This window comes from Meriones unguiculatus, chromosome 21, assembly GCF_030254825.1.
Source record: "Meriones unguiculatus strain TT.TT164.6M chromosome 21, Bangor_MerUng_6.1, whole genome shotgun sequence".
Classification (NCBI taxonomy): domain Eukaryota; kingdom Metazoa; phylum Chordata; class Mammalia; order Rodentia; family Muridae; genus Meriones; species Meriones unguiculatus.
Window position 1 is genome coordinate 11,428,935 of NC_083368.1, and position 132,213 is coordinate 11,561,147.

A 132,213-nucleotide genomic window follows, 5' to 3' on the forward strand; every position below is an offset into this window, starting at 1 on the left:
TGTTCCTCTATTGAGAATTCTGTTTAGCGCTGTACCCCATTTTTTAAAATTGGATTACTTGATTTGTTACTGCTTAACTTCTTGAGTTCTATATAAATTCTGTGTATTAGCCTTCTGCCAGATAATAGGGTTGGCGAAGATCCTTTACAGACAGAAAAATTCTCAACTTCATATGGAATAACAAAAAACCCAAAATCACTAAAACAACCCTCTACAAGAAAAGATATTTTGGAGGTATCTCCATCCCTGATCTCAAGCTATACTCTAGAGCAAAAGTAATAAAAACTGCATGGTACTGGCATGGAAACTGGCTGTTGGATCAACCGAATTGAGTAGAAGACCCAGAAATAAACCCACACACTTATGGACACCTGATTTTGAGAAAGATACCAAAACTATACAATGGAAAAAAGATAACATCTTCAACAAATGGTGCTGTCTTACTGGATGTCTACATTTATAAAAAGGCAAATAGATCCATATTTATCACCCTGCACTAAACTAAAGTTCAAGTGGATCAAAGACCTCAATATAAAACCAGAAACACTAAACCTGTTAGAAAAAAAAAATGGTATTGAGTGAGTAGGGAGGAAGAGAGGATTTGGGAAGAGTTGGAGGGTAAAAACATAATCAAAATATATTCTGTGGAAAAAAAAATCTGACACAGGATTTCTTTGTGTAGCCTGGGCCTGGTATTACTAGTAGACAAGGTGGTCCTTGAACTCACAGAGATCTGCCTGGCCTCTGCCTCTCTGAGTGCTTGGATCATAGGCATGTGCTGCCAAGCCCAGCTGGAAAAGTTTTAATAAAATAAATAAACAAATACCGATGAGAGCTATCAGTCTTAGTTCTTTTTTAAATTTAGCATTCTGTATTGTCTATGCATCCTTGGATTGATTTACAGTGTTTATTTGGCATCTTCGTTAGTGTTCTGTTGCTGTGAAAGGATACCATGATCATAGCAATTCTTTTTTTCTGTTTGCTTCTTTCTTTTTTTTATTTTTTTCAGTATACTTTCTTTTTTATTTATTACAAATTATTCACTTTGTATCCCAGCTGTAGTCCTCTCCCTTGCCCCCTCCCCATCCCACCTTCCCTCCTTTTTCTCCTTCCATGCCCCTCCCCCAGTCCACTGATAGGGGAGGTCCTCCTCCCTTTCCATCTGACCCTAGTCTATCAGGTCTCATCAGAACCATAGCAATTCTTATAAAGGAAAGCATTTAATTGAGACTTGCTTACAATTTCAGAGGTTTAGCTCATTAGCATGGCGACACAAAGGCAGAAATGGTGCTGGAGAAGTAGCTGAGAGCTACACCCTGATATGCTAGTCAAGAGTGGGCTTACTCCAACAAGGCCACACCTCCCAAGCCCTCCCAAGTCACTCCCTAGTGACTAATCACTGAACTATATGAGCCTGTGGGGACCATTCTTATTCCAATCACCATATTTGGTATCAAACTGGCTCCAAGTAAGTGTTCAGGTAAACTGGAGTTGTTGAATTACCCCAGCTTCCCTCTGGCACATAGTGAAACTAGAGTTTTAAGGTGAAAAAAAAAAAAAAAACAAAATCCCAACTTCAACTGCCCAAACAGGCTAAGTAATCTTGGCTAACACAGCTAGTAGGCCAATTAAAAGAACATACCAAGGGACAGGGAGAGGATATGTAAACAAAGTGACCATATTTGGAAAACAAAGTGTCTGTTGGCCTCTGGTCTTTCTTTTGGAAGTATCAATAAGGATATTTAAAATTAGAAAGAATCCCAAGGCATGTCTGGTGACACAGGGCACTGAAGATGCCATCTCCTTGATCCTTGCCTCAGTTCAGGTTCTACAAGATCATCTTGAAAGTCTCTACAGCTTGAGGGACAAACTGGTTCTTTACAAGAAAACTGTTCTTGCTCCACAGTACAGTCCTTTCTCTTAACAGGTAATCACCACAATGTAGGGTTTGATGATAAGAAACACAGTAGAAACGCCAAAAAACTAACCTGCTTTGGATGTCTCATGAATTCTAATGAGCAATAAACGCTTTTTACTTTTTTAAACCAAAGCAATTTCAAAGTGCCTGCTACAATGACTTAAACATTTAATGAATAATTTAAATTTGTTAAAACACAAGACTATTAATGTGTTTTATCTGTACTTGTATCTGTTTGATATTTAAAATACTGTATCTGTCATCTGTGTTTTAGATACAGCCTCCTGAGTTTTCATTTAAAATATAATCACCTTTTAAAAATGAAAGCATTTTCTAAATTGTGCAAAAACAATGTTGACAATAAGGCTTTTTAAAAAAAGGAACCCACAAGTAGAGGAAAAATAGTGCAGGAGATACACTTTTGATAAGAGAAAGTTAAAAAGAAGTAAAATGAAGTTGAAGGGCTGATTCTGCCTTTGAGAGCACTGACAGTAGCTGCTCTGCCAAGGTGTGGTTTGGTTCTTAGCACTCACGCGGTGGCTCACAACTACATATAATTCCGTTCTAGGAGATTCAGTGCTCTCTGCTGGCCTCCACAGGCACCAGGGACACATATGGTACACAGGCATGCATGCAGGCAAAACACCCATGTGCATAAAATAGTATTTTTAGCCACGTGTGGTGGTGCACATCTGTAATCTCAGCTCTCAGAGAGGCAGAGGCAGACGGATCTCTGTGAGTTTGAGGCCAGCCTGGTTTACAAAGTGAGTCCAGGACAACCAAGGCAACACAGAGAAGCCCTATCTCAAAAACAAATAAACAAACAAACAATAAACAACAACAAAAACAATAATATATAAATAAAATATTTTAAAAAATAAAACGAAAGGTAAAGACTTTGTGTGGCAAGGTAAAGATGGTTACAAAATAGAAATAGATGAAAACAAAGTTGAAGGAAACTATGCTGAGAAAGGAGCATAATAAAGTGGGCTTGGTTATAACCAAGTTGGTTGTGGGGAGATGTGGTCTACACAGTATCTGTCCCTTCCTCAAAGGCTCCCAAAGAAAAATCCAAAGTCTAATCTCACGAAAGTTCAGGCCGTGAAATAGGAAGAACCAACAGGTTCATTAGGCTTGCTTACGTACCAAAGGGTGAGAGATTATAGCCAGACACAAAGATGACATTAAAGCAGCCACTCAAATCTCTATACCAAGGAATGAGGAGGACTTCTCATTGCTCTGAAGATGGAGTCCCTTTCCCTAGTCACCTGCATGCTCTAGCCCTTCCCTAAGATCCCGAGGCCAAGTGTAATTAGGGCAAAATAGCATAAAATTGGTTGGGAGGAATGGCTATACACTGTGTGAGAGTCCTATGACTTTTCCCTACCTCCTTTTTCTATGAGGAATGTCTACTACCAACAAGCCAGCAGTGATGTTTTGAGAGAAGGCCCAGCCAAAACCCTGAAGATGGTGGCAGCCTGGCTCTGAAGTCCTGTACAACAGCTACTAAATTTTAAATGTCAAAATTCAATACCCCGAGATAGAATCGATACCTAATTCTCTGCTTATAAAAATAAGCTTTTTTTAAAGTATCGATCTATTGTTAATAATTTTTTAAAACTGACTTAGCAATACAAACACTTTGTTTTATCCTTTTGTTAAATGAAATGTCTAAAACTTGTGGTAAGACTATTTTTTCTGGATTTTTGTTTGTTTGTTTTTGCGACAGGGTTTCTTTGTGTAGTATTGGCTGTCCTGAAACTAGCTCTGTAGACCAGGGTGGCCTTGAATTTACAGAGATCCACCTGCTTCTGCCTCCCAAGTGCTGGGATTAAAGGTGTGTACCACCTCCTCCTGGCTAACAGTTTATTTTTATATTTTACTTTCTTACTACTTTTAATTCCTCATTGAATAAAGCCCTCCCTTATTGGACACCCATTTTTTCAATAGTAGAGAAAATTCTTACTAAGGGAATTATTCCAACCCTAACCAGCATCTTTTGCCACTAAGTGGAACTCCCTTTGCCAGGAATGGATTACACATAGTTAGCTGTTGGCTAAAGGGACCCTATGGAAAAACCCAAATAACTCATTCTATTGCCAAGGCGTTTTTTATCTGACGGTTTTTATCTGATGGTACAGTTCTGTTGCTGAAGATAACACTTGCAATTTCATTGAAAAGAGAATTTGATCTGGAGCCTAACTGGAGCCTTCACCCCTACTGGATAGTGTTCATAGAACTGGAAGGTACTCTGCACACTACTATAGGGGAAAGTAAACATCAGTATCACCCAGTTACAAACTTTCTGACTTACAACAGTTACCTACCTGCAAGATACATTGGTGCTGTCGTGGTACAAAAGTTGTGAAAGTAACCAACCGTTGTCTGATTAGATTTAAGGCTCTATCCAGGAGATGGAACTCGTACCTAAAACTGCCTGGATGGCTAAGAAGCCAAGACTGAATAGGCCAAGGGCTTCGGGGAAAACCAGATAAGGAACACAGACATAAAATGACTCTTAATGACGTACTGCTATATCCACAGACCATTGCCACTCTCAGCTACCATCACAGAAGCTTCCCCCTGCAGAAGATGGGGAAAAATGGAGACCCACAACTGAGAACGTGCAGAGAGGGGGAAGCTTCGGAGCACTTAGTCCTAACTGGGACATTTCTATCGAACCCTTTCCCTTCAGGGCTCAGGGAGCTATGAGGAAGAGGAGACTTAAAAGTCTGTAAGCGCCCGGGGGGAAGGATGACACTAAGGACACTGTGTCTTCCAGACACAACAGGATGCACGTAAGAGCTCACAGAGACTATGACAGCAGAAACAGGGCCTGCTCACAGGTTCAAAACAGATGAGGCACCACTGTTGAGAGAGGAAGTGGACATAATCTCTCATCTCTAACCAAGAAACTATCTCTAGTTGGCAAGTCCTTGCAAAGGGAGGTTTTGTTTCATGGAGTCTCTGTAAGTATATAAACATCACTTAAGGTTGGTCCCCAAGCCCAGCAGTAGGTAGCCAATACAAATCAAACTTACTGCTGCTTTTGTAGATTTATATTTGTCTCATGTTGGTTTGTTTGGGCTTTTTAAAATTTTGTCAATTGCTTGCATATTATGGTTTCCAATTTTGTGGGTTTTGTTTGTGTCTGTCTCTGTGTGTTTCTTGTGATGGTAGCTGAACCTGGGTCTTCTACAAGAAGAGCCGTGCACAGCTGGGGTATCGCTCTGGTCCCCAAATCATCCTCAAATGATTCTTCTTTTTATAAAATTTTTTATTGAAACTTCATACAATATACTCTGACCATGGTTTTCTCTCCCCCATCTCCTCCAAGATCCTCCCCACCTATCCAACTCCATGCCTTTTTTTAATTTAAGAAAAATTTTTTTTAGAAAGCAAACAAACTGGAAACACACACACACACACAAAACAAAGTTACTATCACATCAAAGACTGTATTTGGCCTGGAGGAAAAGACTCTGTCCAGTACTTCTTGGCTTGTTTTTTTGTTTTTGTTTTTGTCCTTTTCCAGAGCTGAGGACTGAACCCAGGGCCTTGTGCTTGCTAGGCAAGCACTCTACCACTGAGCTAAATCCTCAACCCCTCAGTACTTCTAACCTATTCCTGGAGGACAACATTTCATGCCATGTACTCTTAGATTTTTATTTTAAGTCTCCCATCAAGTGTGTGCTAATGCCTTCTGTGAACACATGCACCTGGACCTCAGACATTCTAGGTGTCAACCACAGTGCCAGCTGAGGACCTAAGTAATTGAGCATTTACCACATGGTTAGCGTTCTTCAATCATTTATAAGTAGATATTCTCAATTGTTTAGCGTACCTAGTATTTCAAAACTCACTGTAGTTGCAAGTGATAGAGTAATGTTAACCCTGGCTTTAATTAATTGCACATGAGGGTATTAAGACCTTTTATTAAGGCAGATCTCCGCGAGTTTGAGGACAGACTGCTCTATACAGCAAGGTTCCAGGGCAGCCAGGGCTACATAGTGAGACGCTGTCTCAAATAGATAGATAGATAGATAGATAGATAGATAGATAGATAGATAGATAGATATAATTGTTTAAATATTTCAAATATAAGTAAAGCTGTTTACAGTTTCACAAATAACTGTGAAACATATAAACAGGGGTAAACATACAATCTAGCTTTTAGAAATATATAAATTTTGGTTGTTTAAATGCTCGTTTCCATTATCTGTTACCTTCTTTTTTAAATTTTAAGTCCATTACCCCATTATATATTACACATTGTATCAAATTACAGAGGACAAAAAAAGAAAAGAAAAGAAAATAGGAAGAAGAGATGGCTTAAAGGTAAAGGCATTAGCCACCAAGCAGTATGATATAAATTCAATCCCTAAAACTCACACAGTGAAAGAAAAGAACTGACTTTCAAAAGCTGTCCTCTGAGCACAAGTGCAACCCCCATCACACCCATGCATACAAAATAAATAAAATATATCAATACTCAGATTTGGAGCACAGTGGGCTGGAAGATTTTAACAACACATTGCAGGATTTTTTTTTTAATGGCTTTATTACTGTTCTCCTAAAGACCCGTTTGTTACCTCCTGCTCAGCCTCACAGGCACTGGGAATGTGCCCTTCGTGCCAATGCACACGTGTGATGCCTGGCTAATGGGGAGAACTATGAACAGACTCTCCCGGAAAGAACCACACTTCCTCTGAGCCTTCTCAAGGCTGAGTGGCTGATCACCACTGTAGTGGTATCGAGAAGATGAGATAACGCAAGTCCTGCCCTAAATTACCTTTGGACGTTCATTAACAGCCATTAATTGCCCTCCTCCATATGTGTCACTTCATAAGGTCACACTTTTGTGACCAAGAGGTAAATCTCTTTAGGATATATAGACAGACCTCTCCGTTCCCAACAATCAAAAGGCTAGAAACGCCATGAGATAGCATCTGAACCTAAGGCTGAAATGTCCGTGCTTTTCTGTGACATGTTACTTGATGTTTCCTTTTTCTTTCTTCTACATGTGTGGGTGTTTTGCCTACATGTATGTGTATACACTACATTAATGTCTGTGGAGGTCAGAAGAAGGTATTGGATGCCCCGGAACTGGAGTTATAAGTGGTTGTGAGCTGGTATGTGGATACTAGGAAGCCAGCCCCAGGCCTCTGAAAGGGCAGCCAGGCCTCTGAGGCCACACACCTGATGTTTCTGCCCATGTATTCGAGAAATGTCTTGATTTATGATTTTCTCTGGTCCATTCCTGTAAAGCTTCACGTAACTGTTTAGCAATGGCACCTGGGATAACCCAAACAAGCTATCTATTATTTCCTTTAAGGTAAGAACTGAGTTTTTGCATTGACAGAATACATAATCATCCATAAGAAAGCTTTAAAATAACTGCATGTTTAGTGCTGCTAAGTAGAAATGTTAACAATGTGTGTGTCCACCCCAGACACACACACACACGCACACACACGCACGCACGCGCACACATACAGTGTTACCATGTCACTCAAGGAAAAGTTCCATCCAGCTTCCAGGAGCAAGGGTATTTCTACCCTACTAACCTATGGTTTGGGTCAGTTGCTCCATGTTGGGTCAGTAGGTGTTAATCCCCACAGTCACTGAGTTCATGACTATTCGCCACCCGCATTATATTCTGCTTAATGTGCCTGTGTGTGTACAACTGAACCATGCCTCTTCACATAAGAACCATGCTCTGGAGACACACTGTCTCACTGGGCACTCACTGGACATGCTGGCTCTTATCTGTAATCCCAGCACTCGGGGGCTTTAGGCAATAATGTTGCTAGTAAGTCTGAGCCATACAGTGAATTCCATGCTCGCCTGGGTATATAGTGAGCTTTTGCTTAAAAAAAAAAAAAAAATCCTCCTGGAAAGAAAGGATCACGGTTTCTCTCCAGCTACCTGGTCTGCCCAGCTGGACAGCTTGGCTGTTCTAGATAAAGCCTGTCTCCACGCTAAGGAAGAGGGATTTCCTGCTCATCTAGCCTTTTAGCCCAGCTAAGGAGATAATCTGGTTTTGTGTTTGTTAAATGTTAATCTTTAGACGTGTAGCTCCCACAATAGGGAGCTCTTGAGGTCTCCAGTGCCGAGCTTCACTTCCCAAGGCAACCAGCTTTTTATCTGCTAGTTCCTCATCCAAGTAGTCAGCCACTGACCAAAGTACCTCTTTAAAACACTGCATCTGTACACTCACCAACCGTTTTTCCTCCTTTTCCCAATAGAGTCTAACAACCATTTTCACAGCATTTACACATTTTGATTCGTGTTGTAAATCATCTGGAGATGGTTTAAAGTGCATAGAAAGAGGTGTAGATAGGTAGATGGAATTTCTGTGGGATCTGAATACCATGGAAATTGGTATTCTCACGGGGATTCTGGAACCTTCCCCAAATAATGTAGGGACAGCAACTACATTTTATAACTTTATTTATTTGCTGCAAGAATTGTATCAAATAGTTCGCCTATAAAACGAAGATTGTTGCGGTTTCAGTTCATGAAATAACATGTATAAAGTTCTTAGAACAGAGCATCACACACAGTAAGGTCTACTGTTAGCTAACAATGTGTCTATTATGTCCTTCCAATGCTTTAAACAATTTTAGTGAGTGAAACTAAACATATGTAATGAGTACTTTAATCTACAATATTTTGTGAATATCAGAAAACACTAAAATTGATAAGAAAAATGAGACTTAAAGGACAAAAAAGTTAAACAAAATAAGTCTTATTCAAGCACTGGCTTGAATAAGAACAGACCACATAAAATCGTTCATATGTTTGAATCCTTGGTCACTAGGGCGTGGCACTGCTTGACACGGATTAAATGCCGACTTGTTGGGGTAGGTGTGGCATTGTCAGAGTAGGTGTGGCCTAGGTGGAGGAAGTATGTTACTAGGGCGTAGGCTTTGGGGCTTCAAATGCTCAGGCCAATCCTAGTACCTCTCTCTTCCTGCTGCCTGCCAATCCAGATGCAGAACTCTCAGCAGCCTTTCCAGCACCACGTCTGCCTGTGTGCTGCCATGCTTCCCATCGTGACCCTAGTGGACACAACCTCTGAAACTGTAAGCCAGCTCTAATTAAATGTTGTCCTTTATAAGAGTGGTCATGGTCACACTGTCTCTTCACAGCAATAGAACACTAAGACAAAAAGGAAGAGGGAAAAGAGGAAGAAAAGGAAAGACTGAAGGAAATGAAGAGGGAGGAGAAGCAGAAAGGAAGAAACCATGATAATGAAGCCTAAAAACATGACACTTGTACACCTTTCTCTGACTTTATTCTGATTCAGGTTTTACAAGTTTACAAATATGTGATTATCAGAAATTCAGAATCTGGTACAACCCAAACCCTAGTGAGACCCTGTCTTAAAATAAACAAGCAATACAATGAATAACAGTACGTGGAAAAGAAGAATAATGAAAAATTCAGAGTGCTAGGAAAGAGTTGACATCCGCTGTTCAACAACATGGAATAAAGGAACTGTTTTGTCTCTCCTGAAACAGCTCAAAAGCCAGGTGAAATATGTAAAATAAGCTTGTAAGATGTTGTATGTCAGGTAATGAAAAGATGTGATCCCTGAGAGATGGGAAACAAATGAGGTGAGACCACCTCTCCTTAAGGAACCTTCTAAGCGTATAGTAGAGGAGAACACAGTGAGCTTGAATGAGATGGAGACAAACAGAGATTAAAGCAGAGAATTCAGAGGGCAGAGCACTAGAAAGAAGAAGCTGAGCTGGAAGAGAACCTGTAGACTTTCAGGGTTTTCTTCAAGGACTTCTTTTAGCAAAGCCACACCTCCCAATGCTTTTAATCCTTTTAAACAATGCCATTCCCTGGTGATTATTTAAGCATTCAAATACACAAGCCTATGGGGGCCATTGTTATTCAAACACCGCAGCCCATATCCAGCTTCTCTGTCTGTGTTTTGGAAAAGGTCAAGGACCAACTATTGCTTACTATCATCAGTTTTCCTTCTCCCGTGGTTTCTGCAAGTCCTGTTTTGATGCTGGCTACACTGGTTATGAAGGAAAAGTCTCCAACCCCTCCCTGTGTATCTGGAGGCTTGATGGGTTATGTGACTATTATATGATGGAGGCATGGAAGAAGAGAGAGATTTGCCAGACACCTAAAATTCCACTAATAAAGTCACTTTAAATATTTTGCAAAAAAAAAATCATTACAAATACATTCATAAAGCAATCTGTTTACATATCTTAAATCTGCCTTCTAGGCTCAAAAATACATTCATGGCATTATTTTCATGTGCTTTAAAATAAAGTGTTATTTTTATTTTATGTACATTGATGTGTATCTGTATGTGTATTTGTATGAGATATTTGAACTTCGGGGGCTCAAATTACATACAGTTGTGAGCTCCCATGTGGGTGCTGAGAATTGAACCTGGGTCCTCTGAAGAGAAGCCAGCACTTTTAACTGTAGAGCCATCTCTCCTGCCCCTTCCATGCATCTTTTTGTCACAGGATATGGGGAATTGAGGTACTCTATTTCCCATAGAGTTTGGGTTGTTTTCCTTATCATTTGCTGCCCATTTTTTGGTTGGCCATTGATTGATTCCTCCCATTATGAGAAATTCATGAACTCTTGAGCCAATATATTTAATCTCTAGACAATAGAATGGGGACTTCCACTCTCAGGAGTCTAGCTGGGAAATGATGCAGAAACTCATACTGCGTTTGTAATCGATGATGTAGACCCACTTGAGGAATTATGTTAAATTTACTTCTGATCTGTAGCCATTGTTTGGATCATAGTTCCTTCTTGTGCCCATCTGGGTTACAACAGTTTACCTAGGGATTCCCAGGACTGTGACTTTTTCTGCCCTCGCTAACTTTTACAAAGAAATAGGAACGACCGCCTCTGACTGAAGAGAAAAACCAGTTTGTGGAACACTAGCCTGCTCAGAAGGAGGTAGTTCTTCACGACGTCAAGGGCAGGTTCGGAGAGAAGGGAGCTGTGTACAGCAGGACAAGTGAAAACCGCAGAGTGTGAAGCTGATCCTTACACAAGTTCTGGGGTCTAATTGTACAAGGGCCTGTGGGTTAGCCTCACTTCCCCTGCTTCTTCAGAACCCTTTCCTACTGATGCCTAAGTTACTGTGAGGTTATTGAATACTGAATAAAAGCTGAGGGGTAGTGTTGTTGAAGAGTGAACAAAATTCACAGTAGGTTCACAAAGGAACCACAACCAATGTTAAAGAGTAGCTGTCTTGGGTTATAAAATAATTTATCTTGCTGGCTACCTCGCTTGTAAAATTTGGTTTTTCTAGACGTGGGACTTTAGAAGTCATTCTCTGACAACTCCTTATATACACACTTGACCCCAAAATTCATTCACGAGACTTATTTCACCCTGCTTCTCTGCTTTTGTTTTGTTTTGTTTACAGCAACTGATTCTTTTACAGGCAACTGATTTATTTGCTTTATTTCAGAGTCATTGGGAGTGTTTGTGAAAAATATAGAGAAAAAGTTTAAAGGAAGCCTGGGAAAGAACAAAATAAGATCAATAGGCCCATGATACCAGCAATTGTCCCAGTGTGACATAAAAATCTGAGCTCAGAGGGCCTAATGAAATGGCTTAGAGGGTAAAGAACCCTCTGAGTTTAATACCTAGAACCCACGTAAAGGTGGAGTAGAAAATAGAGGTGGTTCTGATGTCTGTACACTCACCAGAGCAGGTGTGCCTCACACAAATAATTAATTAAAAAAATCTAAGGTCACTCTCCCTTGGGTTCAGATACATACTCCTAGTATTCCTAATCACAAACCCAAGTAGAATCTGGGAGACACCCTCCTGTGAAGCCTCTCCCAGGACTGCAGGTTGACACAACTGTTTCCAGTTGCTGAGCATATCCATCAATGAGCACTGCCCTTGAAAGCTACTTTGTCAAAGCACTGCTTCTTTCTAGTAATATAAAATATAGAGACACAAAGTTCAACCTCTGCCCCCATTCAAAAAAAAAAAATTACAGAAAAGCAAAACCCAGAGGTCAACACCATGGACTCAATTCAGGCCAACTCCGAAGGCCCGCCCAGCTTCAGTCCCAGGCTTCAGCTGTCCCTGCACTGAGAGGGTCTGGTCTTCCAACCAGCGCTGCCAGTCTAACTTCCTTACAGGCCTCTCTTCTAACCAGTCATCATCAGAACTTCTTTAGAAAAGGCATTTCTGGGATACTCCATCTAAGATATATTTTCATAGTGTGCTTGGGTGTCAGTGAGAATCGTGACTGAAATTCATTTTCTTACCTCACTAATCCAGACCGTTCTTAATGATTATAGGCTTTCTGTAGCCAAACCTCAACCTACAATAATAGAATTCTTCCTATGAAATGTGGAATGCTGGTAGCTTTTACAGACAGGTCTGGTAGTACCTAGCTGGGCTTATTGCTGCTTTCATAGCTGTTATTTTAGCTTGGGATTCTCTAGAAGCAGAGCCTAAGAGGAAGAAACACTCAGGTGAAAATGGTGCTTCAGAATCTAGGCCAGCTTCACTAATGTGCAAAGGACAGTCACACACCTGTGCAGTACAGTGACTTAATGCTCAGCCATGTCATTTTGAAATCCTTAAATAACTTTGAGCATTTTTCATTCTGCATTGAGTACACATAAATCACACTGCAGGTTCTGGCTGGGACATATTCCCAAACATTTTGACAGGGGAGTAGGAAGTAGAACTGGGAAGATGGAGAAGGGTAAGGGAAGGTAAACAAAATGCTGGAGGAAAAGAGAGATTCTTTGCCAAGTCCTTCAGGGAGTGCTGCTGACAGCCTAGATGCAGCCTCAAAAAAGATGACGTATTTTTTTTACCTCCACAGTCCTGCCACTGGGTAAGGATGTAAGAAGTACATTAGGTACCAGGCACTTCCAGCCGTCCTGTGCCCAGGCAAAGGACAGCCTGAAGCTGTAGGTAGTAGTTTGACCATGAGATACAGATGCTGGCAGTCATGCAGTATCTTGAAATCAGTGTTCATAAAGCTGGAGAGGGACTGCAGGGGATTAGACCAAAGGCTAACAGAAATTGCTGGGGTTGGGCATATACTTCAATATGAACAGGTGAGAACAGAATGTTTGATGACCAAACCATAATTTCATAAGTAGAATTACTAACTGAAAATGCATATATTCATTTATATGTGAGCCTATATATATATATACACGATATATATATGTAATATATATATTACATACTAGGTGTAACGCTACACACACAAACACATACACACGGTAGAAGGCACAGCACATGGAGATGGAATGTGAATCATCAAAGTTCAGGAAACAGTCCAAGATTCTTGGGTAAAAGCACCCTGCATTTAAAACCCAACTCTGCCACTATCAGACTGAGTGGGTTAATTTTGTTGTGCCTACCTGCTAGGGTTGCTAGGAGAATGAAAAGGTTCAATATATGTAAGGCTCTTAGAGCAGCATCTGCCACACAGGAAGCACTAGTTAAACGTTAGGCGAGTGAGATCAGGACTTCCTAGCTCTCTGCAGCACAGCTGTCTCTGAGTGCCCAGAGGGGACTACTTCCAGGGTCATCCTCCATTTATACACTGAAATCTAAGGAGACAAAACTCTCCTCTCAAGTGACATGGTATTTGCATTTAACTTATGGAATCTTGCATATGAAGTTTTAATTATTTCTAGATTATTTATGTAGTTCCTATACAATGAAAATATTAATCTTTGTTACACTGTATTATAAATGAAATAAAGATGAAAAAATGAACTTGTTCAGAACTGTTGGAGTACTTTTTAAAAAACTCTTTTATTTACATTTCTATATCTTTTTCTCCTTACCCCACCTCAATCCCTTCCAATACACCAACACCAGGTAGGAGACAGAAAGGGTTAGTGGGAGGGGGCACATTTCGCAGTTCTTTCTTAGCTGCTTCCTGCTGGTCAGGGTTGTCTGGGTCCTTGGAGCCAGTCCAATTCTTGTTTCAGGAAATCTCCAACTTCTTGTCTCACAACAGCAACCTGGAGCGGCAATGGGGAAGCAGGAGCAGCACTGTTCTTTCTCCTCTTTCTCCGACCTCCACACTCTCTGGGCTCTGGCATTTATTCTCTCTCTAGAGTCCTCAGATTTAAACTATCTGTAGCTGGCAAAGAGCTCCTCTCAGAGCCCGCATGAAGCAAATAGTCTGCTGCTGTGGACTGTCTGAATCAGTCCAACATCCCATACCTGGGACAAAAAAAAAAAACAAAAAACCAACCAAACAAACAAACAAAAAACATATTTATAGCCACAACACATAACAGTCTCAATTTTATTTTCAATATTTCCAATCTGCAGCTGAAGCTGAGGATGCAGACCCCACAGGTATACATGATTAATTGTATTTTATTCTTAATTTGTTGCAGGCTATTTTAGTACACACACACACCCACCCACACACACACAGAAATACAAAATGAATAGTGTGATGTTAGGGGTCCAAAATAGAAGGCCCCACTTTAAATGAATTGATTTCAATAGACAATTTCTGCAAACACTTGTACATGGTCTTGGATTTCTGTTCTCTCCTTACGTAGATAACAGTTCACAGACTGTTGTGTGGTTACAATTTGAAGAGCACTATATCAGACATTCTTCAATAAGCCACTCAGACCAGTGAGAAACAAATTAAAAGTATGTGAACATGCTTAACGGGGTTCTATAATGGTGGTCAATTCTTGTGTCAGGCCGCTCTGTTCAGGGTCGTCGTCTGAATCAGCTCTTCCGAAAGCTGTACAAAGTAGAAAATGAATGGCAGGCTGTGATTTGCACCCCAGCCAGAATGTCATGGGGAGGCACACCTGCATTTGCCAAGCAAGGCATACTTGAGGAAGAGTGTACGCAGGAGCAATGCCTTCAGTGGGATTCAGTGCCTAGATCCCACCACCCCAAGGGCCCACTTCTCTTCTGCAGGTGAAACGCCACATCCTCACTCGTACTTGCGTTTATTTATTTTATTATGGCAAATACTCTTGTGTGCTTTTCTGCTGAAGCTCTCATTTTAAAGAACGCCTTTTATTTGACAATCTCGTACCTGTATCTTGGTCACACCCAACTTCTCCTCCCACTCTCCCACAATCCCCAGTGTTGCCCTCCCATCTTCCTTCCTTCTTTCCTTCCTTCCTTCCTTCCTTCCTTCCTTCCTTCCTTCCTTCCTTCCTTCCTTCCTTCCTTCCTTCCTTCCTTCCTTCCACCTTTCCTTCCTCCTTGTAATGTACTGAATCCAGTTAGTGCTCTCACCCAACTCTTGAGAAAAAGGGGGAGGGGTACTGCTCTCGTTAGTAGTTAGTGATCCATTTTGGCCTTCTACCTCAACCCTGTTAAACGAGAAAGCAGACCCCGTGGAGTAATCTAGCAGACTGCGGAGTGTCGCCATTTCTGCACATCCATCTCTCCTGAACTCAAGCAAGCTTCCCCTTGGGTTGGTATCTCCTATCACGTTTAGCATAATGCTTGACTTGCAACAGGTGCTTCGTTTTGCTGAATGGCTGTAAGCAGCTTTTGTGGCAGCAAAACTGGCTCTTCAATCTACCAAACTAAAACCGTACCTTCCCTCCCTCACATCTCCCCACCCCCCACAAAGAAGGCCTGATTCAATTAATTTATTACGAAGAACTCTGCCAAGGTTGGGGCATTCGGAAGCACAAATTTCACCGGGGATCGAAGGGTAGGGCATGGTGTGCCAATGATGTTCTCCACATTTAACAATCTGGCCGAACCTCCATTTGGGGGAAACAACGTGCCCGTGGCCGCAGAGCCCTTTAAATACGTCCGTGGCCCTTTCCACAGACCTTTCCGGATCAGAGCCTCACTTTTGTGTAGGGGTTTGGCAAAGCCCGTCTTCGCAGCGCGGGGACTGCGGCGCGCGGTGGCGGCCTCCCGCGGCCGCAGGGTCCACAGCGCGGCGGCGAGTCCGCCCACCCGACGGCCGCGGCAGGGCGCGGCGAGGGCGTCCCGGGCCCGTGGGCGCCGGCGGAGGGGGTGGCGCGGGCGCCCCGCCCCCCGGCCGCGCGCCCCGCCCACGCGCCCCGCCCACGCGCGCGGGGAGGAGCCGGCGCGGAGCGGGGAGGAGAGGTCGGGCGGTCCCGGAGCGCGGAGAGACGGACTCCCCGGCGGCGGCGGCGAGTGAGTGCCCAGCGAGCGCGGGGCCCGGGCGGCGGGGCCCGGACGGGGCGGCCTGCGGGGCCCGCGGGCGGGGGCGAGGCACGAGGCGCGGGCGGCGGGCGCCCCGGGCCGCGGGAGGGGAGTGGGCGCGAGGCCCGCCGCGGCACACCGAGGGCGCGCGGGGCCCCGGGGGCTGGGTCTCCGCAGCCGCGCGGCCCGGCCAGGCCCCGAGGGCAGCAGGCCGGGGAGTGGCCGCCCAGCCCGCGGCGGAGCGGGGGAGCGGGCCGGGGCCGCCACGCGCGCCCCTCCCCTCCCCACGCCGGGCTCCGGACGCGCGAGGTTGGCAGCCTCGGTGCTCTGTCCAGACGGGGGTGGTGGGTGGCGGGGAAGGAGCCGATGGTGGAGAGGACTCGGTGACACTCCACGAGGGACCCTGCGGCGGTGACTCCAACAGGAAGGTCGGAGTTCAAACTCGAGCCTCGCGTGCTTTTTTCTTTTAATGTAGCGCGGGACGCTTAGCCGGTGGGTTAGAGAAACTCGCCTTCGTTTTAGTTAGGGCCTACTAATTAACCCTCTTTTTAAGACGCCATTGCTGGTGTCTCCCGACACTCCTTTATCCTGGCCGTGGATGTCTTGTAAACTTGACTCAAATCATTCATAACTTTCGCCGAGGGAGCCGCGATTCCTGTTAAACTTTAAGCAACTGGAAATCAGCTGGAGGGATCTGCCGAGGCCTGTGGTCTCGTGGTCCTCCTGTGCGGGCGTGGCTGTGCACAAACAAGTGGGTAGGAAAGGAAGCGGCCCCGTGCCTGAGCTAGAGGGGAGGTCTGTGCCCGTGTGCCAGGGCACGTTTAACCGCGGCTCCCAGTGGAAACACTGGGGATGTCTTAGGCCGTGTTGGACGGACTTCACATGATTCGCCTCGTTCCGGTCAGTTATTTCCTCTCCCCTCTGCTGTCTTTGGACACTGTTTATATTTCCTGGGGCGATCGGAGCGTCTCCTGAATAGACTGTCTATAATGAATCTTTGGGATGTTGTCAGAGCCAGGCTGCGTGTTCTCAGATTTTAAAGCAATAGCTTGGCTTTGTTTTTAGAGTGCTGGTCACCCTGCTGCACCACTGCTTGGCACTTCAGACCAGGGATGTAAATCACCACTGAATTCCAGCCCTTCCCCAGGGAGGCTGGGAAAGCAAGTCATGCTAGAACAGTGAGGTTAAATTTACTGGTGTCAAGCAGTCACTTTCAAGTATGGAGGTCCTCCCCCCTCTTTAAGAACAAAAATGTGTTGAGGTCATTTTCCAATACATAGACATAAGGTTCTCACATATTTCTTAATTCTTCTTTATTTTCTGTCTGTTTTGTATGTGTAGACCTCTTTACCCTCTTTCCGCTTCCTCCCACTGACCACCTCCTTCCTCCCAACCACAGGTTAAAAAGCAATCAATTTGTAGATCGCTAAGTGGACTTTTAGATAAAATATTCAGACCCCTTGCCTTCCTTAGCAGTCAGCCAGCACCGCAAAGCCCTGGGTCGGTCCAGTGAGTGCTGACTAGTAACCATGGTGCACTGTATTCAGCACAGCAAATTGGGTGCAGAACACTGCAGTGTGCAGTCCTGAGATTTGTACAGAACCGTGTAAAAATGAGGATCTGTGCTTCACAAGAGACTGCAAGTGTGGTGTAGGAAGGAGGTGCAGTCACCTGTGCAGAAAGCTCATTTGAAAGACAAATTCTCTGACAATTGGGTCGCTGTTGTCACTTGTTACAGAACATGCATGGTATTCAGGTTGTGAGAGCAAAGGGTTTCACAGTTTTAAAGAAAAAAAAAAAAAGGAACCCCAGAAAAGTTAGCTAATGCCCAATAATTTTTATTCTAAATCTCTCCCTAGTAGGGGGAAAAAAAAAAACAGACTTTGAATCACTATGCTGGGTCTTCATTAGGTGGGTTTTGTTGTTGTTTGTTTCATTTTAGTGTGAGCCTTACCTAGGAAGGTCAAGTTCTAGAACTAAATGTTTCTGAGCACTGGGAAGGGAAACTGGGAAGGGAAGTGCTCTAACAGTGCTTTCTTGTCAGACAGACCAGGATGAGAATATTGTTTAGTGTTTTTCAATCTGATTTGCAAAGTAGGAGTAATAGTGGTCTCTATTTCTAGAGTTTTGAAGACAGTGTATCAACTAATCTTTGGAAAACAGAGATTGAAACTCACATTAAGTGCTTAAAATGATCACATTTCTTCCTTTTAACCTAGCTCACTCAGGCAGCAGGACACTTGATAAGTTAGGATAGCTAGAACCTTCTGGAAATGGAGGATATCAGAGTTTTAAGTTCCAAAGCACAATGAATGCTGGCACACTAACTCACACCTGTAATCTTAGCAGTTGGCAAAGTTGAGGCAGGAGAATTGCTCAGAGTTCAAAGCCAGTTTGGAAAACATAGTAAGTTCCAGGCTAGCCTAGACTAGAAGGAGGTCTTGTTCAAAAAACTAGAAGTTGACCAGCTTTTGTGTGTGTGTGTGTGTGTGTGTGTGTGTGTGTGTGTAAATATGTATAAGTTTGTATTTCTGTTCCTGCCACAGCAGTATGAATGATAATGATCAGTGGACCAATAATTTTAATAATACTTTTGGTGTTGTTAAATATTTAATATTTCTAGGGCTAGGCAATTAAGAACATAACTTAGCTTTTAAATTTAAAGAGAATTTTTATTTCAAATAGTTAAATTTATTAACCTTGGATAGAAAAGTCAAAAGCAGAAGCAACGTTTATCTTTACCAAGTGTAACTGTAAGAGTTTAAAAAGATGTGATCCAAGAGTATGTAGTTGTTTGGTCTTGTGTCTATGGCTGTGTAATGGGAGCAGATGATCCATAAAAAAATGGGACTAATTGCATTTATTTTTAAAATTTTGTGAAAGTAGATGGTTAGTCAATTCGGGAAATGAACTGATAGAGTCACTGAATCATCTGCTAAAATTTGAAAAATTGAAAAAAGTTTTTACTTAAAAAAAACCCTTTAAGCATCTGTTTCTTCCTTAGTTCATATCAGATGCATAGAATCAACTGTGTCAGTGACAGTGACACAGTTGCCAGTTTTGACAATTTCAAGTATAAAGGGTACAGTGCTCATAATGAATTATTTTGGGCCTGTGACACTGTGCTCTGACGTAGTAAAAGATTTGATTGAATAAATTATTGCTTGCTTTTACTCCTAGAACATTACAGCATAATGATGGATTACTGGCTTATGTTCCTAGGTGTGTAGACTTAGTTAATTTCTCTGTGCTTTATTGAGGTTGTGAGGAATAAGTGAATTTGTCTATGGAGACCATGTGGAACATTGCTTGACATTCAATAAGTATTGACATTAATGTAGCATTGTATAGATAATGAGCATGCATCACTTTTATCACAGGAAAAGGGCCACACAAAATTTTCATATTTCTCTCATGTCCAAAAGGGCCATTGTTATTCAAAAAGTCCTGTCAAATTGTGCTTACAAAGTAATAGACTATGCAGTGATTAGGCAATAATATTTTGTTGTTTAAATATGAAATGGATTGTTCTATCAACTCACTCAGCAAACTAATCCTAGACCTTAGTTTCATTTTCCTTTCTAATCAGTAACTCTGCATGAAGTCTGTTTTAGGTTACATAGCTGAAAGACGGGTACAAATATAGTGCATTATTACAATTACAGCTAGCTATGTATTTTTGTAAAGACTTGAAGGCAGATACAGACAAGTAAATGCTTCCATTTTCTTCCAGTTTCCCTGGTAAGCTTGTACATATAACAAATCATTTGTAATAGTTACTCAAAATAAATTCTGGTTTATTTATAACTACATATTGCAGGATTTTGTTGCCTTGGGAACAAAAAATACCAACTTTTGTGACACATGAATGCCATTAAAATAAGTGCGAACACCTTTGCAGTAAATGGGAAGCCCTTCGGGAGTTTTTAGATTTATCTTTGTTAGAGATACCTAGTGTGTGTGCCTGTGTGTGTTACTGGTGATTGAATCCAGGACCTTGCACATGTCAGGTGGTTCTATACACTACTACTCAGGCCTTGAACTTTCAGGCCTGATGCTGCACCTCTCAAGTGCTAGGGTGGTGGATGGATCACCTATACCACCATAAGAGAGATTGGAAGTGCATAGTAGATAAGAAGCAGCTGTGTATAAGCCAAATCAGAGTACACTGAGGTTAGTGCTGTGCAGACTTTGGTCTTCTGCCTCAACAAGCTGAGTTCCAGAGCACCTGCAGCCTGTCCTGGAGACAGGCAGGAGGAGGAAATGGGTCCACTGAAGTTAACGGGAACCCCGGGTGAATAAAACACACATGCAGCTCAATTGAGTGATCACCAAGCCGCCACCCACTGTGGCCTTTTGTAGGGCTTTTCTGAGTCCAGGTCTTGCCCATTTCTCAGCGAGGCCCACACGGCTGATTTCTTACACATTTAGATATAAGGAGGTAGAGAAAAGATTTCCCCAGACTTGCTGTAATTCCATAGTTGATTCTGCACTCTGCCCTGCCGAGAGTCATAGGAGAGGCCCATACTGTCAAAGGGGAGAGAGCAGAGGACTTAATGCACTTTGGAAAGTTGTAAATCAAGTGAGAGAGGGATATGAAAAGGGCTTCTCACATGAGTGACACATAACCAGAAGAGAATTATGAGAGCCTCTCTGTTGGGTCTCACTGCCTTTTCAGCCATCACAGTTAGCTCCCCATGTAATATCTGAGATCTCCCCAGCAGGCCTGAGGTATAGTTAGAGGCAGTCTTTGAGACCCCACAGTTCCCGGAGGAAGCCTTAGCTGGACAGAAAGGAAGATTGGCCTGCAAAGTCGTGTTCTAGAGAAGCCCCAGCCATCAGGGCGCAGCACCCTCTGTTTTCTCTCAAGGGTGGGGGCAAGCAAGCAGAGTGGAGCTGGGCAGAGGGTAGAAGTGACTGAATTGAAGCTGACTTCCAGCTAGATTATGCCATTAGCTGCCAAGTCTCTTGAAAATTATTTCTAGTGCCACTGAAATGTTTGGTTTGTCATGGCAGGTTTTATTGGGAGTCATAAAAATACTTAGCTGCAAGTGTCTGGTTGCTATCCTGGCAAAGGAGGGACTTTGTCTTTTCAGAACAATGAATGAAGACTGTTGCAGACCTTTCAGACTTGATACTTTGAGCTGTTCCCAAGGATTTCGGCTAAAATAATTTTGTTTTGGGTCTGTCTGAATCAGTCAGTTGCTCAGCATTACTTTTCCCATTTGTCGATTTTAAGTTTGTGACTTTGGAGCCAGGGACTCAGAAGCCGTGTGTTTTGTCCTTTCTTGCAGAACAGGCTCTTGCCATTCCTCCTGCAGGCAAGGTCATGCACGCAGTGGACGTGGCTGACTGAGAAGAGAAGCCTGAGTCCAGGTTGGATTGGAGTGGGTGTGGTCACCAGTGTCCACTGAGGCGTGAGCTTTGTTGCCATCGTCTATACTTGAATGCTCTCTGGAGAACCTTCATTCAGCATGACTGTGTGCAGGCCCTCCTAAGACAGCCAGGGGGACACTTCACTGATCAAAAACCCTCAGATTTCTGTTTAGCTGCAGATACCGCTGGTCGAGATACCCCTGACCACTGGACACTAAGCCATTAGTTCTCACTGGGCTGCTTTTGACTCTGATCTCAGGCCCATGGTAACTTCAAATTTTGTCCACCAAAATCTCTAGCAAATTAAAAAAAAAAAAAAAAAAAAAGGCCCAACTGGGCATGGCAGTGTATATTTATAATCTCAGTATTTTAGGGCCAGAGGCAAGAGCATTGCTAGAAAATTGAGACCAACCTGGTTTACTGCATAGTAAATCCCAGGCTAGCCAGGGCTATACAATGAGACCATATCTCAAAAACAAGCCTGCCCACACCGTAAAAACAAACAAAGAGCAACAACAACAAACCCAACAGAACAAAGCCATGTAGTGGGGTAGGACTATTCTGGGATGTAGAGGCTTCTTCCAGTCTACTTGGGTTTGGGTGGAGGTGGTGGGCTTTGTTTTCCTAGCCAGCAGAAGTTCAGGGTCTGCCAATAGCTCTGCCTGTCAAAGCCTGTTCAGCTACAGCAGCCTTCTAAATGCCTTGAGCTGTAGAGTGTGGCACATGGTAGGAACTTAACAAATGCCAGCGGACTGAAGAAACAAGGCATGCTCCCCCAATGTGTGCCAGCAAGGAGTGTAAGCCACTGTCTTTATGATCGAAAAAGGAAATTCCATTGTATTTTCTGGGTATCACACCTTCAGTGGGACACAGATTCTTCAGTGACATCTTTCTCTTGGATTCATCATGCCTTAAGGGGTTGCTAAAGACTTGGGTGCCCTTGACATTGTTTAGTGTCGATTGCACAGCAGCAGTCTTGGGATCACCTAATACCTGCTGAGCTGGGAACAGCTTTTGCATTCCTCTGATAATTTCTACATCTTATAGCGCCCCAGTGTCTGTCTGACACAGGGAAGGACGTCCTAGGAACTGCTGGGACTGTGGAGAGAGATTCCTGTTGGGTATTATATAGACATGGCCCTCTTGTTTGGAATGAAATAGTGGTGGCTGTAGCTAGAGAAGCCTTTGGAACTGCTGCTTTTGGAAGAAGACTTCTAACTTAGGAGAGAAGTGGGGAATGCTGGTGCCAGAGGTGTCAGAAGCTAAGGAGGAGTTTATCCTCCTCTCCCTCACTGCCAGCTAGCTCTTAGCAATTTCTCTGTTAAGCAGCTTCTTCAAGTTTGCTGTCAGAATTAGCTTCCTCTTCCTGCTTCCTGGGAGGCACTTGGCAGCAGGTAGGAGCAGAGCCCCGTTTCGTGGGTGTAGCTGTCAGGCGCTGTGTGAATGTGAAGGGGCTGGTCTGTATGCTGTCCAGCGCGCTGCTGCTATATGGACAGAGCACCTTGTGGAAAGAGGCCAGCATTTCTAGAAAAGTGAATACTTTCCACTCTTAATTTAAGTCAGTCATCTTCAGTTGAACTTGGATTCCCAAGGCAGAAATAGCAGAGGACAATTTCTTTTAAAGCTTCCCTGTGGTGTGGACTCCTTAAACAGCAGACTCACCCTCTGCAGGTCAGTGTGATTTCAGTTTTTAGAACCTCGTGAGTTTCAGCTCTTCAGGAAGCCCTCGTGCCGTACATCTGCCTGTGCTTTGCCCCTGTCTAACCTGCTGCAGTCAGTGGGCAGAATGCTTCAGCTTCTACTCAGTCCAGAGAGCAAATAAACAGTCCTGGCCTGCTGCCCGGGAGGTAGTGCTGGCTTTCTGCCTTTGCCTCCCTTTACCTGCACTTCCCTGACTGCCTTCTGGCTATAATACATAACAGGGCCTCCGGCCACCACACCCAGAAGGGCAGAAGTCACCCTGTCCACACTCAGTGTGCTCACCTCCTGAACTCTGGACTGGGTTCCTCTGACTTAGGAGTTTGGCCTGAGAACTTGTTGCCTACACCTCGGTCGCCTGGTTTCCTTCACAGCTGAACTCCCTACTTTTTGTTTGTTTGTTTGTTTTCTAAGCTGATTTTACCCTATTTATCATACTTATAGGGACAGCCTCTTCAAAAAAAAATATATATATATGTATCTGTACTCCCCAAGTTTAACAGTCATAGTAGAAAGGAAAAATATTAAAACTTGCCTCTATCCCGTCTTCATACAAGGCTTTTCCATACCGCCCACAGGTAGTAACTTGTAAGTTTAAGTTGTTGTGAATGTATATGTTGTGTTTCTCCACATGCTGTCGTATAGATGGTTTCTGTACTGTCGTCCGCCTTGCTGTTTTAAATTAGCAGTGTGTCGGTAAATGTACAGAAATAGCTTCTCTTTCAGGAGCACAAGTTTTCCACTGTGTGCATGCATCCCAGACCATTCTCTCCCACTGGAGCTGTGGCTTATAGCTAATCCTTTGGTCTAACAGTGCTGTAAATGCAGGTTAAATTTTGCTTAAGTACCTAAGGCCTGACTCCCAGAAATGGTCTGCTGACCTCTGGGCTCAGTGATTCCCTTCACTAAGTATTGAATTAGTATGCTCCTCAGAGACCAGCAGTAAGAGGCATGTCAGTGCTTTTTTATTTTGCTAATTTGGCTGGTGAGAAATGACAGTTTAGAGGAGTGATTTTTTTTTTTTTTCAATTAGAAATGAAGTAGAGGTTTGAGTTAATTGTGGGTCTTTTGGACATTGTCTAGGCTGTTAGGTTCTCCTGTGGGCCTTTGTAACCTTTCTTTTTGTGTATAGTTAGTCAGAATTTCTTAATTATAGACTTAAGGATGTGGGCATGGGTGGCTTGGGCTGCCAAATCATTAGTACAGAATCAAGACAGGTGCAAAGTATGGTTTTGTTGCATTTGCTAATGTCTGAATTACAGTCTTCAGCTAATGGTGTTATTAACTTGTGGATTCTCTAAAGCCATGAAAAACTTACCTTCTAGTCTAGAATTTCTCCTCCTCTTGCTCCCCCATCTCAAGTACACCTAGAAACACACAATATATACATGTAAAAACACATGAGTTTGTGTGTAGGGAGAGTGAAAAGGAGATATTAAAACATGTGATTCCAATGGTATTTCCTGTAAAATCTTTTCAGGGGTCTTTATATGAGTTTTTCACATATTTGTATCTCTAGAAAGGTCATACAGGTCGAATTTGTTTACTTCTTTGGTCCTTGTATTGGGCTGTTATGTTTGATATTTACAACCAGGGAATTATTTGTTCCTTCCAAGGTAAAGGAGATGAAAGTGAAAATGATTTAAGTTCAGAGCTCAGCATTCTAGGACCAGAAGAGGCTGGAGCTGCATTTTGCTTTTAAGATGCCCTTAAAAAAATATTTTATATATTTATCTATGTCGATCTGTCTATCATCCATTTATCATCCATCCATCTGTTTATCTGTCTATCTACCCACCCACCTACCCACCCACCCACCTCCCTACATGCTTATGTTCCCTTGCCATGTGTGTGCCTAGGATCCAGTGGAGCTGGAGTTACAAGTGATGGTGAACCTTCTGGTGTAGGTGCTGGCAACTGAACTCAGGTCATCTGGAAAGACAGGGTACATCTTAACCCCTGACTGATCTTTCCAGCCCTTTGATAGGCTCTTCAGTCACAGTAAATTTTGGAATGTTGTTAATCTAAAATTAATTAATTTTTAGTTTTTAAAAGACTGAATTATATCAAAAGAGGGAAGAGAAAGTTGTGGTTCATTTTTTTTTTTTTTCGTAAAAGACAGTCCTGTATCAATCTGGTTTACCTCTACATTAAAACAAAACAAAAAAATAGTAATAAGCCAACTGGTCATGGTGGCACAAGTCTGTAATCTCACCCTTCAGGAAGCTGAGGCAGGATGATCATAAGTTCCTGGCTATCCTGGGCTGAAAGAGACTGAAGCCAGTGTAGGCTGTTCAGCAAAATCTTTCTCAAAAAACAAACAAACAAACAAAAAACCCTCCAACAACAAACTTACTCACTAGTAGTAGTGGGGAATGATCCAGGAAAAGAGCTCTCTCTCTCCCCCCCCCTCTCGACCCACATATACACAAAGTGTTTAATATGTGGTTCTTTTGTGAAAGGCGAAGGAATAGGGTGGATGCTTAACTTTTCTTCCAGCACTCATTGTAATGTGTCCTGTGATGCTCATGTTCTCTGCTATTGTGTCTATTCTACGTGGAAAAGTTATAGCCTGTTACTTTATCCCAGTACCTAGAAGGACACCCAGCACCTTTGGGTGCCTGATCCTTAGTATATGAGTGAATGTTGCCAGGGTTAAGTACCTTTAGGTCTTCATCTGTGTCGGAGATCCCATGTTAGATGCTGGCCTGGGTGACTTTGTTGACCATCCTTTGACCTTTACAGTCTACTCAAGCCCTTGGGAGCTGTTTGGCAATATACAGTCTGAATTACCTGATGGTTTAATCTACAGTCCATTTGGGAAACACTTCATAGCTGCAGTTCAGCTAATCTAAGATGCTGTCAGTTCTTACACCGATCACAATGGCTAAGATCAAAAACTCAAGTGACAGCACATGCTGGAGAGGATGTGGAGAAAGAGGAACCCTCTGCCATTGCTGGTGGGAATGTAAACTTGCACAACCACTTTGGAAATCAATCTGGCACTTTCTCAAAAAATTGGGAATAGCACTACCTCAAAATCCAGCAATACCACTCCTGGTTATATATCCAAAAGATGCCCCGCCTCTCAACAAGGGCATTTGCTCAGCTATGTTCATAGCAGCTTTATTTGTAATAGCCAGAATCTGGAAACAACCTAGATGTCCCTCAGTGGAAGAATGGATGCAGAAAGTGTGGCACATTTACACAATGGAATACTACTCAGCTATTACATGTGAAGAAAAAAATAAAAATTAATAAAAAATAAAACTCTTAAAATATGAAAAAAAGCTGCTGTCAGTTACGAAATAATGCCATTTCTCTGGACATGGAGGGAAAAGAAGTGCTGTCAAAGTATATCAAACATAAGAGGGTGAGTTTTTGATGACTGTTATAACAGATTATCACAAATGTAGCTTAAGACAGCGCAGATGTTTCGTCTCACAGTTCTGTAGGTCAGAAGCCAGGGTGTGTGCGACTGGTGTGTCTCCCTGAAGCTGGGCTCCTAATAGAGGTGCTGGGAAGAATCGGCCTCAAGCTCTTGCACGTTGTTGGCAGAGTTCTGCTCTTTGCAGTTTGTTTCTTGTCTCTCTCAGCTGGGGCCAGCCTCACTTCTTAGAGGGTTTTCTGGCACTTGCCATCGGGCTGTATACCTCAGATCCGCCATAGGCACAGCAGACCCTTCTTGTGCCTGGACACATGATGGGCTGTTCTGCTTTCTTTTCTCTAGCTAGGCCAAATTCCGTGCTTCTGGGTGTTATTTGATTATATGGGGTGGATTTACTTTGCTTTCACAGGTTCCAGGGATTAGGACTTGGACAGCTTGAGAAGAGAGTTCCCGGAGAGTTATCCTAGTAGCAGAGGTGGCAAATGACTGTCTCTGTGTTAGTGTAGAGGAGTGACTGATTTATCCAAAGCGCTGGGTGTGACAGAAAGCATGCTTCAGTGTTAAACATTTCTATACAGATGCTATGACCACAGTGGTCACACAATGCCTGTCACCTTGAAGCTCAGTGCTTTTGTCAAATCCCAGTTGACAGAATACACTTTGCTGACAGTAAACTTGATGGTAACAAAGATGATGATTAGTAATAATAAGTACCAGCGGTAGGCACGAGCTAGGACACTTCCTCACTCCTTGTAGGAACCTGAGGTAGGGTGTACCAGTAACCTCTATAGGGGAGGAAGTAGGTTTGGAAGGGTGCAGTAATCAGAGGCAGTGACATTCCTAGCATGAATCCACATAGATAGGTATACTCTTCAGGGTCCAGGTTGCTTTGCTCACCATTCCTGAGAATAGCATATGTCCCAGGAGAGGTGTCCATCTACTAGACAGGTGGCCTGCTAGCTATGAAGGACATGAAAGGCAAGACACAGTTTCCTCTGAGGTCTTCCTTGTTTCTTTGCTATTTAATCCACTGAGACAAAGGCCCCAAGTCTTCGTCCTTTTAAATACCCAGTCAGCAAAGCCGTTGCCTGTTCTATAGGGGTATGTCTTTAAACAAGATTTGAGCAGTTCTTTAGTAAAGCCACATTAACATTGTCAATTCAGGTCAGGATAAGTACTTTGAAGCTGTAGAACTGGGAGTGAGGAGTAAGAGTGAGTGTCAGGAGAACAGAAGGGCTGCCTTCATAAGGAACCTCAGGGAAATACCTCCATGCAACCTAATACTTCTGCCAAGACCTGGGTGAGCAAGAGGCAGCCGGAGCTTAACAGTAAGCTTGGTGCAGCTGAGCACATAGCAAAAGGCGGCCTTTTTGGTAAGAGTGAGTAAAAGTCCAAAGAGCCAGATGATGGGACTGGCATGCAGCTCATTGAGAGTGCTTGTCTAGTATGTATAAGGCTCTGGGTGCAATTATAAGCATCTCCCTCCCTCTCACTCTGTGCCTCTGTCTCTCTCTGTGTCTCTGTCTCTGTCTCTCCCCCCTCCTTTGTATCGTGAGATAGTGTGAATGGCTCCCATAGGCTCATATGTTTGAAAGCTTGGTCTCTGGTAATTAGAACTGTTTGGGATGGATTATGAGGTATAGCCTTTTTGGAGACAGTGCATCACTGGGGGTGGGCTCTGAGGCTTTAAAAGCCCACGCCAGGCCCAGTCTCTTTCTCTGCCTGAGGATCAGGTTGTAAAGCTCTTAGCTGCTGCTCCAGTACTATGTTACTGGGCTGTCTGCTTCCGACCAAGGTGATCATGGACTAACCCTCTGACACTGTAAAGCAAGCTCCCAACTAAATTCTTTCTTCTGTAAGTTGCCTGGGTCATAAGGTCTCTTCACAGAAGGAAACAGTAACTGAGATACTGGGTTTAATGAAAATGCCATCAAGACTTCATAGAGAAATTTCTGCTCACAGATAACCTGTAGTAAGCTGGGAGCCTGTACCCCAGACATGAGCTTTGTATGACTTCAAAAGGGTTAAAGGTTTGGAACAATTTTTAAATCTTGCTTTTAAAACCATTTTAAGTGTACCAAAGCAAAATGGTTAGGGTTAGGGATGGATAGAACCAGATAAAAAGAGAGGATACCAGGATACACAGTGAATAAATTGTAATAAATAAAAAAATTAAAAGGCGGGGGGCAGGGATACCTGAGCTGAAAACACTCAGGGATCCGGCACAGATTTTGCCAAGAAAATTCAGGTAAACATTGTTGAAAGCTGATCTCATCATCCCTTTGACTCTGCTTTTGTTTTTGCCTCTTTCTAGGTCATTTCAGGACCTTCTCCTCCCTGCAGGATGTTAGACTCTGAACCCCTGAGTTATCTGGATCTCCTCTCTCCCCTAGGCTTCCTTCTAGTCCAGGCAACCCTATCCCTGGCACTAGCTAACTCGCCTCTCCCTCATGCCTGACTTTTGTACTTTCCTGTCACCAGGTGATTTCTCTGAAATGAAGATCTAAATAGTTCCTTCCTGGATGACAGTCAGTGGGTTCCCTAAGAGCACCCCATGCTGGCCAGAAGAACACTTCCTGTCCAGGTTCAGGTCTAGCCCTGGAGGCTTGGAACCATTTTAAGCATTTGTCTCAGTTTCACTTCCTGTGAAATGGAGGTGACAATCACACCTACCCCACAGGTAAACTGTAGATTTAAAAGGAGTTAACAGTATATAAACCTTCATGAACAGTATCAGCTAGCTTCCCTCTTTGTGGCAGGCTCAGCTGGTCTGGCCTGCTGCTTGCACATCAGCCTCACCCCACCCTTCCAGCAGGCAACAAGAAAAGTACAGAAATTGAGAAGATACAATTAATAATCTATTTATCAGCTTTACCATCAGTTTTGAGATGTTAAATTCAATTTTTAAAAAATGTATTTGTATATTGTCATTTACAGGAATTCATTTTTATTGCGTTTTACAAAATGTTCTTCCGTAGTGAGCTGGAAATAATAAGTAGGTGTGTTGCTACATACCCCCTCTCTGTTGGAGTTGATTGCAAACACATATTAATCAGCTATCATAAGGTTGAGGACACAAGAATGATAGTTTATTGCTTTTGAGAAAATTTTTCTTAAAGTAACCAATGGGTCTCTGCCATTCTCTTGTGGCCCAGCCTAATTCTGTGGAATGTTGATCCATTAGGATGTACATGAGGCACCAGTGAGGTAATCCTCACTGTCCTAAGGTCCATTAAACTAAAGAGGGAGATGAAGATCCAGAGCAAGGAGTGTAAGGACAGTGGTGGGGGGGGGGGGGTAGAAACGACCACAGGGGAGGCTCCTGGCTGGAGAGGAAAGGCTTAGGCAGTGTGACAGAAGATGGAGATGCGGGTCTCAAGGTCAAGCCAGTGGTTGAATTCTAGCGATAACACTCCAGCCATGTGTGGAGTTGAGCAACTTCCTCCTAAGCCCTGAGACCTTTCTCACTTGTGACCTGAGGCTAGCAGCATCTGTCCATCTCAAGATTGTCCCGAGGCTCGTGTTTGTGTGTGTTCATGTGTGTATGTGTAAAAGCACTTGACATCAGAGTTTATAAATTACTCACTGTGACTTTGCTCTCCTTTACTACACCTCTGGGCACATTAATATTTTTTCTTGTCTGTGTTTACTATGGCAAGCTAGTCAACCAGTATGCTAATGATTACTTAGGGCTAGGTAGTTTTGCCTATATTTTCTGTCTGTCTTCTAGATATGTCTCTTTAATCAGTGACTTTTTTTCATAGTGACAGCCAAATTTGGTATATATAAGTCTTCATGCCTAGAAAATTTGTATTGAATTAAAATAATTGATAATTTGATTCTTTTCAAAACCTTCAGGAAGAATCAGGTAAAAACATTACTTTCTATCTTACAGATAGGAAAGTTGAGGCAGTTCTAAATAGCTTCTGATATTTGCCGAAAGTCATAAAGCTGGCAGGTAAATGGCGGCGATCGGATTAGAACTCCATGCCTCTTGTTTTCCTGGCTTTGTAATGCCTTGTCAACTCAACCCCAAGGACTGGGAGCTTTGTGGGTGCTCTCTGAGCTCAGCCCCTTTGTCACCTGGCTTCTTCCTGCCTGGAATGGCTGAGTGGGCAAGAGCCTGACCCTGGGGAGAGCCTTAGGGAACACTCTCCCGACCCAGCGCCCTCTCTGCTGCCCTGAAGGTATTTATGGTGTGAACCGTCCACCTGGAAACCTAGGAGAGGCTGGGAAGGGTGGCCAGCTGTAGCTGCCGGAGAGTGGAGGAAGGGAGAGGAGGCCTGGTCCCTGAGAGTAAGTGATTTGTAACTAACTAGTGTCAGGGAGGAGGAGCCAGGTGGAGCACGGGATGGGAAAGCCATGTTAGGAAGTCCAAAGGGCAGAGGAGTCTGCCACAGACCAGTTCTTGGTACACCACCCGTCCTACGCTCTCAAAGAACTCCCTTTTACCTTCTGCTGGGAAGCATGTCGTTGCTTACTCACTCAGCTTGTGTTGTAATCTTCACTGTGTAGGCAGAAGAGAGAGGGCTGAACACGCAGGAAGGCTCTGACCTTAACCCTGCTGACTTGAACCAAGTTTAGAGTTTTTGACTTCGTGTTCTTTTAAGAGTGTTGTTTAGTTAGAACAAAAACTGCTCAGAGGGAGTAGGATCCAACAGCCTAACCGAGGCAGAAAGAAGTTCCCAGGGTGTGGGTCACACACTTGCCTGTGTGGCAGCATCAACTGGGAGTGACTGAAAATCACAACACCCAACCGCACCCAGCCCTGTGGAGTCAGCCCTTTTGGGTGTGATCCAAAGGCAGTGCCCCTGGAAGCTCAGGCAAGGTTCAGTGTGAGAACCTTCTACGGTAGCCTTATATAGTCTCGGTGGCAGGGATCGTGGACAGGAGAGAATCAGTCCCTGGCTGCTTAAGAATTATGAATCATTCCATTTGATTTTCTCATCCATGTATGAGGCCTAGGAAGAGCCTTTGAGCTCAGATCCATGCTCCTTGCAACCCCCTTTCTTAAAATACACCCATTAAAAGGGGCGGGTTGAAGCCAGAAACTTCCACAGTTAAATGGTTACTACATCCTGTTGTGTAAAAACAAAACAGAATGCCCTCAGAGGAAGACTGTCTCTGTTTCCTTTTATACACAGTAATACACACCACAGCTCAGCTCAGGTGAGGCCCGCAGATGCTACCATGGATGCCATTGGCTGAGGCACAGAGCTTGGCCTAGGAGGTGCTTTTCCAGAGAAGTCAGGATCTTAGTATTCTGGGACATTAAGTTGTTAACTCCTAACCGCCTTGCTATATAATATGGAGCCTGGAAGCAAACTGTTCTTTGAGGGCCATGTGAACCTCCAGTTTTCACTAGAAATGGTTTTTGTGCTCAACATGAATTTTATGTCCAGCATATTTAATTTCTCTGTAACTGTGAGGAAAGGCAGTATTTGTATCTGTGTGAAGTCTGCAGTTCTGGGTTCAGGGCCAAGCACACTCATCAAGACAAGGTTTTCCTTGCCTCGAATTTCTGATCCGTTATGTGTTTCTCCTTCTCTCTGGAGAGCAAGAAGGTTCCAGAAGAACCGGAAAGTAGGCATCTCCTGAGAAATTTTTATGATCACAAACCTGTTAAAAACTAAAAACGAAACCTCAAAGATATAACTTGGTTTTGAAATTTTTATGACATTTGATTATGAGAAGCTATGTTATTTTATCTGCCCTCCCTTCCTCTCTCCCTTCCTTTCTTCCTTCTTTCCTCCCTCCTTCTCTCCTTCCCTCCCTTCCTTCCGTTCCTTCTTCCTTGTTTTGTTTTGTTTTGCCAAATCTTTGTAGTCCAGGCCGTCCTGGAACTGACTTTGCAGTCCAGGCTGTTACTAATTGCTTTTCTTGCCTTGGCCTCTGCGATCCAAGGATTCCAGGAATGAGCCACCATACCCATCCATGAACCTACTCTTTTGTTGTTGATGTTGAGACAGGGTTTCTCTGTGTTGCTTTGGCTGTCCTGGACTCAATTTTTAGACCATGCTGGCTTCCAACTCACAGAGATCCTCCTGACTCTGCCTCCCCTAGTGCTGGGATTATAGGCACCACGGCACCCAGGTCATGTGCCTACTCTTTACCAGGTGTTGTGACCTCTAAAGAAATATAATGAATTAGTTTTACAAAGAGAAAACTACAGCTAAGAGTGCAGCACCCTGCTCAAGGATGCACACACAGTTCATGGAGAGCAGACTAGCTCAGGCTTTTTGTGTTGGTGTTTTGGTTTTGGTGATGATAATAATGTTTGGTTCTCTCATACCTCTGAAAGACTCTGTCTTTTACTGACCACAAGATTGTTCTGAGAAGTATATAAAAATACAAAAAGTATTCCCAGCATTTCAGCAGAGTCGGCATCCACAGCAGAGTCCAGAGAAGAGTTAGTAGAACCGCTGGCTGGTTGCAGTTCCTAAGAGCCCAACATCTCACAGGCACGTGTAAACTGGTTTATAAGGACCTGGAGGACTGCAGTTTTCAGGGCCCACTCAGTCCGTTCCCTGTAAGGTGCAGTGGCTAAGAATCTGGCTGTAGTTGCAGTCTTGCTGGTGGATAAAGTGTCTTCAGTTGATTGTTAAAATGAAGTCAAAGGGCTTTGTTTTGTTTTTGATTTTTGGTTATTTTCCAGAAAACAATACTGAGGGAGTTTAAGAGTAAATGTTGGGAAAGTGGTGGAATGAAAAGATTGGCATGTTCCAGAACTTCTCAACAGAGAAGATCCAGATGGCAGTATGGAAGGGGGTTAGGGACAAGTCTGGAAGCTGTTTGCTAAGCAAGCACAACTCTTTCTTCTCTCTCTTTCTCTCTCTCTCTCTCTCTCTCTCTCTCTCTCTCTCTCTCTCTCTTTGGTTGTATGTCCCTGATATGTTTCTAATAATTTTTTAAATGTCCGTTGTCAGTATTAAAAGGAGTCTTGCATTTTGGCAACATAGAAGCCTGACAGAGAGGACTTAAATCCCTGCCACTTTCTACTTGTGTGACTTTGAAGAAGTTACTTAACCTTTCCACGTCTAGGTGTCCTCTACTACAAAATAGAAATGACTTACTGAGGTGTGAGTTAATTATCAATGTGTTTATGACTGTGCTTGGCACTTCCTATTGCCATTTTAATTAACTAAAGCTTAATTAATATAATTGCAGGAGCCAGGGGAGATAATGGGGGGGGGGGAAGGGAGGATGCTAAAATTGCCACAGTCCAAGCCTTCTGTGAATTCTCCCAGGATGAATAATTCCCTTTAGCCCAGTGATTTGAGGTTTGTGTTTTTATTGGCATTGAACTCTGCTTTTGAATTTTCTCAGTGTAGTATAGTGAGATCACCAAGCCAGTTTAACCCATGCTGGCCTAGAACTCACTGTGCTGGCAAGGCTAACCTCAAACTCATGGCAGTCCTTCTGCTCCTACTTCCTAGCTCCTGGGGTTACTGACACAAGCCACCTGTTCCAGTTAGGGTTCCTGTTGCTGTGATAAGATACTGTAACTGAAAAGCAAGTTGGGGAGGAAAAGGTTTATTCAACTTATACTTCCAAATCATAGTTCATCATTGGGGGAAGTCAAGACAGGAACTCAAGCAGAGCTGGAACCTGGAGGCAGGAGCTGATGCAGAGGCCGTGGAGGGTGCTGCTTACTGGCTTGCTTGCTCATGGCTTGCTCAGCCTGCTTGTTTATAGAATCCAGGACCACCAGCCCAAGGATGGCCCCACCCACAATAGGCTGGACCCTCCTCCATTCATCATTAATTGAGAAAATGCCTTACAGCTGGATCTCATGGAGGTATATCCTGAACTGAGGATTGTTTCTCTCTGAGGACTCTAGCTTGTGTCAAGTTGACACACAAAACCAACCCGTCACCATCATTTACCTCTTAAAACATACTCTTTGTCTTAGTGTTCTATTCCCGTGAGGAGACATCATGACCAAGACAACTTATAGTAGAAAGCATTTAATTAGGAGCTTGCTTACAGTGTCAGAAGGTTAGTCCATGACCATCAAGATGGAAAGCAGACAGCATGGTGCTGGAGTGGAGCAGTAGCTGAGGGCTTTATATCCTGATCCACAGATGGGGGCAGGGAGGGAGGGAAAGAGGGGGAGAGGGAAGAACAAGAACTTTAGCATCCTCCCTTCCCCCATTATCTCTCCTGGCTCCTGAAATTACATGGCTCTTTACATGTCATCATAATGACTTGTCTGTGCCTCAGTATCCTCATTTATCAGCTGAAGTTAGTACCTAGGATGTGGGATTTTTAAACCCCAAAGGCTACCCCCAGGGACACAACTCCTCCAGCAAAGGCCACACCTCCTAATCCTTTCCACACAGTTCCACTAACTGGGGCCAGGCATTTAAACATATGAGCCTATAGGGGCCAAGCTCATTCAAACCACCACACTCCTACATTAATCTAAGAGGTGCTAGATACAGCCTCTGCTTAAGGTATTTTCCGTGGGTGAAGATAAAGGCCAGGAGGGAAGAGGTCAGGATTCTATGCTAGAGAAAAATGATAGTTACAGTTTCTGTGGAAAGGGGCCTCCTATACTTAGGTATTAATTCATACTTAGAGCTTACAGCCATGTCATTTCCATTCTGTGGCAGAAGGAAACAGCCTCTTTCTGGAGAAGCAAGAATTATTCTTTTCTCGTCCTGAGTTGCAACCTTTTCCTCCTATAGGTTCATATGGGAAGGACATTGGGGTGAACTTCTTCTCTATTTCAGCTGGCCTTTCTGGTGAGTATAGTCTTTTTATGACTTGTTTCATGTGTTACCCTTAAAGTAATTAAAGCATGCTATTTAATTGTGGATTTAGTGCCTGATTCTCCAAGGAGTAGTAACTATCTAATGATCTTCTTCCCTGGTTTTGATTTGATAAACCGTCCAGCATGGATAGAATAGATAGAGTCAGCAGTCTCCCATTTGGGACTGTGAGCAGAAATCTAGGATGTTCCTGCAGAAAGACCTTTTTAAAAAGAAGTGTGAACAGAGGTTCAGTTTTGCCGAGTTCATAGAGCTGCTTGGAAGCAGTTCCAGGACTCCTAGTCCAGCTGCGATGCCAGCGACTTCAGCCTTGTCCAGCATGGTGCAGGCTGCAGCTTCTGCACAGAAGGGCACCTGCAGTCATCAGCCGTGCACGCTGCCTGGCATGGGCGCACCTGTCATCCATGGCTCTTGAGCATTGAAGTATGCCTACTTTACTAAGACATTGACTGTATTGCTTTCTTTTACTCAGTCAATTTAAAATTTAAATGTGTGTAGTTGTATGTCCGTGTTGGACATCAAGGAGGAATGAGTTCTCACTTCATGCACTAATTGTGGTCAAGGGAGAAGCTGAACCTTCTTCCTTTTTCAAAAGGCAACCCGTGCCAGGTGAGCACAACAGAACCAAAATATCTGGCAAAGGGGTCTTTTCTGAGACTGAAACTCCAACAAAGGACCATTCATGGAGATAACCTAGAACCCCTACACAGATGTAGCCCGTGGCAGCTCAGTGTCCAAGTGGGTTCCCTAGTAAGGGGAGCAGGGACTGTCTCTGACATGAACTCTTGGGCTGGCTCTTTGATCACCTCTCCCTGAAGTGGGTGTGGGGGAGCAGCCTTACCAGGCCACAGAGGAAGACAGTGCAACCAGTCCTGATGAGACCTGACAGGCTAGGGTCAGAGGGAAGGGGAGGAGGACCTCCCCTAACAGTGGACTAGGGGAGGGGCATGGGAGGAGAAGAGGGAAGGAGGTGAGGGAGGGCTGGATTTGGAGGGGATGAGGGACAGGGATACAGCTGGGACACAAAGTGAAAAAATTATTAAAAAGAAAAAGTCACTAGCTTCCTTCACAAGCTTTTTTATTTTCTTTTCAGAAAATAATCTGTGGTGCCTGGAAGCATTTCAGTTTGGGTACTAGTTTCAGGTAGACAGTATAGGTGGATGAACTTGGTGTTTGCAGAGGATCCTCACCATGGGACCACAGACTCACAGCTCTTACGAAACCTGTGAAACATGAGCTGGAAGGCAGAGTGCTGATGTTACAAGGCCTATTTGAACAGCGAGTGCTAGTGTTCAGGCTAACATCGCTGAGGGAGCTGCCACCCAGTGAACCTTTTCATCTAAGAAATCAAGGCAGAGGTTCTTCTATTGGGGACTTTCTTAGGAGTCCAGTGCTGTGATGAAACATGACCAACAGCAGCCTGAGGAGAAGCTATATTTCAGCTTATAGCTTTTAAAGTCCATCCAAGGGAAGTCAGGGCAGGAACCTGGAGGCAGGGTTGATGCAGAGTCCATGGAGGAGTGCAGCTTCCTTGACTTGTTTCTCATGGTTTGTTCAGCCTGCTTTTCTATACCTTCCAAAACTACCATGGAAAACCTGGAAACCCCAGGAATATTGCTTTTTATTACACCAGACTCTGCTTTGCTTTATGGTTTGTGGGCATCCTGAGCTTTTTTAATTCTTTAAATGGCCCCACCAAAAGTTGTGTGTGTAACAATGACAAGGGACGTTAGGTTCACTCCTGTGTTTCATTTTCTGTGGGTTTTGAAAATCTGTTGTGTATGTATATTCACTGTTGTAGTACTCTGCACAGTAGGTGCATAGCCCTGGAAGGCCTCCGCTCTGTGCTCGTCTTCCCTCCGCTCACCCTCCACAACCACTAGTGTTTCCTCTGGCCTCTAGTTTGCCTCTTTCAGAATGCCTGCTAGTTGAAATTACTATAATATATAAACTTTGAAAATGGTTTATTTTCTTTAGTAATAAGCACTGGATGTTTATCACCTCCTAGAGGACATTCAGGTTGCTTTCAGGGTTTGGCAGTTATGGACAGACTATACAGTCATCCATACACACATTTTTTTTTGTCTGGATAGTTCTCAGTTCATTTGAGTAAACCGCAGAGACACTACTGGATTGTGTGATAGGGCTGCATTTACTTTTGTGAGAAGTTAGCAAAGTGTTTCCAAAGTGTCTGGGCCGCGTTGCATGTCTGTCATCACTCTTGTTGCCTTCCGCCCTCATCAGCATCTGGCAGTGACGGTGTTGTGGACTTGGGCCTTTGTGGGTCTGCAGCAGGTCAGCATGGCTTATTGTGGGAAGTGTTTAAACGCCTGGGGGCAAACCTGCATCGCTGGAGCAGCTGGTGCTGTGGACTTGGGCCTTTGCAGGTCTGCAGCAGGTCAGCATGGCTTATTGTGGAAAGTGTTTAAACGCCTGGGAGCAAACCTGCCTCGTTGGAGCGGAGGGCTGAGGGTTGTGCTGCTCACTGTTGGTTTTTATCAGAAGTTTCTTTTGCAAATATTTTCATTCAACCTGTGGTTTCTCTCTCTGTCTTCATGACATGGTGATTAGCAGAGCAGAAGTTTTGTTTTGTCTTGTCTTGTCATTTTAATGAAGGGAAGCTTATCAGTTGTCTTTCACTTGATCGTCTTCCAGTTATTTCTGAGAAGCCATTGCCACTCCTGCCACCACTGATTTTCCTCTTGCTCTGGTAGTCTGTCGGGATGGAGGGGTCTAGATGGCAGGCACTTAAACCGCTGATCACATCACTGCCAAAATTTGGAACAGAGAGCAGTGAATGCATGTAGAGAAAACAAACATTCCAGGATCCTAGTCCAGGGAATGTTGCCATCTCCAGGGGGCCATCCTTCTGCTTCATTAACTCAATCAGGATAATCCCCCACAGGCATGGCCAGAGGCCCTTCTTCTACGGGAGTTTAGGTTCTGTCAGGTTCTCAGTTGGCACTAGCCGTTAGGACACCCATGTTCTTCCACATGTTCCTGGGTTGTCTGCTAGCTCGGTTTTTAATTTTACAGCTAGGCCTGTCACTGGTGCTGATTCTTGTGGGATTGTGAAGGTTGTGGGGTCTGTCTTTGGTTTGTTTTTAAATGATTTTGTTGAGAAGGTTCTTCATGCCATTGTCCTGTGTACTTCTGATTAAAGGTCAGAGGGCAATTCTGGGGAGTTGTTTCTTTCTACCGAATTGATTCTGAGGATCAAACTCAGGCTATCAGTCTTGGTAGTAAAGCCTCTTTACTATCTCACAGGTTTCTGTTTATTTTTTTATTTGCCTTTATGGTTGTCTTAGTTAACACTTTGAATATAATGTTGGAAGCAGTGACAGTTTATCATCCAATGAATGGATAATAAAATGTGGTTTATATATATGCGGTGGAGTTCTTTTTTGCTCTGAAGAAGTGAAAGAAGCTAGGCACACAGATTTTGCATGTTTTCTTATATGTAGAATCTAGATTTTAATTTATATATAAACATATATACACATACATATGTAGGACATGAAAATAGAAAGGGGAACTATGAAAGGGAAGCAGTAGATCTAAATGAAAGAGAAGGAGCAAGAAAGAAAAATTAAAAATTAAGAGAAGGAATGAGCTGGAGAGATGGCTCAGTGGTTAAGAACTCTCACATAGGACCTGAGCTTGGTTCCCAGCAACAACTGCCTATAGTTCTAGCTCCAGACAACATAACATCCTCTTCTGGACCCCCTTGGGCCTTGCATGCGCGCGCGTGCACACACACACACACACACACACACACACACACAAGTGCATTTTCTCAACTGAAGATCTCTCCTCTCCAGTGACTCTATTTTGTGTCAAGTTGACATAAATCAGCCAGCACACTCTCTATCTTATTTCTTTTTCTTTTCTTTTTTTTTTTTTTTTTATTTATTTTTTGAGACAAAGTCTAACTCTCCTACTTGGCAAGCCTAGCTGTTCAGCAGGCTCCTCCTGTCTCTGCCTCCCAGCACTAGGATTGCAGGCACACCACTACACTGCTTGTTACGTGGATGCCGGGGATCTGAACTCGGGTCCTTAACGTTTATGTGGCAAGCACTGTACCCACTGACTAGCCATCTTCTCAGCCCATTTTGTCACACTCGTGATATAATTGTAGTAAATATGCCCCTTTTGAAGAAACATTAGTCCTAGAGAAGAGATGCGAGGGCAGACTATGCCCAAGACTGATGCCAAAAGCATTGGCTCTCAGATTTGATAGGGCGTGGAGTGGCTGTCTAGGACACAGGGTGGGGCGTAAACTTGCCTGGCCAGCAAGAGTGTGGGAACTAAGTGGTTTTACAGGTATGTCTTGAGCATCTCGCCTCTTATTTCTCCATCTGGCCTCATTATCAGTGCCCTGTGTCCCATGGGTGTGTCTGTCCTTGTATTCTGTGTCCTCCTGTGACTTAGCCAGTCCTTTTCCACTGTGGAGTTGAGCATTCTTTTCAAAGCCCTCCCTGTTTGCAGCCTCCGCACTGGCTTCTGTGGTCCTTCGCGCTGTGGGCACCTTCATATCTGCTTAGTTTTCTTGATTGCCCAGACTTGGAATCTTGGAATGACATGAAGCTTCTTTGCTATTCTGTTAGGCAAGGTGGCACTGCTGGTGGCTCTGCTCTCCAACATTGGATTCACCCCAGTAGTCTGCAAATATTTCTCCTCCCTCTCTGCCCTTTTCTTCCCTTCCTGCACCTGTCTTCCTGTTTCCCCTCCTTCCCCTTTTCTTTCTTTCCTTTTTACAAGCAATATTTATTAGGCCAAGAAATGTGTTCCTTTCCCCACATGGACTATTTCATTAAAAGCTCACAAAATCTGTGAGAAACTAGTATCAGCATCACTCCAAAACTCTGCAGTGCAGGAACATGAGGACTGTTGGATATACAGCTTGTCTAGTGTTAGATTTAGGGACATTCTGTGCATTCTGTCCAACACCCTTCCTCATGACCACAACTGGGATTCAGGATGGTCTCTCTTGTCCTCCCTTATGAGTAGTCTCAGAGCTGGCTTGTTCTAATTTTCCCACAGTGACCCTGTCACTTCAAGGGTACCTGTGTTAACCACCCCCATCTCCTGGCCGTGTTCCTTTGCCATCCCCTGTTATCAATACCTACCCCACCCCACGCCAGCCATATTTTCTGCCATTTTGAAGACATTGATTTATGGACAACAACATACATTTGATGCCTTTGAAAGCCCCAGTTCACCCTAGAATTGCTTCTTGTCCGTGCTACCATAAGAGGTAGTTCATCTCTTCGTTTAGTGGGTATTTACTGCCTGTTTTCTCCTGCAAGTCCTGTGTGAGGGCTGAATGTTCAGAGCTCCCTGGAGGCCCATTTGCTCACCTTTGACTTCAGGCTGGGCTGTGTCAAGGTGATCTGTGTGGAGAGACTGTGCTTTGCCTGGTGCAAGGTGTGAGTCCCCCAGAGCTGTTTTCTTCTGCATTGCCAAAGCTCTCTCATCTTTCTAACTTTTTGTTTCAGTTTCTTGCAGCCTTCTGTCCCTTAAAAAGTACAGCAAAATCTTTGTGTTTTTCTTCTTGTGTATGTGGACATGTGTCACAGCCCTAGTATGAAGGCCAGAAATTCTCTGTGGAGTCAGCTCTCACCTCCAACCTTTATGTGGGTTCTCAGGTAATAGATCCCAACAGTTTTACCAGCTTTGTCTTATGTCGTCTGGATGACTGAACTGAAAGTTGTTTTATTCATTAACGCTTTCTGGATCCTCCTCATTTGAATAGAATTGTGTCTTTTGTGGGGGAGTTCAGCCATTCTTGCTAAATACTTTAAAAAGCAGGTGTGTTGCTGAGTGTGGTCCACAAACCCTAAGTCGTCTCTGATCCTTTTAAGTGATCCACAAGGTCAGATGTGTTTCTATAATAATATTAAGATACTACGTAGTATTTTCACTGTGTTGACATTTGTAATATGCTACAAAAGATGGATTAACTTCTGTTGCTTAATTATTAATCAAGGCAGTAGTTATATTCTTCACAACCTTATGCACAGAGTGAAAAAAAAAGTTTAAGGATGTCCTTAAAACAATAAAAAGTTATTTAAGCCTGATTTCAAAACACATCTTTTTTATCTACCATGTGACATAATAAAGAATAAGCTCTTTTCCTGACCATCAAGCCAGGAGTCTCTGGGAAACACTGATTTTTTTTTTTAGTTTCGCACTTAACTGGCTATTTTTATTTTTTTATTGGTTTCTCTGGTGCACTCTTTTTTGCATCTCTGATGTTCCCCAGGCTTGACTGTGGACAGCAAAGCACTGGATAGGATCCTATGGATGTTTTCCTGCCTATATGATTTTGGACCTAGATAGGTGTGCCCCTGTCCCAGGTCACAGTGATGTTCATGGTTAAACACCCTTAGAAGAGTAGCCTTTAAAACTGAGCATTTCAGTGATTCCAACTTTTGTGGGTTTTGGTTGTTGGTGGGTTTTTTTTTTTTTTTTTTTTTAACCTTTTGGTCTCGCATCTTCTGACACTTCTAAAAAATTGAGACTCCCCTTGGGGTTTTTATTTAGCCTAATCTGTTGTCATATATAGTAACTACTGGCATACACTATAAGAAACTGAAATTGGGAAGTTTTAAATGTATAATACATTTTTATAATGATTCTCATGGGGCACTGCCCATAGACCAAAGAACCACAGGCAATTAAGAAATGCTGAGAGTGAGAGAAATAGTCCTTCCCAGGGCTAAGCTCTCTGATTCCTTATCCATTAACAAGTGGTCAGCCCTAAATTATTAGTGTGTTGAATATGCTAATGATATAACTTATGGTAGGCAGCCCCTAGGATGAGGGTTGGCTAAACAAAACAACCAACCAGAACACTGTGTCAGGAATAGAGTTTTGTGGTAGAAGTCCCAACATGCTAACCTTTTGGGAGGGAAAAGGTTATCTTTTTCAGCTGGTGATCTTACTCAGTCAGCTGCCATGCTTGTGTAATAAAGCCTCCATAAAAACTGCAGAGTAGTGTTTGGAGAGCTTCCTGGTGGTTCCTGGAAGTTGATGCAGGAAAGAGCATGATAGTTCTTTATCTCTTTCCACATGCCTGTTGTAGCTATCCATTCCTTCATCTGGCCTCTTACATAAACCAGGAATGTTCTCTGAGTCCTGTGAGCTGCTCTAGCAAATTAATGAAAAGAAGATGGGGATTCTGAAAAACCTGTTTTAGCCAGTCAGTCAGAAGCGTGGGTAAAAGCATCTGGGGCTTTTTGCCTGGAGTCTGAAGTCTTAGGGAATGTGCCTTAAGTATGGGATAAAATGCTTTATCCAGATAGACAGTATCAGAGTTAAGTCAAATTGAAGGGCATCTAGCTGTTATTCAGCGTATTTGCTGGTACATACAGGAAGACCCATACACATTTGGTTGTAGACATCTGGGTTGACTGTTGAGAAATGCAAGATTGATCCCCCTACCCCCGTGTTTTCAGAAGCTTACTCTCAGGCTTGCTTTCTGTCCGTAGTACCATAGAAAAAGGCTCCTTTAGTGCTCTGGCTGTTCTGGAGGAACAGTGGCTGTGACCCTCACTAGTGTGTGTCCTTCTGTCCCTATCCCAAAGGCACAGCTGATGGAGGCTGATGGAAAGAGCCCTTAAATCCAAGTTAGCTCACCCCAGTTTAAACCCCAGCTTCATATGCTCAGAGCCTGTCTATGAAGTGGAAACGGGAGGTTTGAATGAGAAGGTGAAAGACACTGAGGTTAGGGGACACTGAGAGGGAGTCAGCCAGTGGCATGACAGAGAAAAATCTTTGGTTAATGATGGTACATGGCCCCACAGGTAGCCCTGGGGCTGGGCTGATTTTTCATTTATTCTCTTCTTTTCAAGGTTAGAATCTCTTCTGATAAAATATGGAAAGTTCAACTGGGAATTATTATTGCATAAAGTCAGTTGGGGGAATTTTCCAGAATTCACAAAAGGGGGACTTTTCTGCACAGGCCACCAACCCCTATTGGGTTTTCTTAGGTCTCACTGTGTGTGCTGTTCTTACTTGAATTGGTGTCTTTCACATTTATCTAAGTCACTGCTTTGTGCTGCCTTAGCTCTGCTCAGCCTGCCGCAGGATGGCCTTCAGCAATGACTAGTGCCCACAGACGCCACTTCCACCCCAAGTCTTAGTCTTCATGGCAGGAAAGATTAGGTGCTTTTAGAAAAATAATCGGAGAACCTACTTCAGTGAACATGTTTTATGTTTTATCTGGTACTTTTTAACTGGAGAACAAGCTGGAGCTTAGAGGACAGTGAGCCAAGAGGGGGCCTGGGTAGCTTGTTTCTGTCCTCACTGGCCAACCATTAGCTTAAAGTGGCCGGCTTTACCTTTAAAAAGTCTTGCCAGGCATGGTGGGACACACCTTTAGTCCCAGCACTTGGGAGGCAGAGGCAGGCAGATCTCTGTGACTTAAAAGCCAACCTGGTCTACAAAATGAGTTCCAGGACAGCTAGGGCTCTATACACAGAGAAACCTTTTCTCAAAAACGAACAAACAAACAAACAAATAGTAATAATAAAAATAATGATGATGATGTCTGATAACTATAATGGTTTCTTCCTGTTGTGCTCAAGAGAGATACCTGATCTAAATTGTCATGCCTCTGGCAAACATGTTTAGTGCCTGCCTTCTGTTTTGCACTCTAAGGGAACTGCACTGCAAAACCAGGTGGAAATGGGATTCATAGGAAAGCGCTTACAAATGTGCCTGCATTTGTAATAGAACACTCAGGATATAGCACTGCTTCTGTTGTTACTTTTGCATTCAACTTTAGCGCTTCTTGAATAAGCCAGAACTAACCAAGAGAAGGGGTAAGAAGTACACAGCGGTCCAGCCCAGCAAGGTATGTGTCTCTGTGGAACAGAGCCTAGGGGGTCTGCATCTGTAGTAAGACATGGGCTTCCACACAGTGCTCATTCTTAGGAGGCCTTCAGACATTGGAAACAATTTACATGTCTAGCCTGCAAGTAAATGGATGTATTTGGTCAAGAAGGCACCCTGAATAACAAAAGGAAAAAGAGAACCATTCATGTTCATCACATACACAAAGGCATGTCTTTTAAAAGTTGGACAAATGTTACATTGTGAGCATACAGTTTGTAAGAATTTGAAACATCGCTAATATAATGACCATAAAGATAAGCAGTGGAAAGAAGAGCCAGTTTGCATTAATTTGTTAAGTTCTAAACTCTCATTGTACACTGAAGTGCTCTCAACAAGTCCAGATTCACATTTTCATGTAGACGGGAACCAGTGTGTGAGTCTGGTCTATCTTTACATCTACCCTTGTCCTATATTGCCCTTTTCCTATGTCCTCATGCTCCAAATCCTCCTTGTAATGGCAGCAAATCATTCCCTGGTAAAGTGGTTGTTGGTTAAATTTTCACCTGGGCACCAATTCCAGGTGGTCGTGTGGGTGTGTGGGTGTGGGTATGGCAGGTGGTTCAAGTTAGGACACTCGCTGTACACATCCTACATAGAGAGCTTAAGCAGCAACTTTGTTGAGTCGGGACACACTTGCTGAACACATTGTGCACAGAGCTTAGTCGGCAACTTTGTGAACACCTACTGAACAGGACCCTGGAGGCATTAGAAATACTGTCAGTTCACTGCATTAGGAATATCAAGAAGTGGCACGCAGGGCTCCTTGGGGTAGCATATCTAACTTCTTGACTTAATTTTCTTCTCATACATTTAGGCTGAGTCTGTGAAGGGCTGAAAGAACCGTCATGCCCCAGGAGTGTACTGCAAAGTGGTGAGCAGAGTAGAAAAGGGCCCCGCGTGAGTGCAAGGCGAGGCTGCCATCCCACTTGTCCCTCAGGCCAGCACTGCTGCTCTGGAGGTATGGGGTGGTTTGGCTTCCAGGCAAAAGTAGACCCGTGTCCTAGACACAGTACATGGCCAAATGCGGCAAGATACAGATACAGTTAGTAATCGGTGTAGTTGGGGGCCAGTCAAAACTGTAGACTATCAAAAAGCAGCACAGTTTCTTGTTAAATGTAAATTAGGCAAATGAAGCAATGGCTAACATTTAAAACAAAGTGGAAAGCCTAAGATGTTCGTTCAGATGCCTGGAGATTGCAATTCCAGGAATGTTACATACAGATTTTTAATGTAGAAAAACGTTTATACGCCGAGAACCTCAGTGTCTCTGTCTCTGAAGTGGGTACAGTTACTTTGCCTGCCTGAAGATGTTTGTACCCTTTGTGCCTGGTCCATTATAAAGTACTGGCTCAGCAGTTAATTGTTGGCAGAAGGGAATCAAAGAAACACGTGAATGCTTCCATCTAGCTCCTCTAGATGGAGAAAGCCCAAAGCCCCTATATTAGAGGGCATAAATACATCCTGAGTAAGTCCTGTGTGCCCTGTCAGTTGTAGGTTTGCTAAGCAAATGTTTTTAAATCCTTGTCATTTCATGACTGTTAAGACTAAACACATCAGAAAAGCAAACTGACCAGTCACGACCCTAAAATTTTAAGGGATATATGGAGGAGGCAGCTGTTCATTTATTGTCATTAAAGGTTGTGGTCATATTGCTTTTTAATTAAAATTTTTTTTTTGTGGTCATCCAATGGCTGCCACAGCCTTTCAACCAATTTAAAAAACCCAGTCATATGCTCCTGTTTTTGCTGAAGAAGTAGAATTCTTTCCTGCGTCCTCCCCAAGTTTCCCCTTAGGTGTCATTGACTTGACTTCAGCTTGGCCACCTTTCCAGAGCTCCCAGCATCTCTACACAGGAGCAAAGTTCTGTCAGCAGCACATTGAGAACTGTCTGCTGAGTGGCCAGTAGTGGTACTGGACATAAATAAGTGGAGAAAAAAGAGAGACAAAAGATGGGTGTTCATCAGACAGGATTTACTTGTGAGATTCTGATCCATCTTAAGGGATTCAGGAGTAACAAGTCCAAAATCGTGGCTTGAGGGTTCTCTTAGTTTTGAATGTAGGAGGAGCACTTTGAAAGATGTCTCTGTTGTGTATGTGAAGGTTTTCGGTCCCAGCTTTACTTTAATTTTTTTTCTTTTACTTTTTCATTCACACTGTCATGTATGTATGTATGTATATGTATGTATGTATGTATTTTGACAACACTCACTCCCTTACCCCCTTCCTATGCTGGTCATCCCTTACTTTCATGTCTTAGTGTGTGCTAATGACTCATGGAGTTTAATTAGGGTTGCTTAAGTAATCCTGATTGGGAGTTATTTATCAGACCATGGGCAAGTTACTAGTGGTGTAGCAGTCAAAATGACTTCTCCATTTCCCAGCAACCATTAACCACATTAACTCCTGAGGGCACAGTGAGGATTCGTGAACATTGATGGATCCAGTCTTGGGCAGGTCATGCGCAGGTAACCGCAGCTGCTGTGAGTTCGTGAGTCGTAACAGCCACGGCATGTCCAGAAAGCAGCATTGTACGGCGCACCTCCCGTCTTCCAGCTCTTGCTATTCTTTCCATCCCTCCCCCCTGAGCTTGGAAGGGCTCACCTCCTTTCCTTCTGGATGGCAAAGGAATAAAAGAATTCAAATAGGGAAATATTTGGAAGTTAGTGTTAGGCATCTAAAATGTTTTATACCTGACTAATGCCAGAAATATATCAAAACTGGCTGAAGGACTATTAGCCGATTAATTCCCCACCCAAGCCCCGTGAGGAAAAGAAAATGTAGAGCAGTATTTGGGTAGGCTGGTGTGTGAGACAGGAAGAGTGTGTGCAGTGAAACTTTGCAGAAGACTCCAGGAATGTGAGGGTCACTCAGAAAGTCACCTTGGTTTATGATGTTTCTGCCTGTGCTGGGTGTTCAGAGAGGGAGGAAGAAAGGAGCTACTTGCATGTGTAGCACAAACCCGGAATTCCATCCAGAGTTAAATGCTACTCACATTCCAGAAATCCAGAATTGGGATTTAAAGAAAAAAGAAGAGAAAGAAAGGGGCTTTTTGGGATATACTAACTTGAATAACAACAGGTTTTTGCTTGTTTGTTCATTTTTGTTTATCCCCGATAGGGTTTGTCTGTAGCCCCCGCTGTCTGGGAACTCACTCTAGACCAGGCTGACCTTGGACTCACAAACATCAACCTGCCTCTGCCTCCCAAGTGCTGAGGTTAAACACATTCTTCACCACTCCTGTAGTGACAATCTAGAATTTTGTTTTCTTAAAAAAAAAAAAAAAAAAAAAAAAAACATAGAAATATTATAAGAATGTGTTTTTGTTTTAATCCCAGGTTTGGGGATATGGGGCTGCTTCCGACTTCCTGCAGCAGCTGACTCTGATTTGCCTCATCCTCTAGCAGAGGCACGGTTTTACCGGTTACAGATAGTTTCTGCAATTGTGTGTTTAGAATTCTGGGGACTTTGCAGAGGGTATATACATACTAGAGCCCTGATAGGTGGGACCTGTGGATGTTGGTCATTCAGGGAGCTTGGTTGTGATTTGCTAGTAGCCGTGGTCAAAGGAGAAACAAAAGGAAAGAAATTAGAGTCAGGGATTTTCCAAATTCCTCTCCTTCCACTGTCTTTGTTTTTCTCCTGTCTAGTGTAGTGTTAGGTAGTGAAACTAGGGGATTAAGGATAGGAAAAAGAACCTACAAAGTAGCAAAGGCCAACTCCCCGCCAACAGCATGCTTCTTTTATAATCCATATTTACTATTTTTTTTTTCAGACAAACTACCCAAGAGCTTAATTTCCTACCTGCTTAGAGGATCCATATCACAGACAGGACCAACTGTGAGCGAGAGGGTACCTTACCACAGACAGGACTATTTAAACATTAAAGAACCTTCATATCTAAATAAAAGTCTGCCAAGACTCGTGCATGATTTATTACATTGTATTTATTGAGGAGGTCACTGGACAGAATAATCAGTATATTTTAGTTACGTGATATGTAGTGTAAAAATTTGATCAGATCCTTGAACTGTGCTGTAAATTCTCAAGTGATTCAAAATTAAGAATACCTTGGAGACAGCAGAATGCTGGCATGTCTGACCTACTTTGACACGCCAGACTCTGTATGTTAGAAGGGCAGAACCCAGTCCTCAAGTTCCACAGGCACACTTTGGCCATAGCCCCTACCCCACCACAGTGATAAATAAAATCTAAAAAAAACAAAAAACATTTAAAAAGAAACGACAGTTGGCAGTTGATCCAAATTGCTCAAGCTGACTGATGAAGGCAACCAAAGAAGATATGAGATGTGATGGGTGATAATGGTCTCTGTGGGAACTCCTTCTCTACCACCCTGATGCCAGGGTAGACTGGCTGTCCCCTAGAGCTAACTCTGACTATTTAGTGCGCCCTCATCAAGGGGACTCATTCATGAAGAGAAACACTACCCCTCTGAAAGGCACCTGAATCAGCCAAGCATTGGAACCCGAAAGGATCGGAGACACTTGGGAGGGGTGTGTGCCTGTTTCCAGGACTCCCCCTCCCAGGAGTTTCCTTAATGTTCTACAGCATTTTCAGTGGCTCTTGGCCCCAAACTCCATAAGACCAAGCAACAAAAGCAGTGGGGCAACCTACTTGGCACTGAGATCAGAGCCAGCAGTATTTAGAAATAACCAGAAGAAACTCTGCTACTAACCACAGAGAGGGCAAACAGGAGTATAATGTTTAAAGTAGCAAAGCCTTAAGGCTTTAACAGACTTAACAACACCAGTTGCCTACCAAAAATTTAGAGTGTAGCCATGATGTTCTCCATTGAACTCACGTCATTGTTCTGCAAGTCAAGGTGGTGGTATTTATTTATTTATCTTGCATTTATCTATTTAGTTGTCATTTTGGAGAAATGAGAGACATTTTCGTAATACTAACTGAAACCCAGTTCAGCAGAAAATACTTCTGGCCAGTTAAAAAATAATACCTGTGGGAGGTGGAAAATACTTCATTAGGTCAAGTGCTTGCTGTGTAAGCATGAGGACCTGAGTTTCCAAAACCCAGCACCCATGTGAAAGCAGACAAAGCAGCACTGGTAGTGCAGGCAGGCAGGTCCCACAGCCTACTGGCTGCCAGTCTAGCGGAATCGTAGTAAACGTGAGGGCTTAGGCTGGAGACTGATTGAAGAAAACACCTGTTTTGAGCCTCTCAGGTCACATGCATATGCTCATGTATGAGAATGCTCTCTCTCCCTCTCCCTCCCTCTCCCTTCTTCCTTCCTCCTTCCCTCTTTCCCTACCTTCCTCTTTCCCTACCTTCCTCTCTCCTTCTCCCCACATACACATAGACTAAAGAAGCATTTTTATTGAATGTTCTTGTCAGGCTTCATTTCAGGCCTTGGGGCACAGCAATGAGCAAACAGTTCCCTTTGCTCACAGAGCTTTTATTCCAGTGTGTGAGATGCATGTAAATCTAGTTAGAAAGGAGAGCATCAGGGGGTAGTTTGACATAGCAAAGGGAAGGAGGAGGAGGCCTCTTCTGAAGAAACCTGAAGGACCTGAGGAAACGAGATAGCTAGGAGTAGGTGTCTGCCTAAAATCCCAGGAGAAGGATGAGTGTATTTGGAGTCCTCAAGACTGGAACTTGCTAGTGATATTTGAAGAGAAGCAGGGTCCATGTAGCCGGATAGTGGCTGGGACCCCTGATGGCCAAGGGATGGTCTTCAGTGAGTATGCTAAGGTCACTGAGACTTCTGAGCAGGGGAGTAAAGTGAAAAGCCATCTGATCACTGGATGGAGACCAGCCTGAGGAGGCAACAAGAACGAGGTCCAGAATCTGGAGAGGATGATGATAGTCATCTATGTAAGAGATACTGCTGCCTTGGAGAGGTACGAATAGAAGCTGAATAGATTCAAAAAAGTATTTTGAAGGTAGGCTCAGTAGGATTTATGCACTAAATGTAGATTTAGTAGGCTTATGTACATTTGGCAGGCTTATGCACTAAATGTAGAGTTAACTTATATTACTATATGTGAGGGATAAGAAAGAAACCAGAAATGGCCCTGTGTGGTAGCTCCTGCCTATTATCTAGCCCCCTAAAAGGTTGAGGCCATAGGATTGTGTTAAACTGAGATCAGCCTGGACTACATAGCAAGACCCTAAAAAAAAAAATTCCAAAGGGGAAAATTAAGCCATGTGTACAGAATGGTTATTCTCACCATAAAATATTGGAGTGCTGCCTAGTAAAATTTTACTCCAGTAAAACTGGAATTTTTAGAAGGAAAAGTTATTTTAACATACATTACCCATTGGTAAATGCTGCTAAAATCTTTTTGTTGTTGTTTCCTGAGGAGGGGAAAAACAAAACAAAACCAAAAAACTGCTTAAATAGCTTTAGGTGTTTTTTTTTTTTTTTCATAGTTCTATCCAAACATGTTGGCCATTTGGACATTTAGCATTGTTTTCATTCAGCTCTAGCAGTGTGTTAGTGTTGCTTTTTCTTTTCCTCAAATTATTAAGGCTCACATCACTGTCCATTCTTCTGACACTCCTCTTTCCAGAGAATTGGAGCTAGATGGCATTTGCTAAGCTTCCTGGGTAGATACATTTGAACTAGGATTTAATAGCAGGTCTTTGGCACTTAATGGCTTGAAAGCTTTTTGTATCTCCTGCTGGAAAGCCATTTCATCTGCTTTACATTTTATTCATTTTTGCATGGAAAAGAATATTCTTGAATAGTTCTGCTGTTTTAGTTAACAGCTCTGTACCTACAGCCCAGGTATAGCCTACATCTTATGCAGAGTCCTGGTCAATCTTAGCAGTTGGGTTGAGAACATAGCTGTTAGGTTTCCTTGATAATCATTATCTTCAGTAAGGGTTCAAGGTGAGGATGCTAGAGATTGTGGGTCACCCCATTGCTGCCTGGTCTACACTGTAGCTCACTCAATTTAGCTTCTGAATGACTAGTGGTTCTTAGGTGATAAGGCATCTCTCCCATATTGAACTCATTACAGTAAGTTCTTTGCAATCCTTAGAGTGCCTAAGAACCCCTTTCCTCTTTGCCTCTCCTTACTCATCACACACTCCTGCTAGATGCTTCATATGAGCATTCTGGACTGGTATGAGCATTTTCCTCTGCCATTAGAGAGTCCCTTGTGCTCACTACAGTCAGATTTAAGCCACCACTCCTTGTCATGTGACAGTTGTTTGATTAGATATCTGTGATTTACTGTAAGTTTCTCAAGGAGAAGCCTCTCATTTTTGTTGTTTCTTATGTTTCCAACATCTTTCTGCCAGGCACATGTAGATACCAACTATGCTTTAGAAGGAGCAAAATGGTGGAAGAACCAACATCTACAAACCTGCCTCTATAGTGAATCTTTTGTTGCCCTTCCCATTCTCCTTGGGAGATGATGACACTCGATCTCTCAGAAGGGCTTTTCCTCTCCATCAGGACCACCATCCAGTGCAGTTGGGTCTTCGTTCATCCTGTAAGGCACCGGGGATTTTATGAAAATAGATGCAAGCCAGCTAAGCCTGCCGAGGTGACATAAACATCAGCGGGTGGCTGTCCAGCTCGAGGGCCTGTTATGTAGGGTGGCGCAGTGTCTGTCCCGATGTTCATAGACTAAATGCATTCTGCTGTAACAAGTATTTCACAAGATAAAACCATCCACAGTCCTGAAGATGAAATGGCTCACAGGCGCTTTGGTGGTCAGTTGTGAATTTTAGATGTTTTCCTTTCTTACATTGATCCAGATGCTTTTGTTTTCTTGACAGTTAATGTCAGTTGCTTCCCGTGAGTTTTGCTGTATTAGGAAACAGATGTCCCATATTTCTGTGAGTTCTTTCCAAATATTAACCAAGACTTTAATACTTGGGGGATATGCAGATGTGCACACACACACACTGAACTTCTGAAGATCATGTTAGATGTGAATTGCAGATAAAAGTACAACAAACGTATTTACAGAAAGGCACAGATTGGTGCCAGGTTGTTCTTATCTCGGGATACTCTGTTTAATATAGCTTAGGAGTGTTTAGCTAATGCAGTCTTTGGAATGAGGATGCTTCAAAATTATCCCATGATAGGAGTGTGTTTACAATGTAGCAAAGAACATACAGTTAATGCAACCTACAGTTTAATGTTTCTGCTTTAACTGAACTCTGTTCTTTCTATTAGCCATTACCACTTAGCTGACTAACATTCTTCTACCTCTGTGAAACAATGAATTAGTATTCTTCGATGCAGAGCAAGGTGCTGGACAGTGGGGAAATAGGTCCACAAAAACAGTGGACTCTTGAGTCCTTCCCCTCTGGTTTAAGTGCAGTGAATTGTGAATTACACGGATCAAAGAAAAAGTTGTAGAGCTTCAAGGAGCAAAGTGGTTTCACTGAACAAAGAATAAGGAAACCCTCATTGAGGAAGGATGTTTGTTTATGCCAGGTTTAAAAGGAAGAACAAGAAGAGCGAGCTGTGGTTTTGCACACCTGTAATCCCAGCACTTGGGAGGTTGAGACAATAAGTACACTGCCAGTTCTGGGCTAGCTAGGGCCACAGAATGGGACCCTGTCTCAAAACAAATGTGATAGAGCAAGAACTCGGTTATATCTAAGTTATTATCCTCACTTAGGTAGAACATCCCTGAACTTGCTAACATTTCTTGAGAGCCTCCAGCGCAGCAGATGTTTCCTGTGAGAGTATTTTTTTATTTGGGTTCTTATACCTCTACCTCCCTTTTCCACCCCAATCCCTTCCAACTCCCCAACACTATGTAGGAGCAAAAGGGTTAGAGGGGAGAGGGGATTTCCTGCTGATTAGGGTCATCAGGCTCCTTTCATACAGAATATCTCCAACTTCTCATCAAACCACAACAACAGCAACCAGCTGGGGAAGCAGCAGCTGCCTCTTCTTCCTCAGCGTGCCCCTGGCCCCTCTCTGGGTTCTGGCATTTATTCCCTCTTCAGAGTCCAAAATTTAACAATCTGCAGCTGGCAAAGATCACATCCTTCTTGCTAGTACACAAGACACATAATAGTTATCATTTGTGGGCAGTTGGAAGCAGCCCTATATACCACACCTGGCATTACAACAAAAATAGTCATGTAACATAACTGGGTTTTTAAAGAAACCTAAATTCTTAGCACACTTTCCTGATGCTTTGTGTAAAGGTTTCCAGAATTGGTCCAGCAAAGCTACCGAATTGGTGCTTTGAGACTTTATTAAAATACATTTAAAAAAAAGCCATCCAGACAAGACAGAGTGACATGAACATCATTGTGCAGGGGGAGTTGGCGTGGTTCAGAACCTGAGAGGCTATAATGTTGCACACAATTCATGTCTTCACTTTACTTCACAAGGTTTCTTTCCAGAGAGACCCAGAGTCTGGTCTGTGACTAACTAAAGGGCCCAGAATCCTACCATGAAGCCTGTAGTCTGTGCCTCAGTTTTCCATGTTACTCAGTGGGAATTTATTACACCTGGAAGCTTTTCCATAGACTAAGTATAACGCTCAAAGTGGATGGAAATGGACTTTGAAAAGCAGTCAAAACATTTCACCAGGAAGCAGTGGCATTGTTTATGAGGCTCATAAACATACGAACCATATGTTTATGGCTGTTGCATATTCATTAAATGTCTTATAACTGAGAAAAGCTTCCTGGGTATTATAAAACCAGTTGTGGTGCTGGTCCTTTAATCCTAGCACTCAGCAATGCAGAGACAGGTAGATATATGTGAGTTCAAGACCAGTCTGGTCTACATAGTGAGTTCTAGGTCCATAGCAGCTACATAGTAAAAGCCTGTTTCAAAAAGGAGACAAAACAAGCAAGAGCAACAATAAAATTGCAAAAGCTTTGGTAATTTGTAGCAATATGTGTGTAGTCTGTATTAATTGTTGATCATGAACTATAAAGAAGACATAGTTATAAGAAAAAACAGTAAACTAGCACATGAATGAACAAAAAAATGGTACTTTCATTGTAACAAGTCATTAATAAATGGAAGATTTTCATCTTTATTATATTAGAAAAAACAAAACATTAACAGTGCTATTTTAGTCAGAATTTTAAGATTTTAGGAATTAGTGTTGGACAGATGGCTCCGCGGTTAATAGCGCTTACTGCTCTTGCAGAGGATAGTTCTGTTTCCAGCACCGCTGTAGCAGTCCACTGCAGCCTGTGCCTCCAGTTCAGGGCATTAAACATGCTCTAGTGACCTCTCTGGTGTTGGTTGTCAGACCACCTCTGTTCGACTTATCCGTGCATTGGTGTGTGGACTACCAGCTACTGAAAAACAGAATTTTCGAGGAGTTGGAGAGGTATCTCAGTGGCTGCTCTTGCAAAGGACCTGGGTTTTGTTCCTGGCACAGATGGCTCACAACCATCTGTAACTTTAATTCCAGGAACCCCTTTCTAACTTCTGCAAGCATCCGGCATGCATGTGGTACACATACATACATGGCAGACAAAACGCTCATACATAAAATGAGATAAATAAATCTTCTTTTAAAAACAGCCTTTTAGCTGCATAGTAAGGGTGGTATCTCTCTGGAAGAGTTACTCTCAATGGACAGTTTAAGCCAGGTCTGCTGGCAAGGAGCCCGGCTCGAGTGGAGGCATGGGTGGTGACACCTGTGGTTACGGTGGGACAGTTCATCTCCCTGGGAACTTGCTTTCCCTAGGATAGAAGCCCCCTATGTCATTTGCTAGTCCTAGTGATTTTACTTTCAGAGCTCATCCACTTCTCCTCCTGTCACCTTTCTAAACCACCATTCCTCACCTGAGCAATCAAGTGGTCTTGCAATTGGTCACCTCTTCCAAATACCTCCATGTAGTTGCAAAAGAGCAGTAGCTTAACTCTTCAGTAGTCAAGTCACTCTCTGCCCTTGTGAAAATTCTAGAGTCACCACCGCTTGAAACTGACTTCTAACTGTGTCTGCATGTTAACACCCTGTACGGCTTTCCATCAGAAACACCATTTACCTTGTTCACTGCTGTGTGCCCAGTGCCTACAGCAAGGCCCCAAACTCCATAGAGCCATGGTGTTTGCTTTGTAAACCTCTCAGTAAAGAGTTGAGACAGCAAAAATCAAAATGCACATACATAATTTGGTCATGGGTGACAGGTGCCTCTGACATTCATGCTCATGAGAGGGCGGCGCATGATGTTCTGGACTTTGATGTGCACTGCAGCTAGCTGTGTTTACCTGTGGGTGTCGCTTGGCCACAGTCCTGTTGCAGTCCTTGGGGTAATCCAGAAAGGCTCCTTCTGGAGCCTTTGCATTTCTCTAACCCCAAAGCTGCCCTTTCCTGTTAGAGGACCAGCCGTGTCCTAATACAAAATTCTTTTCTGTGGTCATCCAAGAGGCATTTAGAAAGATGCCATAGAACTCTGGGCCATTTCCTGGCAAGCAAGGAGACTTTTCCTCATGGGCCTCTCTTCTCCAGCCAAAACCATTATATGTTGCTACTTGGGCGTGCTTTTTATATTAGACCCATAGGTAGGGGCCAGGGACATAGCTCAGTCAGAGCAAGTATGAGAACTGAGTTCAACATCAAGCACCCATGTGTAAAAGCTGGCGATAGTAACACATAGTAATCCAAGTACTGCGTAGAGGGTAGTAGGCAGGTCCCTGGTCCTCACTGCTGTCCACCTGGCCTTCCTGGAGAGTTCTAGGCCAGAGAGACCCTGTCTCAAAAACAGGTGGACAGGGTCCAAGGAACAACCCCCAAGTTGCTCTTTGGCCTGCACACAGAGACACACATACACACACGATCCATATGGAAAGTGGAATCAAACAGCTGAATCCCTTGGAAGTTAAGTCGGTTGCTTCTGTTCCCTCATGTACTGAATAGCCTAGGAAGTATTGTTGCCTTGGTAATGGCTGGATTGAAAGGACAAAGGTAAAACTTACTTTGTTGAAATAAATATCCAGAGACTCTTTATTCTGGTGTGTTTTTATGAGCCCTGTGTCTCATCCTTGCAGTGCTGCTTTTCCATGTGTGTCTTTATTGAGCACCCACTGTAGACCGTGTGTCTTGGAGACACAAAGATGAGCTATAATGGTGGTTCTCAACCTTCCAGGAGTCTAAAAGTCTGCAGAGACAATCATATCACAGACCAAAACCTAAGACCTACTTTGTGGTGAGAGGAGGGCAGTAGAATCAGGTGGGTACAGGTTTGGAGTAGCTGCGAGAGCACAGGCTCTGCAAGCAGATCGGCTACTCTTACCTATAAGCCCTGTGACCTTAGGCTACTGACTTAGCGGTGCCCGCGTACCTGCCTGCTGAAAGGGCTAATAAAGGGTGACTCAGAATTACTGACAGGATTAAGGGAGCTGTGGTTCATGGGTGTCTGGCTCCATAAAGACCAGCCTTACTGTGTCCGCTGTCTCCTGTGCATTTGTCAGCTGAGAACAAATGTTACTGCCGTGGCAACCACAGTTATTGCTGGGCTGGTTGACAGGGAGGTTCGGGTGACTCAAAAACAGCATGCCCCTGGGGAATGAATGTGGGGATCAGACAAGTGGGAGGTACTGTGAGTCTCCTTGCAGGCTTGGGTGTGACTCTCAGCAGTGTGCTGCTGCCTCAGCCTGCAGGTTCTGAGATGTCCCGAATGAGCTCACCAGTTCATCCTGCGGGGCGAAGTTTCACTTCATGCGACTTCTGCCCATGTGTTAACAAAGTAAAACGATGTGGTTTTCCTATTTTTCTATTCTTTCTGCCTTAACTCCCTACTGCCGCTGAAACAGATGCATGGGTAAATTCTTGTGACTTTCTGGAGAATGACAAAAGTGATGGGTCTTTGGCTGAGGCAGATGACAGAGACAAGGTGTTCTGTGGATCCCACATGCGCCTCCCCTCCCTCCTCATTCAAACAGATGCCAGACTCATTGCACTCCTTGGCTGCAGGCCTGCGTTTGCTTTTCATTGTGCCACATCAAACTTTTTAATTTGCAAGCATAAAGTAGCTCTCCCATCTGACATTACTGTTTCCATCCAACCACGTTATCGTGAGAGCTGGCACTGATAGTTGATGATTATAATTAAAAAATGAAAGGAATATCTTATTTTGAGATGTTCCAATTTCATTGAGAGTAGTGTTGCTGCAAGCATGGACTCTGGAGGCAGACACTGCCAAGGCCTTCGGTAAGTCACGGACTCTCGCTGTGCTTCAGTTGCCCCATTACATACTCACCACATAAAGTTACCTTGAGGCTTAGTTGAGGTAAAAGGAGCAAGGGCAGGTCCTGCAGGCACCTGGACAGTACTGAAGCCGATTTCTATTAAAATGAGGTAATGATGGATTATTGCAGGAAATAGTGACTAATACCTCCATTTTGGCGGCTGGGGAAATGTCTCAGTGGACAAAAGTCTTTGCTGCCCAGGCTTGAGGACCTGAGTTCAAGTTGCCAGCATCACGGGAAAACTTAGTGCATCAGCGCATGACTGTTCCCCTAACGTTATGGGGCAAAAACAGGCAGATCCCAGGGGCTCACTGACCAGCCAGTCCAGCTGAAAGGATGAGCTTACGATTTGGTGAGAGACCTTACCTCAGAAGTGTGGTTGGAAGAGCTGGGGAGATGGCCCAGAGGTTAAAGAGCATTGGCTGCTCCTGCACAGAACTCTGTGCTACACATACAGAGATGAAGTTAAAACACCCATATGCAGAAATTTAAATTCAATAAATAAACAAACAAACAGGATGGAGAACAATAGAGGAAGACATCTCACATCACCTCTAGTCTCTACACATGTATGTATGGGTGTATTTCACACCCATACACATGTATGCGGGTAGTTCGCCATACATGGATATGTATGTACACACGCACACACGCTCCATTTCAGCTGATTTGCTTTAGAGCTTGGTTTTCACTGGAAGCCAAGAACATCTTTCTCAATCTGTTCTGTTCCTTGTTCAGCCACTGGCTGTTCAGGACAAACATTGTAGCTATCCTGAGTTGAGAAGTATGAGAGTCTTGATGATTTGGTTTTAGAAAATTGAGCAGGAGAAGAATTGAACAGCTGCAGGTCAAAGGCACAAAGAATCAGATATAAGGTGAGGAAGTAGAAACTGGAAACACAAGGACTCATGGTAATTTGTAGGCAGGATTTGAGCTTTTCTTCTTAAAAAGAAAGTATGGGTTATAGGGCTAATCAGTTCTACTGTAGGAACCATTTCTGTATTTACATAAATATCTCATAACATGCTATAAACTTTAAATATATACAATAAATTTTACTTAAATGAACAGTGTAAAATATCTTTAATTGTTATGTGGACTTCATGTTACCATAGTGTTTTTAATCATTCAAATCTTTTGTGAAGACTTTCATCCATTTCTTTCTACTTTTTGATGTGGCTTGTATTATATTCCTCCTGGGGCTCACATTAACAATAAAGCAGAATGTTGTTATTTGCATGCTCAATGACTACATTAGGAAGCCTGGCACGGCCCTCTTAGTGTCCATCAAGTGAGGCTTAATCGTCGCAGAAGGGGGTTGTGAGACCAAAGCGAGAATGACAACAGAGGAGGCTCTTGCTCACCAGGAGAGTTTGGATGAAAACACTACCATTTATAGTTATGCTGGCTGCAGCCTTCCAGCCCCTCTCTGAAGCAGATGAGAAAATGTCTTCTATTCAGGAAGTTGAAGTATGTAGGAAAAAAAAAAAATCACTCCTTACTCCAGTAGGAGCCAGGAACAAGCTTTGTTAATTTTTAAAAGAATAAATACTGGGCTTACACAGTCCTTTCCACATGCAATTCATTACTGGAATGTCTGTTTTAACTCTTTTTCAGATTCACCACACCATTTAAAACCTGGAGACACTGGACCACACAAAGTCTTGCTGGTAAGGTCGCCTTCATTCATTATCAAAATGAAGTGGCTGTGTGGAGGTACTTTTGAAATGCTAGTCACTCTTTAAGTCAAAAGCATCCCTAAACATGACTGAGTATTTATTTGCACATTTTTTCTCTGAATGATTTATGAATTTTCCAGGCCTTCAGAAAGGTTTTTTGTTGTTTTTGGTTTGGGGTTTTTTGTTTTGTTTTGTTTTACAGTTTTTCATTATGTGTATGAATGTGTGTCTTTGCGGAGGTGTGTTCACATGAGTGCAGAAGGCATTGTATTGAGTGTTGGTGACTGGGCTGGGCCCTCAGTCCTCTGCAAGAGCAGCAGTGCTCTTAACCGGGGACTATCTGGAAGCCATCTCTTCAGCCCTGGGCCGTACTCAATGCTTTGCATTCTTTCTCCCCTAACCTTAGTGTGATGGACTCTTGTACTGACAGTGATAGAAATCACTTTTTTTTTTTTTTTTAAGTGAAAAGCGTTTGAGGAGTAATATGGTATCACTTCCTGGTCTTGCAGCTGTAGTCTGTTTGTGGTGTTAGTTTTGCTCTATAATAAGCTGCCCTAAATTTACTTCTTAAATGGCAGTTGTTTATCAATCTTCAAATTCTGTGTGCGTCAGGGTTGGGGGTGTGTTTTGTGCTCAGCTCAGTTTTGTGATTCTTCTGGTTGGAGCTGAGACTATTCATGAATAAATTCCAGGTGAATGAGGCTTTGTTTTTGTTGGTCATGTGGCTGTTGGTTATATAAGTGTTGATATATAATGCCTCCTCTTGGTACCACATTACCTGTCCTTCAGGATGTCTCTGCCCTGTTCACAAACCATCCTTACCTTCTCCACTCCTCATCACACCAGCCCAGGCCTCTCTCTCTGGCCTCTCTACCCTTACTACCTAAGTTCATCCTCTCTTGTTCATGCCTTACTAGTCTCTTTATTCTTTGTGTGTAGTGTTTGTGTCCAAGCCAGAGGTCAACTGTGAATGTCATTCCTGAGGAGCCATTGACCCTTTCCTTTGCTCTTCCCCCCACCCCTCACTGGGACCTGTAGATGGCCAGTTAGGCTAGCCTAGCTGGCCAGCCATGTCTCCAGCATTGGGATGACAAGCACATAGCTACCACACTGGCATTTTACATGGTTGCTGAGGGTTAAATATAGGTCATTAATATTGCACAGCAAGCATTTAACTGTTGGGCCATTTCCCCAGCCCCATGCCTTTTATTCTTGTCAAGCTAATCTGTTTACCATCACATAAAGCATCTTATTCCATTCTGTTCCCCCTTTCTCCACATGAAAAGCCTTGGTTCTTGTAAGGGTCAGCTGAGTCCTGCCTTATTTTTGCCATCTGTGAGCTCAGCTGCTCCAGCCTTCTTCCAAGCCAAGCAGTATCTTATTTTATTTCATCTTCCCTGCTTTTCACTTTGTTGGCTCTTTGTTAGCTCTTTGAAAGTAGAAACTTCCATATGCATTCCTTGTGGTCCAACAGCAGTAGCAGAAAGCGTAACAAATACTTAGTCAACCAGAAAGCAGCCCAGCCCAGCACTCTCACCCCACCCTGCCTCCCAGTTTGTCAGAGTCACACTTGGCACCTGCTGCAGAACAGGCCCATGTTGCTTTCATGGCTTGGTGAGGACCACAGGAGTCAAGTGACGCTTTATAACTCACAAACACTTGGTAATCCAAGAACAAGAAATTTAGGGGAAGCTTGGGTTTAAGCTTGGAATTTCCTTACAAATGCCACCTTTCTGAGCTTCAGTTTCCCTGTCTGAAAAGTGGGAAATGAGTGGAAATGGTGGAAGGGAGAGATTCAGTTAAATAGCATCAGTGGTAATGTTTAGGGTCTGCTGTTGAGCGGATGGTGACTGTGTGGCAGGCACCATGCTGCGTGTTTGCACACAGATTTCCTGGAACTTCCCCCATCCATTTGCAGAGCGTTCTTTTTCTGGGGATAGGGTTGGTCTCACTGTTGAGCCCTGACTGACCTGAAACTCAAAAATCCTCCTGCTTCAGCCTTTCAAGTGCCAAGATTACAGGCATCACCACCACACCTTGCTTTCATATGAACCATTTTTATTTTTGTATGTATTTGCCATTGGTGATTTTTGTGTGTGTGTGTGTGTTTATATTCTTCAAAATACCTAGTTAGATGTATCTGTTTTTGACAAAAATATGGTGCTAAAGTTACCAACCATTGAAAGCTAGACTTATATAAGAATTTCATTCAGAGAAGTGATTTTAATTCGGTCAGGTTACCAGAAAGGAGCCCAGAATTCCATAAGGGCTGAACTATTCATGGAAGGAAATTTCCTTTGGGACTTTGTTTTCCCTTCAATAAGGTTTATTGGTTGCAATTATTCTGCTCCTAATCAACAGAACTCCCACTTAAACTAGGTTGTTGACTTACGTGGCCAGCATGTGTGTCCTTCATGAGCTTTAGGCACAGTTGTGTGGAGGGGCTCAGAGGCTCTCATCCAGCTGTTTATAGTCTCTCTCCTGTTCTCCTGCCATCTGATCTCGTCAGTGTCGTCCGTGCACCACAGTCCACCTCTGCATATCAGTGGCAGCCTCCGTTCTTGCAGCCTGTGATCTTAACATAGTGTTAATAGAGGTGCCAAGGAGGTATTTTGACTGGCCTGGTTTGGAGAGCCTGTTGGACTGAGCATGGTTAGACGTGGGCAGTAAACACAAGCAGTGTGTCTAGACCACACTGTTCACCCTGTGTCTGCCTGCATGACAGAAGGAAAGTCTACCAGCACCAAATGTGGTGGATTCTCAATTGGAGAGTGGGGCTGGGCAGAGTTTTTCCAATAAGGGATGGGGAAAGAAGATGTAAGGCAGACAAAAATCTGTAAGTACCAAAGTGGTCTGATTTAGAAATGTCCTCATTTAAGGTTAAACTTGAAAGGTTGCAAATTAGATGTGGTGTTGGTGACACTGCTAGTTTGGTGTCATGGTCAAGGCTACCAACCGTGAGTGTATGGTAAGGACAGGAGTGGAGTGAGTGACCTTACTGTGGGCTTGGTGAGAAGTTCTTGGATTGAGGGTTTCATGTTGCATCCCAAGGAGTTATAGAGTAGTTGATACCTGGAGGCAGTGGTTATGCTTCAGTGGATCCGTACACCTGTTGTAATGATTTACAAAGTCGTATGTGTGAGTGATCACGTGTTCCGTCACCCTTTCACTGGATCCAGCTGATAAACCATTGCTTAACTTAACTGTGGCTGGTTTAGTCTCTGGCATTAGTTTCTGTTCTTGGCTTACCTAGCGCAATTTAGTGTCCATTGTAAACATGGCTGCTTGTGGAACAGACAGTGATGTCAGTGGCTAAGCATTTTGCCTTAAATTATATATTGAGTTTTCCAGCTTTATATATAAAGTTTCCATAGTCATAGCTGCCATTTACCTCATGTCAGGCTCAACTAAATACTTTGTCTGTATTATCTGAACTGCATATTTATGCCCATGACCAACTGTTAAGTCCAAAATCACTGAATGGAGACCACATATGCAGTTGGCAAGAGTATTTTATTCTGAGAAAACCTTCATGTAGGAGTCAAACCATTTTACAAAATGGCAACCCTAGGCAAAGGCACACAGGCCTTTTTATAGGAAACTAGGGGAATTCTAGCAAAGGTTAGGTGATCTAAAACCTTATTGGTGGGTGCTGGGGACGTTACAAGGGTCTGTTCCTCATTGGCTTTCATCCGGGTGGTCAGTGGCCTGCATTCTTGTGCCGTGAATGTTTGAATACAGGATGAGATAAGGCTACCCAGCACAGATGCCCCGTCCTGGGATGTTTTCCAGTTCTTGTGGTTATCTCCAGGCTGGTCCTTGGGTAGGGGATTTTATAGTCTTGTTCCTGGAATTGGTGACCTATGGCCTAGTTCCTGGGACTGATGACTTTTCTTTTAAAGTCAGGCCTGGTCCTTAAATGGAGAAAAAATGGAGTTTATGTTGTCCTCTCATAACTCCAGGAACCTCAAATCTGTCACAGAATATCCTGCTGGGACCAGCACCCTCTAGTTGCCAGCACGGGACACGGAATCTTCTTCTCATATCTGTTTGCTCTTGTAGGCCCCATCTCCACCTTCCCACCTACAGGCGGTAAGCACAAATCCCCAACATTGGAAGACACTGCTAAAATCATGTGGTTTTGTTGCTGTGAAGACACTATGACCAAGGCAATTCTTTTAAAGGAAAACATTTCCTTAGGGCTGGCTTACAGTTCAGAGGTTTAATCCATCATTGTCATGGCAGGAAGCATGATGACATGCAGGCAGATGTGGTGCTGAAAAAGCAGCTGAGAATTCTACATTGGGATCTGCAGACAGCAGGAAGTGACTGAGACACATTTCCCCAACAAAGCCACACCTACTCCAACAAGGCCCATCTGAAAACCTCTTTACACAATGTGGGCAACCTAGAGCAGAGATCAGACACTCAACAGCAGTGAGCCCAAACAGCTGCATCACCCCAAATCCCCACCTCATCACGGATGGCCACCTCACGGAGGCCCTCTTTCAGATAGCCTTCCACTTCCTCAATACTGCGGCATCTCTCATAATCCTTTGTAGCTGGGAATGTGGGCAGAAAAGAGGATCTTGTGACCTGCTTGTGGTCTTTCTCTCTCTGCTAGGTAATACAGTCACTGGGTATATTACCATTACCATAGACCTAGCTACTGCTGTTTTGTTTTGCTGATTAGTGGCTGTTGGTACCTAACCAAGGTGGTATGCAGGAGCTGAACATGTTATGTCTGGAGGGTAAGAACAAACAAACAAACAAACAAACAAAAACAAAACGTACCACAGCAAGCTAATGGAGGAAAGTGATCTCATTCTTTATTGGTTTGTGTAGCTTGGGTTGTAGAAATTAGCAGACTTTGAAGGAATCTTCCTCCAACAGTGTTGTCTATTTTCACTGTCCTGTCCTGTTTATACCTTTGTTATGGCTCCTAGAGCTGGCTAGGTTGACTCTTTAGAAATTTCCATGTTAAGGTCTGTCTAACCCTTCCTTTGGAATTTCTTATCTGTCACATCTTGATTCCTCAGTGGAAACTTCCACTATAGCGTCTCGAAATATTAAGCCAGTTCCTGATCTAGGACAGGAAACTTGCTGTTCAGAAACCTAAAAAGGGGTCTTTCACCCCATTCTACCTTTCCAGGTTAAAGAGTCATGAGTATGTTTGGGGGAGGAGGGGTGTGGTATGTGATATGGAGGCCTGGGGGAAAAGTGTGTGTGTTGGGGGTGTGATGTGTGGGAGGGTGTTGTGTTTTGTGTCTGTGTAAGTACCATGAGGAACCTTTCTTGTGCAGGAGGGTTCCAAAGTGAATCTGAGACACCCTGTTCTCAGTAACTGCATGGAGGCTTTTGACTGATGCCCCTGGTAAGGTCTCACTGCCCTCATTCCAAAGAACACTTACTGTGACCTACAGAAAGCCAGTGCCTCTGTGGAAACTGCTCAGTCACCATTTTGCATGCTTAGCACCCTGACATAGTTTATCTTGATCAGTGAGCTGATTTGCTGTGCGTCATGAGGGTGTTTTGATGAGGGCCCTGTACAGAGTTTATCAATTCTACAAAATCAAGCCTTGTGGAATGTTGTACCTTGTCACTGAAAAAATAGTTCTTCCTACCTTTTTCATCAGCTTATAGAATAGTGTATTTTATTATGATAATATATTTCATATATTTATTATGCTTTGTTCATATTCACCTCCCATCACTCTCCTGTATTCTCTTTTCTTTTCCCATTGGTCTCCTTCATCACTCCAAATACTGTTCTTAGGAGCCAACGGGTATTTCTCTCTTCTCTGTGTGAATCACTGGTTAGTCAGCCTTGAATTTGTGGCCCTGCTGCCTTTGCTTCCTCAGCACTGGGATCACAGTTTAGTCCCCCCACCCCCTGCAAGGAAGGAACAGTTCAGTCCAGTAAGTGACACGTGTTATTGAGGTTTGGGGGGAGCTAAGGTTGGAGTCCCTCTAGGCACAGTGGTCTAATAATACACTAAATGCATTGTGAGCATCACAGCATGCCAAGTGTGGGTCATGCTCTATCTACTGGCTATTAGTGAAGGCGACACAGGATGTAGTTCTTTACCTCCCCCAACAGACCCACGTGAGTCCCAGGTAATTCTGGGAGTCAGGAGGTCAGGAAGAAGAACTGAAGTCCTCCTCAGCTGCTTGCCTTCTTCTCTTAGCCTGAAAACCTGTGGTGGTTTCCACATGACTGTTTGAAGACCCAGGTACAGACATGAAGTAATTCATACACTCTTAGCTAAAACATGCCAGTCATGCATGTCTTGGTTACTTTTCTATTGCTGTGTTAAAGCACCATGGCCAATGCAACTTACTGAAAGAAGAGTTGATTTCAGGTTTATGGTTCAAGAGCGGTAACAGCCTGTGGTGGCAGAGCAGAGGAAGCAGGTGGCAGGCGGCTGGAGCAGCAGCTGAGAGCTCACATTCCCAACCCCGAGCAGCGGGGAAACATCGCTAACATAATCCTGTGTCTTTGAAAACCCCAAAGCGTGCCCCTTGTGACACACTTTCTCCAACAAGGCTGCACTTTCTGACCCTTCCCAAATGGAGACTAAGTATTCAAATACGTGCAGCCACTCTCATCTGACCACCACAGTGCACCTTTGAAGCCGGGAAGAGGGTGCTGGACCAAAGGCTGGAGTTCGTGCTCTCTTCAGTTACTGAGATACTTGAAAAGCGGCTTGTGCTGAGTCTCAGCCGCCCTCCCTCTTAATCGGGTGATAAGTTCACATAATATGACCACTACACTGCAGGATATACTGCACGTGACAGCTAGCTCACTGCAGCCTCCCTCTCTGTCGTCAGCAAACAGCTTCTAGTATTATTTTTTATGTGGCTAGTAAGACAGTTTAGAAAAATTTTTAGAGTAGCCTACTTCATCAGATTGGTTTTTTGTTTGTTTGTTTGTTTGTTTGTTTGTTTTGATCAAACAGGAATTTGAGACTAAACTAAAATATGTATGTGTTTTGAGAAACAAATGACTGTCTTGGGCTGAATTGACGGCTCAGCAGGTTAAGGCACTGGCTGCCGAAACTGGTAACCTAACTTGTATCACCAGAACTCACGGAGAAGGTGAGAACTGATTCCTAAACCTTGTCCTTTGACCTCCTCACATGTGCCAATGTATGCTGCACACAGTCACATAAATAAATGCTGTTTTGAAACGTGCTTTGTGAAGTTCACCAGTCATTTTATAGTGTGAGTACTAAGTGCTGAGGGAGTAAGGTTACCTTCCCAGCTGTCATTTACACGGAGATAAAGTGAGTCTGATAGAAGGGATTAAGTAAAACTTGCAGTTCATGGGACAGGCGTGGCACACTGGAGCACTCTCAGGTGATGGCCACCGTTTTCCTGTCGCAGTATCATCTCCATTTTATAGACAGACATTTGAAGAGTGTTTTGTTCCTTGTGATAAACAATAAGCAGCGTCACAAAGATACTTTTATATGCAAGACGTTGCCGTGTAATTTGTATGAGAACATTTGACAATTGAGAAGCCCGTGGTCACCAAACTAGTACAGATAAAAAGCACTTGCATCGACCTAATTAAACAGATCTCCCTTTTTTAGGCCTAATCTCACTTAAAATTGGAGACAGTGATTTTTCTACCATATTATAATTTTATTTATGTATGTCTATTAATTTTACAAGGATTAGGAAAAGACACATTTACAGCTATGTTTAGCTAACTGCTCTAAGTTCAGATGTTTATTTTGTGTTCTTTCAATAAAAGAACAGGTGCCAAAAACAGGAAGTTCCCTCAGAAAGAAAAGAGGAAAAAGCAGGGCCTGGAAGGATAGGATGATACATACAAGGACTGATGGATGACTGGTCAGGCAGGTGTGAGAGATGGACCAGAGCAGAGACGGGCAAGGCAAGAAGTTGCCTTTTCACATGGCAGGAACTCACTTCAACCACCCCGCTCCAGGGCCGTGCGGAATATTGAGCTCCAGCCCATTATCCTGTGGTCTACACAAAGAGTATGTAGAGTCAGGGCTGCATTATTTTGGACTGAGCTAACTTTATGGTTTGTGTTTTGTAACACATGCCTGTGCGCTTCTGGTGAATGAATAACTAGATGAGCAAGAACCCCATGCCCGTGCTTTTTGAGCAACAGTGGTCCTTTATAAGGAAGGTAAGGTATGACTGGGCAGTTGGAAAGAGTAGGCAGTGGCTGGGTCAGTGGTGATCAGCAGACCACTTTAAAAGGTTGGTTAGCAAATGTTTAATGACTATCTACCTTACGCTTGAGGCTGTGTATGGGACTTTCCTTCCAAGCTCCTCAGTCTACTCTAAATGGCCTTAGAGGAACACAGGCTTATGGGAACCTCTTGTCTGCATACTTCTTGACCAGCAGGACCTACCACAAGCTAACAGTGGTTTACCGTCTAAGCCTCAGGTCGTGCAGTACCAGTCAGCCACTTCCATCCCTGTAGCTCATGTGGCCTGACAAATTTGGCACTTTTTGATTGGTTCTTTGTTTTTGACACAGGGTCTGCTCTGTAGACCAGACTGTCCTCAAATTTGTCATGATGCCCTGCCTTCCAGTTTCTCTAATTACAGGTGTATATCAGCATGCCAGGCTTTGATTTTTTTTTATACTTTGTTGAAAGAAGACTCTTAAAGCAATATAAAATTCAGAACCTACAAAAACTGGACCTAGGTGTAAGTGTACCAGGACTGATGTCATGCCCCCAGACCTTTCCTCTGTCCTGTGCTGTGGTCATCAGCATGTCAAGACTCAATCCCCAACCCACAGCAGACTTTGGCCCTATGTGTGAAGCTAGACCTGCATGTTTGGTGCCCACATTTGACCCTTTTAAAGAAGGAAAAACAGCCTGATGGGGAACAGCCGCCAGAGTCATTCCTGGCTACCAAGCACCCTCTGTGGTATGATGAAGTCCCACCACTCCTCCAGGAAGGGAAGCCTTCATGCTCAGGCCTCAGAAGCTCCCAGAAGAGGCATTGGAGAGGAGCCTTGGAATCATCCCCTGGCTGAAACACTGGAAAATATCCTTAAAAAAGAAAACTGTATCCACTGTGGCAAAACCATGGCCCTGACCCAAGACTTAGGAGAACCATCCAGCCTTCAGGACTGTACAGAGTAAGCATGCCCCTTCACTCTCAGCCCTTCATTGCTTCTTTCTGCATAAAAGGGCTGAAGTACTTTGTTCATCAGTCTGAGTGACCTGGACTGAGCAGAAATGGGAGGCACTATGGGAAACCGGTATGACAGTGACTTTTCCAGTGCAACACTGGCGGTCCTCGCCCCCTGGAGGAGGACGAGAGAATGACCATCCCAGGCATGGCGTTTTCCTTGAGACTACTGTTAGAAACTTAAGAGTTGGACACCCATTTATAGTGGTAAAAACGGAAATGGTTAAGATGCCGTTAAGTTGAACTTATTAATACACTTATTACACTTATCACACTTATTAATATACAGCGAACATTTAGTTAAAACCTGTCACTGATGTTGTTCACACCAAATTATCACTCATGTTGTGAGTCCTCTCTCTCTCTGTCTAAGACTTTGCCAAGGATGCTGCAGAGATGGCTTGGTGATTGAGCCCATGGACTGCTCTTGCAGGAGACCTAAGTTCAGTTCCTACCGTCATGTCCAGTGGCTCACACCTGCCTGTAACTGTAGCTACAAGGGATCCAACCTTTGGCCTTACCAGGTATTTGTATTCACAGATGATTTTAAAATAGAACAAATATTTTAAGTTGGAATTCGCCAGTGACAGAAAGGCAATCAGAAAGCAGAAATTCTCAACTATGAACTGAATATATATCTATAGTCTCGGAAAAAAAGGCATCAACATTGTCGATTTACTCGAAATTGTTGGCATTGCTACCTAGGAAATGCTGGGTCCCAGATTCCAGTCAGAATTAAATTAAGGACTGATCTCATTACAGTGCTCTACTTTTTTGTATATTCAAAGAAGAAGTCAAAACAAGCCAGGGCTGTGGATGTCTGCTATCTCATCACTTGGAAGTAGGACCTTCAGGGGTTCAGAGCCACCCTCGGTTATATTGTGAATTCACGGTCAGCCTGAACTACATGAGGCTGAAACAGAGGGAGGTTACAAAACTGATTCAGAAGGATAATGGTCAGAATACAACAACCTCCTCATTTATTCCGTTCTTTGTTACACTGTGACTTTTGGATCCTCTCAGCTACTTCTCAGTTATTCAGCTGCTTTTTATTTGTAAGATTTGGCCCAGGTCTTTAGCTTTGATGGGGGGCTTTGAGCCTCAATAGTAAAAGTCTCTGTCCTTTGCTCACCATCTTGTGAAGAGCATGTTGTCATATTCATCCCCCAAGTGAAGGACATGGTGATGGTGTGTAGAGATGGGTCTAGTGCTTCTCAAAACCCCCTCTTCCAGAGCGCTGAGGTGCGCCTCAGTACTGAGGGCAAGGCAGTGGGAAGAGCTAATGTCGTGCGTCAGTTCATGTAGTTCATGCATCAGGTCAGTTGTTTCTGTGGGGCTGTTTTTCCTTAAAAGAAAATGCGCACGTGCTGTAAGTCATTGTTAATTTTTAAAACATTTGGCAGAGGCATCTGATAATTATTGATAAAATTATTACACATTTTGTCTTTAATTTTTCATCTCATAATTTTTATATAAGTAAAAGATGACAGTATCATCAATTTACTTTTTTTGCCTCAGGTGAAACCAGTTCTGGACACACAGCAGGCATCATCTGGAACAGGTAGATGGGATGTGTTTCTCCCCAGACAGATTCTTAGGGGATGACTCTGTTTTCTTGTATCTTCCCCTTCTGAGGCTGTCTCAGAGTAACAGTGGGTCCTGGGAAGCTAGAATTCCAGGTACACCAGCACTGTCTGATCTGCTTTGTCAGCACCCATCTTCCTTGCCATGGCCTTCCTTGCCACCCTCTAACAGAAAGAACATGTATGCACCCATGTACACATAGCCACTTCTATCAGGAGAGCCTGGGGACCCCGATGCATGTTTTTTCTTTACTGTGAAGCTAAATCAAATCTTGCGTTAGGTTAGAATCTTCTTTTTATCTTAAGACCCTTCTTATAAGTAACAATTTGAAGTGGCCTCACAGTTCCTAGGGTTGTATGAGCTGATGTAACGTGAGAGCCTCACACACACAATAAGCATTCAGTAATAAGCACATGCTCTGCAAAAATATGAAAGATAACTAGAAGTCTCTTAGCACCTAGTCCAAAAACCTAAAAAGTCACAAGACCCCTAAGTTTGTTACCCAAAACCAAAATGTTGTCAGTTTTAAAGCAGGAGTAATAGCCACTCTCCCGTGTAGGACTTTTCCGGGGGTTACCTGAGTTAGTGTACAGAAGACTCCTAACAGAGTCTGACCGCAGAGAGTCATCTCTGTGTGGGTAAGTATGCAAGTATGTCTGTGTGGAGGCCAGAGCACAGCCTTGGCTGATAATTCTCAGGTGACTGGCCTGTCGAACTTGCCAGCTAAGCTAACCTGGCTGGCCAGTGAGCTCTAGGTGTCAGCCTGTCTGTCTCCACCTCCCAGCTCCAGGATTACAGCTATGTACCACCAAACACAGTTTTTATGTGCGTGTGCTTGGGGTCAGCTCAGGTCCTCCTGCTCACAAGCCCTTTAGTGGCCGAGTCCTTGGTATACACAAACTATCATTTTACTGAGAATGCATGCACTTGCTTATTGCCGCGATGTCTATTTTTTCTGCGTTTCCTACAGTTGGCTTTGACTTTAGACAAATTGTTACATTTCTCCTTGCCTCAGTTACCTCACCTTGAATGAAATCAGCTCCTGCCCAGGGCTGTGAGCGCCCCTGTGTCCTAGCTGAAAAGGAGACTCCTGCCAGCCTCTGGTGTGTGTACACTAGTGGTTGGCCACTAGATGTCATCATTGACCAACTAATAGAGAAAGTTAAAAAAAAAAAGGCAGTGCCCAAGCCTGTTTCTAATCAGAAGCGGGTTGCTTCTGGATGAGTTGGCTGGCCTTACTTGAAGATAGGGGTGGGAAGATTCTTCAGTGTTTTCATAAATGGACTTTCCAGCTAAGTGTGATTTTAGAGTGCACAATTCTACTCATGCTTTTGCTGAAGTAACGTGGCAGAGGAAGGTTTAGAAGGAATTATATTTTTGAGGCAGGGTCTTGCTCTGTGTCCCATATTGGCCTGTGTTCAGGTTTTTGCCAAGTGATGAAAGAGCTGTACACAGTCAGCAGTAATCTAGGTTACTCCTGGCGTCTCATACTGTAAAACAGAGCTGTTCTGATGCCTGCCAAGTGCCAGGGCCCAAAGGCTTCCTGCCCTGATCTTGTTTCACAAATCCAGCTTTTCAAATAGCTCCTCAGTAGTGTGGTATGGTGTCAACAAAGGGCAAAGGGCAGCCTGAAGTATATCACAGCTGCCTGGGGTGTCACTGTGGAGCATAATTAGCACCAGCAGTATTTTGTCAATAATTGGAACTCAGAGTAGAGGAAGGTTAATGTCTTTGGTGAAAACATTCAAGGACAGGGTTTCTCACTTGAGCTATTGTTTGTATCTGGGCATCTGGTTGCTTTTAAATTCTATGAATAAAAACTACTAGTATTTATTGCAAACTTAATTCTTAGAAGGTTGTATGCTGATTGCTGCACATGTATTTTCCACTTAGTCCCGAAAAACATCATGTTCATTTTGCCGATGAGAAAACTGAGGCATAGAAAGATTGTAATAGGCCCCACACTTCTGCAGGTCATCTGTGATTCTAAGGACTTTAACATTCATAATTCTCATAACACACATAGTGTATATATTGTCATTGTTTTAAGACAAGGAAACCCATGCACGGTGAGGCTTTGGCAGGGTCACCACAGGAAGGAATGTTTCAGAAAAGCCATCCACACTTTATTCCAAAGTACTTTTTTAAAAAGTGCTTGCTGCATTATACTTTGTCTGCAGTAACTACCTGGTAAATGTTTACAAGTAGACTACATAAGGACCTATGTTTCGTCAATGCAGAAAAACTACAAAAGAGAAATCGTACAGGTCTCCTCCTTCCACCCAAAATTGTACTTATGCCTGCCTCATCAGTATTCTGGGACACAAGTGCCATTTCATGTGCTAGACTCCACTGTCTGGTTTTTGTTAGAAATTGCATGTCTTTCAACCAGATCAGCCAGGACACAGCTTCCTCAGGAGAATCTTAGCTCATTTTATTTTATTTAATTTCTGACATAGATATTTCCTGGGGTTGTTTGTTCTGGCATAGTTGTGTCCTGCATAGTCTGTGTTGCCTCAAAAAGCTGGGGCCGGAAGGTTGCCATGGTATCAGTCTAGCCCTCAGGATTGCACCATCTGTGTCTACTATCATGTGCACAGAGCACCTTCCAGTTCCTAGTGAGCATGCTCCATGCTCCTGACACCAGCCCAGTGCCCAGGAAAGGTTCATTAAGGGTCATTGCCCTGGTGAGCAAGCTGGGTCTTGGTGCTGCTGAGGTCTGAGGAGGGAGAGCAGGGCTCAGTTTATCATTCTCTGGGGTCACTTGTTCTTTTTATTGTGCTGCCATAGTAAGTAGTCCAAATGAAGTTGGGCTAAGACCTTATCAGACCCTCAGATCTCAGTACCAGGCTTGTTTCTATAGCCGTCTGCCCCCTGATGCAATGCTTGCTTTCAACAAACAACTTTTAGATCTTTCTCAGATCTCAACATTCCTTAAGCATTTCAGGAGATCCCTGACTCCACCCTTTTAAGAAAAGCAGTACCTTTCTTTTGGAACTTCTCTGTCTCTAAGCAAGGAGTCTTCCACTGTAACCAGAACCACATCTGTCAGAAGTGGTGGGGAGCGTGGGAGCTGTTGGGAGAGAGGTAGAGAGGTGTATCCATGAAAATTGGAGTAGGGTTGACAGCCCAGGTGGACAGGGTTCTGTCTGTCATTGCCTCACTAGCTGTATTGATCATTGTCTTCTAGCCACACTGGCCATTATTTACCTTTCCAGTGTGCAGGTAGAATCATGCTGTTTCTCTTGTAATCAGAGAGCTAGTAGGAACTAAAGAGAGTGGGAGGTCAGAGGAGAGTCGGCCTTTTGTGGACATTTTCCTGTTTCCTGTCTGAATCAAGATAACCTGTTCTCTCAAAATGAAACACTGAGAAAAATCATACTGTTGGATGGAGGAAAATACCCATGTCCTGCCTGAATTGGACTGCCCAGACCCTGTCCAGCCATCTGTGGCTAAGGCACATCAAAACCCACACAAAGTACACTGCCTGGAAAACTCTGGTCCAGAGAAGAAATTGTTAAGAAGTGCAGACTACCCCTGCAGTCTGATTTCAGAGATTGTGGGGCCTGGCCACTTGGTGAGGCTTGTAAGTAAAAGAGGCATGGGCGCTTGAGCTGGATCACAGAGGAATTAGAGGCTGTGCTGAGACCAGAACCATGCTCGCCTGGCTATGGGAAAGGATGGCTGAAGCGGCAGGGCCTCGAATCACAGGTGTATACATATGAGGTTTATACATACAGGGTTTAGAGGGAGCTGCTCCCTGCCTCTGTGAAAGTATCCGCCTTCCATACCTCCTTCCAGCAAGTGTTTTTCAGGCAAAAAGAAAATTTAAAAATATTACATTCAACCATGTTGCCTCTAAGTCACCCCTGATCCCCAGCCACAAAACTAGAGGTACCCAGAGCTGTCACCTTCAAGCAACAGCCAGGCATGAGGCCTCGCATCATTTGTTGTCAGCCTGTTTCAGCCTAAGAAGTCCCTGTGGCTTTATGGTAAATTAATGGGCAACTCCTGTCCACCCCACCATAGCCCTGCAGGTCTCCACACTTCAGCCTTGTCAGTTACATTCCTGATGCACCCGTGACGGGCTTCTTGTCAACTGCAGACGTAACCACCATAGCCCTGCAGGTCTCCACACTTCAGCCTTGTCAGTTACATTCTTGATGCACCTGTGACGGGCTTCTTGTCAACTGCAGACTTAACCTTGGCACTTGAGTGTTTTTCTCCTCTTTGGATAAACTATCCTTTCTGTTGAGGTGCAATGTGGATTTCTCTGGGAAGCTTCCTCAGTACACATCTGACCTTACAATCCATATTAAGCCCTTCATCTTTTTAGACCATTTGCCACATGTATGTGTGTGTGTGCGTACATGTGAACACGCACACTTGTTTCATTTCTTCATGTGTATGTGCACATGTGTAAAGGTATCTACAGGGGCCAGAAGAGGGCATCAAGTCTCCTGGAGCAGGAGTTACAGGCAGTTGTGAGCCACCAAGTATGGGTACTGGGAGCAGAACTCCAGTCCGCTAGAAGAGCAGCAGACAGCCCTCCCTGCAGCCCCACCTCCACACTGTTTTGAAGTTGCTTTTCATTCTCCTTAGCCCCCAGCCTCTAAGCCCATTAAAGTCAGTGGTGCTGTCTAATCAGTGGTCACAGTACCAGAGTCTGGCAAAAACATGCCGAACAGATAGTGTGCATCCGATTTCTGTGTACTGTGCAGGGCCCAGTTCTGCTTCCTCAGCACCATGGTATTGAGCCTCTCTTGTGAACAGATAGGAACTTACTTCTAGTGAGAGCCGAGGACCAGGATATATTTAGCAATTTGTTGAAGACTGCTAGTCATTGTTAAGGTCACAGAACACTATAAAATTCTTGAGTGCTCTTGACTCATCATAGGCAAATTATATTATTCATTTAGCAAACATTCTGAGTGTACACTTTGCACAGTAGTGTGCTCTGTGTGATGGAACATGTTGGGATAGGCTGACAGGTTTCACTCACGGGCTAGCTCCCGGGGCTTTCATATTTCCTGTCTGTAATGAACATTAGCACATAAAGTCAGCCTGAAGAAAGCTGGTCTTCGGAGTACAAGACAGAACAGCAGGTGGCTCTTCACTCAGTCATGGTAGGATAAACAACCAACCTTAGGGAGAAACGGAAGTATATCACATGCAAACCTGCCCTCCTACGCCCACGATCTAAAGGAAGCAGGAAAGGTTTGTACCAAGATACCTCTAAGACAAACACTGAGAAATACTGAACTATGTAAGTACCTCCCAGGCCAGCAGGAGAGAGAAAGTAAGTCTGTGTGCAATCCTGCTCCAGGGTACCGACACAGCAGAGCAAGACAACATCCAGCCCTTTTTTTCTCTGTTGCTCCATCCTTGGAGCACCAGATTCCACTTCTTAGGCCTCACAGAAGGGCTGCAACCTCTCCTACCAGTGCCAGCCCAGAGAACTGCTTGTCCTGTGCCTCTCCTTTAAGATGAAGACACCCCTTGGAACCCACCACTCAGCTTTCCCTCGTGTTTCCCTGGAGAGAATCAGGGCACATGCCCTCCCTACACTCATCTCAGATACTTACGTGATCCACCCCAAACTAGACTTACCGTACTAGTACAACTCAAGGAGAGCTGGAAGGAGGAGGTGAAGAGCAGTGAAGAGAGCATACAGTTCCAGGTCTGGGCAGGGGCAGCAAGTTCTATGTGGTGGTAACAGGAGCTGACAAAGGAGACTAGAGTTCAAAGGTTCTCGCCAGAGTGACAGCACTTGCCATGGGCCTGGCAGCCTTGTAACTTGGCAGTGTGCTTACATACCCTGTCACTTAGTGCTGGACACTTATCCTGTGAGTTCAGGCATTCTTGCATTAACAAGCATTGCAACAGCTCAGGAAGGAACTGCCCAAGGGAGTCAGAGCATTTCTGAATATGGCTCCTTGTCCCTTGTTTCAGACCAGTGCTCTGTTTACTAGAGATCTCTGCAGAGAGCCTTCATTGATCACTGACCAAGCATCTCCTCAAGTATGTCTCCAGTGCAGGAGACAGGGAAAGGCAGAAATACAGCTGTAAAGCACAAAGGCACAGATCCCTGGGGCTGCTTTGGCCCTGGCCTCTGCTCTGGCCTGCCTGGTACTTGCTGTTGATGTGATAAGCTCTAGTGGCAAGTAAATCATCTGCTCACTGTAGAGCATGAATTAGAACTCTTAGACAGCAAGAGCCTCCCTTCCACATACCAAACAGCCACTGTCTCAGCACCATTCCAGGTAGTGATGGCACAAAAGTTGTGGACCTGGCCTTCCTGGAGCAAAGTAGGGAAGACGGTCACAGGAGCAGAGCTTTATAGGACAGTGAAGCAAGTGCAGTGATGGAACTGCAGGAGGCCGAGAGGCATCTGGTGCCACTCCACATCTCTGGGAACGCTGCTGGAAGCCGCGATAGACATCTGATTCCAGCTCCCTCTCTCTCTGGGATTCTTCTAAGGCCATGGGGTGGATGATGGCATTTGGTGTCTTAACAGTATCTGGCACATAATGAGTTACTGAAAATGATGGCTGATAGCTCTCATTGTCGCCTAGACAAGTGTAGGGTTTTTATGTGGTGGACTAGGAAGCCTATTCCTGAGATAATGGTGCTTCAGCCACTTGTCAGCTATGAAAATATATGAAATCTGCTACAACAGGACTAGATCCTGGTTTTCAATGCATACTCTGTCCACAGTTGATCAGGTTGTATCACTAAGTGACCTGGCATCTCTGTTAATGCTGAGGGGAGCTGCACTTCTTGGAACATGTCCTCAGCAGGTTGGGCTAGAGAAGGGCACCTGAAACCCTTTCTACTGTGAGTTTGGGACAGAGACATTGGTGAACTCACCTCTGGGCTGTGGTCTGTTAGCGGTGGTTGACATGCCCTCAGAAGAGGAAGCAGCAGCAGCCTTTATGCCGCAGATCTGCCATGCTGAATGGTGTGAGAATTCAGCCAGCTGTGATCTGACACAAAACGACTTAGTCTCAATCTGCTCTGCATGTAACCATTTTTCAAGGACAAGTTTAAAAAAGCATACTCGGAAGAGTGCCCCGGAACACAGCACATTGGGAACATCCCACACACTTTCAGCTGTACAGATCTGCCCTCCTAATCCCTGACAAGACCTGAAGACAGTGCAGCATCTGCAGCCCCAAGAAACGGTGGACGGGAAGAATGATTGATTGCTATGTTGATTATCACAGTCGCTTGAAGTGGTTGGGGAGTGAAAAGATGTGTTTTAGACTGCAAAGGAACTGAACATCAGCAACAAGAATATCTGGTTATCAGAAGTTTCTGTTAGAGGGTCATCCCAGTCAGTCAAAGATGAGCTCTGTGGAATTCCTGAGGGGCGTGGCTAGGGAGGAGACTGTTTCTTGTTTCAGTCATACCTTCTGCTGAAAGGCAGATGTGTGATGACACTTGCCACACATAGCAGCCATTAACCTGTCATCTCTTTGTTCCCTGTTAATGCTGGTTAAGGTTAGAAAGGCAGCTGCATGCACTCCAACAGATGTGGAGGGCTGCATTTTGTTTGGTACCTGCTGCTGGGAGCAGGATGGCTGAGGAGAGAAGCACCTGTTGGCTCGCCAGCTCCCCTAAAGCACCCGGATTGCATATAACCTTTGCGTTGTCTCAGAGATACAAAGAGACACCTGGTCATCATTCTCTGGGAGTGCTTTTGGGTAGGAAGAAGAGAAATTATGGGTAGTCTTCCTCCTCCTGTGCATGTGGAGGAGTTCATTCATGTGTACAAATGTGTGCAGGTCAGTCCTTGCAGAAATGGCCTTGGTTGTTGACTTCTTTCTACACAGGACGAGCTGGCCCACGGACTTCCAGGGGCTCTCTTCCGTCTCACCACAGGAGCGCTGGGGTCATGCACTGGGATACTGCACCCTGCTTTCCTTGGGTTCTGGAGGTTTGAGCTCAGCTCTTCATGCTTACACAATGAGGTTTCTAAATGAAATGTCCCTGTAGGTTCACCTCACATGTGTTCACATTTGAACACATGGCTCCCATCTGGCAGCACTGTTTGGGATGGTTGTAGAAGCTGTGGAGCCTTGTTGGAGGAAGTCTATCTCTGGGGGAGGGCCCACCTTCTCATCACTGTTTGCTTCTTGAGTGCGAATGCAATGACCATAAGCTTCCTACCTGTACCCCTTGCCTCCCCTAATAGCTGTCATGCCTTCCCACCATGATAGGCTCTGTCCCCTCGAGCTGTGAGCCCAAATCAGCCCTTCTCCCCTTAAGTTGCTCTGGCCAGGGTCACAGCAGCAAGAGCAGTGAGACAGGGCAAGGGCCTACCCTCTGAAGCATCTGCTAGCCCTTAGACTTGAACAGCTGTCAGTTGCTGTCTGTTCTTTGTTTTTGTTTTGTTTGTTTCTTGAAAGATTCTCATTATGTACCCTATGCTGGCCTCAAGGATTCTAAGGAACTGGGGTAATGGGCCTTTAGCTTTTTTTTTTTTTTTTCAGCTAATGTTTATTATTTATTTAGTAGCTAGTAAGTGTTTTTAAGTACCCAGAGACTATTGAAAGTAAGTATATACGACAAACTATGTGCGTAGCTAGTCTGCTGTTTTTAGTTTTTACTATAGATCTTTTTTGAAAATAAGTAGAATATAAATAGGTATACGTGTGTGTAAATATTTGGGAAACCCTGAAGTGACCCAGATAATAATTGAAATTGAAAACTGTTTTTAAAAAATGGTTTAATATAAAAGGAAAAACAAAAGCACTTGCTTTATTGGCTGATGAGCAGAATGAGTCCTTGCTTCTCTAAGGTTAGTGAACCTGGTACATTGAACAGTACCTGGCTCTACATATATCTACACTAAGAAATAAGCCACTAAGATGAGGTATCTGCAGGACTTAATGTTGCTGTAACAAATTATCATTAAGGCAGGTTTAAATACAGAAATATATCCTGTAGTCTGGAGATGTCGGAAATAAGCCCTTTGCTCTGTAATATACATAGCCTTCTAAGAAGTGGTTTCCAGGGGCCAGGGTCACAGGTGATTACATCTGTACTCTTCCTTTTGATACTGTGACTTAGTTATTTGAGCACTGCCAGTTTGATGGGAGATCTGAGATAAATGACAGTGAGAGGGCAGATGAATATGTAAGGGCATTCTGAGAACCGAGTGGCCCTGGAAACCTAAACCCCAGCTGTTTCCATGGAAAAATATGCCCCATAAGGACCTTCTTTGAAATCAACTTTTGAACTCCTACTGATTTATAAGTTGGGGGCTAATGATATAAAGCCATCACCTACTGATGTGTAAAATTCTCAGCACTAGCCTGTCATCAAGACTTTATTGAGTGACTGCTGGGTGGATTACACTGATAGGCGTAGCAGAGCAAAACAAAAGACAGAAAGAGGCATGTCTGCCCTCCAGAAGTCTACACCTCGTTGGAGAGGGAAGACCTGACTATACAGCAGCTTCTGTGGTGCCTGAGCCAAAGCACAGGAGTCTGCAAGCAGCGCAGGGAAGGGATGTGAAACCAGTGTGTGGTTAATCAGGGTTCCATCTGGGAGCATGTTCGCTATTCATTTGTAAGTCCCAGAGACACCAAAGACTTTCTCATTCTTCCCGGAGAGACTTGTAGGGGATGCCCTGGCTATGGTGATCCAGGCACAGGCAACTGGAAATCAATCACACAGGAGAGCTTCAAGCCTTCTCACTTTTTTTCCTGTTTTCTTCTCCTGCTTCTGCCTTCTTCTTGTCATCCTTACTTTCCTTTCCTTTCTTTTCTCCTTTCCATTTACTTACTTACTTATTTTTGGTAGTGGTTTCTCTTGTCATTTTTTGGTTTAAGGTTATTTTATTTTGGTGCCAGGCTGGGTAGTAGGAAAATCTCATCCCAGGTTCCACCTGCTGAATCAGAGTGTCTGGAGCCTGACATTTGAAGCTGATGGTATGTCTAACTTTCAGTGAGTCTGCAAAGGAGGCAGGTGCTAGCCAGGGACTCACCTGGGGGAAAGTGGGGGAGGGTAAGGACAAGGGCCCTGGCCAAGCCATAGTTGTAGAGAGATGTCAGTGCTTTTCATTCCCATCAAGTTTGAGGTCACAGGGAAGGAAAAGGGAAATTGAGAGGGACAGACAAATTGGGAGTAAAATTCTTAAATGTGGGCTGTAGTCCAGCCCCCTAGGAATGATAATGGCAAAAGAAAGTTCAAAGCTGCTAAGTGAAGGCATCCAGACCAACCAACCAGTCTGGCTTGACTCAAAGTTCCTAAAATAATCGCTTTGCTCTGTTGTACACAGGCCTCCCTGAGAAGTGCGCCCCACGGACTGCCATTAGCAAAGAACCACATGCAGACCCTTCCCTCTGATGCTGTGGTGTGGCTCTGTGCAGTACAGGCTCCTGTCTGTGTGCATCAGCAGAAAGCATGACATTCCACTCAAAGGGTTGGCCTCATTGTCATTATCACAGGAGCTGCCTTGCTTTTCCTGCTGCAACAGAACACCTCACTAAAGCAGCTTACGGGACGGGAGGTAGGGCTCAGTGGTGGAGACCTGTGCAGCTCTCGCAGGGAAGCAGACTCAGTTCCCAGCACCCACATCAGACAGGTTCTCTCTGCTTGTAACCCCACCTTGAGGTGGGCGCGTGTGACACACACACACACACACACACATACAGTAAATAAAGGCAGTCTCTTCTAGAGCATCCTTTCTTTCTTGACTGCTCAGAAAAAGGTATAACTTTTCCTTTTTTCTCTCACTTTTCTAAGCCAGTTTTTCGTACGTTTCTAAAGCTCTTTTTAAAGGTCGTCACTCCTCTAAAGCCTTCCTCCCCATGTGACTCACTTCCGTGCCTCCCACTGCACTCAAACCCCCATGGCTTTCCCCTTTCTTTTCTCTACTCTCTGTCTCGGAACAATTTGTGAGAGTCACAGTTTGACTGCTCTGCAAGTTTTTTCTTATAGACTCTAATAAAATAATAAACTTTGGCTTTGCTTTACTTTTAATACAAGACAATAAAATAAAATTTCTGGAAAAAAGCAATAGTGATATAAAAGAAGGAAATTTTCTGTTGGCTCACAGCTCATGGCGGCATGAATTTTTGTCCGTGGGAACTTGAGGCACATGGTCATGCTGCACTTGCAATCAGGAAGCAGAGAACAGTGGATGCTGGTGCTCCGCTTGTGTTGCTCCTGCTATTCTGCTTGTAGCCCAGCTTGTGGAAGGTACCCCCACCCACAGTTAATGTGGGCCTGCTTACTTCAGTTAATACAAAGTAGAAGCTCCCTCACGGGCACGCCCAGAGGCTTGTCTACTAGCGGATTCTATCTTCTGTGAAGCTGGCAGTAGTAATCCCAGCAGCTATAAGTAGCATAGAATATGTGTTGAGTGCTTACTATGGTTTTAGCACTGAAGTACTCTGTGCAAGTTTGCCTCGTTCCACTTCCCTGGAAGGGATTTTATAGTATTGAAACTCCAAATATAGCATCCTGAAATAGCATTTGGTCCTGTTAGAAGTTCCATTTGACAATAAGTGAAATGTAGGAGGTTCGGTAACTTGACCAAAGCTTCACTCCTATGGCAAACGTGGGCACATACCCAGGCCTGTACCCCCAAATACAGTATTCTTCTTAGATTCCTTCTCATTCACTGCCTTATGGCCTGAGCTACTAGAGGGAAAGTGAGAAGAGAGAGGCCTTGGAAAGGTAAGGCAGAGAGGGCTTGTAAGGGAACCTCTGAGCTGGCTAGCAGCTGCTAAGGGAGAGGCTCTTCTGGACTTCCCTGTGCTGTGGGAGAATTCCTGTGTGGAGAAATAGAAAATAAACTAGGACACAGCAAGACCACAGAATAAAGATGCTGAGTCAACCAGAAGGGGAGTGTCTTCATCCAGCTCCCATCTCACCTACTCTGTACAGGCTTCTTGTTTGAGACAGTTTACTTCCAGGGAACAAAATCAGGACATTGAACCGAGTTTCCATGGAGGCTGGATGGACTCATGGGAAAGACAAGAATGGAAAGACACAGTAATCACTTTGCAACTCTCAGAGGGACAGATCAGCTCTGCCTAAGCCCCTCTCCCTTTTAATCTCCAGACCCCTGCTCTTCTTCCTCTGCTTTTTGCACTGCTGAAGATCCTGTATCCCTTGAGTCTCCAGTGGATGAAAAAAATACATGCACACAGTAGCGTTCCATAAGGTTTCTCTCCTGTGGTACAGGTAGTTGATGCCAAACCCTTCAGGCTTTTTTGCCACTACCCTTGGAAAACCTTTACTGATCATTCAACAAGTGTCAAATACTTTGCAAGCAAAAGAATCCTTTGAATATACTTCAGTCTGTGTTTCAGTCTCTGTCCTTTATTTTCCCCCTAAAAGGAAGATATATCTTACCTCTCCCTCCTCCTGTCCCTGTCCCCCTTGCAAACTCAACAGTCTCTTGTTTGAATGTAGCAAGTTCTGTAATTAGTTGCGCTTTGCAGATTAAGAGAATGAAACATTTTAGCCATTATCTGTGGGTTTACACTTTGCTCCCAAAGGGCAGATGTGCTCAACTGTAATTCTCATGGCCAGCACCCTCAAGGCCCACTGTATCTCAGCTTTGGCATAGAGAGCCACATGGTTTGCATAGCAAACATTCCTGGCCAATAGAAATAGCTAGCTCAACTTCCATTGCATTCCCATCAGGTTGTGGGTGTTCCGGTGAGCGGAGGAGGGACCGGGCCTTTTATGGTTCACACATAACGTTACCTGCCCACCACACACACACATACCCAGGCCTTCAGAGGAGAGCTAAAATAGAAATGCTCTATTTCAGGTGCAAAATCAGACTCTTAAGTATTTCTGTCGTCTCATCCAGAGGCAGGGAATATGAATGCTTGCCCCTTAAACCTTCACCCATGTGCCCTGCCTTCAGTATATGAAAATAGCAGGAGCTCCTGTCAAGTTAATCTTTGTTAATGAAGCTGTCATGGCACACTTTGAGGAATTAGCTTTCTGGTTAGGAATGGCCCTGAGGGAGACTCTGACGCTCTTATCCCAAAGGTGCGGTCTTGCACCGCCCTGCACTTGGAAGATCCCTTATGCTAAAGCTGCAAGGGAGGAGTTATTTACACTTTTGTTTGTATGAAAATGTATCCAGAAGTGACATCAGGAAAAAAAAAATGGAAGTAACTTAGTTGAAACTCACCAGTTCCCCCCACCCTACCTCCATACCTTTTTGGATTGGATTGTAGCTCGCTCTCAAGAAAAGTGTTTCTGTGCATGTCCTTTGGGACATCTAGCTGCCACCCCTTTCAAACTGGAACTCAGGGCATCCATGTCCTCTAACCCACAGACATTTCTTTCTTTGCCTTTACCCTTCCTCAGAGTCTCAAAGATGCCCTACAACCCTGGAGTCCAAATAAAATTGCCGGCACCCTGAATTAATTGCTCTCCAATTTTACAGCATAATTATTTGAATATAATTTATAAGTCCAAACACCAACTGGTAGGTTTAAATCAAACTCTGTCTTTAGATCATCACTAAAAAAACTGCGTATTTTATTTTGAGCCACATGGGTGCACAATAATGGGAGGCTCCTGGATACTTCTCCATCCCTCAGTGAGAAACTGGTATGCACTTCCTGCCCTGTACGGCTGTACCCTGCCCCCTTCCCCTGCAGCACTAGCCACTTCTGAGGCTTTGATGGTCAGTTACTGGGAAGAAGGGGTATTTTGCAACATTCCTTTTAGTTCTGGTAGATTTAAGTGCTTGTTGAGCTTGAGGGGGAAATAGAGACTTTCAAAATTAAGGATGGAGGGGGAAAGTGTCTTTCTGTATTCTTACAGGGATCAGTGTAATTCTGCTGTGTCAGCAGGTAGTTTATAGGGGCGTCAGTTTCTGAAAGGAGAGACTGTGGCCTTTAATTATCCCAGTTGGTGTTCAGCTTTAGAAAGCCTATGTACTTGCTGAGCGTGTTAATTTAACCACTTTAGAGTTGGCCATCTTAGAACCCAAACCACCTCCCTAGAGGAAGGAATTTGAGAACCAAGTGATACAGAGAGCTTTAACCTTTTTTCATTTCTGCTCCTCAGATTCTAGCTCTCCTTGAGCCTTTCCATCCGCTTGTTAGAGCCTCCATTCATGGATCCTTGTATTTACACCCTTCACAAAAAGTCCAAGATTACAGGTGAAGTGATGACTTCCCCCAGACCTCTCTGTTCCAGGAGCCCTTCCGTGGTAGAGGACAGATGCAGGAGGGTGTTTCAGAGGATGACAGGCGCCACAAGCGTGTGACTGTACCCCTCTTACCAGGTACAGGCCATGCTCTTGGAGAGCCTGTTTTCCTTGGTATCTATCAAATTCAGCTTATCTAACCCAATCCTGGAAAATGGGAGGGCGCATTGTTTTATCCATTTCATAGAAGCAAGTTGCAGTTAAAAGAAAAGAAGCCATATAAAGGTGTAAAGGTCCAAAGGTATAAAGTTTATTGATCTGAAGAAAATCTAGCTCAGGTCAACCCAAAAGTGCACTGTGTCTGCTGACCTGAGTTTGATCCCTGGAGCCCATGTGGAAGGGGAGAGTCAGTTCCCCACAAGTTGTCCTCTGACGTCCACACGTCAGTGTCAGTGCACCCTGTCTCTCACACACACATATACCATAAATGTAAAAGAAACGCTCCTTGGTAGATGCTGCCTCCAGAGGATCTGGACCTGTGTTCTTTTTCCTGGTCCTTGCTGTCCTGTCACACAGGGCTGCCTCTACCACTGGAGGAAACAAAGCCCACAAGAGTAAACACCTTCCTAGCTCCAGAGCCCATGCACAACCAGGTCTGCTATCCTTTAGCTCAGCAGCCAGAAAGGCTGGGCCCCGGCCATGTGGGTGGGGGCCTCGCATGCTGTCCCCTGTGGAAGCCAGTTGGCTCAGACACATTCTGCCGATGGGCCGTTCATTGCCCCTCCATTGGCCATCTGTGTATAAGTTCCCAACACATGGTGGAGTCTGTTTTCTTCTTTCTAGATAGCAGCCTTTATTCAAACTTATTTTTTTTAACTAGGTTTTTCTTTTCCCGTATTAATTGTACAAAGTAATGAACTTTGGTTATGCATGTATGCCCTATATTTTTCACAACGTTCACTCTACCTTTTTCACATCCCTCTCCCTCTTGCTGATCCTCTTCCCAGACAGTCCTCATTCTACTTAGGTGTTACAGATGTCTTTCCCATATATAAGAGAAGTCATGATTATCTGACTCTGGCTTATTTCACTTAGCAGGATGATGAGATTCCATTCCGTTTTCCCGCAAGTGACGTGATTTTGTTCTTATTTATGCTGACTAATTCTCTATTGTGTCTCTATCACATTTTCCTTATCCTCATCCTTGATGGATACCCGGGCTGGTTCTGTAACTGACTGCTGTGAACAACACTATCACAAAGGAAATATAGATGCTTGTCTTGAGTGCTGCCTGGGACTCCTTGGGAGTGTATGCCCAGGATGATGATTGTATTGTGTGGTAGTTAAGAGGGAAATGTATGGTTTTTATTTGTTCCACACAGATAAACATTTACTGTGTGCCCAGCACATTCCAAACACCCCACAAGCATTGAAACATTCATTTTTCAATTAAGTGTGGAGAGTGGTACAGAAACAGAAGCGGTTCCCGCTCCACCACAGAGGACGCAGGTTACACAGCTGCTCAAATCCAAACAAATTGGATTTGTGCTTTTGTCTGAGAACTTGATTCTGGCTGTTGTTTCCAGTAGCGTCCCCTACCCGCTTAGGGGTTCGACAGACAGAAGATCCTGAGTGAGAGAAGCCTAGATTCGGCGCCCAGATGTTCACATCACTGTCTGTGACCTGAGGCACATGAATGCGGCATGTGAACAAAAGTCGTTCCTCTGCACCATGGAGCCTTGTTCATCTTTGAAGGCTGTGGGGAAGCTAGGGTGAAGTCGCACACACACACACCTAGCCCTCACAGTACCTGATTCCTCTACAGCCGCCTGATGAGTGGCAGCTGCACGTTGGTGAGTCTGGGGAAAACCGTTGTGTCACCTCCTGCAGCACTGGACTGACCCTGTGGGCTCTAGACTACATTGCACTCTTCTCAAAACTTTGCATATCTGAAATCTGATTCTTAAGATAAACACTGGACCACAGTGTGGGGCACTGTGGAGAAGAAACACATTCTTGGGACACCTAAAAATTTGAAGGCAAGCTGGGCATGATGCCTTTAATATATGTCTTTAATGTGAGTACTAGTACTGTTGGAGGCAGACAGATCTCCGTGAGTTCAAGGCCAGCCTGATCTATGTAGTGAGTTTGAGGACAGCTAGGACTATGTAGAAAGACCCTGGGGAGGAGGGAAGAAAAGAAAAAAATTAGAATGCAGTCTCTGCTCTAGACTTCCATGTAGCTGATTAACTCAGGACTATCTTGCTTAGGAAGCTGTTAAGTTGTGGTTCTGTTCTTCTGTATAGCTGCAGTTTGCTAACTCTGGTTGACTTCACTTCTTCCTGCCTTTGATTATATTTATTTCACATTGGGAAAGACAGTAGAGCTCAGGCAGGGTGAACATGAAGGGGAAGTGAGGTGATCTTGTGTAAAGTGTCTTTGAAGCCAGTTCTTGGAATTAGAGAATTCCTGAATTTCTTGTGAGCGTGTGTTTCAGTGGCTGTCTTGTAGAACATGTCACATGTTTTATTAAGTTAGTACAAATACTAGGTAGTTTTAGAGCTAGTCAGGGGAAATGCACAGAGTCCGGGCTCATGAAAATAAAACCTTTCTGGACGTTGGTTGGTAGTGAACGTTGTGGTAGCTGGGTCTTGCGTTGTGTTCTGTGAAGCCTTATTCACACACAGTACACCTGGCTTGTTATGTGAATGCCGACATCCAACCTGCAATCCTCATGGTTGCCCAGCAAGATCCCTTCACATCTGAGCCACCTCTCTAGCCTCACAGATTATATAGAATGTTCAAGCAACTTATTCTGTGTCACACAGCTTACACAACCACTAGAATATCGTACAGTGCTGAAATTCCAGAGGAACACATACCATTGGTGATGAGTCTCTGCCTTGGGCAGCCACTGCACCCTCAGCCCATGCTTGTGACAGTGCAACGCTGACCCCACAAAACAGACTGCAGATGCCAGGCAGATAGCACTTGGGGTGACTCCTTATGGACTCGGGGTAGGACGTGATGAATGTTGTCCCAAGGTTGACAGCGGGGGGGGGGGGGGTTGTTTGTTTTGTTTGTAGTGCAGTAGGAACAGTTTGAAGAAAAGTCCATATTATCATCAGGTGTCTGACCTGTACAAGAAGATGTGGCTATAAAGCCTGGGGAACAGTCAGTTAAAACAGCCAGGATCCAGAACACAGCTGTAATCCTAGCACTTTAGGATGTGAAGACTAGAAGGTCAGGAGTTCAAGGTCATTGTTGGCTACCTACAGAATTTGAGATCAGCCCTGGGCTACATGAGACCTTGTCTCAAAAAAGAAAGAAAGAAAGAGCCAGAAACTCAGCTTTTTTTTCCCCCAAAGCTTGACTTTTCAAAAACAAATACACAGAACCCCTAAATTGAAAAAAAAAATTTTTTTTTCAATCTTCTCACATAAGAAGCATTTCTTGGGGCTGGAAAGGTGCCCCAGTGGTTAAGAGCATCTGCTTCTCTTCCAGAGGACCCAGGTTTGGTTCCCAGCAACAATAACCACCTGTAAGTCCTGCCCATATGACCTGACAGCCTCTTCAGCCTCAGTGGGCCATGCATTCACACAGACACACGCATAAAAGATGAAAACAAAACCTAGGAAATTAAGAGTTTTAAACAAAGGGATTTCTTTGACTTTCCTCAGTCTGTGTTAGAGAAAAGAACACTGAGTCTCAACTTAGATAGTAAGCTTGTATTCCTGTCTAACCTTAGATGCCACCTTCTCACTGTGCTTGCAGCATAGAGGGCGTGTAATTCCTCTGAAGACTATCACCTAAGGGCTAAGTTAATACAAGAATGTTGAGGGACTCAGGCCATGGGGTTGCATCTGTGATAGGCTCCTGGGGTGGAGTGGGGTGGTCTTCCCTTACTCTTCCCATGAAGAGACAAACAGTAAATAGGCCAAGCTTTGTGGACCACATGGTCTCTGTCACAACTGCTCAGTTCTGCCATTGTCAGGTGCAAACAGCTGCGGAAAACAGATAAGCAAGCACGTGACCTATGTTCCTAGAAAAATTTATTCACAAAAGGTTCAGCCCAACGGTTATAATTTATAGACCATTTCTCCATATGAATGAGGGAAGAATACAGACATCCTATTTTCCATTGTTTCACTGCTCAAGCAACAATGGTAAAAGAACATCCATAGTCCTATCTAGCAAATTTAACCTCATTTGTTCCACCCACCCATTGAAATATGTGATTTTTATAAGCTTTGTGGATTATGGAAATAAAATTATATATATAATTATATATATATATATATATGCATTTACCTATCAAAATACCCTAAATGTGTTTTATATACCAATAAAGTCTTCAAACTTTGTACACTCAGTGGTACAGAATATACTGTCCAGCTGGCATATTGTCGCTTGCCATTCCATATTTGAGGATTTTTTTAAATCCTTATACTTTATTTTCAGTAAATAAACTTTCAGTGACTGGATTAATACACATATTTTGCATTATTCCTGAGTACAAAGATATAAATGTTAATGCGTGGTGTGTGACCTGTGGTGCTGTGGCTTGAACACAGGGCCCTGAGAATTTGGCACGCTACCACTGAGCTATAGTCCTAAGTCCCAGTTTTTATGCTTTGGGGAAAGAATTGAAACAGTGGCTTTATAACAGCTCTGACTACTCCTGGGCCATTGTGAAGGCTCAATTCCATGGTGGTTCTGAAAATCTGAAGTCAAGAGTTAGCTTCCCACCCGGGGCTAACTTGCTGTGGCTTGCAGAAATGGAATCCTAACGTTTCTCAACTCCGATACTCAATCTGTATGATATTTGCACCCATGGGGGCATCATATGAAGTAAATCCCCAACCTTTGAGGGTGCAGAGTTGAGGCCCTTTGCTCTGTGACCTCCCAGGAAAGAGCACATCCCCACACAATACCCTGCTTCACTGGTGTGATGCTGCCTTGCCGCTGCCTGGGCCGTCACCTCTTCTGCTGGCTCCCCTAAGGGTAGGAGCTGATCAGGAAACCTGGGCTGGATTAGGATCCCATGGCCCCTGTGGGGAATTGGCTATGCATGTTACCTTCGTCAGGAAGATGTCAGGCGGGGGTCCTTGGGGTCTGAACGTTGGGGTTAATGATTTTACCATTCAGAAAGGAATATGCCACAGAGACAGCATTTTGGCACTTGTGACAGGAGTGTATTCCAAGATTTGCCTTACACAAGGAGATTTGAAGTGTTAAATGGTGGGAGGAGATAGAGAGCTCCAGGGAGAAACCAATGGAGGGTTTAGGATCTTGGTTAAGGGGTGTGTGTGTGTGTGTGTGTGTGTGTGTGCTTGTCTGTGTGACTAAGTTAACCTGTAGCTATTGCACAATGAATTTGGTTTAGTGCAAAACAAAATTACTAACTGAAAATTTGCTTCATTGTTACAAACAAGAAAAAAGAAACCTATTGTGTAGTTTCTTAGAAATAATTATTGGTTTATGATGAAATCAGGGCTTGACCCTTCAAGACCTATTAATGATGGCTGATTACTGCCAGGAGCAGAGAGCGCTTTCACAGCGTGCACAAACTGAATATAATCTTAAACTTACAGCTATGACTCGTATAAAGATGTTACTACAGCTGTTTGTCCTCACATGTGGTTCCTTCCTTCCTTCCTTCCTTCCTTCCTTCCTTCCTTCCTTCCTTCCTTCCTTCCTCCCTTCCTTCCCTTCCTTCCCTTCCTTCCCTTCCTTCCCTTCCTTCCTTCCTTCCCTTCCTTCCCTTCCTTCCCTTTCTTTCTCCATGTAGCCCTGGCTGTCCTGGAAGTCTATCTGTAGACTAGGCTGGCTTCAAACTCAGAGATCTGCCAACTGCCTCCCATGTTCTGGGGTTGAAGGGGTACACCACCGAAGCCCAGCTGAGCCTGTGTTTCTTGAAGACACTCTGAGCTGTCAGTATGCCAGTTGTCTTTAGACCATAAATTCCCTGTTGCTTTAGAACAAAATTATTTATAGTGGGGCTTGGAATTGTTATAATGATTTATTTTGCCAAATGTTTTTTTATGAGCATTTTAATGAGACCTTGCTTTAGCAGATTTCAAAATCTACTTGCAGTTTGCTTAACACTTTCCATTAGTGATGTAAACATCTAAGCGGCACGGGAAAGGTTGCTGAAGTAGGATTTTTAGTAGTCAATAACAAAGTAGTGCTCATGTTGAAAGTTAAGGCTTGGTTTAGGTACAAGCATCATTTTTTTAAAAGCCTGTGCAGAATTTCAGGAGGGGACACTTCAGTTCTGATTCAAATTCTGGCCCTATAACTTTAATAACTAAACAGATGTTGGCCATGTTCACCCCTGCAAGCCAGTTTACACATCTGCAAAACAGAGATGAGGCCCTTCCCTTGTAGCCTTGCTGTGAACATTGGGTGCCTGCAGGCATAACTCTGAGAAACAGGCTCATCGCTTTACACATGAAGAAACAGAAACCAGTTGGAAGTGACGCAAGAAGTCAACCTAGAGCCCGATCCCCGAGGTTTTCATCATCCACCAGGCCATGCTCTGTCTCCTGAGGTTCCTGGCTATTTCCTCAGGCTATTCATGGCAGAGAATTGTCTGTTCTTGCCACATGGATGGGTTCCCTGGTAGATGGTGATCCATGAGGGCCACTGTTCCTGGGGTTGGCATCTAAGCCTGCAGAGCTAAACAAGCAAGTTCCACTGAGAGGCCACCCTGGCAGTTCCATTATGCACACAGCCCTGCCACACAGCAGCTGAGCCCTGGCTTGCCACAGTGTGTGCTCAGAGTAGTAAAACCGCAGGAGCATGGGTATGGGGGCTCAGCCACTCCAGCCCACTGAGGGCTGATGCCTGTGTCCTTGGAGCCTGCGTCCATGTTAGCTTTCGGGGAAGTAGCCTTCTGCTGTAGCCTTCTCCCACTTGCTGCTTGATGAGCTTTCTGCTTTACTGTTCTGTCAGCTCTCATGTGTGCCAGGCACTAGACCAGAAGAAGTGGGGGCAGGGTAAGTGGGAGTTTGACGTGTTTGGGAGTCAGCCCCCATGAGCAGAGCCCCAGACCACCCTCCCACAGTGATGACAACCATAGATGAATGCACCCTATTAGATTCCATGCCATTTTCTACTCAGCAATGAGAATTTATCCCTCCAAAACTGGTACAGATCTTTCCCATTCCTAGAGCACAGTAGATTCATGTGATTACCTTGTCCCTTGTGAAGGACATCTCACTCCGTCTTCACTCAGTCTATCGGTCCATGTCCTTGTCTACATCGGTCACAATGTCAGAGGACTTTGGAAAAAAAAAAAAAACTCTTTTAAAAATGGGGTTGGGGTGAGTGCTGGTGCCCTCAGAGGCCAGAGTTGTCAGATCTCTGGTGCTGGATCATGTGAGCTGCCCAACATGGACCCTAGAACTTGGGTCCTGTGGAAGAATAGTACATACTCTTTTTTTTCTTCTTTTCTTTTCTTTTTCCAGAGCTGAGGACCGAACCCAGGGCCTTGAGCTTGCTAGGCAGGTGCTCTACTACTGAGCTAAATCCCCAACCCCTAGTACACACCCTTCACTGCTGATTCATCCAGCCCTATTCGTACTCTTGATTGTGTGGCATTCTCTACATCGGAAGAGATGTCTGCCTTTTTAAAATACTGTAATTCCTTTGTTCTCAGGCGCATGGCATTCTCTATCACCAGGCGAGCTCTCGGGTGTGGCGAGCTTGGAGGCAGGCACATTAAAATCTTTAAAAAAGGATTTATTTTAAATTAAAGTATGGGTGTGTATAGGCATGGGGTGGGGGTTGAGCTACAAACTGGTCTAAGAAGGCAGTGTAAGTGCTGTTGGGCACATTGACTTTGGGTGCAGAAGTCTATGCTTCCAATCCCACGTGTGCGACTCCATAGGCAACATGTTAGGCCCCTTTGCCTCCCAGATCTCATCTGTGTAACAGAAAGAATGACAGCGTATCTTTGGAGAAGCGTTGTGAGGGTCAAATCAGTAAAGGTGCCTAAAGAACTCATCACTGTTGTGCATGTAGAGGAGTTGTCACTCAGATGAGGCAGTGAGAATCAAAATTTTTCCCTCTATGGACTCTCACCAAAATGCTGCTTTACAGATCTTGAGACAATATTGGAGAGAAAGCACCCTCCCCCAAACACACACCCTATAGCTGTCGGTCTCCACCCGGCCCCTTCCCCACCTGACAACTCCAGAGAGTCCCCTCAGCCTGCGCTCTGATCGAGACGGTCCCTAGACGGCCCGGGCCAGAGGGTTAGCTCTCAGGGTTAGCCACATGGTCTGGTTACTCAACAGAAGCTACAAAGAACTCCCTGGGGAGAAAGAGAGCAAAGCTCTGTTTGAGAGTACAACTGCATTTTGAAAACCTGGCTCCCAGGCTTCCACAAGTGGAAACAGCCGGAACAGTGGGCCTCCCCTTGAATAGCTCCTCCAAGGAGAATGTCCACTGGCTGAGCAGCCTTAGAATTCTTCAGGCGATGCTTCTGGCTGCCGGTTCCTGATCTGCCTGGGCCACCTGAGAAGTCCTTCGCCAGGCAGATAGCATGTGTTCGGGTTCTGTTCATCTCCTCCCTTGGGTTTTCTGAAACTGGCCCTATGTTAACTTCCAGGATGATCTGGAGAAGAGAACGTAATCAGCTCCAGGAATTTTCTGATTTCTGAAATGACCCTCAGTACGTTGTTGCATTACTCCTCCCTTTTATGGCCTTTTCTTATAAAAAAAAATTTTAAATGTCTCAAAATTAAAATCAGGAAAATAGGCTAGCCACCTGTACGGCAAGGCTGATTGCCCATGATAGGTGTATTGCTATGTGAAAAGGCAGTTTGTAGAACTATATGCAAATAGACCGAAAAGCCTATCTCTGCATATGGCGTGTTTGTAAAAGTCAGTGGAAGGTGTGGTGGGGAAAAGACTATGGACAGTAGCTACTTCTGGAGTAAGTTTAGAAGGAAGGAATTGTAGCTTTTGTTCTGTTCACATGAATACAGTTTGGATTTTACAGCATATTTCTTGTTCACTGCTTTTTAAAAATTAAGAAAAGGCAAATACCTAAGCTGGCTTCAAAACAGAGCTAAATAGTGGTGTCTAGAAGCAGGGTCTAGCCTGGCTTGCTGGAAGGTTCTGCCTGAGGGAGCTCATTTCAGGCATTTTGGCCCTGCATGGCACACCCTGCTGGAGCCACAGCCTGGCTCTGGAACAGTCAGGTGGCGCCAGTTCACTTTCCCTTCTCCGAGCTTGCCCCTGTCCCTCAGGAGAGCTGCAGCAGCTGCTCACACACTCCACACCTCAGCTTCCCATGAATTGCCTGTGTTCATAAGGAAACACCATAATCACTCGGTCGCAACCAGATGATGGGGCCATTCCGTGCTCCAGCACAAGGTGGTGGGGGGGGGCTTGCCATCACCCCAGTCACCTCTGCAGAGCTCTAGCTGTGCGGGGTGAAAGTATTGCCCACAATAGAGAGTAAATACTTCACTGTAGTCAGTACCTTCTGTTCTGAGGGACCTTGGACAAGTCCTCAGGTCTCTGCCCGTTTTCTCCTACGCTGCTGTCCAAAGTATTATAATTGCAAGGTACTTAAGAGGTATGATAGCGAGAGGGAACCAGCGGCGTCAGCAGTAGAAGGTGCCACACCAGGGAGGGAGAGCACCGTGGGTGTTCTGAGCAGCTACCTGAGCTAGGAGGCCATCACAGCTGGCAGCCTACCAACACTATCCGAGCTCATAGCTCTCCCAGAGCAGTTCTTTCCTGAACTGGATGCGGGGTCCTTTCCTCGTCAGCATCACAGTACTTCATGGCACACAAACAGCCAGTGGTTCACCTGAGGACGGTGGCTGGGACACACTCCTCACTTCCACCAGTAACCTGACTTCTTTGCCAGGCAGTCATTCCTCTCAGTGCTGGCAGTCATAGTGAACATTTAGGCAGAAACAGGGTCTGAATGTGGAAGCTGAGTTCACCCAGCTCACTATAATGGCATACTGGGTTTCCCCCTCCTTTTAAGCATTCCAGCCTTCCGTCCTCATTCATTTAGATCTATTTTAAATAGATACTGCAGGTGCATTTGCTCACTAATGTAAAATGACACACTGCCACAAAAACCCTCTGTCCCTCACGATCTTTCCTTCGTGAGTGAGAGGACAGTACAAGATAAAGCAACAGATAGCCACAGGATAAAGCAAAGGATGAAAAACAAACAAACAAAAAACCTCAGAGGCAAAAAAAAAAAAAGCGTTTTAGACCCACCAGAGAGGAAGTGGTCCCCTAAGGTTTATTTACAAACCCTCAGTGCCTTTCAAGCTATCATACAATCCCTGCTGGAATGCTGTGGAAGGGAGTGGGGAGTTGGTACTTTAGTTGAAGAATGAACAGACTTTGTGGAGAGGTAGTGTGGCATGGGCTAGAAGCAGACCTAGGTTCCCCAGAGAAGGAATGGGAAAGGAAAGGATCTTCTGAAGAAAGCAAAACAGAACAAAAAGCAGGAGCAGATTATGAAGTTAAAGTTGGGGCCACAGGAGCAGGAAGCAGAGAGGCCGTGAATGGCCCCTTTGAAAATTGTGAACGTTGCGTGTGCCTTCTGTGGACTGCTGTGAACCTCTCCCCAGAAAGGGCCCATACCACATTTCACCAGGCTTTTGAGTAATTTAAGGTTGGAGAATCCCCCAAAGAGCAAGAAGCCCAGAGGTAGCTTGTTGCACCCAGTTACCACCACAGAATCCTGGATCCTGAGTTCGAGGACCTTTAGATGGTAAGCAGTGTCCCTGTCCTTGCCTGCCATTTATGAACTGCCCACCACCCTGACTTCTGACAGCATAGAGCAGTTTGCCCTGTTTCTGCCCTGCATTCGGCTGGCACCATATGGAGCACACGCCATTTGCATCCTTTGTGCCTGGCTCTGCTCATTCAGCTTTGTTTATAACCCATCCTTGTCACTGCAGGTGTTCTAGCTTGTTCTCTGCCATAGTCTTTGTGTACATGAAATCCATTGCGTGACTCGCGGTGCTCAGTTGACTGTTCCAATTGTAACCAGCTGTAACTAGTGCTACCGAGAGCCTTCAAGACTATCTCCTGGTGAGTGGGGTGCCCATCATTGTGACTGCACCTGGTCTGAAAAAAACAATATGCAAATGTTCTGGTTACAAGACTGCAAGTGGAATTCACACTTCCATTAACCAGCTGGCATAAACTATCAAAGTGAAATTCACATTCCCAGCCTGCTGACATAACCCATCAGGGCTGAGTTTCAGGAAGATGGGCCTGCCAGTGTGGTTTCAGTGTCCTCTCTGCCGTGCAGAGAGAAGGGAAGAGGTGGTGCTCTAGGCTCTAATCCTACCCTTGTCAGGGCAGCACGCTCAGGTCTGCTGGGTTAGCTTTGCCACTGTCAGGGCAGCACCCTCAGATCTGTGGGTTAGCTTTGCCACTGTCAGGATCTCTGGGTCAAGCTCAGTTGTCTCATAGTTCAAAAAACGTGGAAGAGGACATCAGAGAACCAGGAAAGACAGAGATGCTGCTATCGCTCCCTCCCCCAATATCTATTAAGCAAGGCCTGAATGAGCAGTTGATGGTGGGCACCTGGAGAAGGAAGCGCTGGGGAAAAAATGAAACCAGTACAAACCGGCTGATCCTGTGGATGTGAGGAAACGATGCTGATCTCAGAAACAGAACTACTGGAATGGTAGCTGTAGTGAAGGAAAGATCGTCTTGAATCGTCTGAGTAACGTTCTGGACCTACAGACAGCTGTGAGCACAGGTGGGGCTCCTCAGCGTCCCATGGAGTGTGAGTCAGGATGGGAAAGCTACACCAGGGCAGGTCTCCAGGAACAGCTGTGTTTAGACACAGGCAGCCGGGCAGGCTGTGTTTGAGACACGAAGACACGCTGTCCTAGGTTGTTCTCTGCTGCTGTGGTAAACAGCAGCCCAGTGGTTCTCAACCTGTGGTCACAAGCCATTGGAAGTTGAATGACCCTCTCTCAGGGGTCACCTAAGACCATAGGAACATACAACTATTTATATTAACATTCATAACAGCAGCAAAATTACAGTTATGAAATAGAAATAAAAATTGTTTTATGGTCAAGGTCACCACCACATGAGGAACTGTCTTAAAGGGTCGCAGCATAAGGACAGGTGAGAACACTGTTCTAGGGATATGTCTTTCAAGAAGGAGTGTGCGTTAGAATTACATACAGCTTTCCCAGAATGTACCTGAGCCAGGTCCTAGCCCAGGTACTCAGCTTACAGGTATGGGGTAAGTTTGGAACTTGAGTGAATTGTGACATTTACTTAAAGTGATTCAGGAAGGCAGGCCAAGTAAGAATATTCCGAGACACTTGGTTGTTGATTCTGTCTTTCATGTTACAATATCCTTGGTACGTTATAAAGAAAAGTTAATTTAAGTCAGAGTTCTGAAGCCTGAAAATCTGTCTGGTATTTTGTGTCTTCCTGTGTGGCATCAAGGGAGAACACTGTGGAAGGTAGCAATGATGCACACCGAGAGATGACAGGAGAGACAGGAAGCCATACTTGCTGTTTGGTAACAACCTGCTTTCAAGGGAAGTAGCCAGGGTTCTGTGAGAACTGCATTAATCCCTTCTCAAGGAGGCCTGCCCCCACTACATAAGGGTCTTTCACTGGGTCCTGCCTTTCAGCAGTGCCATGTTGGGACCATGCTTCTGAAGGTGATACTTGTAGGGGTCACGCTTAACAGTGTCCAAGCCAGTTTCAAGGAGAGGACAGACACTTGGCTAACTATCCCTGTGAAAGTGAGAGCACACCTAATATTTAAGAGGGAAGTTCTAGATAGGCTAGGAAACAGTTTCTTGAGTTTAAAAATAATAATAATAATAATAATAATAGTAATAATTCTGGATTTTAAAAATTATCTTCGGTAGAATTAATTTAGCATAAAATCTAAATTTTGCACAAATTTGCATGTTAAATCAAAGATGTTCATACAAGCCTACAAAAAAGTTTTAAATAAATTTTGGTAATTTATTGACCCTGTCCACTGAAATACTTTGTATTATAAAGTCTCTTGATGCCATTCTATCCAGCTTCCCAGAGTAGAAATACAAGAATAGCAAAGGAGGAAAGGAAGGTGGGGTGCACAGCAAAATCTCCTGACAACCAGGCCTGTTTCCCAGCATCCAGCTGGGAATGGTCTCCACGGAACTAACTCCCTCCAGTCCAGGAAAGCGTGAACATACGAGACCATTAGTGCCAGGTATGCAGACTTAGAATGTTGTCTGCTCCTCCTCTTAAGATCAGCCCATGTCTGTGTGTGATACACACATTGTAGAAAGGAATCTCTAAAAACGCCCCAGGACAAGCAGAGTCTGCCTCAACCAACTGACGCTCCTGTTTGCTCACAGACAGCTGCAGATGGCTTTTCTATGACCTCATCCAGTCATTTAGTCCGTGGGCTCACTACTCGCTAGGAAACTTAATTCACTCTACAGTGACTGAGCAGGCGAAAGAGCTGCAGTAACTGTTAGGGTTGGTCCTTGCTGCCCCTCCCCTCCACTGCTTTAGCAGAGAAGGTATCCAGGTCTCTTCTTTATTTCCAGAGCTTACAGTTTCAGAAGAGGGTTTCCCTGGATCTATCTTACTATAAGGGAAAGTGCCAGCATGAAAGGAGCCTAGAGGGGGTGCTGGCTTTGTAAGCAAAGACAGCCTGTAGCCAGAGCACTGTAAGCGGCACCTTCACCCCTGCAGAAGGCCTGAGAGTATGTGCATGGCAGGCGCACTTCGGAGTTGCGACAGGATTTCTCTCAGCGTACACAAGGAGTTATGTAAAAATGCTGTGTTTTCATTTTGGAGGTGCTTGTTGTGGTTCCTAATGGGCATTTGGTTAGAATCAAAGCTAAATAGTTTCTATAATTTAACCTCTTTGTCCAAGGGATGATCCGTTCGGGAAAGCATTCACTGGGAGATAACTTACGCTTGGTGATGTGACACCCAGCTGAGTTGAGGCCTTCCCACTGTTCACCTCAAGTGCTATACTCCTGAAATGTTTCATTAGCGTGTTTTTTAGTGTCGTGCTCTGTGCTCAGTCGGTTCATTAAGCCGTGTTGGGTCTTACCGTGTACATAATTTCAGGAGAATGCTGTTTCTCTTTGTCTTAGTTATTGCTGTGACGAGACACCATGACCATGGCAACTCCTATACAGGAAAACGTTTCCTTGGGGCTGGCTTAGAGTTTCAGAGCTTTAGTCCATTGATACCATGGCAGCATGCAGGCAGATACAGTACTGGAGGAGAGTCCTGCATCTTGATCCACAGACAGCAGAAGGAAACTGTGTCACTGGACATGGTGCGAGCATAGGAGACCTTACAGCCTGCCCCCACAGTGGCACACCTCCTCCAACAACACCACACCTTCTAATAGTGGTACTTCCTATGGACCAAGCATTCAAACACATGAGTCTGTGGGGGCCATTTATATTCAAACCACCACACTCCTATTTCCCGAATTATGAAGAAGACTTACGGAACAATCTATTCTTGCTACCCCGATGTCATAGTAACTCAAACCAGCCTGAACTTACTATTTGTTATGCGTGGAAGAGGTAAGTTAAGAATTGTAAGTGTATGGCACCATCCTTCAGGAGCTAGATACAGGATTAGGCTGGAGGAAAGATAGGTGAAGCAGATGTCAGCATCTGTAAGAACTTCACACATAAATGCCACCTCATGTGAGTTACCAGCTTCTTTATTTGCTTCTGTGCCAACAATTTCTAGTGTTTCGAATAGGTCAAGCCTGGAAATTCTGGGGTTGATGATAGCCATAGAAATTCTTTCCCATGGTTTACAAAGAAGAATCTTCCACTGTGTTCCATTTGAAAATCTTGTTTTGTAATTTTTTAAAATTTTAGTGAACAAATTTACCAGGGAAATTGTGTGTAGTAACCTACTGAATATTTAGTGTGTTTTGTTCCACTGTGCATGTATGTGCACATACTCATGTGTGTCTGCAGTTGTGTGTGTGTAAACCAAAGGTTGACATCAGGTAACTTCCTCAGTTGCTCTCCACCTGTGTGGGAGTGGATTGGGTGGATGGTAGGCAAGCCAGAGGCGGTGTCAAGCGCCTTCCCTGGCCATCCTCAGCCGTATTCTTTGAGACAGTCTCTCCCTGATGGCTGATTCCAGCAGACTGCCTAACAGCAAGCGCGCCCTGTCCCACCTGTCAACCCTTTACAGTACTAAGGATCCGGTCTTCTCTTGCACAGCAACACTTCCCTGACTAAGCTGTCTTTCCGCCCCCCTTCGGGTGTCTGAACTTTGCAATAGTTTCTCTCGACAATCTCACCTTTAAGTCCGTACTTTATTTGAAGAAAAATGTACATACCTTTGTATTAATGTGTATTTTAGTAATCTTTTAAATGAATTGAGAGCATGCTAAAATGTTTATGAAATTTGGTAAACTAGACAGAATAGAAGGTGTTGATGTTGCTCTGAGGTGGACTGCTCCAGGCCTTTGCTCCTGGTTCCCTGTTTCCCCTCAGCTTTTTGATAAAGAAGGTGTTGGTCAAGTCAGTGACTTTGCTCTGAGAGGTAGCATTCCAACCAGGTAAAACCCAAATCTGAAATAGAAGAAGTGAACTTGGAAACCACTTGCATTTTCAGCCTCCAACCCTCTGAAGATATAAATTTTTAGGTTCCGTGGGGCTCAGAACAGGTATCTTGTCCACAGACGCCAGCACAGAGTGTGTATCTTACTGGTCCCTGCAAGTCTTCCAGACGGTTCTGTTCCTTGAGTTCAGGCATATCTAAAAGGAGGGTGAATGTGTGATTCTTGGCTGTAGGTGCCTAGGGAGAAGGGGAAAATGAAGGGAAAAGAAAAAGAAAACATCCTCTTCTTCTAGTTGTAGCATCTTCTAGGCTGCTAAACCATGGCGTTGGGCTTTTCTTTCTTTGTGGCAGTTTCTGTAAAATGATTCACCCAGGTGCGTGTGACCCAGAGCCGAGCACTGTGTGAAGTGGGCAGAGAGCCCAGTTCGTGGATTATGATTTCGTTGGTGTAATTTTGTCAGGTGATTCTTTGCATTGTGGACATTGGGACAAATGAGATAATCACAGTGTGTATATCTGTTGTTCTTCAATGACACATGTCATCTGATAGTGTAGTCATCCTGTGAGTACCTAGAATCGTAGTTCTAACTTTTTATTCTTTAAACTTTTCAACATATGCAAAAATACAGTAAACCCCGTGCAACTTAATTAACAGACTTCCACAGTCAGCAGTTAACTCATGGCCAAGCCTCGCTGTTGACCAACTGCTGCTGCTGCTGTATCATCACAGATTAATTTATACCAGAGCTTGACCTGTATATAAACACAGCTGGACAATTTGTTCCCATTTGCCCCGGTGGGCTTTGCTTGTTATATCTGAAATATTTCTGTATATTACATGCACTGATACTCTGTACCTGGGGCTGGAGAGATGGCGTGGTGGCTTAAGGGCATATCCTGTTCTTTCAGAGGACTCTGGTTCTGGGGACGCAACGCCTTGTCCCCCAGAGGCACCTACTTGCACCTGGTGCACATAAGCTCACATACATGCATGCATATATACACAGATTTTAAAATTTGTTTAAAAATTAACCTTAAAAAACAGCCAAAGTGCTCAGCTGTGGTGGCGCATGCCCCTTGCAGGACTTGGGAGGTGCTGCAGTTGGATCTTTATGAGTTCAAGGCCAGTCTGGTCTACAGAACACTTCTGGAATAGCCAGGGCCACACAGAGAGGCCCTGTTTCAGAAAACAAAACCCCCCAAACAAAACAAAACAACAAAAGATCTGCCTGTCTGTCATCTATCTATTCAGAGACAGGCCTGAACTTTTTTTTTTTTTTGTAGAACAGGATAGTCTTGAACTCACAAGAATTTACCTTCTTGCACCTCCAAGAGCTGGGATTAAAGGAATGTGCCACCATGTCTGACTAACAAAATATAATTCAGTTAACTTCTCTTCTCTCAATTTTTTCTGTGCCTACTTTCAACTCAAGCTCTGTGGCTCCTTACTGTTTCTTTTCCATGTCTGTATCTTCCACCTCCTCTTCTTCCTCCTCCTCCTCTTTTCTGATTCCCCAGCCCAGTCCTGAGCTCATCCACTCAGCTTGTTCAAAGCCTTCCTCCCACATCTTCACTCTCTCCCTGGTTTTCTAGTGCTTCCTTGAAAAACCCTGTCGCCAGCCACCCTAAAAGACCTTTGCCTTTAGCAGCATCTTCCCTCACTGTCCTACCACACTTTTCGCAGTAGCGCACTTGGCCCTGCCTAATGCTTCTCTTTCCAGTTTCGTGTTGTGTGACTCAGAGAACCCCCACTCACAAGCGCTGTGAGCAGCCTTGCTCTGAATTCCTGCCTCACCTCCTACTTTGGTAATGACAGTTACAGGGGGTTGAAGGTGGTTGGTTTGTTTTAAGATAGCGTCTCAGGCTGTAGCCCTGGCTGGCCTCAGTCTCACAGAGAGCCCTGCCTCCTGGATGCTGAGAACATGCACCACCATGCCCTCCCAGCTTCTGGTGTGGCTGAGCTGAGATCAGAGTAGCAACCTCTCGTGCACCTTCTTGCTGCTCTTGGCCTTTTCTAAGCAGATGCCTCAGTTCCTGCCTTTCTAAACTGGCATGAAAAGTAACAACTTCATACACTGTTCACAGGATGAAATAAGTTGTGATGAGCCTTGAGAACAGCAGTTAGCAAGCATAGGTATTGTCAAAGCACGTTCTGTCGCCCAGACAAAACCTCACAGCTGCAGTGGTGCGTGATCAAAACCCCTAGAATATCTGTTCCTGGCGGGAGGTACATTTTGAAATATCTTCCTCTTACATGCTTTCTGCGTGCTTATGGGTGTGTGCACATGTGAGTGCATATGCCAGCAATGTTCAGAAGTGGGTCTCAGACTCCCGGGAGCTAGACTTGTAGGGCTTTGCAAGCCTTTCCTCTCCACTTCCAGGTTGGCAGTGGAAACTGAACCAGGGTCCTCTGCAAGAGAGCAGTCTGAGCTCTTAACTCTAGCTAATTTCCAGACCCTCACCTGGAGTAGTTGGGGGGTGTGCTTCTAGGACACACACTGACAGGGTCCACCCCAGACCTGACTCAGTAGGTCTGGGTTGGAATGTGAGAATTACCATTCCTAAGAAATTCACAGATATTCTGCGGTTGCCTGTATGGAGACCACGGGCTGAGAGACCCAGTACTAGAGAGCACCTTCTCTGCAGTCTGTTAGCCTTTGTGACTCCTTCCCCTCACAAATGTGTAAGAACACCAACACATGGAACAACCATGTGGAAGTCCCACTGTTATTACAGCAGTGTGTAATACCATAGTAGTCTGAGGGGAAGGCTGTGCCTGTGTCTGTGTCCTTGTGTGTATACAAGTGGAAGCCAGAGCAAGTCATTACTACTCTTTGCCTTAATGCCTTAGAAGGTCTGTCTCTGAACCAGAAGCTCACCAGTTGAGCTAGGCTGCCTGACCAAAGAGCTCTTGGGATCCACCTGACTCCTGTAAAGGTGCACAGAGTCAATACTCAGTTGTTTTGTTGTTGTTGTTGTTGTTTAAGCCAGGGTGGAAGGGATTTGAACTTAGGTTCTTGTCTTAGTTTTCTATTACTGTTGTAAAACCAAGGCAACTTCTAAGAGAAAGTGTTTAATTGGGCTTGTCATTTCAGAGAGTTAGGGTAGAGCTCATGATGGTGGAGCGTAGTCTTGATACAAGAACAGTTGAGAGTTTACATCTTGATTTGAAAGCAAGAGGCTGACAGCTGACAGATAATGGGGTGGGTGCTTGAAACCTCAAAGCCCACCCCAGTGACACACCACCTCCAAAAAGGCCACACCTCCTAATCCTTCTCAAAACTGTTCCAACAGAGAACCAAGTAAACAAAGGAGCTTATGGAAGCCATTCTCAAACTGCTACATTCCTCATACTGTAGAGCAAGCACTTTCAATCACTGAGCCATCTCCCCAGGCCCATGATAGCTATGTTTTATTGTAGACCCCTTGGGGCTGTCATTAATGCTTACTATGTTTATACTCCTAAGAGAAATGTGAATTAATGAAATAACAGTACTTTCTTTTTTTAGGAGTATTGTAAAGAATAAATAAAAGCATAATATGAAGCCCTCAACACAGTGTCTAGCATAGAAAAATACAGCTTCAGAGGCTGACCTGACTGGCAACAAGGGAATGAAGAAAAGGCAGACAGACACAGAATAGGAAAGCTGGAATCTGGTGGGCTGTGCTTGCTCTAACGGAGGATACCACCTGCACAGGCCTTATTGTATACATCTGAATCTAGGATTGGGCTTATTGTATACAGCTGAACAAGGAGGTTGGAGGTTCCTGTAGAGGAGCAGTCTCGGGCTTCAGTCATCCTGAAGGAGGAAGCTGTGGTTGATAGTTTCTTCATACACTGTCAACTGGACCAAAGGAAGGCTCTGCTACTCCCACCCACCTGAGGCATTAGGTCTTTGACCTAGTCCTGCTCGCGTCAACATACGTTAGCTAAAGCCTTCCTCTGCTACTCACATTACCATTTTTAACATAAAAGTTGTAAAATTATTTTATTCATTAATTCATTCATGGATAAACACATGAACCGTTTAGCTGTCTTAAACTAGTATGCAGATGTAGCCAAATATTTTCTGAGCCAGTGTTTTCTTGCTGTACCAGGTAGCAGATACAACTTGTTCATAAGCATTATTCCCAGTGTTGACTGTAAACATTTGGTGAGCATGGCCCAGCATAAAAGGGCAGGTGCAGAGTGCTACACTGTGGGTCACAGGGCACCTTTTCGTGGGTGGTAGGGAACTGAAAGCTTGCTTAGATACTTCACATAGGTACACAGTAGCATGGCCCTTGGAACCTGGGTGCCATCTCATACTGGATGTAAGAGTTCACAGAGTCAGCATTTTTGTCCTAATCAAATGCATGGGAAAACCAGGAATTCCACCTGTGCTTCTCAGATCTGCGCGGGGAAGCTTACCAGGGGCTGTTCATTGGCTCAGCATAGGCAGTGCCACTGGAGACCTGTGGGAAAGACCAGCAAGGTCTAAGACAACAACCACCAGACATAAAAATACCCTCGGAGATGGCTTCACACAAGGTACTAATGGTTTCTGCGCTGTCTGGCTCACTCTAACCCAGGTATTTATGGAATTCTCTCCCTCTGCATTAGTCACTGTGAGGGAAGGCAGAACGAGATGGCCAGGACAGAGACCTACAGACCTGATATTGGAGAAATATGAACTAAAATCTATAACTGTGATCTTGGGAATTTTTTTTATGGTATAATAAATCCAACCTCTAAGAAGACTGAATTAACCTGTACTTGCACAGAGCACTGAGTTACAGTCTCTGGCACAGGAAAATGAAGACATGTAGTCGATCTATTCCAGTGTTTATGTATAAAACCAGTCACCTAACAATATGCATTGGATAGCAAATAGGCATTCATGCACAGCTAGCTTTGCTTACCCTTTCCATGCATGGGTCAGGCCCTTCAGGAATCCTTGAGCCCCTGAGCTATAAGCATAGCAGGAATTAATTAATAAAAGGGATTAGTCACTGCAAGCAGAAGTAGTCAGAGCAGCCATCCCTGAAGAGGGCAGCAAGGGAAACAAGAACCTAAAGCTAGAGGAAATTTAAATAAAGCTAAAAAGCTGGCAGAGAACTTGAATAGAGGCCCAAGACTTGGAAGTACAACCTATAAAGTCAGGGACTTGAATGTTATACCCGGACACTGTTTCTATGCAGCAGTGAAAATTCCAGGCTTGAATCCTAGGATCAATTTGTCTGGGCTCAAATCTCTTATTGTAGCAGCTTTTTTTCTGTCTGATGTTGGACACATGCCAGATGTCATGTAGGAAACAAGAAATAAAATGGAGCTTCCCTCGAGTTATTGTGAGGACTAAGAACTGTGCACTGAGTGCTGTGTCTGGTACTAGGTACCTGGCATTTGGTACACACTCTATAGAAACAAGCTTCTTGTGTGGTTAGTGTTATTATGGATGCGGACCTGAGAGAGGACCTTGAGTGCTAACCCTTCAGACTTTTTGAGGGGCACCTTGGAAAACCCTGGCTCTTGCCTGAGTCAGCTTCTCAGAGGGATAAGGAGAGTCTGGACTGTACTGGTCAGGCCAGATGAGACTGGAAAGGTTGGGGACAAGGGTATTGATACAAGCATGATACAGTAGCTCTGGCTTGAGGTGCTGAGAGCCTAGATTAAGCTAAAGCAGAAGCCAGGGATTAGGGGAAATGAAAATAGAATTTGTTAAAGTGGCATTTAAAAGGATTGAGATTACCCTAGTCTGCAATTTCTTTGTCTGCTGAAACAGCCACTACTAAAGCCAATACAGTGTTGTAATCGAGTACTCAAATGCCACTGATCCAGTTAAGATTCGGTGTGTTTCAGTGTTCAGCACCCCAAAATGTGAACTATTTCAAGAATTTTATACGGGTTACATTAAGCTAAATATGCACTGACTACAGCATTAATTTACCTTTTTCAGTCTTTAAAAAAAATAAAATAATAGCAAATAGCTCACATTTCAGTCGGACAGATCTTGGTCTGAGGAGATAGAAGGAGGGCTGAGGAAAAAGGCTTCAGTGTTAGGACATTGAAGGCATTCCCTCTTGAGAAGGGAGATCAGAGCAAATGGACGAATGGTGCTGCTTCGTTGGGTTTTTTTACCTGTCAGTGTGGCAATTTGGGCATTGTTATTAAGGTTAAAGGATATTGGTGAAATGTGGTGATGACTGCATCTTCTCTCCAGTGACACTGGAGTCAGCCAAGTGCCAAGTCATTTACCTGTGTCCTCCCAGCTCATCCTGAAATCTGCCCTTAAGGCAGACAATTACTGTTGCTATCCCTTCCCATTTTACAGTTGAGGAAACTGAGACCATCTCGGCATAGCAAGTGACAAGCTGGGGTTTTCATTTACCTGACAGTAAAAGCCCTTGATGGCTCTACTAGACCAGTACCCCAAGATAGTCCTGGGAGTACCTGCACTGAAGATAGGGAGCACTGTGTGGAAGCATACCACTGTGGAAGCAAACACAGATTGTCTGGCATTGTGGTACTTGACAGAAGGAAGTGTCTTCACAGAAGCAAACTTGGACTTTTGTAGCAAAGAATGTCAACTAACAGAACAATTGCATGCTGAAGGAAGTCGACCCTGTAGGCTACTGTCATCAAAAAGAGAATCTTTCAGGGCTTAGTCAGAGCTTTGAGAAGTCAGGCAGGAACAGAAAGTAGCATTCTTCTAAATTGACCCATTTTAATTCCAGGCAGAAGTAAAAAATGGGTAGGAGCCAGTGGGCAGAGTCTGGCTGTCCCTACTGGTATTTCAGGGAATCTTCCAAGGAAGCTTTTAAATTGTCTGGATGCTGGTGCAGACCTCCTGAACCAGGTTCTTGAAGCAAGTGCGTAGGTGTTCCTAGATATACTCAGTGAAGTCAGGGCCCCGCTGCCAGGGACCAGCAGTTCCTGCCCATTGGGCTTGTTTGGGGACCATTCTCCTGGTTCCTCTCCAACATCTCAGGGCTCACAGAATGTTGCATTCATCTGTGTCCTTAGCAGTATCCTCATCCAGGGTGTGGGGCAGTTGTCCTCTTCTCCTTAATTTCTCTCTTCTTGCAAGTTCCCTCAGTAACATACTTCTGCTTATACTGCTGAGGGGACTAACTATGGGAATAAGCCCCTGAATGGAGCTCAGTGCTGCCTTTTTTGCAGTGAGGCTGGCAGATATATGCCATTCCTTTCTGCCAGCATCATCCTCAACTCTGCTATTCAGAGCAAACCCCACAGGGTGACTTGTATGTATATAATAATATCTTGAGAGTCACATATCCTGAGCTACAGTCCCACAATGTATGATCTTAGGCTATATGTGTGTGTGTATATATAATTTATAAAATGTATTTTTATAAATTATATATATGAAGCTATATGAAGTATTTATTTATAAAATATAAATATAATTTAACCTCTGCAACATTTGCAAAAGAGAAGTGATGAAGGGTTGGGGAGCCTGATGTTGCTAAAAAGATTAAATGTAATGATGTGTGCATAGGGTACAGACAAAGTACTCAGCAAATGGTGGCAGTTGTCAGAATTAACCATTTTAACTTACTATCTTTATCAGTATTATTTGGAAATGTGCATTGGTGGCCCATGCCTTTAATCAGAGCACTCTGATTAAGGCAGAGGCAGACAGCCTGGTCTACAGAGTAAATTCCAAAACAACCAGGGCTATATAGAGAAACCCTGTCTCAAAACAAAACAAAACAAAACAAAACAAAACAAAACAAAAAGGCAAGTAAGGATCCACCAGAGAAAGATGTCAGATAAAAACCTCACAGATGAGCACAGCTGAGGCCTTGAGAGAGTCTGTTTGACTGATTCTGAACTGTGTAAATGTTTCTTAGAGCTCTCTAAGATCATGTATGTGCTCCATATAAAATGTGTGTTCCTCTGCTCCTGCAGACTTCCTCTTCTTTTCCTCTGTACAAACTCAGCAGTACGGTTTGCAGGAGCTGAGCAGCATGTTCAGCTTGGCCACAGGCTTGGCTTCCCTTGGCCTCACGCCCCGTAACCTCAGCTGGGAAAAAGAAAAGGCGAGTGTTAAGACTTGGTCCTTCCTCCATTGAAGTCTAGGAGTCTGAGGTGGTCAGCAATGGTAGGACAGTAGTAATAGAAGTCATAGCTAATCTGTAAGCTGTTCACAGCAGGTTAATAATTCTGCGTGGCATGCTTCAGTTACAGCTAACAGAAAGCACCCTCTGCAGTTTTATCAGAAATGATCTTGAGACAGACAGAGGTGCCTGTGTAATCACTGAAAGGCAGAACAGGCTCTCACTAGAATCCCTAGAAAGGACTTTAAACCACCACAAAATTGAGCCCAGAATTGAGTGTCGGGTGCAGAAGCAAAAGGCTGCCATGGCATGTGGTCTCTGTCACTGACTGCTGACTAGACTGGAACACCACACTCCCTACCTCCTCAAACAGTAGCCTGCTCTCCAACCTTCTTGTCGGTAAGAATTCCTGTCACTCCCATCTTCCAGATAATTTCTCAAGGTTTGACCACTGTTCTGGTAGCCAGAGAACCTAGGTGTGGCTCTTTGCTCTGAGTGCTATCCATTTACCAGGGGCCAGAGCCTTAAGCAATAACAGTTTGTTCTTCTGTTTCTGGAGATTAGAATTCTGGCTACTTGTCTTCCTTTGGTGAGCCTCTAGGCCCAAATTTCCCCTTCTTATAAACACATGGTCTTATGGGATAAGGGCCCACTCAGTCTCATTTTAACTGAGTTATCTCATGGAAGAGCCTAGCTTCAAGTACAGTTCTATTCTGACATGCTGGGGTTAGACCTTCCACATATGAAGGGGTGGGGAACACAGTTCTTCCCATTAACGTGGGCACATGTCGTTTATTGCTTTCCAGCCCTGCAGTTCAGTGAGCTATGCCAGGAAGAGGGCAGAGCCCTGCCCGGCACCAGGAAGTAGAGTGTGGTGCACGCCACGCAGGACCTGATAAGAGGGTGCAGGTGCTAAGCACTCTGAAAAGCATTCCTTATATCTATTAACCTACATGCTTTTCTCCAGCGGTAGGTATCACATCCAAGGGCTTCTTTACAATAAGCACTGAACCGTACCTACACATGCTGATTTTTTCTGATACTTTAACGGTCCTTTGAAATAGGAAAGTAGTAGTATATCCATTTTTTACCAGGAGAAAACTGAGGCTTAAGCAGCTAGCAAGTCTTACCCAAGACCCTTGCTGGGGAGAGCAAGAGCGAGACCTTGCTATCCTGGAACTGCATGTCCAGGGCATGCAGAGCAGCAGCAAATGCAGCAGAGGTCAAAAAAGAAGCTGCCTGTCACATCCAACTAAGGATTTTCCTGTTTTTCTGGATGTCATACTTCTACAGTGAAACCTCTTTCTGTTTATTTTTATTCATTTGTTTATTTGTTCATTCATGTATTTGTTTGTTGGTTTACTGAGACAATCGCACTGTGTAGCCTTGGCTGGCCTTGAACTCTTAGATGTCTGCCTGCCTCTGCCTTCTGAGGTCTGGGATTAAAGGCATGAACCTCTGTGCCCAGCTGAAATCTCTGTTTTTCAAAGGGTAACAGTCAATCTGAAGTTAAAACATACTGTGCTTTGCACCTGGGGCCCAGTCAAGCCATCTGAGGCTGGCATGAGCATTTAGGCTCTGATATGAATGATGTGTGCTCATGAGAATAAAAGGCTGTAACAGCACTTAAGCCGTATTAGAAAGTTGGTGCTACCTGACCCCATAGCCTTGTAATTCTCCAGGAGTGGCTTAATCTTGTTTGACACCAAGAACACGGGGCTGAGCCCAGCACTTAATAGTCCATATATATGGTGCTTTGAGAACAGCATGTGTCTGTGTCCAATCTCTCACGGCCCTAAGAGGCAGGTCTTCTTGTCTCTTGTCTTCTGCAGGATGCAGAGAGAGCTGGAGTAAATGGAAGCTTGCTCTTCTGTTAGAGCCACAGAGCTGTGTTTGTTCTTGGAAGTTGCTTCGCCCCAGTGATTAACTCTGGGCCAGACCACTATGACTTGTCAATCAGACCATCAGCTCCTCTGTACCTTCCACTGAGAGTATGCTTGGTGACCGTTTTCCTGCTCACCCTCCTCTTTGGCTCAGGTCCTCTTGACACAGATTTAAGTGCCTGTATTCACTTAACAGACCATCTTGTTCCTAGGAATTTCTAAGAACTTCAGAATTTAGGCAAACCACAGCATCAAAACCAGTGCAAATCATTTGATTAGCTAAAAACTCTGTGTCTGTTCCATTGTGTTGCCCATGTATGAAACTGAAAAGAAGCAATAGCCAGGTCTCACTGATGGCCATTGTTTCAAGTTCTTGAGTTTTGACTGTACTGGGCAGAATGGAGCTGAATACACTCACCATCACCACCCCACCCAGTGTTGAATTTGGCCCTTGCCTATGAGCCACAGAGAAGGTGAGCTACAGCTCACTCCTGGATGCAAACGTGAAGCCTTCTCTGGCTGTGGACTAGAAAAATCTTTTTTTTTTTTTTTTAAAGATTTATTTATTCATTATGTATACAGTGTTCTACATGCCAGAAGAGGGCACCAGATCTTTTTATAGATGGTTGGGAGCCACCATGTGGTTGCTGGGAACTGAACTTAGGACCTCTGGAAGAGCAGTGAGTGCCCTTAACCTCTGAGCCATCTCTCCAGCCCCAGAAAAATCTTATGCCCCACATAGTGGTACATAAGCACAAGGTGGCCTACAAGCCCCTGTTCCAGGTCACAGAGTGTCAGAAGTACTCCCAGTGAAGAGCCATGTTGAACCATTCTGTGATTCCCACAGTGTGCATACATCGCCTTAATAGGAATTGTACCCTCTCTGTGAGGCAAGTGGAAAGGGTAACTTCTGGAGAAAAAGTCTCACAAGCTGCACAAGTACACAGACTGGGTTACCTCAAAGCCAGCCTTCCTAGTTCTGGTTGCCTCACCTTTAAAACAACAGTAATAACCCCATGCAGGATTGTAATGAGGCTTCCTGAAATAATGTATGAAAGCAACAAGCTTTGGATGCCAGGCGGTGTTTGCCCTGCAGTGTATGCTTGACTAAAAGAAGCTGGTGCATAGACAGACAGCTGAACAGCCACAAGTTCTGCCCAGGAGAGAAGAATCGAGACATTTGGGGGTGTTTTCCCATTAGCTCTGCCCTGCTCTGTCCCACTCTGCCTCCAGACATCAGTTGAGGTTTTACCAAGTATCTGCAAGAGGAAGGTCACCTCTAGCTAGTCCCAGTTCCAGAAAGACCTTCCTCCTTCCAAACACTGAAGAGCCACAGGCTGCATCTAGATTTGAGGCAGCTCAGTAGAGTTCTGTACCCTAAAAGAGGCTTCTGTACTTAAAGTCATTGACAGCAAAACGCTAATCAGAAATCCCTTTCCAGTGACCCAGTGGCTGTTTTCTAGGGCTGCCCACAAATACCCCCACTGAATTGACTTCCCAAAGCTGTTACTACAGAAATGCAGTAAAAGCACTTTGTATTTAAGAATGAAGCTGAAACACTTTCATTTCTAAATGTTAACTTGTTTTCTAGGCAGGGTTTTCCCTGTTCCAGCAGTGAGGAAGGAACTTGCAGAGGAATTACATTTGGGCTGGGAGACTGACAAGGGTGACAGGCAGTGTGGCAGAGCTTAGCTTCCCTGGAGCAGAAGAGGAAAACAGCTGATTGCTCCCCCAGTGTGCTGCCTCTGTGTGGGTGGGTACTGTGTCTTCCTGCCATCCATCCTCTACACTCCCAGCCCAGTACCAGTAGCGCTTAATTAGAAACATGTTGCTGTGTGTGGTATCTCAAGCCTATCATTCCAGCACTTGGGAGGGAAGCATGGGATTGCCACAAGTTCAAGGCCAGCCTGAACCAGCACATACCTGTGTGGCCACCAGCAAATTATCTAGTCAGACTCTACTTATAAAAACCTTGGAAGGTCCCTCTCTCAGTGAGAGAAAAGATACCTACCTTTTGAGACAATGTCTCAAAAGGGGGACAGGGATGTTGCTATTTGGGAGGCTTTAGCAGGAGGCCGGCTGGCACCCAGGAGACCAGAGCCAGCCTGGGCAACATAGTAAGGACACCCTCTCCCCATCTTCACCCCTCACACCCATGTCTAAGAAGGAAAGGAAGAATGGGAAAGAAAAACAAAAACCCCAGTGTTGTATGGACCGGTTAGAGCCTGGAATCCTGCAGGATTGCCCCGTGGGAGCGATACGTGTGAACAAGTGCAGTAAAGAAGCCTAGATCCTGAGCTGGCAAGAATTAAGTGTGGACTGCTGTCTTTATCTCTTCCAGTTTCTTTTGTTTTGGCCAACTAGCTGGCCGGTTTAAATACTCATTGTAATGTGATGGGGAAGGGAAGAAGTCCTCCATGTGTCTCTGTGCAGGGATCTGTACTGAAAGGACCCCCGCAGGCTTTTATCCGTAGAGCTGGACTGTGGTTTATTTGCTGATGGCCACACAGATGGGAGCAATGAGTGATTTGTTCCTGTGTGACCTGTCCTGCAGTTACATGAAAATGTGCCCTGGCTCTAGGACCCGAACCTTGAAGGCTGAGCAAAGGAGAATGCTTGGCATTATTCTCATGCAGAGCGAACATAGAGAAGTGTTAAGGTGCAGCCTATAAACCACAGTCCACTCAGGAAAAGGAGTCCTGCTCATATTCAACCAGCTACCAGCTGGAAGAGGTCCAGGGGAGTCCTGAAAAGGGTGCAGAGACAGACTTTGTTACCAACTTGCTGTGCATTGGGGCCTTGCACTCTGTGCAAGGTGTCTTGATGGCACTTGAGACACCTTATTAATAGACTCTGGCCTGGAAGCACATTAAGAGATTTGGGCCAAGTCATTGGGTGTTACGCAGCCCACACCCCACTTGGGAGACCCTGAGCCTCTCTTAGGCGGGGCTGCATGACAAGAATCTGAGGAACAATCTGTTAGTCTGTGTTGAATCAAGGTCTCTTAAGGCCTCAGACAGGCAAGGCCGCCCTGCCCTGCACACACTTCCGTATTTCCTGTACCCCTGTCCTGCTAGGGCTCCCTGTTCTTCCAGTCCTCTGTCAGCTGTCACTACCCCTTTGGTTCTGTCCTCACACTAATGTGTCAGAATTGCCCCCAAATCAGTCAAAACCCCTGAGGTCCACTGAGCAGGTAGGAGAAGAGATGGACAGCGCAGGTACAGGGGATTCCAATACTAGCAGCTGCAGTTCATGGATCAGCATTGTTCTGGACACTTACAATAGATATACGTTAGTGATTTGAATGTGCCCTATACTAAAAGAAAAGAAAAAGAAAACCTTTGAGGTGGATAGTGACAGCCTCATGTTAAAATGAGAAGAAATGGCCTGCCTGCTCTCTACCTCCTAGTTAGTATGCTCCTTGCTAGTAGAGCATCCAAACCTGCTAACTGGAAACCCAACACCAAGGCTTACCCCAAAGTCCTCACACAGATCGAAGGGGTATGGTTTAGTTCAATGTTTTGTTTCTTAAATGTTTTTTTGGTTTTGTACAAATGTGTGAAAGTGGACACCAAAGGGTTAGACGTCTGAGATCATTGACTCGGGCCTTGGCGACGTCTGTGTCTCGGGGCACTCACTCGGTCTGTGTTACTGCTGTTTTATACCGTGTCTGGTCTAAGCTTTGTGCAGCAACAAGCCCTCCCAAAGGATGAGTCAGCCTGGGTTTGCTGCTGGCGCCATGGTGCCCTAGACTGCTGAGTCCTCACAGAGTGCCAGGGAGGCACACCTACTGCCCACCTGCTCCCATGAGTCATGAAACTGCCACCTTGCTGCCAGCTCAGCCTTTTTCTCCAGTTGCCACCACTCTAGGCATGAGTGTAACCATATATGGCAGGGGCACCAGGCAGGGCCCGGCGTCCTCTTGAAATGGTGCCATGGGCTAAACAGACAGGTCAAAGCTCAAGGCCAGGCTCTTTCCACTGCTTTGCATCAGGCGATTGTGAGGATAAAGCAGCAGTGTAGAATCCAAGGGCTAAGCCAGAGAGAAGGACCAACCCTCTTAACGTGTCAGGGCAGGCGACAGAGTGGACACTATTTGAGGCTGTTGTGCATTCGACATTTCTGCAGGTCTATCATGAAGAGTCCTTCAGCTAGAAGTCTGCACCCCCTTCAAAAATATATTTGTTTATCTGCAAATAGCGTTAAAGATGCTGCACGTCACTCGGAGAACAAGCTGGGCTTCTGCTTTGCAGAGGCCCTTTTTTTCTGTGTGTTCCCTTAACAACTAATAAAAGACATTCTTGAAGCGCAAAAAAAAAAAAAAAAAAAAAGATGCTGCATGTCTCTGCGTGCAAAGTTCTTTAGAGGAAGCTTTCCATTTCCTGTGACTGGGATTTTTCATTGGGCTGACAGAAGTGGAGCCTTCTGTCATGGGGGTCGTAGTGACAGCAATATGGCCTGCTGTTAGGTGCTTGCTTTTGCTGAAGGTCCCTTAACTACTCCAAGTGTTATTTCTGAGAAAGGTCTCCAAAGTGTCTGAAGGACACTTTTCTGTAGTGCGTCGGGGCACATAGACTAAGCTGATTGGTGCTAGATGTCTGAAAGATTTTGTTACGTACTCAAATGAGTGGCAGGCTGCAAATCTGGATCATCACCAGCATGTCCGGCTGGGGTGGTTGGGCATGTGCAGCCAGTACCCTTCAAGTAACACATTTCAATAAATGTTTAAATAACCTAAAGGACATGCTGTTCACTTCTTAAAAATTCTCCTCAGATTTCAGGGAAGAAGAATCATCAAAGATGTCCAGTAAGACGGCAAGCACCAACAGCATAGCGCAGGCTAGGAGAACTGTGCAGCAGCTGAGATTGGAAGCCTCCATCGAAAGAATAAAGGTAAGTGTGAGTGGTCTAGCTGGGGGTTCTGGGTAATTCCCCACCCTTCCTGAGAGGGAACATAGGTCAGAGAAGACACAGCCGTTTGCTGTTTGCTCCCAGGCCTTTCCTGAGCAGGCTGACAGTAATTTAGTTTTCATTTCCTACCCAGCACAGGTGTTATTCCAAAACAGCTGAGGGCCCAGATATCTCGGCCAGACCCTCTGTCGAGCCCTAAGCGAGAATTCCTGCCTTTCCTGAATGAGTGTGGTCAAGCCTTGTCTTCCGAGTGGAGACAGGATGCCCAGTGGGGTTGATAAACACCCCTGTCACCCTCCCAGAAATTATCAAGTGTTATAGAGTTATCAGAGTGTTGCTAGTCAACTCTCAGGATGAAGACTCCTTCAGGAAAGCACTGCCTTTCAGTGTATCACCCAGTGACCACTGTGACCCCAGGTTTAGTACAAACACTATCTCCCAGCCAGATACATTTTTTGGGTACCTTGACCTTGAAGCGTTCCCTTCAGTCCCGAGAGGACTGCCCCATGAGAGCCCTGGAATGTTATGACTAATGCTGCTTCCTGAAACTGAAGCAGTCCCCTGACTGGAGATAGTCACCTGTGTGCAAAGCTTGAGGTTCCTGTGGTGGCCCCTCAGAGCTCTGGTCTCATCACTTGTGGTGTGCACCTCCAGCGTCCTTTAACAGGAGGCAGAGTTCCACATGCCAGGCCAGAGAAAGGCACAGTGCCTTCCTGTGTGTGTGCTATGCTTTTTCCTTCCCCCACTAGGGCCCTGACAGAAAGTTTCAAACCCTGCTCATGTGTGTGCTCCATAATTCAGTTTTTAAATTCTGTTCTGTGTTCCAGTCTCCTTTCTCTTGGATAGAAACTGAAATGGAACTTTCCTTGATTCACACACCCTTCCTTCTTTGCCCCTAACTTTTGTTTTGAAACATTTTATACTACAGAAGAATGATAAATGTCCAGATACTAATTTTTTGGAAGGGAGGGTGTGTGTGTGTGTGTGTAGAAGTTAAAGGACAGTTTTTAAGAGACTGTTCTCTTCACCGTGCGGGTCCCGGGGAAGAACTCAGGCTGTCAAGCTTGGCAGCGAGAGCCGTTACCCCTTCAGCTGTGCATTCACTCCGCCAGGGTCTCCCAGCAGTTCATTTACGCTCGTTCCCATTGACTGTTGAATGTCATTTGCTTTTATTTTCTCTCACTGTCTCTCTTTTGCTCCACACACCGGGATTTTTATTTAAGCCACTTGAAAATGGCTGCACTTCACGGTTCTGTAACAGCGGTGTTTAACCCACAGTGTGTTTTATGGGAAACCAGGCAGCTTGTTTCAGAGTTGCCATCACTTAGACTGGAGACTTATCGTTGCCTGTTCCTAGTTAAATGTTTTCACTAGCTTCCTGGCACGATGTCCTCATCTGATCACTTGGTTTAAGCCAGTCTTATCTGCCAGGTACCATTTTCCTTGCACCTGACAAGTGGTCTGAAGGCCATCCATGCTATAACACTGATTGTTGGGTTCAGAGCCACTCCTGACATTTGACGATAAAGTCTTCTCTTATTTGTGTCCACATCAGGTCTCAAAAGCATCTGCAGACCTGATGTCATACTGTGAGGAGCATGCCCGGAGTGACCCTCTGCTGATGGGCATACCAACCTCAGAAAACCCCTTCAAGGATAAGAAGACCTGCATCATCTTATAGTGGACCGGGAAGCACCCCTCGCCTCTTAACGCAAACCACAGCAGCAACCTGAAGAGATGCCTTTGGCTTACCCGGTAACCACAGCTAGTAACTAAAACACCCTTCTCTTGGAGTAACAGGCCCCGAAGTCTCTCTTTTCCAAGTTGTCCTTTTTTTGCCCTTTACTGATTTAATACAGAATAACAATCTCATTTTCTATTTGGTAACTATGGTATCATATTGGGTTACTGTATAGGGAAAGTGGCAGGGGAGTTGGGGGAAGCTTGTCCTTACAATATACAATTGATTAAGATATGTCAAGACCGAAATTGTCTAAGCACTGGCAAATTAAAACTTCAACAATCACTTCAGTCCAAAACCTTTATATTATGTTCTCAATAAGATTTGTGCCAACCTGTACCCCACACAAGGGGTCTGGGGAGGCAGGTGTCTACGGCCATATGTTTTTGCACTATTGGCACTAACCACACTGAAGCTTCCTGCTGTAACATCAGCCCCTCAGAGTTACACCTTTATCCTGAACTCTGTGTAGGTAGAATAACAGATTCTTTCCGTATACTTTTTGTACAAAAAAAAAAAAAAAAAAAGAAATGAAAATGAAAAACAAAATGAAAGAACAGTGTAAAGATATCTTTATTATAATGAGCTGACGCTGTGATCTCTCCTCTCTTGGAATTGTACCAGCCCCCAAGTCTACAGTAAACTGCCAATTAAAAACCTAAGGCTAAAACTGAAAGCCCTTTAATGAGGTATTAATTCACATTAGTCATTTGGGCTTCTGTGAGCCCAAGGTCAAGAACGGGAAAGAGACCCTTGGGAGGCCCCTGGGAGCTGTACTGCAGGCCCACCGTCTCTGCTGGATTGGGTGGCCACCTCAGAGACTTTCACCCTCATGGCCGGAGTGCAAGAATGAACTGTGAGCCTCCCCGAGAGGGGGGCAGACATTTGTGGAAACAGCTGCTCTCCGGGGCCCAGCTTTGCAGGCAGCCCTCTCGTTTCCTCCTCACTAGCGTGGTACCTGTCCTTCGCTGCTGGAGCAACTGTGTTCAGGGGCCGTTCCCTCTTTTCCAGGTTCAGCGGGGTGGAACACAGCGGGGAAAAACACTCGAGCAGTGTAAAGACGCTTGAGCGCTTAGCAGATGCCTGCAGTTCATCACTACCATGTTCACAAGCCACCCGGGGGAGGGGCCCTTCCAAAGACAGTCCTACATTCTGTAGAACAGGTTCAGTGCTCACAGCAGTTGGTATTGAGAGCCTCAGCTTTACTCTGATCATGCAAATAGCCCAGTTACCCTCACAGTGTCCAGTGAGGATCCCAGAGGCACAGAACCTGCCATGACCAAGGACATATATTGACTTTGTCACAATGAGAAATTCCATTTAAAATATCTAGTTAGAAGCCCAAACCAAACACAAAAGCCTGTGGTATTTTAATTCATTTCTAGTTCGTTAATTCACTAATGAAGGATTTTAAAAAGTGTTCTCAAAAAGGACGTAGTCCCCAGGAATTGTTTATAGAATTTCCCCTACTTGGATACAGTGTGCCCTAAAAGAAAGCATCTTGTAATATCTGATGCTTGTGCTTCGAGCATCATGCTTCTTGCTGGTAAATAGATGCAGTACTGTTTCTCTACGACTCAGAGAACATCACTATTTCTCCAAGTCGCCCATCTGCTCAGCACTCGGAACTGAGTGTGTGAAGGCCACAGCACTGCCCACAACCTGTTCTCACCAATCACTTAGTTTCCAGCTGCATTAAAGGCACCTGTTGAGGAGAGACAGCTTTTACCTTCCAAAAGGTAAAAATGGAAATGTACACCAAAAGACAATTTTTACATTTGATGGAATATTCTTTTTTTACAAGTATATTTTTCTACTGATAGTTTCAGAACACTAATCTTATATTCATTCTAATTTTAAACATGTTTCTTTAAATATTTATAAGGCAGTTTATTACAGAATATTTTTATGCAATCATGTGCACATTATTGGTAGCAAACATAGTGTATTCTTTAGTACTTAAACATATGCTTTGTTAATATGCTTTTAATGGTAAGAAATAAACGTAAGGTCCCAGGAGATTCTGTTGCTTTTTCATTGGTTAGAGACAATAAATGTCTTCTAACTTCCTAACCAGATCTGAGCTGTACTCACTGTAAAAGTAAAATCAGATACTTTGATGCTGGACCCAAGAGGGAAAACATTAGCCAAATGTTGATTTACTTATAACTAGATGTCTATGTGAGAAAGTATAACATGTGTATGCATATATATGACACGCAGAAGTCACTTTTATTTATGGGTCTTTGTTCATTTATGAAGCCATGTAACTGTCTGTAGCAGTCTGTTGTGATGGTCATGATGAACAGAAGTCCCAAGTGGGATTTCTTTCCTCCACTGACAACTTGGCTTCATTTCTCTATGTTCATTCTGTCTGTCTGAACTGACACTCCTGTGAGCACTGTAGTGTTTATATAGTTCATAAATTTGTCCAATTTAAGCCTTGGAACTATGGCAGGATAAACCCAAGCTTCTATGACTCCAAAACATTTTGAAGAAACAATATATTTTTAAACAGGGAAATACTTTATATAGCAGGTAGTTCATAAGCTGTGGATTGTAGCTAAATATTTTGTTTTTCTGAAATCATGTTTAAATTCTTTACCATATGAAAAAGAAGAGTGTCATACCTATATTTTCATGGGAAGGAATCATCTGCTTTTTCTGTGTTTGGATTATTTTTATACTTTGATGATCTTTAAACTATCCCTGGGGAAAATTTTATATCAATGAGTTAATAATTTTGACTCATTGTTTACACAATGTAAGATGTGTCAAACCGGAGCCAACAAGATGGCTCAGTGGGTTAAGATGCTTGCTGCTAAGCCCAGCAACCTGTGTTTGAGACCCAGAAGGTACAAGGTAGAAGAAAAGAACTGATTCCTACAGGTTGTCCTCTGACCTCTACATGCTCAGTGTGTTATCCCGGCACAGACACACAGTAACAGTGAAATAATACTTTAAAAGATGTGCCAAATTATATCTGTTAGGTGCCACCTCTCCACCAGCTTACCACTAAGCTAGAACTGTTAGACTCATCACTCTGTATTAAAAGTGTGTTCGTGCACAGGCCCAAGAGTCATTTCCAATGAAATAAATGTAGTACTGACATATGCTGTGACATTTGTTGTTTTCTTTCATCGTAAGCCCGTTAGTGGGAAAAATACATCAAATCAAGTAAAATAGGGCACTTACCAGTGTCTGCCAGTCTGGCCAGTCCTGTGCCGGGTGATTCTGGACCAGGCACTTCAGCTCCATGAGCCTCCCATCTCCTTTTGTCACAAGGGAGTAGAAGAAGGTGAAGGATGAGATCCTCCCTATTCCCAGAGGCCTCGGTTGAATGACCTGCCTCTCTGCTGGTCCTGCCAATGTGTTGGTGCTATACGCTGCTTCAGATACTGGCTTGTCTATAGCATGTACCCACCTAATCACTTAATGTTATATATAACACATATTACTAGGTTTATGGACTTAGTTTCTGTAATGTCTCATTTTTAGCCATGTTAACTACAAGCATTACAAAGTTTCATTTGATAAATTGTTGAGATTTTGTTATTTGATAATATTCTTTGGCTACTCATCCACATCTTAATCATTTTAAAACTGTGATCCTTATTTGGAACTCTGTTCTCTGGAAAGAATAAACGCATTTTTTTCACTTGCTAACATGCTCACAAATGCGAGAGAAGAGTCATTAAAAGCCTGCTTTACTTACTTGGTCAGTGCGTCATTGACTCCTTCCTGTGTTTTGCTCAATAAATCAATAAATGACCACTTCTCCTCTCTCTTCCTTTCATTCACTTGACATTCTCTAAGTACCTTCTGCAAGCCAGGTGCTGATGACATGCCGGTAAAGCAGGCTCACCAGGCCTGGACAGCCTTAGAGTCTGGTGGGACGCCAGGACTCACCTCAGTCATCGCAGTGCCGTGGGTAGAGCTGAGTCATTAAATGCTTTTCAGGAGCTCAGAGGCAGGGGCAAGTGTCACAGCAAAATCCTCCAGGAGGGCTACTAATGCCATGAATGTGCTGAGGCTTGAGAAGCAAAACAAAACAAACAAAACAAACCAGTGAATTCCAAGCTCAGGTGTAGATCCCGCACACACTACATCTATCCCATGAAACTAAGCCGTTTGTGAGATGGCTAGGGAGTGATGCCACTCTGAGTTCCGTTTGTGCCCATGAAAACAGGTAACACTGCAGTTGCTGAAGAAGCTCCAATTGCAACCCTGTAATCCCCCTGCAGTGATGAAGGTCACAGAGCATCTTCTGAAAAGCCATGAGAAGGGAGCAGCCCACCAACTGCAGGAGATACAGTAGGTCTACAAGGGAAGGCCTTCCACCTCCACAGCCCCCCGACCCTATGACGCATGGGTAGGTATGGTGGAACAGAAGGCCCTCACTCAGCCTGTCTAGTAAGGCCTACAGATGGTCAGTACTCAGGTGATGAGAGTGAGGCTACAGTGGGCAAGCACTTGTACCTAAAACTTTTTTAATTTCCCTTTTCTCATCCCTGCCTCATCCCCTCCCGCAGTTCTTGGGACCCTTTGAAGACAGCTAGCTGTACTGGAGATGATAGTGGGATTTAGTAAAAGTGAAATTTTAAAGAGGCAGGAGAAGACATAACTGAAAGTGGGTGGCCGTAAGAGCCACAGGTTAGGGGACGCTACCCTAAAGTATGGATAAGAGGCCCTTCCCAGGAGTGGCTGGGAAGTATACACTGGCCAAAGTTACGGGCAGAAAGGCCTGCCAGCAGTGGAGGTACCAACCTGGAGATGGACGCCGCTTGCTGTTTCAACCTTTCTCAACACGCGCCATCAGCAGCTGTCAGGCGGTGAACTGACACAGAGACACACGGACAGCCACTCCCAGCCCTTTACTGAGGGTAGGCAGTCTTCCTCCCAGGCCCCTCTCAGACGTCCATCTACGCTCTGAGCCTGTTTGGAGAATCTGACCCATGCTCAGCTCTGTCTTTGTGCAGCCTTGATCTGTACGGTCAACACCTCTAACTGATTTTCCTTTGCCTTCTGCCACCCCAGCCTGTGGCGGTTGTGAGCAGCAGATGACCTTTGCCTTCACATGGTCCCCTTCTGTGCTGTGTCGCTGTATGAGTCATTCAAATCTGCATTTAAATGTCCAGGCCACCCTTAGACAAATGCACTTTGAGTCTTAAGAACATTGATCTCAACAATCAATTTTTTTTCAGAATTCGATATTGCCTTTATCCTGCAAGAAATTACAGTCCAGGGGCTGGAGAGATGGTAAAGAGCATGAACTGCTCTTGAAGACCTGAGTTCAGTTCCTGGCACTCAACATCAGGCAACCCAAAAGGGTCTTCAGCTCCAACTCCAAGGGATCTGATACCTCTGACTTCCCCAGGCAGCTGGAAGCATGAGCACAGACCCCCACATAGATACATACTCATACACGTGACTAAAAAATAATAAAATCTTATAAAGAAATTGTAGTCCAAGTAAATTCATACTATGGTGCTAATGTTAATTTGTTGATGCCTTAAAATAAAATTATGGAGAAAGCAATGCTTATTACCACTAAGGAATGCAAGATAATAGTAAATTTGTAAGTATCATTGGAAATTATCACAAACACAGTACCCCAAGTAATAGCTTCCAGTCCTCACAGACAGCCCGGGCTGTTATGAAAGTAAGTGATAGAAACAGTTAAAATGCAAACTGGTGATGCCAGACTTGAAAGGAGGCATAGCTAGACATCAGTGTGAAGAACTGACCTTCTGGTCGAGCTAGCACCTCCACACGCCCTGCTTAGTGATTCGCTAAGAGCTAGAGGACACAGCTTGTGACAACATGGGGAGCCATTGGATCCTGAGCCGGCCAGACCTGGAGCAGTCACATGGGCGACTGCTGAACCTGCTGATCCAGGCACCGGCAGACTGCTGTGTTATGGTCCCCTGGGATTAGGATGAGGACAGTCTGACAATGGCGTGTGTGGTGGCGGTATATAGTTCTTTTCCTTGGGTGATGGGGATTGAAACCAGAGCCTCTGGTTGGTGCACTGTGAGGGAGACACTCCCAGCTACAAATTAATCCTTTAGCTCACCAGTTGTGTAATTTTACATGTCCAGGGAAGCTAAAACTAGTGTAACAAGTTAGATAAAGATTGCCTCATAAAGTGTATTTTAAAAATAAACCAGTTTACACTTCAAATGTAAGTAGCACAACCTGTCTTTAATGCAAAACTATACCGAGGCTTAGTGATCTATAAACACAGGATTGCATTTCTGCTTCTAAACATGAGCTGTTCTTCCACGGCCAACCTATTAGATGTGGTTTGTTCTAAGTAAGTCTCAGGTCTGATAATCAGTGAGACGTGTTTCAGTGTAGGCTGCGGGACATCTGTCAGTAGTTCTAGGCATTTGTGCAAGGCATGGGCAACGGAGACAGCAATAGTCTGTAAAGTGCATGTTCCGCTTAAGCCGCTGTTTAAAGAAAAGTCAATCTGATTTAACCTCTTCTTATAGCTCAAGAAACAGGCTCAGAAAGATTACATCGTATCCTATCACTTGGAAGTGCTGGAGAGATGGCTCAGCAGTTACAAACATTTTCTGCCCTTCCAGAAGTCCCAAGCTCAGTTCTCACCACTGGGTTGGGTTCCTCACATATGTAACTCCAGCTCAGGGGATCCAGTGTTCTCTTCTGGCCTCCATAGACACTGTGGTAACTCAAATGAGAATGGCTCTCACAGGCACCTATAGTTGAATACTTGTTCCTTGCTGGTGGAACTGTTGGGGAAGGATTAAGTGTTGTGGCCTTGTTGCAGGAGGTGTGTCAGTGTGACAGGGTTAGGTTTCCAAATCCCTGCCAGTGACAGCTCTCTTTCTCTGCCTCATCCTTGTAGATCAAGATAGAAGCTCTCAGCTACTGCTCTAGCACCGTGCCTGCCTGCCTCCTGCCATGATGAACTTTTACCCTCTGACACTAATGCCACTCCTTCCCCAAAAACAAAAAACAAACTCTTCTATGGATTGTTTTGGTCATGGTGACTTACCCCAGCAAAAGAAAAGTAACTAATATAGGCACCTGCACCCATGTGCACACACGCCTACACAAGTGAAAAATAAAATGAAACCCGGCCTGATGACACGCTTTTACCCTTTAATTCCAGCACTCTAAGGCAGAAGCAGATAGATCTCCGTGTTCCAGGCCAACCTGGTCTACTGAGTGAGCCCTTACAGGAAAATAAATCTTCTCTTTTTCTTCAGACCTAAAGCTTATGTCATCCAAATTCTATACCTATGTATGCCTCCCTGTTTGGGGTTTTGAATGGGCATATTTTGGTGAGGTTTTTTTTGTTTGTTTGTTGTTGTTAATGAAAATACTTCAGAACTTAAAATCAAGAAGTTCTTTAGTAGTCAAGAGGTCCAGGAGGTATAATGGCTCATGCGGCAATCCCAGTACGTGGAAAGTAGAGGCAAAAGAGAATCAAGAGTTCAAGGTCACCCTAAGTTTCATAGTGAAGCCAGCCTGGGCTGCTTGAAACCCTGTCTGAAAGGATCAGGGTATAGTATCTAGGCAAAGAGTAAATGGTGGCCTATTCCAAGTACCTACTTTGCTCTGGTACTATTTGTAGTATTTTGCATCTATTAACAACTCTCACAGCAAATCCAGGCAATAGCTACTTTTTTTTTTTGTCTCAGTTTACACATGCAAAGGTAGGAGCTTAGAGCCAAGAGAATATTCAATATGCTTGAATATTCAATATTCAAATATTCAAACTATCACACAGAAAACCACATGGTCCCCATTCCTCCTTACTTTCCTTTCCAGTCCTCAGTGGACACATTCTAATGATGCCAGTGGGCACCCAGAACCACAGATAGTATCAAGTCCTTTGTAGGATGCTTTTTCTTATATGTACATAATTATGATAAACTTTAATTTTATATTAGGCACAGTAAGAGCTGAACAACAATAACATTATTATAAATATGCTATAATAAAATGTACGAACAGTTGAAATTTTCATTTAATATCTTCCAGCCTTGGTTGACTACAGGGGAGGACTTACTGAACCTTACAATCTGAAGTACTGTCTTCCAGCTGCCAGTTTGCTGTCTCAGCACAGGACAGTTGGGATCTCTGGCTTTGTTCTTGTGTCTAACACAAAAGAATTCAGTCTGGGCAATACCTAACATTCTCTAGCTTTGAATTTCATCATGAAATTGAATTTTACCACAGTCACTACCTTAGGTTTCTGTTGCTGTGATAAACACCATGACCGAAAAGAACTTGAGAGGAAGAGAGGAGAGGGCTCATTCCAGCTGTTCCATATCACAGTCCATCACCAGCCCAAGTCAGGGAGCTCAGGCGGGGCCAGAGCCTGGAGGCAGGGGCTGATGCAGAGGCCGTGGAGGAGTACTGACTACTGTTTTGTTCAGCTTGCTTTCTTATACACCTTAGCAATACCACCAGCAGGAGTGGGGGGCGGGGACCATCCCCCATCAATCGTCAAATAAGAAATTGTACTACAGGCCAATCTAGTCGGGACATTTTCTCAACTTCTGTTCCCTCTTCCAAAATGTCTCTAGCTTGTGTCAAGTCATAAAAATAATCACCAACGTGGTTTTGCCAGGGTGAGGTTTATCCATTGCACTCTGGATGTGCTGACCTCTGCAACTTCCCCAAATGTGGGAACAATTGACTGCATAATTTGTGGTAATGGGGGTCTTCATGCTCTCCACTGGGGGAAAAGAGAAAGCTGGAGAGAAGCAGAGTCCAGAACTGGGAGGCTGAGAAGAATGAGATTGCTGTGCACTGTTAGAGGTGTTTGAAGCATCACTTCCTGTTTTGGCTATGGACTTGTCACTTGTCTCTTAAAAAAGAGAATTTTTAAGGAAAAATTAATTGCAATTTAATTAATTAATTGAAATTAATTAATTCAATTAATTAATTGAAATTAATTAATTGAAATTAATTAATTAATTTCAATGTTAATTGTCTACAAATAATAGAATTACGAAAAGTTCTTCAAAGACCTTTCCTAGGATAAGTCACATGTGAATGACAAGGCTTTCCTCCATTGATTTGCTGAGCCACCACTAGGAAGGTAGCACAGCGGAAGATAAACTCTTGGATAAACTCCAAAAGGACAAAGATAGTTTTTCAGGTGAAGTCCTGAACGAATCTGTGTTGTTGACATGAGAGTGTGGCTTGTTACGGACTTCAATGCTTCCAACCCTTGGGAATGGCAAGGCCTAGTCTTGATTCCAGTATGGATATTGATAGTATGTGCTGAAAGTATCAACCACAGCTTCCTCCTCACAATGACTGCAGCCTGATTCTGCTCCTCTACAGAGAACCTTTATCCAGATTAGCTAACCTGCCTCTTTCGGCTGTATATAAGAAACACTGAGTTTGCCTCTGGTCCATCTCCATCAGTGAGCATGGCTCACCCACCCATCCTAGCTTTTCTGTACATGTGTCTCTTGTTTCTTCATTCCTCATTGCCCCAGGGAGGCCAGTTGCATCAGAGTTTATTTGGAAATAATGGTGAATGGATGGAAAGAGAAATTACTACCCAGTGTGGCAAAAGCTGTGTTAGCTATTGTTGTGCCTGGAGAAATTGGCAACAGTTTTGTGGAGAAGGAAAAGTAAATGTTGGTGTTTGAAGGATGAGTAGAACCTTTTCGGTGAATAGGAAAAGAAAGGATTGTGGACTATTTGCTTGTCAGTGACAGGAACAGTTTTAAGGGAGGGAGAATTTATTTGTTGGTCCTTGTTCAAATCCTCTATTAGAAACTTGCCAGCCTTCTCTCCATTATGCAAATAAGCTTGTCTTACATCCCAAAAGTATGCATGTAAATTGGGTGTGGTGGCCCATGTCTTTAAGAGTAGCTCTTGGGAGATAGAGGCAAGACCATCAGAAGTTCCAGACCACTGTGGTGTGTATAAATCTCTATCCCCAATAGCAACACTATGTACATCTGAAATTCTGGAAACTTCCCCCAGGTCTAGACATCTCTGTCACTGTCAGACTTCCTGACCTGAGGCCCCGTTCAAAGCCACACTCCTTAGGCTTGGTCTTTTTCCCTTTATCAAAGCTTTCCGGTGAACAGCTTCTGGCTCCTTTTCCCACCTCCCAGGGGACTAAACCTGGCTTTTGCTTCCACCACTGATAGAATGAAGCTGATCACATGCACATGCACACGCACTCGTGCACACACGTGAGCACACACACGCATACACACACACACACACACACACACACACCACCACCACCACCACCACCACCACCACCACCAGTAAACCTCCAGTTTCTAGATTCAGTGGAACATTCCATCACTGCCTTGAGACCTTCCTAAGAGTGTGACCACTCTCTTCTACCACTGTCCTCCGTGACCTCAGATTTTCCCACTGTCCCTCCACCTCCTGTTCCTGCCTCTTATTTTTCACCATGGCCTCAGGTTTCTATTGGTGACTCCCAGTGGCTTTCCCTGTTTTTCTTGGGAGATCACACACACATGCTGAAGACTGGATGGTTTGGGGCTCTTTTTTTTTTCCCCCTTCCAGCTGTTTTGTTTTAGTGTAGGGAGTTTCTTTGTTTGATTTTTGTTTGTTTGCATGCTTTATGAGATGGAGTCTCGCTGGCCTAGAACTTGCCTCTGTCTTTGTCTCCCTGGGTTTTTGTTCTGGTTGGGGTATTGGGCTTTGGCTTTGTTCTGAGGTGGGAATTCCACTGCTTAACCATGATTGGCCTGAGCTCTTCAGCTTAGGTGGTCCTCCTGGCTCAGCTTCTTCAGTAGGTATGTGCCATCATGACTGCCCACTGGACAATTTTTTAGGATTTATTTATTTTTATTTTATGTGTATGAGAGTCTTGCCTGGATGTAAGTGTGTGTAGTGCCCATAGAGGCCGGAAGACAGTGTTGGGTCCTGTAGGCCTGGAGTTTCAAATGGTCGTGAGCTGCCATGTGGTGTTGAAACTGAACCCAGGCCCCCTCAAAGAGCAGCCAGTGCTCTTAACCCTGATCCAACTTGACAGCCCTCTACTGGGCATTTTTAACCCTCATATTAGGACCTGAAATAGAAATCCAAGGCTAAGCTCTCTCAAGTTCAGTTGTTCGCACTGTTCTGCTTAAGTTGCCTGATCTGAAAACCCAACAGGTACTGAGGAATTTATCTCCCATTCCTCAAACTGATAACCAACTTGTGCCTACTTTACTCCCAAATACGTCTCAGACCTGTCCCCTGGTTTCTTAGTTTTCTGAAATGTTCCTGCCCTGAACTGGCATTGGAGCTTATCTGGATTTCCTTGGGATTGCCCTAGGTTTGGCATTAAAGTCCTACACTCCGGCTGCTATTGTTGACCAAGTTATAGCTGCAAATGAACCTGGTTCAAGCGCATGGCTGAAAATCCTTGGCTCCCCCTCGGGTCTAATCTCAGCTCTGCTGCCCAGCTTCTTCCCTGTCCCTTAGACTTAAACAGTTTGTATCTAGAATAGGCATCAATAATGCATGTGTCTATCCCTGGGTAACACCAGAAGAAATTCTCCCCTGGAATAAAGGTGTGTTGTGCTCATTTTCTTTAATTGTATATCTTTTTAAAGATTTATTTATTTTATGTATATGAGTGCTCTACTGTATGTATACCTGCATGCCGGAAGAGGGAATCAGTTTTCACTTTAGAGATGGTTGTGAGCCACCCTGTGGTTGCTGGGAATTGAACTCAGGACCTTTTTAGGAAGAGCAGACAGTGCTCTTAACCACTGAGCCATGTCTCCAGCCCTGTTGAGCTCATTTTTAAACTCTTTTAATTTGGCATTCCCTAAAGCCTCTTCCTTTCAACACCCGCGCCAAGGTGGGGGAGGGGGTGCAGACCCCTTTACCTCTCCTGGCTTTTTAGGGTCGATGGGATCTTAGGGGCTATCCCAATCTCCGTCAACAGCCCACGCAGCCAGCAGTCTCCCCCAAGTCGCTGCACCACGAAGCCTCTCCCATGTATCTCCAAACTGCCATACTGCCCAACTCTGGTCTCTCCTGACTGCCGGATGCTCCTTGCCATGCACCCCTTGCCACTGACCACAGCGACCTTTTCTCTCCAGCTCTGGTTTTTTATATTCCTCAGAATCCTAGACTACGCCCCTCTCCGTGCTGGCAAAGACCACACCCTGCAGGAGGCAATTATCATCTGTGAACAAGCTAAAGCCCAAACTAAAACTTCACACTTGGGATCAAAACAAAACGTATTTACGTAACTGAGTTTTTAAAGAAGCCAAAACTTCCATTACAAAGGTGTTAGGAAGATCTCTGATTGGCTTAAAGGTTACCTTCACTATCCTGAAAGGATGGTCAGGATAGGTCCCCGGTATATGACAAGTCCACCCTGAGGCTGCAGTGAAGAGTATGGGAAGGATGGTAAAGTGCAGGAGAGAAACTAAGGCAGGCAGGGACAATAACTAGCCCTCTGCCTGGCAAGCCTGTGAGACCCAGCTATCTGAGAGGCAAGAACCAGAAAACGTTCAGATTTGAACTTTTCTTGGTGGTGGAGGGGGCCAGGGTTGTAAACATCATCAAGCCAGCTGTGATAGCATGCACCTGTAGTCCCAACACTTGGGAGGTGAGAAAGGAGGCTCAGGTGTTTGAGGCTAGCCTTGGCTACAATCCTGAGTTCAAAGTTTACCTGTGAGCCTGTCAGTAAATAAACAAATGAATAATCTTCAGTTGCCTCACTGTCTGCAGAGCAAAGTCCATGCTGCGGTGACAGGCATGCAAAGCTCTCAGCTCGTTTCTGCATTTCAGCGTGCCTGTCTTTACTCCCTTAATACCTAGGCCTCCCCCATTAAACAGCACCTAGAGAGACACCTCCTTCCTAACAGGATCCCGGTGAGACTTGGTAGCTCAGGTCAGGCACCACCCTTTCCTGGAAGGCTTTCTGACCAGCACACGGCCCAGGCGAAGGGCTTTAGTTAGGAGTGTTTGCCAAGCTTGCCTTGGTACCACACTGTTCTGAAAGTAGTGTGTCTCTGTCTGGTAACTGCAGGCCAAAACCACATGAACCTTATGGAGCTCGCTCTAGCCAGTGCTTGTGCTCAGCCCTGGACGGTTGGCTGTGTGACAGTCTCCAGAACACTACGATTGCAGGTCCCAACCCTGGATTTTGAACAAAAGTGTTCTGATAGCCCAAATGAGCGGTGAAGAACCAAAGCAAACCCTTGGTACTCAGGTAGATTGGAGATAAAGTGGGTGCTTCCAGGCATTTGGTACTCAGGTAGATTGGAGATAAAGTGGGTGCTTCCCGGAGCGCCCCTGGGGGCGGGGAAGCAGATTAGCAAAGCATTGAGTATCTCCAGAAACTGAATGTCCACAGCATTGTTGCCTTTATTTTAACTAATTTATCTCATGTTGTTGTTGTTGTTTTGGGGGGGGTCTCTATAGTAAAGTGTCAAGAGAGAGTAGAGGTGTGCCCACGCTTCAGTGTTTTACAGCTGATTTTTAAAATTGTTAAATATTGTGGGCACAAAATTTCAGTTGGCTGCACTCTCCAGCCTCCCAGGATTTTGCAGTCATGACTTCATCTTTGCCAGGCTCTCTCATGGTGTGATAGTATCCTATCTCTTCTCTCCGCTGTGCTCCATAAATGTATGTATAATTTATGGAGCATAGTATTTACATAGTATATATGTTCTTTTTTCATTTACAACTACAGCTCCAGAGTCCTAGACTTGCTCTGGTCCTAACGAGACTCAACCACCCAGCCTCAATAGGAAATTGGGAACAATGGTGAAATGCAGAGAAAGGAGAGCTCATTGGGAAAAGGAACAAATAAGAGGTTTAATGACCTCTACCTCCTCCTAAATCTTGGCATGAGGCTTAGATTTAAACTGAGGGCAAGAAATTTGCAGTCCTGGTCAAGGGGTGGCCCTCCCCATCATCCTTCATTGTCTCGGCTCCTGCCTCCAGGTCTGTCCTGCAAGTATTCAGCGCTGTGTGACAAAGCTTCCCTGCTGGCTGGCAGGGCCAGCCCTTTTCTTCTCAGCGTGAGACTCCTGGGGGAATTCCAGTTCCTTGGGGTCCATTGTCTCAACAGTGTGACAGCCGAAGGGAAGGGCAGTCTTACATTAGAATGGCTTCATTCCTCCCAGCACAGTTACACAACCCCAACTCTACTGGTTATTTTTAAAGAGCTTTCCTTTACCCAGTGGGTAAAAGCCTTTCAACAAAATCATGGTTTGGCGCCTTCCGTCTCTGCTGCCTCGTTGCCTACCATCAGTAGACGCGAGGCACCCTAGCTCTGCCACTCAATAACAACATAGAGTCTCTTTTCACCTGCCTGAAGCATGAGGACAGTAACGAAACCTACCGCCATAGGGCTGTTGGGAGTGCTGGTGGATTACAGTTGGTAAAGTGCGTGCCATGAAGCTGTGTTGGCACACCCTGGGAGCTAGCCCCAAACATGCCATGAGCTGTGCTTCCTTGTCAAGAAGAACATCAGCCCCACCACCTGAGCTCCTCCTGCAACAAACTGTTTCGTTTCCCCTGGCTCCAAAGAGAGCCTCAGGAACTCTTAGGCATCGCCCTCACTCCCAGAGTCAAAGTCAAGGTAGAGGCACACCAAAACCAAACAAAACTGGGCACATCTTGAAGATTAGGCACTGCTGCATTTATAGCCCCGGACCTAACACAGTGGCACAGTGGCACAGTGGCACTTGCATGATAGGCATTCAAAAATCCCTTTTGGGAATGTGCTTGACTTCCTTACAAATTGTAACCATTTCCATGCCAAGAGGTCTCGTAGGCTACCTGTAGCCTACCTCTCTAATCTCGACAGCATCTAGCAGAATTACACCCAATCCATCAGCCAAACACTTTTATTCTGTTTGCAAAACACAACACTAATGCTGATCAAAGAACTTACAACTGTTTTCTCCATTCTATTCTGTATGCCCTGAGGAAACTTTTACCCTTCAATCTACCACAATAGGCCTTTGTGTGGTTTTTTATTCTGTTGCTGAGCTCCGCTTTAAGCCACATCATTGCACTTTCTGTTTCACTAGACTGTGAGCTCCCTGAGGCCAAAGTATCTTTTCCAGCCAAGTCTAATGGCCATAGTAAACACTCACTAAACAGCTCCCGTAGCTTCGTTTTCAAAGTTCTTATGTTTACATAAGAATTGTTTACAAGAAAAAGAAGTAGATTTAGCTCGTAGTTTGAGGGCTGTGAATGCCATCGAGCTATGTCCACTTGAAGAAAACAGACTTTACTACATGGCAAAGAATTAACACATGAGGCTGAAGGTAAAGAAAACAGTTTTTCTAGTTAGAAGCGCTTTCCTGCAAGTGCCTCTGAGTTAAGGAAATCATTTATTATAGATCAGTTACGTTCACGATCTCTCTTTATTACAAAGTTTGAACTTACTGAAAACCCTGGTTAATCAGACAAAACAGAAGCAATACTGAGTCTGTGGTGAAGTCACCTATGGAAAAATAGGTATTTTCCACTTTTCAACAAACAGAACACCCCAGGCATGTGTGTAAGTTTTTGTTCTTGTTGCATGTAAGGAGGCCAGTTGTTTGCTTTGTTTTTTTTTAAGAACACACAAGCTATAGAGGAAGAGGATTCAGGCAGTCCTGATGAGACTTGATAGTCTAGGATCAGATGTTAGGGGAGAAGGGCTCCCTCTTTCTGTGGTCTAGGGAAAGGAGATGGGGGAAAGAGAGAGGGAGGGTGGTACTCAGAGGAGCTGAGAGAGGGGCCTACAATCAGGAAATAAAATGAATATAAAAAAAACATACAAGTTGAGTTGATACCATGTAGCCCAGTGGCGGTAAACTCCAAGTAATCCTCCTTCCCCAACCTTGTTTAATAATTTTCAAAGCAATTAGCTAAATATTAGCATAAGCTAGAGGCATATTTTATACATGTAATTGTGTACTTATTTTAAAATGAGCTGTTGCATACATTTTTCTTTTTATGAATTTTATTTATGTTGTGTGTGTGCATGTCACAGCACTCGTGGTCAGAGGACAACTTTCGGAAGTCAATTCTCTTCTCCCTTGTGTTTCAGAGATCAAACTCAGGCTGGGGC

At 44.4% G+C, this 132,213-nt stretch overlaps 1 protein-coding gene and 1 pseudogene across 4 annotated transcripts; both read left to right on the plus strand.

Moving 5' to 3' along the window:
* Nucleotides 1-15,966: 15,966 nt before the first annotated feature.
* On the plus strand, nt 15,967-119,867 carry Gng12 (G protein subunit gamma 12). 4 transcript variants are annotated; one of them, XM_060374083.1, is made up of 5 exons: nt 15,967-16,078; nt 35,240-35,296; nt 59,013-59,065; nt 114,276-114,394; nt 115,968-119,867. In XM_060374083.1, the coding sequence occupies exons 4-5, from the start codon at nt 114,302-114,304 to the stop codon at nt 116,091-116,093; spliced, it is 219 nt and encodes a 72-aa protein (XP_060230066.1). In that variant the 5' UTR covers nt 15,967-16,078; nt 35,240-35,296; nt 59,013-59,065; nt 114,276-114,301; the 3' UTR covers nt 116,094-119,867. The 4 variants fall into 4 exon arrangements, with proteins under 4 accessions (XP_060230066.1, XP_021508985.1, XP_060230067.1 ...); XM_021653309.2 differs by lacking the exon at nt 15,967-16,078 and adding an exon at nt 16,497-16,515; XM_021653310.2 differs by lacking the exon at nt 35,240-35,296 and having other exon boundaries at nt 16,001-16,078.
* A 4,847-nt stretch (nt 119,868-124,714) lies between these two features.
* Nucleotides 124,715-124,868, plus strand: LOC132649814 (U1 spliceosomal RNA; annotated as a pseudogene).
* The last annotated feature ends 7,345 nt before the right edge of the window (nt 124,869-132,213 follow it).

Bases quoted from the DNA above. Each gene is read 5' to 3' on its own strand.
- Gng12 (XM_060374083.1), top strand. From the start codon at position 114,302: ATGTCCAGTAAGACGGCAAGCACCAACAGCATAGCGCAGGCTAGGAGA. The intron at 114,395-115,967 runs GTAAGTGTGAGT...TGTCCACATCAG, and splicing joins CCTCCATCGAAAGAATAAAG to GTCTCAAAAGCATCTGCAGA.